This window comes from Plectropomus leopardus, chromosome 3, assembly GCF_008729295.1.
Source record: "Plectropomus leopardus isolate mb chromosome 3, YSFRI_Pleo_2.0, whole genome shotgun sequence".
NCBI classification, from domain to species: Eukaryota; Metazoa; Chordata; class Actinopteri; order Perciformes; family Serranidae; genus Plectropomus; species Plectropomus leopardus.
Genome location: NC_056465.1, coordinates 32,344,691 through 32,488,869, shown reverse-complemented (window position 1 = coordinate 32,488,869; position 144,179 = coordinate 32,344,691). Strand labels below are relative to the sequence as shown.

The 144,179-nt window shown below is 38.6% G+C and overlaps 5 protein-coding genes across 19 annotated transcripts; 3 read left to right on the top strand and 2 right to left on the bottom strand.

The window, feature by feature from the left end:
* The first annotated feature begins 17,693 nt into the window (after positions 1–17,693).
* On the top strand, positions 17,694–20,276 carry slc10a4 (solute carrier family 10 member 4). Its single transcript, XM_042512455.1, has 3 exons — positions 17,694–18,214; positions 18,447–18,657; positions 19,749–20,276. The coding sequence occupies exons 1-3, from the start codon at positions 17,694–17,696 to the stop codon at positions 20,274–20,276; spliced, it is 1,260 nt and encodes a 419-aa protein (XP_042368389.1).
* A 1,309-nt stretch (positions 20,277–21,585) lies between these two features.
* On the top strand, positions 21,586–24,168 carry zar1 (zygote arrest 1). Its single transcript, XM_042483684.1, has 4 exons — positions 21,586–22,343; positions 23,374–23,466; positions 23,640–23,714; positions 23,794–24,168. The coding sequence occupies exons 1-4, from the start codon at positions 21,636–21,638 to the stop codon at positions 23,935–23,937; spliced, it is 1,020 nt and encodes a 339-aa protein (XP_042339618.1). The 5' UTR covers positions 21,586–21,635; the 3' UTR covers positions 23,938–24,168.
* Positions 24,169–25,543: 1,375 nt separating this feature from the next.
* On the bottom strand, positions 25,544–120,584 carry fryl (furry homolog, like). 12 transcript variants are annotated; one of them, XM_042483371.1, is made up of 63 exons: positions 120,437–120,584; positions 114,060–114,129; positions 85,930–86,138; positions 85,229–85,282; positions 81,927–82,066; positions 81,683–81,779; positions 80,345–80,424; positions 78,989–79,069; positions 78,668–78,836; positions 77,539–77,631; positions 77,330–77,428; positions 76,370–76,471; positions 73,539–73,583; positions 70,557–70,660; positions 70,279–70,387; positions 70,080–70,166; positions 69,824–69,995; positions 69,585–69,717; positions 69,392–69,499; positions 69,037–69,274; positions 68,161–68,337; positions 67,955–68,041; positions 67,599–67,867; positions 66,413–66,620; positions 66,000–66,124; positions 65,834–65,891; positions 65,652–65,743; positions 65,372–65,544; positions 64,762–64,922; positions 64,568–64,678; positions 62,415–62,569; positions 62,207–62,306; positions 61,913–62,081; positions 60,804–61,072; positions 60,553–60,693; positions 60,296–60,464; positions 60,110–60,194; positions 58,658–58,770; positions 58,423–58,573; positions 57,932–58,035; positions 57,494–57,676; positions 56,752–56,953; positions 55,419–55,540; positions 55,124–55,311; positions 54,362–54,456; positions 53,675–54,270; positions 52,525–52,793; positions 52,299–52,439; positions 50,779–50,979; positions 50,507–50,668; positions 50,028–50,138; positions 49,696–49,872; positions 48,097–48,297; positions 41,879–42,079; positions 38,676–39,103; positions 35,237–35,444; positions 34,940–35,089; positions 34,602–34,700; positions 33,703–33,771; positions 31,624–31,641; positions 30,162–30,272; positions 28,939–29,132; positions 25,544–27,533 (listed from the first exon to the last, which is right to left on the bottom strand). In XM_042483371.1, the coding sequence occupies exons 3-63, from the start codon at positions 86,047–86,049 to the stop codon at positions 27,293–27,295; spliced, it is 9,315 nt and encodes a 3,104-aa protein (XP_042339305.1). In that variant the 5' UTR covers positions 86,050–86,138; positions 114,060–114,129; positions 120,437–120,584; the 3' UTR covers positions 25,544–27,292. The 12 variants fall into 12 exon arrangements, with proteins under 12 accessions (XP_042339305.1, XP_042339310.1, XP_042339275.1 ...); XM_042483376.1 differs by lacking the exon at positions 120,437–120,584 and adding an exon at positions 115,047–115,065; XM_042483341.1 differs by lacking the exons at positions 114,060–114,129; positions 120,437–120,584 and adding an exon at positions 106,084–106,377 and having other exon boundaries at positions 48,136–48,297.
* A 2,456-nt stretch (positions 120,585–123,040) lies between these two features.
* On the bottom strand, positions 123,041–128,313 carry ociad2 (OCIA domain containing 2). Of its 2 annotated transcripts, none has more exons than XM_042483399.1 (7): positions 128,153–128,313; positions 127,983–128,067; positions 126,297–126,350; positions 126,128–126,175; positions 125,890–126,034; positions 125,037–125,111; positions 123,041–124,795 (listed from the first exon to the last, which is right to left on the bottom strand). In XM_042483399.1, exons 1-6 carry the CDS (start codon positions 128,240–128,242, stop codon positions 125,039–125,041), a joined length of 495 nt encoding a protein of 164 aa, XP_042339333.1. In that variant the 5' UTR covers positions 128,243–128,313; the 3' UTR covers positions 123,041–124,795; positions 125,037–125,038. The 2 variants fall into 2 exon arrangements, with proteins under 2 accessions (XP_042339333.1, XP_042339338.1); XM_042483404.1 differs by having other exon boundaries at positions 123,041–123,139.
* Positions 128,314–131,692: 3,379 nt separating this feature from the next.
* Positions 131,693–138,604, top strand: dcun1d4 (DCN1, defective in cullin neddylation 1, domain containing 4 (S. cerevisiae)). 3 transcript variants are annotated; one of them, XM_042484006.1, is made up of 11 exons: positions 131,693–131,762; positions 133,063–133,133; positions 133,254–133,293; positions 133,484–133,571; positions 133,732–133,820; positions 133,961–134,031; positions 134,744–134,835; positions 134,995–135,103; positions 135,578–135,682; positions 136,299–136,401; positions 136,488–138,604. In XM_042484006.1, exons 1-11 carry the CDS (start codon positions 131,744–131,746, stop codon positions 136,541–136,543), a joined length of 843 nt encoding a protein of 280 aa, XP_042339940.1. In that variant the 5' UTR covers positions 131,693–131,743; the 3' UTR covers positions 136,544–138,604. The 3 variants fall into 3 exon arrangements, with proteins under 3 accessions (XP_042339940.1, XP_042339941.1, XP_042339939.1); XM_042484007.1 differs by lacking the exon at positions 131,693–131,762 and adding an exon at positions 131,797–131,861; XM_042484005.1 differs by lacking the exon at positions 131,693–131,762 and adding an exon at positions 132,430–132,755.
* The last annotated feature ends 5,575 nt before the right edge of the window (positions 138,605–144,179 follow it).

Below are 144,179 nucleotides of genomic sequence, written 5' to 3'. Positions count from 1 at the left end.
TATATTTCGGATGTCGAAAAAATGACCAAAAAAAGCAAGGCTATAGTATGGCAAAAATGTCAAAAAATGACATGTCCCAAAAACAGCTGGAAACCGCACATTAAAACACAAAATAGCCTTCCAAGACGTGCCATAGCATAGAAAGTTGCAAAAAGGACAAAAACAGCATAATTTGGGATGTCGAAAAAATGACCAAAAAAGCAAGGCTATAGTATGGCAAAAATGTCAAAAAATGACATGTCCCAAAAACAGCTGGAAACCACATTAAAACACATAAAATAGCCTTCCAAGAAGCGCCATAGCATATAAAGTTGCAAAAAGGCACAAAAAAGCATAATTTGGCATGTCGAAAAAATGACAAAAAAAGCAAGGCTATAGTATGGCAAAATTGTCAAAAAATGACATGTCCCAAAAACAGCTGAAACCACATTAAACCATATAAAATAGCGTGCCTTCCAAGACACGTGCCATAGCATAGAAAACTTGCAAAAAGGTTCAAAAAAAGCATAATTGGGATGTCGAAAAAATGACCAAAAAAGCAAGGCTATAGTATGGCAAAAATGTCAAAAAATGACATGTCCAAAAAAACAGCTGGAAAACCACATTAAAACTACATGAAATAGCCTTCCAAGATGCACCATAGCATAGAAAGTTGCAAAAAGGGCACAAAAAAAAGCATGATTTGGGATGTCGAAAAAAATGACAAAAAAAGCAAGGCTATAGTATGGCAAAATTGTCAAAAATGACATGTCCCAAAAAACAGCTGGAAACCACATTAAACTACATGAAATAGCCTTCCAAGACGCGCCATAGCATAGAAAGTTGCAAAAAGGCACAAAAACAGCATAATTTGGGATGTTGAAAAAATGACCAAAAAAAGCAAGGCTATAGTATGGCAAAAATGTCAAAAAATGACATGTCCCAAAAACAGCTGAAAACCACATTAAACTACATGCATAAAATAGCCTTCCAAGACACGCCATAGCATAGAAAGTTGCAAAAAGGCACAAAAACAGCATAATTTGGGATGTCGAAAAAATTGACCAAAAAAGCAAGGCTATAGTATGGCAAAAATGTCAAAAAATGACATGTCCCAAAAACAGCTGGAAACACACATTTGAAACTACATAAAATAGCCTTCCAAGATGCGCCATAGCATAGAAAGTTGCAAAAAAAGGCACAAAAAAAGCATGATTTCGGATGTCGAAAATTTGAGAAAAAAAGCAAGGCTATAGTATGGCAAAAATGTCAAAAAATGACATGTCCCAAAAAACAACTGAAAACCACATTGAACTACATAAAATAGCCTTCCAAGACACGCCATAGCATAGAAAGTTGCAAAAAGGCACAAAAACAGCATAATTTGGGATGTCGAAAAAAATGACCAAAAAAGCAAGGCTATAGTATGGCAAAAATGTCAAAAAATGACATGTCCCAAAAACAGCTGGAAACCACATTAAAACTACATAAAATAGCCTTCCAAGACACGCCATAGCATAGAAAAAAGTGCAAAAAGGCACAAAAACAGCATAATTTGGGATGTCGAAAATTTGACCAAAAAAAGCAAGGCTATAGTATGGCAAAATTGTCAAAAAATGACATGTCCCAAAAACAGCTGGAAACCGCACTAAAACACATAAAATAGCCTTCCAAGACGTGCCATAGCATAGAAACTTGCAAAAAGGCACAAAAACAGCATAATTTGGGATGTCGAAAATTTGACCAAAAAAGCAAGGCTATAGTATGGCAAAAATTGTCAAAAAATGACATGTCCAAAAAACAGCTGGAAACCACATTGAACTACATAAAATAGCCTTCCAAGATGCGCCATAGCATAGAAAGTTGCAAAAAGGCACAAAAAAGCATGATTTCGGATGTCGAAAAAAGAAAAAAAAAGCAAGGCTATAGTTTATAGTATGGCAAAACTGTCAAAAAATGACATGTCTTAAAAACAGCTGGAAAACCGCATTAAAACACATAAAATAGCCTTCCAAGACGTGCCATAGCATAGAAAGTTGCAAAAAGGACAAAAAACAAATAATTTGGGATGTCGAAAATTTGACCAAAAAAGCAAGGCTATAGTATGGCAAAAATGTCAAAAAATGACATGTCCCAAAAACAGCTGGAAACCACATTAAACGACATAAAATAGCCTTCCAAGAAGCGCCATAGCATAGAAAGTTGCAAAAAGGCACAAAAAAAAAGCATTATTTGGCATGTCGAAAAAAATTGACAAAAAAAGCAAGGCTATAGTATGGCAAAATTGTCAAAAAATGACATGTCCCAAAAACAGCTGGAAACCACATTAAACTACATAAAATAGCCTTCCAAGATGCACCATAGCATAGAAAGTTGCAAAAAGGCACAAAAAAAGCATGATTTCGGATGTCGAAAAAATTGACCAAAAAAAGCAAGGCTATAGTATGGCAAAAATGTCAAAAAATGACATGTCCCAAAAACAGCTGGAAACCACATTAAAACGACATAAAATAGCCTTCCAAGAAGCGCCATAGCATATAAAGTTGCATAAAAGGCACAAAAAAAAAGCATTATTTGGCATGTCGAAAATTTGACAAAAAAAGCAAGGCTATAGTATGGCAAAATTGTCAAAAAATGACATGTCTCAAAAACAGCTGGAAACCACATTAAACTACATAAAATAGCCTTCCAAGATGCACCATAGCATAGAAAGTTGCAAAAAGGCACAAAAAAAGCATATTTCGGATGTCGAAAAAATTGACCAAAAAAGCAAGGCTATAGTATGGCAAAAATGTCAAAAAATGACATGTCCCAAAAACAACTGAAAACCACATTGAACTACATAAAATAGCCTTCCAAGACGCGCCATAGCATATAGAAAGTTGCAAAAAGGCACAAAAAAAGCATGATTTCGGATGTCGAAAAAATTTGACCAAAAAAAAGCAAGGCTATAGTATGGCAAAAATTGTCAAAAAATGACATGTCCCAAAAAAACAGCTGAAAACCACATTAAAACTACATAAATAGCCTTCCAAGACGTGCCATAGCATAGAAAAAGTTGCAAAAAGGCACAAAAACAGCATAATTTGGCATGTCGAAAAAAATGACAAAAAAAGCAAGGCTATAGTATGGCAAAATTGTCAAAAAATGACATGTCCCAAAAACAGCTGGAAACTGCATTAAACTACATAAAATAGCCGTCCAAGATGCGCCATAGCATAGAAAGTTGCAAAAAGGTTCTTGAAACACAGAATTTGGGATGTCGAAAAATGACCAAAAAGCAAGGCTATAGTATGGCAAAAATTGTCAAAAAATGACATGTCTAAAAAACAGCTGAAAATCACATTAAAACACATAAAATAGCCTCTAAGATGTGCCATAGCATAGAAAGTTTCAAAAAAGTCCAAAAAACACCATAATTTGGGATGTCGAAAAAATGACCAAAAAAAGCAAGGCTATAGTATGGCAAAAATTTCAAAAAAATGCTGTTGTCCCAAAAACAGCTGAAAAACCACATGAAAACTCATAAAATAGCCTCCTCTCGCCGTATGTGCATATAAAGTGTGTCAAAAAGGTTAAGTTACAGCTTTCCCCAGATGTCGGCGTGTCCTTCCCGGTGGCAAGGCTATAGTATGGCAAAAATGTCAAAAAATGCGGGGCTCCACCAATCAGGAGGGACAGCAGTTAAACTACAAAAATAGCCGGTGTGCGCTACTGATGGCGGCAGACACCACCCGTACCATTATTGCTAAGCTGTTGCTTGTGAATTGTGTAAATTGTAAGAGAACTTGATTCCTGTGCATGTCCCAAATTTGGGCCAGGGTAAGACTAAAATACTGATTTTGTACTGCACTCACCATAGGTTTTGTCTCTGTTTAGTTTTCACTAGGTTCAGGGTTGCTGGTCATTTGTCTTTCTGTTTTTCACTAAGTCACTAGAATAGTTAGTTTTGTTTTAGAGAAATTCGACTTATTTGTCACTGAAATTTTAAGCTTTCGATAAAAAGCTCTGGTTTTGCTTGAAGGAGTTCTCTTTTTGTGATATTTATTTCATTGTTTTGACAGCACCTTGCAAGCCCATATCTGTTTTTCCCTTAATATCAACATGTTCTTTTTTTAAAAACAGCTGGAAAAACACCTTAATTCACAATAGCCTCCAATGATTATGCAAAAAGTGTTAAAACCCTTTTCCCCATTGTGACCAAAAAAGCAAGGCTATAGTATGGCAAAAATGTCAAAAAATGCCATGTCCCAAAAAAGCTGGAAACCACATTAAACCACAAAAAAAATAGCCTTCTAAGACACGCCATATTATAGAAAGTTGTAAAAAAAAACAGGCACAAAAACACATAATTTGGCATGTCGGAAAAAATGACCAAAAAGGCAAGGCTATAGTATGGCAAAATGTCAAAAAATGACATGTCCCAAAAACAGCTGGAAACCACATTAAACTGCATAAAATAGCCTTCCAAGAGCCGCCATAGCATAGAAACTTGCAAAATGTTCTTGAAACACCAGAATTTGGGATGTCGAAAATTTGACCAAAAAAGCAAGGCTATAGTATGGCAAAAATGTCAAAAAATGACATGTCCCAAAAAACAACTGAAAACCACATTAAAACTACATAAAATAGCCTTCTAAGATGCGCCATAGCATAGAAAGTTGCAAAAAGTTCTTGAAAAACACAGAATTTGGGATGTCGAAAATTTGACCAAAAAAGCAAGGCTATAGTATGGCAAAAATGTCAAAAAATGACATGTCCCAAAAAACAGCTGAAAACCACCACATTAAACTACATAAAATAGCCTTCCAAGATGCACCATAGCATAGAAAGTTGCAAAAAGGCACAAAAACAGCATAATTTGGCATGTGGAAAAAAATGACCAAAAAAGGCAAGGCTATAGTATGGCAAAAATGTCAAAAAAAAATGACATGTCCCAAAAACAACTGGAAACCACATTAAACTACATGAAATAGCCTTCCAAGACGTGCCATAGCATAGAAAGTTGCAAAAAGGCACAAAAACAGCATAATTTGGCATGTCGAAAAAATGACAAAAAAAGCAAGGCTATAGTATGGCAAAATTGTCAAAAAATGACATGTCCCAAAAACAGCTGGAAACCGCATTAAAACTAAATAAAATAGCCTTCCAAAATGCGCCATAGCATAGAAAGTTGCAAAAAGGCACAAAAACAGCATAATTTGGCATGTCGAAAAAATTGACAAAAAAAAGCAAGCAAGGCTATAGTATGGCAAAAATTGTCAAAAAATGACATGTCTTAAAAACAGCTGAAAACCACATTAAAACAGATATAAAATAGCCTTCCAAGACACGCCATAGCATAGAAAGTTTCAAAAATGTCCAAAAACACCATAATTTGGGATGTCGAAAATTTGAGAAAAAAAAAGCAAGGCTATAGTATGGCAAAATTGTCAAAAAATGACATGTCTTAAAAACAGCTGGAAACCGCATTAAAACACATAAAATAGCCTCCAAGACGTGCCATAGCATAGAAACTTGCAAAAAGGCACAAAAAAACAGCATAATTTGGGATGTCGAAAAAATTTGACCAAAAAAGCAAGGCAATAGTATGGGAAAACTGTCAAAAAATGACATGTCCCAAAAACAGCTGGAAACCACATTGAACTACATAAAATAGCCTTCCAAGATGCGCCATAGCATAGAAAGTTGCAAAAAGGCACAAAAAAAACATGATTTCGGATGTCGAAAAATTTTGAGAAAAAAAGCAAGGCTATAGTATGGCAAAAATGTCAAAAAATGACACGTCTTAAAAACAGCTGGAAACCGCATTAAAACACATAAAATAGCCTTCCAAGATGTGGCATAGCATAGAAAGTTGCAAAAAGGCACAAAAACAGCATAATTTGGGATGTCGAAAAAATGACCAAAAAAGCAAGGCTATAGTATGGCAAAAATGTCAAAAAATGACATGTCTCAAAAACAGCTGGAAACCACATTGAACTACATAAAATAGCCTTCCAAGATGCGCCATAGCATAGAAAGTTGCAAAAAGGCACAAAAAAAAGCATGATTTCGGATGTCGAAAATTTGAGAAAAAAAGCAAGGCTATAGTATGGCAAAATTGTCAAAAAATGACATGTCTTAAAAACAGTTGGAAACCGCATTAAAACACATAAAATAGCCTTCTGAGACGTGCCATAGCATAGAAAGTTGCAAAAAGGCACAAAAACAGCATAATTTGGGATGTTGAAAAAATTGACCAATACAAAGCAAGGCTATAGTATGGCAAAAATGTCAAAAAATGACATGTCCCAAAAAACAGCTGAAAAAACATTAAACTACATAAAATAGCCTTCCAAGACAGCGCCATAGCATATAAAGTTGATAAAAGGCACAAAAAAAAAGCATTATTTGGCATGTCGAAAATTTGACAAAAAAAGCAAGGCTATAGTATGGCAAAATTGTCAAAAAATGACATGTCTTAAAAACAGCTGGAAACCGCATTAAAACACATAAAATAGCCTTCCAAGACGTGCCATAGCATAGAAAGTTGCAAAAAGGCACAAAAACAGCATAATTTGGGATGTCGAAAATTTGACCAAAAAAGCAAGGCTATAGTATGGCAAAACTGTCAAAAAATGACATGTCCCAAAAACAGCTGGAAACCACATTGAACTACATAAAATAGCCTTCCAAGATGCGCCATAGCATAGAAAGTTGCAAAAAGGCACAAAAAAAGCATGATTTCGGATGTCGAAATTTGACCAAAAAAAAAGCAAGGCTATAGTATGGCAAAATTGTCAAAAAATGACATGTCCCAAAAAACAGCTGGAAACCACATTAAACCACAAAAAATAGCCTTCTAAGACACGCCATAGCATAGAAAGTTGCAAAAAGGCACAAAAACAACATATTTTGGCATGTCGAAAATTTGACAAAAAAAAGCAAGGCTATAGTATGGCAAAATTGTCAAAAAATGACATGTCCCAAAAACAGCTGGAAACCGCATTAAACTAAATAAAATGGCCTTCCAAACATGCGCCATAGCATAGAAAGTTGCAAAAAGGCACAAAAACAGCATAATTTGGCATGTCGAAATTTTGACAGAAAAAGCAAGGCTATAGTATGGCAAAATTGTCAAAAAATGACATGTCCCAAAAACAACTGGAAACCACATTAAACTACATGAAATAGCCTTCCAAGACGTGGCATAGCATAGAAAGTTGCAAAAAGGCACAAAAACAGCATAATTTGGCATGTCGAAAATTTGACAAAAAAAGCAAGGCTATAGTATGGCAAAATTGTCAAAAAATGACATGTCTTAAAAACAGCTGAAAACCACATTAAAACAGATAAAAATAGCCTTCCAAGACACGCCATAGCATAGAAAGTTGCAAAAAGGCACAAAAACAACATATTTTGGGATGTCGAAAATTTGACAAAAAAAGCAAGGCTATAGTATGGCAAAATTGTCAAAAAATGACATGTCCCAAAAACAGCTGGAAACCGCATTAAACTAAATAAAATGGCCTTCCAAAATGCGCCATAGCATAGAAAGTTGCAAAAAGGCACAAAAACAGCATAATTTGGCATGTCGAAAATTTGACAAAAAAGCAAGGCTATAGTATGGCAAAATTGTCAAAAAATGACATGTCCCAAAAACAGCTGGAAATCGCATTAAACTAAATAAAATGGCCTTCCAAAATGCGCCATAGCATAGAAAGTTGCAAAAAGGCACAAAAAAAGCAGCATAATTTGGCATGTCGAAAATTTGACAAAAAAAGCAAGGCTATAGTATGGCAAAATTGTCAAAAAATGACATGTCCCAAAAACAGCTGAAAACCACATTAAAACACATAAAATAGCCTTCCAAGACACGCCATAGCATAGAAAGTTGCAAAAAGCAAAAAAACAACATATATTTTGGGATGTCGAAAAAATTGACAAAAAAAGCAAGGCTATAGTATGGCAAAACTGTCAAAAAAATGACATGTCTTAAAAAACAGCTGGAAACCGCATTAAACTAAATAAAATGGCCTTCCAAAATGCGCCATAGCATAGAAAGTTGCAAAAAGGCACAAAAAAACAGCATAATTTGGCATGTCGAAAATTTGACAAAAAAAGCAAGGCTATAGTATGGTAAAATTGTCAAAAAATGACATGTCTTAAAAACAGCTGGAAACCGCATTAAACTAAATAAAATAGCCTTCCAAACTGCGCCATAGCATAGAAAGTTGCAAAAGGCACAAAAACAGCATAATTTGGCATGTCGAAAATTTGACAAAAAAAGCAAGGCTATAGTATGGCAAAATTGTCAAAAAATGACATGTCCCAAAAACAGCTGGAAACCGCATTAAACCACATAAAATAGCCTACCAAGACGTGCCATAGCATAGAAAGTTGCAAAAAGGGCACAAAAACAGCATAATTTGGGATGTCGAAATTTTGACAAAAAAAAGCAAGGCTATAGTATGGCAAAATTGTCAAAAAATGACATGTCTTAAAAACAGCTGAAAACCACATTAAAACACATAAAATAGCCTTCCAAGACGCGCCATAGCATAGAAAGTTGCAAAAAGGCAAAAAAAACAACATATTTTGGGATGTCGAAAATTTGACAAAAAAAGCAAGGCTATAGTATGGCAAAATGTCAAAAAATGACATGTCCCAAAAACAGCTGGAAACCGCATTAAACTAAATAAAATGGCCTTCCAAAATGCGCCATAGCATAGAAAGTTGCAAAAAGGCACAAAAACAGCATAATTTGGCATGTCGAAATTTTGACAAAAAAAGCAAGGCTATAGTATGGCAAAATTGTCAAAAAATGACATGTCTTAAAAACAGCTGGAAAACCGCATTAAACTAAATAAAATGGCCTTCCAAAATGCGCCATAGCATAGAAAGTTGCAAAAAGGCACAAAAACAGCATAATTTGGCATGTCGAAAATTTGACAAAAAAAGCAAGGCTATAGTATGGCAAAATTGTCAAAAAATGACATGTCTTAAAAACACAGCTGGAAACCGCATTAAACTAAATAAAATGGCCTTCCAAAATGCGCCATAGCATAGAAAGTTGCAAAAAGGCACAAAAACAGCATAATTTGGCATGTCGAAATTTTGACCAAAAAAGCAAGGCTATAGTATGGCAAAATTGTCAAAAAATGACATGTCTTAAAAACAGCTGGAAACCGCATTAAACTAAATAAAATGGCCTTCCAAGATGCGCATAGCATAGAAAATTGCAAAAAGGCACAAAAACAGCATAATTTGACATGTCGAAAATTTGACAGAAAAAGCAAGGCTATAGTATGGCAAAATTGGCAAAAAATGACATGTCTCAAAGACAGCTGGAAACCACATTAAACTGCATGAAAAATAGCCTTCCAAGACGTGGCATAGCATAGAAAGTTGCAAAAAGGCACAAAAACAGCATAATTTGGCATGTCGAAAATTTGACCAAAAAAGCAAGGCTATAGTATGGCAAAATTGTCAAAAAATGACATGTCTTAAAAAACAGCTGAAAACCACATTAAAACACATAAAATAGCCTTCCAAGACGCGCCATAGCATAGAAAATTGCAAAAAGGCACAAAAACAACATATTTTGGGATGTCGAAAATTTGACAAAAAAAGCAAGGCTATAGTATGGCAAAATGTCAAAAAATGACATGTCCCAAAAACAGCTGGAAACCACATTAAACCACAAAAAAATAGCCTTCCAAGTGACGCCATGGCATCGAAAGTTGTAAAAAGGCAGAAAACCACCAGAATAATTTGGCATGTGGAAAAAATGACCAAAAAAGCAAGGCTATAGTATGGCAAAATTTCAAAAAATGACATGTCCCAAAAACAGCTGGAAACCTCATTTAAAACTACATAAAATAGCCTACCAAGACGCACCATAGCATAGAAAATTGCAAAAAGGCACAAAAACAGCATAATTTGGGTTGTCGAAAAATTTGACAAAAAAAGCAAGGCTATAGTATGGCAAAATGTCAAAAAATGACATGTCCCAAAAACAGCTGGAAAATGCATTATTAAACCACATAAAATAGCCTTCCAAGACGCATGATACATAGAAAGTTGCAAAAAGGCACAAAAACAGCATAATTTGGCATGTCGAAAATTTGACCAAAAAAGCAAGGCTATAGTATGGCAAAATTGTCAAAAAATGACATGTCTTAAAAACAGCTGGAAACCGCATTAAACTAAACATAAAATAGCCTTCCAAGACGTGCCATAGCATAGAAAAATTGCAAAAAGGCAAAAAAAACAGCATAATTTGGGATGTCGAAAATATGACCTAAAAAGCAAGGCTATAGTATGGAAAAATTTTCAAAAAATGACATGTCTTAAAAACAGCTGAAAACCACATTAAACACATAAAATAGCCTTCCAAGACACGCCATAGCATAGAAAGTTGCAAAAAGGCACAAAAACAGCATAATTTGGCATGTCGAAATTTTGAGAAAAAAAGCAAGGCTATAGTATGGCAAAATTGTCAAAAAATGACATGTCTTAAAAACAGCTGGAAACCGCATTAAACTAAATAAAATGGCCTTCCAAAATGCGCCATAGCATAGAAAGTTGCAAAAAGGCACAAAAACAGCATAATTTGGCATGTCGAAATTTTGACAAAAAAAGCAAGGCTATAGTATGGCAAAATTGTCAAAAAATGACATGTCTTAAAAACAGCTGGAAACCGCATTAAACTAAATAAAATGGCCTTCCAAAATGCGCCATAGCATAGAAAGTTGCAAAAAGGCAAAAAAAACAACATAATTTGGGATGTCGAAAATTTGACCGAAAAAAGCAAGGCTATAGTATGGCAAAATTGTCAAAAAATGACGTGTCCCAAAAACAGCTGAAAACCACATTAAACTACATGAAATAGCCTTCCAAGACGTGGCATAGCATAGAAAATTGCAAAAAGGCAAAAAAACAACATATTTTGGGATGTCGAAATTTTGACCAAAAAAGCAAGGCTATAGTATGGCAAAATTTTCAAAAAATGACATGTCTCAAAAAAAGCTGAACACCACATTAAACCACATGAAATAGCCTTCCAAGATGTGCCATAGCATAGAAAGTTTCAAAAAGGCACAAAAACAGCATAATTTGGGATGTCGAAAATTTGACCAAAAAAGCAAGGCTATAGTATGGCAAAATTGTCAAAAAATGACATGTCCCAAAAACAGCTGGAAACCGCATTAAACTACATAAAATAGCCTTCCAAGAGACGCCATGGCATAGAAACCTACAAAAAGTTCTTGAAACACCAGAATTTGGGATGTCGAAAAAATGACCAAAAAAAGCAAGGCTATAGTATGGCGAAAATGTCAAAAAATGCCATGTCCCAAAAACAGCTGGAAACCGCATTAAACCACATAAAATAGCCTACCAAGACGTGCCATAGCATAGAAAGTTGCAAAAAGGCACAAAAACAGCATAATTTGGGATGTTGAAAATTTGACAAAAAAAGCAAGGCTATAGTATGGTAAAATTGTCAAAAAATGACATGTCCCAAAAACAGCTGGAAACCACATTAAACTACATGAAATAGCCTTCCAAGAGACGCCATAGCATTGAAACTTGCAAAAAGTTCTTGAAACACCAGAATTTGGGATGTCGAAAAAATGACCAAAAAAAGCAAGGCTATAGTATGGCGAAAATGTCAAAAAATGCCATGTCCCAAAAACAGCTGGAAACCGCATTAAACCACATAAAATAGCCTACCAAGACGTGCCATAGCATAGAAAGTTGCAAAAAGGCACAAAAACAGCAATATTTGGGATGTCGAAAATTTGACCAAAAAAGCAAGGCTATAGTATGGCAAAATTGTCAAAAAATGACGTGTCCCAAAAACAGCTGGAAACCACATTAAACTACATAAAAATAGCCTTCCAAGACGCCATAGCATAGAAAGTTGATAAAAGGTCTTGAAACACCAGAATTTGGGATGTCGAAAATTTGACCAAAAAAGCAAGGCTATAGTATGGCAAAAATGTCAAAAAATGACATGTCCCAAAAACAGCTGAAAACCACATTAAACTACATGAAATAGCCTTCCAAGACGTGGCATAGCATAGAAAATTGCAAAAAGGCAAAAAAACAACATATTTTGGGATGTCGAAATTTTGACCAAAAAAGCAAGGCTATAGTATGGCAAAATTTTCAAAAAATGACATGTCTCAAAAAAAGCTGAACACCACATTAAACCACATGAAATAGCCTTCCAAGATGTGCCATAGCATAGAAAGTTTCAAAAAGGCACAAAAACAGCATAATTTGGGATGTCGAAAATTTGACCAAAAAAGCAAGGCTATAGTATGGCAAAAATGTCAAAAAATGACATGTCTCAAAAAAACAGCTGGAAACCACATTATAACACATAAAATAGCCTTCCAAGACACGCCATAGTATAGAAAATTGCAAAAAGGCAAAAAAACAACATAATTTGGGATGTCGAAAATTTGACCAAAAAAGCAAGGCTATAGTATGGCAAAATTGTCAAAAAAATGACATGTCCCAAAAACAGCTGGAAACCGCATTAAACTACATAAAATAGCCTTCCAAGACGTGCCATAGCACAGAAGTTGCAAAGAGGCAAAAAAACAGCATAATTTGGGATGTTGAAAATTTGACAAAAAAAGCAAGGCTATAGTATGGCAAAATTGTCAAAAAATGACATGTCCCAAAAACAGCTGGAAACCGCATTAAACTACTACATAAAATAGCCTTCCAAGAGACGCCATGGCATAGAAACCTACAAAAAGTTCTTGAAACACCAGAATTTGGGATGTCGAATAAATGACTGAAAAAGCAAGGCTATAGTATGGCAAAATTGTCAAAAAATGACATGTCCCAAAAACAGCTGGAAACTGCATTAAACCACATAAAATAGCCTTCCAAGACGTGCCATAGCATAGAAAATTGCAAAAAGGCACAAAAACAGCATAATTTGGGATGTCGAAAATTTGACCAAAAAAGCAAGGCTATAGTATGGCAAAAATGTGTCAAAAAATGACATGTCTCAAAAACAGCTGGAAACCACATTAAACTACATGAAATAGCCTTCCAAGACGCGCCATAGCATAGAAAGTTGCAAAAAGGCACAAAAACAGCATAATTTGGGATGTTGAAAATTTGACCAATACAGCAAGGCTATAGTATGGCAAAAATGTCAAAAAATGACATGTCCCAAAAACAGCTGGAAACCACATTAAACTACATAAAATAGCCTTCCAAGAAGCGCCATAGCATATAAAGTTGATAAAAGGCACAAAAAAAGCATTATTTGGCATGTCGAAAATTTGACAAAAAAAGCAAGGCTATAGTATGGCAAAATTGTCAAAAAATGACATGTCTTAAAAACAGCTGGAAACTGCATTAAAACACATAAAATAGCCTTCCAAGACGTGCCATAGCATAGAAAGTTGCAAAAAGGCACAAAAACAGCATAATTTGGGATGTCGAAAATTTGACCAAAAAAGCAAGGCTATAGTATGGCAAAATTGTCAAAAAATGACATGTCCCAAAAACAGCTGGAAACCGCATTAAACTAAATAAAATGGCCTTCCAAAATGCGCCATAGCATAGAAAGTTGCAAAAAGGCACAAAAACAGCATAATTTGGCATGTCGAAAATTTGACAAAAAGCAAGGCTATAGTATGGCAAAAATGTCAAAAAATGCCATGTCCGAAAAACAGCTGTAAACCACATTAAAACACATAAAATATCCTTCCAAGATAAGCCATGGCAAAAAATACTGTGATATCTTTGGGTCATTTTGGAAGACATACTATACTTTGACATTTTGAGGAAATTTTGAAGATATGTTTGGATTAAATTTTGAACGGTATCCTACACTATGGTGTTTTGATTTTATTCTGGGTGACAAAATATACAATGACATTTGGGAACATTTTTGATGAAATACTATAGTATGACGTTTCGATTATATTTTGATCTATATGATATACTCTGATGTTTTTGAGATGATTTTAGATGAAATAGTTTATTATGATGTTTTGGTGACATTTTGGACGACATATAGTATGAAGTTTAGGTGAAATTTTGGATGACTTACCATACAATAACGTTTTAAAGAAATTTTGGACGACATACTTTACAATGCCTTTTGGATTACATTTCTGACGACATATGCTATGAGTTTTTCATTATATTTTTAATTGCATACTTGTATTTTGACTTTTTTGGTTATATTTTTCTTGACATACCTTATTTTGGGTTTTTGATGACATTGTTAAATTCTAAATAAAAAAATCTACGTGCGGTTCCCAACTGGTGCTTGACGGTTCAAAAATGGGTCACAGAAATGCAAAGATTGTAAAAAACACATTGTATTTTGAAATACAAGCACAGAGCTTTCATTCTCATGTGGCATCTCTGTTTATTCTAGCAATATGTTTTTTTTTCTTTTTGCCAACATGTTGTTTCCAGTTTGTGAAATAAAATTGGACCTTCAACTAACGACTAAGGAGAAATCAGGACCCCGTGAATGGACCAGTTGGGGACCACTGTACTGTATTGTGATTTTTTTGATGATAATTTAGTTGACATCCTTTGCTGACATTGGTGACGTTCTGTTCTTTGCCCATTTTGTTAATATTTTTGATGGCATTTGGCTTTTTTTGACATACCATACTATAACTTTTTGATGCTATTTTTGATTACATACAACTCTATGACTTTTTTTGATATTTTTGATGACAAACTCTATGGCTTTTTTGATGATATTTTTGATGTCATACTATACTATGAATTTTGACAATTTTCGTGACATGCTATATTATGTATTTATGATATTTTTGATGACTTACTATACTTCTGCTGCTGATGCTTTTTTTTATATCATTATGAATTAAACTTTTAATGACATGTTATACTATGACTTTTTATAATTTTTTTGGGACATCCTATGTTGTGACTTTTTCATGACACTGCATTATTACATTTTTAATTTCTTTTTTCATACTATCCTTTATTGTGACCTTTTGTCTTTAGAATTCATGACAACCCATACTGTGAGTTTTTATTGCCATGCTATGGTGTGACCCAAATGTTAAATCGGTTATTAGTGCCCTGCCAAAAGGACACTCCCAAATCTGTTGGGGTCAGTTATTGGCAAATTAAAAATTTTATGTGCAAAAAATACTAAAAATGGTTCATCTCTCCCTATGTCTGCTCTAAAATTCACTGTAAGATTGATATCTGCCAAGAACTGCTTTGCGCTCAATCCGTAATTTTTGTTTTAATGGACTTATAAATCAGGCTCATTGACAGATTAGATTGCTACCAATTATATGAGTCCTGACGTCTTGTCTGTCTATCTTGCAGCATTACCCGAAAAGTGTCTGTACACTTTACATATTGAATTAAAAAGGACAAAGCGTGTTAAAAGTGACGTCTTGTCAGTAATGATATATGGTCTGTATATTGTCTACTTTATGCTCTATTACACCTCTGAGTGTCATACGTTGTGCAGCTTTTAGGAAGGTGGGACATTATGTATTCTGTGCACGGTGTTGTTGGATTATGTACCTGGAGTCACCCATCGGTTAATGGGAGACACAGTGTGTCTCCAGGAAGGGGAGGAGACAGATAAAAGCCTGAGTCACTGATGGGTGCTGTCCCGTCCCTCTCCAGCTTCAGTGCCCTGAAGACATGACGTTGGTGCATTTATTTTCTCTGGACCCTCTTCCTCTGTGTGTGGCACCCTCGGCTTGATGAGTTTCACTCAGAGGATCATATTCTGTGGGCTGCAGACAGATAAGATATGTCAGTCAAACCTGAAACCGCCAGGTTCTTCATGGCAGCAGACCACAATATGATACAAATACTGCTCATCATTAGAATCATTATAGTACTGATATTGGGATGTTGCTTTAAACCACTAAAAACTCACTTATGTTCCAAAAACAATATTGTCATTGTGGAGTTATACTTTAAATACACCTTTAAATCATGAGCAAAATATATTTTTTTAAATTAGGATACTTAGGTTACAAACTTACTTTTTTCCCCTCTCCATTCCAGTGAATGAGAAATCTCAATGCAATTATAGAAAAATGACAATATGTGGTTGTTACAGGCTTTTCCAATAAAAAAAAATGAAATTATTTATTTGTTATGAATGGTTAACTCATAAATGACTAAAGTGATGCTTTAAAACACATTGCATATATATTTTTGCACTGTATTTATCATCATGACTCAAAAAATCCTCAATTTCTAATTAAGTATTTTTCAGAGAGCATGTTTAAAGTTTCCTGAGATTAATATTCTGTAAACGAAATCAATGAAATGCTTTTGTAAGACAACTGTATCATTACAAAATCAAATTAGAACAGTTTTTTTGCTACACTCACATCCACTGTTCATATTTCTGGAAAAATAAAATGCTATGTAAAAGCTAAATCTTTCATTAAACTTAACATGTATAAGATAAAATATAATTTTTACTTTAAAAACTTTTTAAACACAAATTATGTACCTTAACAATATGATAACTAGACTCAAACATGCCCTGGGCTTCCTCGATTTTTCAAAGTTGGCCTTGCTGGTTAAGAAAAAGGGGGCTGCGATTCAACTGCAGTCCATTTTAAATGATGTGAAACAGAAATGTGTTTGTGAATTTTGGGGGTCAGGTGACAGCAATCATAGCTCTACATCTTAGAAAAGTATGTTAAATGGAATGAAAAGCGGATCTTAACAGGTTTAAAAAAACAAAAAACAAAAAGAGGCTGTGAAGTCTATTTGAACACAGCTGGATCAATTCTGCATGCAAGGGTTAACTGCAGCAGTGTGATATAACCAAACACTATTTACTTTATGTACAAGTTCTAAGACACTGACTTGAGTTGTATTTCTACATGGTGAGGCTTGATTTATTTCCTCTAAACGATTTTAAAGGGAAATATTGTACTTCTCTTATCAGCTGCAATTACTTTGCGGATTTTATTTTAACCTCATAAAATATTACAATGACTCAAACGACCCAACAATTAATATAGTGGTCAGACTCAACTTTAGCAACAATACAAGAGAATGGCGTGTTGTGAGGCCGTTAAACTACATTAATTCAAAGTAATAACTATTTACTGAACCAAACATGAGACCTGCGCACTGTGAAGTTTGAGATGAGGAGCGTGCGTAACGCGCGCACCGTGAAAGAAACACAGCAGCGCCAACAAAAGAAACAAGCGGGCAGATGTTCACAGTTTGCTGCACTTATATAAAGATCAGCACACTTTTCATTCATGTAGGCTGTGCTTACTCAACCTCGACAAAGAGCTGTCTGCACTACATTTCCCGTGTACCTAAATGACTGCCTTTATATTTCTACAGGAAATATCAAAGGCAGCGAAGCCTGCCTGTGTCATTTCCCAAATGGAAAACTGTAAATGAGCGCCGTATAAAAAGGGCAGCCCGGGCGTTATCGATTGGCCCACCCACTCTCTGAGAGTCTTAAGACCGTATGCAGACTCCCCTCCAGCTATGTGCGTCTATCAGGGAGCCAATCCGTGGCACCAGTCTGACTCAGTGAGTCGCTTTAAGACTATCAGTGCCATGGCACCATCACGTCCTCCGACCACTGGATCCTCCGCTGTTTCTTGTTAGTGACAGTGCGCCACTAGGGGAATCATTTTACGCACGAGCACCTACAGGCACAACCCGACTGTGGCGAGCATCTGTCCTCCTGTTGCGCCATGGAGAACTCCAGCCTGATGGGAGGCGACGGACAAAACGCCGGCTTGATGGACTTTCTTATATCGGACACTTTGAAGCAAGTTGTGGATTTTCCAGAGGACGCGGACATGGCTGCGATAGTGGCCAGAAGTGCCATCCTCGTCGAAGGCAGCACGTTCAGGACTGCCGAGTTTATGGCCGCTCCGCCGACGGAATCCCCGCACTTGATGCCTGCCTTTTGGGATTCCCCGCTCAGTCACGGAATCAATGTATTTGTGGGACTTGTTCTTTGCTTCACCATGCTGGGGCTGGGCTGCACGGTGGAGGTTAACCAGCTTGGTGAGCACATCCGCAGACCCATCGGGGTGCTGCTGGCACTGGTGTGTCAGTTTGTTATCATGCCCTTGGTGGCCTTTCTGTTGGCTTTAGCTTTCTCTCTGAATGATGTGGCAGCGATGGCCGTCCTCCTCTGTGGCTGCTGCCCGGGAGGAAACCTGTCAAATATCATGTCACTGCTGGTGCACGGGGAGATGAATCTAAGGTAGATATACAGCACTCGGCATGTAATGAGTGTCAAGTCAACTTGTAAAAAAAATCACAAGGTTGATCGATGTTTTGCACCTATTGTTAACAAAATTACGCACGGAAATAACGGCAAACTTTACGCACGGTTCTGAAGTCTGAGGCATTTTTGTAAAACTTAATCACAACGATCAAACACTGTGACTAAATTCGTGTTTATAAGGTGCGTCTCTGCTCTCCTCTCCCTCCAGCATCATCATGACCATATCGTCCACTCTGCTGGCGCTCGTGCTGATGCCGCTGTGTCTGTGGATCTACAGCCGGGCCTGGATCAACACACCTGTGGTGAACCTCATGCCCTTCGGGGCCATAATCCTGACCCTGTGCAGCACTCTCATCCCCATTGGATTAGGAGTTATGCTGAGATACCGCAACACGCGTGTGGCCGACATTGTTCTAAAGGTAATTTAAGAGAAATTTCTCATAGTTACTTTTGCATTTAATCGATAAGCTGATGAAGTTGAGTAATTCAATGTTGTGTCATTTAGACACTGAGAACTTTTGGTTAAGGAGCATCTTTGCGCAAAGGCGCACTGCGTAATTTTCCTTGTCTGTCATAAATAGAGGGGGATGCTGAGCGCAGAAACAGTGACATCAGAGACACTGTGTCCGGAAGAGCTCCTCCCTCCCATTTCTGATAAAAGCCATATATGAGGGAGGGCCACATCAGTTACAACAGACAGTAACATAAAGCAGCAGAGATGCACTGATGCAGATTAAAGCCCTGTGTTTGAGAAGTCTATTTTAATACAACTCAAAATCACTATTGTCCTCAGAAGTTGCAATCTTAAAAACATATCACACGCTTTATCCTCAAAGACCCTTAATTCAGAAATGGGAAAACTCAAAGCACAAAAAACGCTTTGTTTAGGTCTACATAACAGAAATGTTGACCCCATGGGAGCCAGCTCGCAGCCTTCTGGTCCTTCCAAAGTTGAGGCTTAAATCCAGAGTTGACCATGCCTTTGCCATTAGGGCCCCTCAGGTTTGTAACGACCTGCCTGAGGAAATAAGGCTATGAGTGGCTTCTTTTAAATTTCTCTAAAAATATATTTTATGTTTGATTTTATTATTATTCCTATTATTTCCAGGTTTATTTCCAAATTATTTTAACTGTTTTTACTTTTTTTTGGTAGGGGTTTTTATGGTTATTTTAATTCTTGCTTTCTCTATTTGTCTTTGTTACCTCAGATCTCAGATCTCTTGTTTAATTATACTTTATTTTTTTCTGACCTCAATATGGTATTATTGTTTGGCTCTTGTATTGCCCCTGCAAAACCCTTCTTACCTCTGCTTTGCTTTTTTTCTTTTCTAAACTATTTTTAAAGATACTATATAAATAAAGTTGTTATTATTCTCAGAGAAAAGTAACAGCACTGCATAAGAGCTAGAGAGAAGGACTTCCTCCTCTAGGATGGCAGACATGCAAATTTGTAGAAAATAACCAGCATACATACAGAAAATCTCTGTTATTTTAAAATGTGTCTTACCAGGCATCCCTGTGGTCTCTGCTGGTCACGCTTGTGATGCTCTTCATCCTGACTGGAGCGATGTTGGGTCCAGAGCTCCTGTCCACCATCCCTCCCTCTGTCTACGTGGTGGCCGTCTTGATGCCTCTGTGTGGCTACGCTGCGGGTTACGGCCTGGCCGTGCTCTTTGACCTACCGCCCAACAGCCGCAGGTCAGTCTCTCTGGAGACCGGGTGCCAGAACGTGCAGCTGTGCACCGCCATCCTGAAGCTGGCCTTCCCCCCTCAGCTGATGGGAGGCATGTACATGTTCCCTCTGCTGTACGCTCTGTTCCAAGCAGCCGAGGCGGGCATTTTCATCCTGGCCTACAGGATGTACAGGAAGAAGGTCCTGCACAAACCAGACCCAATGAAGGACAGCGAGGACACGGATATAACATACCAAAGGTTTGAGGATGATGAGGACATTGACTCTTCTTATGGTGCCGTGACAGTGAGTGACCCAAACACCATCATGCTGGATCCCTGTCCTCCTGATCCAACTCCGGTTTAATGTGTCGAAAATCACCTTCCTGCTGCAGATGTAGAGGAGCAGAATGAGACCTGCAGGAGGATTCTTCATTTCAGTCGCCGTCATTCATAACCTGAGAGACAATACAGAGAAATGTTTATCTGACATGACTGCTGAAAAACCGGTGCTTTGTCATTAGCTTCATTCATTCAATGTGCAAAGTCATGTCTAATATTGGATTTAAAAAAAGCATATGGGACTGTACTTTGTTTATCAGAGTCAGGGGGGTGGCTGGGGTGTGATTTTTGTATATTATGACCCACTTCAGAGCTACACATTTTTTTTCTTGAGTGACAGGGAAAATGCATGACCTTCTCTTCACCATTAAGACCCACTGAGCAACAGACATAATTTAGACATAGTCTTTAAGCTTTAGCCGAGTTACAGACCAATATTTATCGGCTACATGTAGCCTGATTTTAGAGCATATTTTAAAATAATCATTATATATATAAAGAAACATAAAAACTATAAATGATTAACAAAAGTAATGCAAATCGCTCTTTTATGTTGGTCATATACACAGATACAGTTTACTCTGTCATCTATGCTAGATGTCTGTTTCACTCTTTAACCTTGAATAAACGAAATCTAAACATATAATAGACATTATTAAGCATCTTTTCAATGTAGAATTGCTCAGTGGGCAACCATATTTCCCAGTTTCTGGCTATAAAAATGGTGTAATTTGTGAGATTTCTAAAGAAAAACTGCCTTTAAACCCCACTTGCAGGCTTTGGGTTTCTAATAAAATGCAAATATTTAAAGTTCAATATCCGTGAATTAAGCAAAATGAAAAACTTAACTCCCTCATCAGTGCTTAAAAAAATGTCTGAACCGCCTCCCCTGTTTTGCTCCACCCCCTCCTTTCTCATAAATAACAAACAGTCCCTAATAATGTTTTTAAAACATTGGTAACTTCAATCTGTGAAAAATGACATCATTCAGCAAATCACACCATCAAAGCAAAGCAGCATTTAGTTTCCCAAATGGACTTTCAAAGTGTGTGTGTGTGTGTGTGTGTGTGTGTGTGTGTGTGTGTGTGTGCGTGTGTAAGAGAGAGAGACAAACATATCAAGTTATTCATTGCAGTGCCAATCCAGTATCTGTGCTCCATAAACAGAGCTAAAATGTATAATATGTGTATATTATAAACAACTGCATCAAGAAAATAAAATGTGTATAGAAACAAAAGTAAAACTTGTACTCTGCGTCACGTGTCTGCTATTTTTTTGGGGAGGAAATGAAGCCAGTGCCGCACCTGACTATAATCAGGTCTAATGGAGAACTCATGTTGCTACTTAATCAGCTACACCTACCAAGCTTAGTCGGTTGAACAAAATGGCAACGTATGGTGATGAGCCAGTTGACAGCTATTACTATTCATCTTGCAACCCTTACACGGGCAGATACCACCGGCCCAAAAACGCCGGGTGGAAATATAAAAGTTACCTCTCCCATTACGGGGACACTTCGGATGCCTTCAACAACCTCCAGCGCGCGCAGCTCAAATCCATCTTATCCCAAATCAACCCAAAACTCACCCCGAGGCTTATGAAGGCAAACACTAAAGATGTGGCCGTGCAGGTGAACCCGAAGAAAGACGCCTCGGTGCAGTGCTCCATCGGCCCGCGCACCCTCCTTTCCATGAAGCTGGACTCGTGGCGCAGAAGACGGCAGCAGGATCCCGCTGCGCCCGGGAGTCCCAAGACTGCGGGCAGTGTGCGCTACCCTCGCACCCTCGCTGTGTATTCACCCATCGCCTTCAGAAGCGTCACCTCCTTCCTGGCAGAAGACAACAACAACAACAACAACAACAACAACAAGGAAGCTTCCTGTGATGAGGCGCAGACCAGAGAGCCGCCTGGAGACTCGCCCGAGTCCCCGGTGAAAAGCGACTTGAAGAAAAGCAAAGAAAAGCAGGCTGACACGGCTGGAAAGACCGCAAAGCTCCCAGACAAAGTGCCCAAGACAAAACAACAGGTAAAGAGTTCAGAGGAGCAGCCAACCACAGAGGGGTCAAAGGGCAAGGCGCGCGTGCGGTTCCAGGTGAGTTGGATTACTTGCATGTGTAAAACCCCAAACTTATTGACAGAAAGATTTAAATTTTTGTTGTAAATGCACATTGGTTCCAAATATTGGTTATTGGTCTCATTAACCGCTAATACTACTGTATTGGTATCAGCCTTGAAAAACCAATATCGGTCGGCCCCTAATTAATATAGTGCATTTCATGGAGAGATGCTGCCTAAAGTGCTTTACAAGACGAAGTCAGATGAAAATAAACAGTAGAATTTTTTTAAAAAGGCAAATATATAATGGAAGTATGGTGTCTTTTCTGCATGTTCTTTCCCTAAGATGTAGTTTTAAAGGTCCAGTGTGTAGGATTTAGTGGCCTCTAGTGGTGAGGATGCAGAACTGAAACTTGTACCGTAACCCAAACAAATATTGACCGCTCTATCTAGAGCCAGCGTTTGGTTTGTTCTGGACTACTGAAGAACTGCATGGCATACTCCTGGAGCATGCCCACTATACACCACCAGATATCCGTTCCCATTCATTTTGTATTGGAAGCAACTGATTCCTTTACAAAGCATTCTGGGATACATGCAATGTGGACCAAACTGGTGGTGCGATGTAGCAAGTCACAATGTCAAAAATTCAAACAATGCATAGATCAACACAGTCACTCAAGCTGCAGCTCTGAATAAATACAGGAAATGAAGTCAAACCTTCTCTGGTCAGGGGAGAAGGGGGCGGGGGATTGGGGATGGATACAGGTGACCAGTCGGGCAGGGCGGAAGCAAACTGAGGCGAATTCGTCGCGTGTCGTGGGCATGCACCGTCACTGGGTAAAATAGTAAAATATTATATACGGTTTCTGCCAAAAGATGCCACTAAATTATACACACTGGACGTTTAATCAGTGATCATCTTATCTCTGCTTAAGTCAACATCTGGCATTTGGATGTGAGAGCCATAATAAAACTAGTTTAGTTATTACTTAATAGAAGACTGTAAAGGAATAAACTGTTAACAGATTGATACTCCTGAACAGATTTTCCTTTTTGTCCCTCAGTTTCTGGAACAGAAGTACGGATATTATCACTGCAGAGAGTGCAATCTGCGATGGGAGAGCGCCTATGTTTGGTGCGTTCAGGGCACAAACAAGGTGAGAACTTTATTTTTCTATGTAAGGAAGCCCAAATTCTGTTGAGTAATTTGCCAGCAACTGTCTAGTTTTCATCTGTAAGAACACATAAGGGAGGCATGAATTAAATGAGTCATAGCAAAACATTTCATAGCGACACACCTGTCCCTAATGTCAAGTTTGGTGTTTTCCAGGTTTACTTCAAACAGTACTGTAGGAAATGCCAAAAAGAATTCAACCCATACCGTGTTGAGGACATCACATGTCACGTAAGCTCTTTTCTAACTCGCTGTGAATTAATAACAGCCTGTGTGCCACATCTGAACCAAAGCTACTCTTCCTTTCCAGGCTTGCAAAAAAGCACGCTGTTCGTGTGCAATAACGCAACGTCACGTCGACCCCAAGCGCCCCCACAGACAGGACCTTTGCGGCAGATGCAAGGGCAAGCGGCTCTCCTGCGAAAGCACTTTCAGCTTCAAATACATCATCTAGGAAGCATCTCGACTGAACTCTGCTCTGAAAACACATCAGTACAGTTAACGTCCTGTGAGGGTGCACCTTAACCCAGTGCCACTGTATTTGCAGATGCAATAATGGCATTTTGGATGCAAAACATATATTTGATGTTTCAAAACTTAATTTTGTGCCTGTTTTGTGTTGATTAAATTAATGGTAAGCACCACACAATTTACAGAGTAATAAATGGCAATCTTGCATTCAGTACCGAAGTGTTCTTTTCACTCAAACCAGTCAACTGACGTCTCGCAAGTAGCGGAAACTGAGGAAGGGAAACCAAAATATAATGATTTAAGGTAACATTCAAGGCAACAGTCTCCTGTTGTTAACCGTTTGGCTTGATGAGGAAAAGGCAATGAGCAACTTAAGAGGAAATTACTGCAAATCAGTAAAAAAACATGGAAACGATCTGAATAAAGTTCTTTAAAAAGTATACATTTGCAACATTAAGATATGTAATTATAACTTTAGTTTTTCTATAGCTTTTATCTTTCCATAGCTATTTTTCTTGTTTTTAAAGTTTTCTAAACTTACAAATTTTTCAACAATTTCTTTACATGTTGCAGTTACATTTAACAAGCTGCTGATTGCCCTTTTCCCAATGTTTTTATTTACATAGCACCTTTTTAAAAACGTGTTTAAAAAGTGCAACAGACAAAGCAAAGATAAGAACTCGGGGAATGATAAAATAAACATCAACAAGCATGCCGAACAGAGAAAGGAGTAGGAAAGACAAAAAGGCCAGGACAAAATGCAAACACAAAAGGTCAACGAGATTAAAGCAAATAAATAAAAGTGATGAAACAGGCAGATCTCGGAAGGCAGTTAAAGTGCTGAATGAATAAATCTTTAGAAAATACAAGAATAAAAGACAATAAACATAAAATAAATGAACGTATGGAGTATCACCCTCATTTTTAGTTTTTTAAGTAATTTCCTTGTTTTACAATTCTTTGCTAATTTTGGGTAATGTCTTAAGATTTAAGATGAATTCAATGCCTTTAAGACTTTAATGATCTGCAGGAACCCTGCTTTTCTGATCGTCTAAATACTAAATACTACTCTCATTCATCTATACTTTGAATCTTTTTGGTTCTATTTATTGGTTTTCCATCGCAGTGCTACACTCCGTTTTTTTTTTTTTTTGCACATTAGAAGTCTTACAATGCTCTAGTTTTACTCCAAATACTCCCAAACCTACTTAAGAAAGCACTTAAATAGTCACATTTTAATCATCCATAATATTGTCTTTGTTGGGCGCAAACCTTGGATCTCCACATTTCACTATTTTATTTTATTTTTCAGAAATGAATTCTATAATTCCTGAAAAATAGCTATTTTGGAGATAGGAGGTTTGCGCCTGACAGCAATATGTAACCGTTTATCCTATTCAGGATCACAGTTTGCCCAATGGCAGGACTTACACCGAGACTGACAACCATTCACGCTCCACCTAACCTGCAAGTCTTTGGACTGCAGAAAGAAGCCGGAGAAAAGCCGCATTAACGGTGTGGCGACAGTGCTAACCACTGCACAACCCCAATTTCAATCATGTTTCCATGATAATAACTTCAGCCCAAGCTCAGACAGTATGATTAGGTTTTTATTATCCAGAGAGAAGGCTGGTATGTGAGTGAACAAGAAAAAAAAAGTATAATGCACCTCTACATTAAAACATCTTCCAGGTAAATAATATATTCATTAAATAATTAAGAACAGCATTCAAATGTACCAGACAAGCAGGGAAAAAAAGCTCTCTGAGGAATGAGTACAGTGACTGTTACAATGTGCCATGACAAGATTTCCAAGAAAGCAATCAGATAATGGTTAAAGTCCTGCAGTCACAGCAGCAAGTAGGGCCATTCTGAAAGCATAGCGCAGCTTCGATGACGGCCATTTCCCCCCTCGCAAAAACAGGATCAAGATGTGGCGGAGGATGAGCGCTGCTTTGCAACGTGATCAACCTACATGGACAAAAAAAAAAAAAAAGAAAAAGTCTCCCCTTCATGAGGCGTTAATCAGAGCCTGTGCCAGGGTGCCGTGCCAACAAAAAAAAAAAAGATCACAGTGGAGAGAAGGAATGCATATGACTCGGCTGGACTGGCGCGATCCAACAGGAGGTGGAGGCTACATTAGATCTCCCATGCCACCGCCATCACTAAGGCAGGCGGGTGGCTTGTCCCAAATGAGCCCTGACCTCCTTTTGCAAGACCAAGACCAACAACCGAGGCAGCCTTTGGGAAATTTCGTGTGATTGGATGAAGAAGGCGGAGCGGATCATTAATGACTCAAACCTGGTCTTGGCTTTCTCTCATCACATTAGCTTTATACAGACATCCTTTTCGGATGAACAGTGCATTACACAAAAGTACAAGGGAAAAATACTGGTTTTACACTATACATTTCTAAAATATATACAGAGTAAAATAAGTTATGTTTCCATAATGAGTTGTAGCCAGTCTGCACCTGTGTGCAATTATATGCATTGGTGTGTGAGTGTATACCAGAATATCCAATATATATCACACAGTTGAGAGTCTCTAAAGGCAGCTACTTATTTGGTTAAAGAGCGAGTTTTGCGTGAAGACCTGTTGAAGGGGACTCTCCTCTCAAAGCAGATCAATAAACAGATATATTTCTCTTTTTACACTCCCTGAAGGCAAATGTCTCCCACAGGGTTACAATTACATGTTAAATATCCTAACATTTACAACCTAGGATGTTAGCTCTAATAAAAAATACATTTCTCAAAAAAATATTCTTGCAGTGCTCTTTCTCTTTCAAGCATGCTTTTGAAAACTTTTTTTTTTAAACAAGATTTTTTGTTTTTCTGTGTTTGCTTATGAATCTTGACGGTGTCTGGACCGTCTTACATGCTTCAATGCCGTCTACCCGGCTCAGACCCCCACCCGCCCGCCCGAGGAGGCCGCCGGTCGGCACGATCGGCCCATCAGGTCAGATCCAGCAAAAACGAAAAACGAAAAAAAAAAAAAAAAAAACGGAAAAAAAAAGAAAAAAGTTATTTCCAACTGCGTCATCTCTGATTCTCTCCCAGGTGCACCACCACACGACTTATTGCAACCGAATTTTGCAAGTTGGCTTAGTCTGGGAAAAGATGTTAGCTTTAAGCATTCATACATGTAATAATATATATTAAGAGTCACAGTTATTCCCACACATCCTTTAGCCCTTTATAGGTGGAGTCTCTCGTCCTCCTCTGAAACCCCTCACTGTCTACCCTCTCTCTACAGCTGAGCTGAGGTCTGTGCAGAGCAGGGGGGGATTTATTTGTCCTGTCTAGTCCAGGCTCGCAGCCTGCGGTACCTCAGGTTCACAGTCCGGTGCTGACCATGGTGGTGAGGGGTGTGCATGCCTGCGCCTGACTCAGAGCCTCACGAATCTGCAGGTTGAGCTCCATGAGGCGGGTGCTCGCCTGAGACAGGTCTCTGCTGGGGCCGACCACTGCCAAGCAGCCCGTCTGGCCCAGCGTCTGGTGACGGAAGTAGATGTGCAGAAGAGTCTGGACTGCATTGTCGGTCTCGTTGCCAAAGATGTCATTTGGCCACAAAGACCTGCAGATAAACGAGGCTGTGGGTGAGTAAAGAGCTGCAAACTAACGATTCATTTCACCAACAATCTGCCTGATGTTTTGTTAATTGATTGTTTTGTCAATAAAATGTCAGAAAATAGTGAAACGTGCCCTGTGTACTTTTCAAGAGCCCAAGTTGACGTCTTCAAATATTACTGAATAGGTCCAAAAATCCCGGCTGTTATACCATCTGATGAATGAGGCATTTCTAGCAGTGGAAGGACCAATTCTTTTCATTGTGTTTGTGTTTGGTTTTTGCTGTTTTTGTGCCTTTTTTAATCTGTCTGGCGTGCATTGATGTTGTGTTGAAACACAGAGTTCCTTGTTTTAAACATGTTCAGGTCTGAGCAGAAATACACCTACTCTATTGCAGCTTTCAGATCTCAGAAATAAAGAGGTAAATTAGGAGGTGGTTGTACCTTTGAAGTGAATTTGATCAACAATAGATTAATAAACTGCATCCGACTTTCAAGCATTTTAACTGAAATGGATAGTAGGTCTTGATATGAGTTAGTCAGCGGTATTAGTCACACTAGCAACAGTTGGTGATTGACAGCAGCTGATGATGGAGTCGGCATGCTGCCAGCACTTTTTGTTTCGGAAGACTTCACTAACAGCAGTGCGTGCATGAAAGAAACCATCAGGAAGCAATGCATTTTATTTTTACAGTTAATTATTTTCACAATCAATCAGCGCAATATTTAATTATGAAAGCTATTGAAACTCAAATGGGGATGAGCGATATGATGGTATGTACTATTTGATGGTAGAAATGTGTCCACTGGTAGACATTTGGCAAAAAGTTTTGGTCAGTTTTTGTAGAAAATCAGAGTTGGATTCTCTCTTGATCTTGTGATTCTCGTCTGATCTTGATCATCTAAAGCTGCCTCGCAAGTTAATGTGTTTTTGCCAAACGAGGAGACGGAGAATCTCTAAGTGCAGAAACCTTTAACACTTATTATTATTGTTGTAAGGAGCTTTAAAGCTTCCATTTTTAAAGAATTTTTGAATAAAAGCTCCAAATAAAAGATGAAAATAATCAATGTTATGAAGTACAGGTCAGTTATTTTAAGACTTTTCTTACTTGAATTTGCGAAGCAATTACTGCATGGTGCTATATTACTGTTACGGGATACAAAGTACGTACTTAGAAGAAGATTTTGGCCACACTAACTAAGATGCACTCAGTTTGCATGAGAGTAAGCACAATGAGAAGTATTAAAATCAATGGCACCATCACTTGATCACTTAACATGATTATTTCTAACTAATTAAATTGTCTTAATCAGATTTTTCTGGTCAGTTCATTTCATCAATTTATCAACATGTTTTCGCTCAGAAAGTCTCTGTTTTGTGCCTTTACTTTGATGTTATAATATTCCTCTTACCTGAAGATTTTGACCTGCGTGAGGGCAGAGCTGAAGTCTCTGGCTCTCAGAGTTTCAATCAGTGATTGGATGGCCGTCTCGGTGTTGGTCTGCGCAGTGTCTGACATACACACATCTTCCTGACCATCATTTCCTGTTTCTGCCTCCTTCAGACAGCTCTCGAGGATAGTGAGTTCTTCAGACATATTGGTCACCTTGGAAACAGAGACATAAAAATATGAATGTGATAACACAGCATATTACAGCACACGTGCAAAACCTACCCCGGAGGACGGTGCAATAAACCTCTTGACTCAATATCAGCTGGAATAGCTGACCCCATCACTCTATTTTAGAAATTATTTAATTTCATTAAGTGCTAATACAATTAAAGCTCCGGCAAGATGCAGCTCAAACACGGATCGGCTGCAGGAAACATCCAGCAAGGACTGATTTAACTGTCCTGCCTTTATAGAGCAATTTAACTTCCTGCTAATTTATGTACAGTATCATTAAATTAAAATGTGAAACTACTTTAAGATTTTTATGACAAACAAATATAGAAAAAGAGACGACGAGTCCTCTTCCAGCATGATGTAACATAATGCAATTTGCCTGTTCTTGATTCTTGGAGATGGGGAAGATTTCAGCTGCCACAGCGTCACAGTGACTCTTTAAGGCAAACATGAACCGAAATTTTAATGTTAAGTGTATTTCAGATATTTACAGTAGCAGCAAAGAAAGCAATAACTTGTAAATGGCTACAAACCGACACGCCTGCAGTACATAACTGACCTGAAATTATCAAAGAGATTCATGAGATGGAAAGTCTGACTTTTCCACTAAGACTGAGAAAGGATGTAAACATTGCAAGACAGACAAAACATTGTTATTGGGCTTTGTTTGCCGGTTCGCCCCACCCAACCCCAGGACTTGAAATGCAGTTTTTCACCTTTTTTATTTTCTGTTTTATTAATTCAGGTTATTGATATGTAATTTATTAAGTGCTGTAATAAGCCTCATGCTTATGACCTCATGGTCTGATGATTGTCATAATGCCTGGGAATGTTCATGTTTTCTTGAAAAAAAGGACGAATGAAGCCTAGGTGTCGAAAAAAAAGTGCATTTCAGACGTATTTTATAATTTCATTGTATGTCATCAAATCTAAATAACGAATGGATTCAGGCACATCCAGTTTATTTTGCAGCAGTAAACAATGAATCCAGCATGGTTTCAGTCTCACCTCTGCCTCTCTCTTGATGGTGTCCACCCTGCTGATGAGCTTACAGTACGCCTGGAAGAGCAGCAGCAGCTGAAAGTGCAACTTATAGAGCCTGCGACATAACTCCAGCTCCTACAGAGACAGAAACATACGCACAGTCATGTACCGGCATGACGGTCGAGCTTGCACTTAAATTACTCTGATGATCGTATGATTAGACGGATGGGTATCCTGGGTTAGAGACGTGGGAGTAGATGAAAAGGGTTAACAAGGTCTGCAGCAAAGTGCCATCCGGTTTGGGTCATGGAGCAAGAGGTGAGTCTACCACTAGTAGAATTAGTCATGTGATCTCAATTAGGAAACTATCCATCACCACCTCGTGCGACGCTCCCTACGAGCCACTGCGATCAGTGTGGCTGACTGCGTGACCCAAAGAAGTGGGTAATTACTACGAGTGGGGAGAAAAAAAAAGATGAATCGCTATTCTCTCTTAAAAACATTATGTCTCAGTGCAGACAAGTCAACAATCAGGAATTCAAAACACAATTCTTTACATTACAATCACCTTTAATAGTAATGTAAGACTGGGCTTTACATTTCTTAGCTACATCTCGAGTTTGGGTGAGAATGGCTGAGTAAGCGCGACTGCGGATGTATATAATCTGACCCGCATCCCCTGGCTTATAATGAAGGGTGGACCGATTCTGTTCACAGTATCGGTAACTTCGGGTTGGTACATGCAGAGAGTCAATCTCTCGAGTTTAGATATATTTAGCAAAATATGGTCCCAGTTTCATCGTGACAAATATGGTCCCAGTTTTACAATAATGGACCATTACAAATATGCTATTTTTTAAAAGTAGTAAGTAGTCAAGCAGTGAGAAAAAAAAACTGTGTTTATAAAAATCATAACTTAATCACAATGTGCCAAAAGATTCCCACCCCTAGTAATTACTGAGAGTTCAGACCTTAATCCAGGAAAACATGAAGGGAGAAAAAAATGGTAATTTGAACAGATATGGGAATGGAACAACACACATGCAAAATGAAAGTAATCTAATCCTGACAACAACATGATCTCTCCACCTATCCTCTACCGCTGATAACACAGACAGCCCCTCTGAAATCATCAGCATCTCTACGCTGAATATAAGTTGAGACGTCTCCATCTATCTGCAGACAGAATCAGTGTGCAGCACAAAGCGGTCTGATTATTGATTATCCAGGCTGGATGTAGCAACAGAAAAAAAGCACACGCTGCCATACAGGGTAACGATAACTCATGATTGGGTGGATGGGAGAGTTGAGCTGGGTTACATGACCGATCAAGGCAGAGACAGAGATACAGAGGAGGGTGGGGATGGAGGCAGAGCACAGTCTGTGGTTGCCGACAGCGCAGGTATGTACAGAGAGAGATGAGATGGTCAGTGGTTTTGTCCGGATGTCATGATTATTAAGAGTCTGTAATATGAGAACCACTTACTGCTAGATTTTCCATTTGCTAAGCAAGAAGCAGGTCACACAAAAACAACAACAAACAAAACAGAAGGAGAGAAAGATCAAGAATTAGTGAGCTTTAACATGGCAGCTGAGACACGGTGACCTGACGGGCAAAGAGCGGTGGTTTATCATCCTTCCCCTCACACAGGTCGGTGAGGGCTCAGTGCCGAAACACACGTGAGCTCACATCATAACAGCATGTACGATGAGGGAGAGAAAAAGATATGGTAGAGGCTACAGGGGGAGGAGGGAAAGAGAAGAAACATACTTCTGAATGTCTTGCCATTTTGACTGAAAAAAACACCACAGCAGTTTTAACCAAAGACAGCGTTTCTGTGAGCGCCAAGCTAAAGGGGAAGCTGTGAGCATGAAGTCCACAAAGCTGCACAAGTAGCTCAAGCAAAGGCTAAATCCACACTAATACATTATCATTTTAATGTGGCATTTTAAAACAAAAATGATGTTTGTCCTCACATCACCTAACCATTCATGTAGACTGGAATGCACGTGATGGTGTAAAAAGGACACAGAGTCTACTCTGTGGTTCGTGAATTAGTTACAGAATATTAAAGTTAAAGTAAGCAATGGAATAATTAAGTTAAAGCAGCAATGGTGAAAAGCAAGACCAGAGATTTCTTTGCTTGGACCAACAACTAGTTGGAACTGTTACTCAGTGTGAGTTTAAGTCAAGGTAACAGAAGACAGATCGGTAGTCTTTCAAAAGCAAATATGCACACATATTGGAGTGGTAACGGGAGCATCAGCCATCACAGGTGAATCCATGGCAATAATAAATGAGCGTATTTTAGACTTATTGTAGGAGCTGAGCTGGAAATTCCAAGATTAAACAAAAATACACAGTCTTACCAAAATGTATGCCATATGCATGAACACAGCCACAATTATCAAAAAATTAAGAATGAAAAGCACGTAAAATGCACCAAACAGTCCCTAAGGGTTAAATTTCTCAATATTTTTATATTATCAAAAAGAAAGAGATTTGGGATCTTTTTTAGAAATGCTTCTTTTCCTCTCAGTGTCTGAAGGGGCGTGTTAACGTCTGTGTTTGATTGACAGTACCTGGCAGGCTGAGCCCCAGCAGGGGAATGAGAGACAAAGTAAACAAACCTCCCCTGAAGCCTTCATGTCATAGACAGACGGGTTATCGTTAGTGGTATTAAAGAGTGAGGACCATACCAGCATCTAGCTGAGCCAAAGTGACATGCAGGGACATTTACATGCTGCCCTGATGAATGATTGTTGGTTGCTCATTTAGCTAAGGTGCAGAACAGATTTATGTTCAGTGAGATAAGAAAGAGACTTAGGTAAGAAAGCTAATGTGGTTGTTGCTCAGAGTCTGCGGCTTTTGCATTGTGAAGCTGCTGTCTGACTCAGTGTGACCATCTGCTCCGCCTATGATGCAACGCCGACGTTGCTGCTTTATGCAAATATGGTTTAAAATGAAGCCGTTTGTTAAGGACTGGATCGATGTTTTTCACGATATTTATGTGATGGAAAAACGTACAGTCATTGCAAACCTTGAACAGGATAAGTTAAAAAGCAGTTGGGCATCTTGGACTGAACATATATGCATATTTAGATCAGACTTGATCTCAGAAGATGTAATTCTAACTTCACTTCCCTTAAGTTTATATTGAGTTACTCAAGTGCAAACTGTTCATAGGTTGTGATTCTATTGTTTAATTAGGAATATGTGTATGCATTTGGACCTTCTTTCAAATCACGGTTTATTCACACATATATATATAAACACACAGTAAAAATACTTTTTAAAATAAATAATGTTCTTGTTTTCAGATTTTTTTTTTTCTCATAGGAAAACACAGGGCAGGTGATATGCACAGCAGATATGTATGCAGTTGCAGACAAAAAACATGCAATTTAATTTCAGTTGGACTTCATGCAGAGACCTCACTGGTGACAAAATTCATCCAGTCAACAATCACTTGCAGTCTTTCATGATTAACCTGATTCCTAAAGTCAAATACACAAATTACAATTAACATTCCCAGCCATCAAACATTCAAGTGTTCATTCCTACCTGTGCGTGAGTATTGGGTCGTTGGCTACTGTCCTTGTCCCCAAATGTTTTCCTGCAATTCTCCAGCCACTACAGGGTTGGGAGGACAGGAATGGGTTAGAAAAGACAAAAACATAAGGATTAGGAAAGAGAGGGGAAGACTGGTAACAGAAGCAAAACAAGAGGTTTTTTTTTGATACTCTGTTGGACGTCTGCATCTACATTTGTGTACATATATAATAAAGGCTGGTCGGGGAGGAGATTTAATAAAAGTGTTGTACTTAGCGAATTAAAGAAGGCCTGTTTCAAAGCACAGGGTAGTATCTAGCCCTCCAGGGACCATTGCCGTCTCATTCAATTAGCGCCCCAGCATCCCAGAACCCTCTGCAATCTCATCTGTTCTCTTCCTTCCCTTCCCCCCTTCGTTCCTCCTCCCACCCCTCACAGCTTCTTCTGCCTGGCCTTCTATAACTGATTTAGGAGTGCTGAGGGTTATTTTTATCCCTTCAGCAGGGGATGTCACTAGTGATGCAGACACTAACGGCAGCTAAATGTACTCATACCCAACACTGATTGATGTCCGCCCTGCTGATGAGACAGATTGGAGCATGTCTTGTACAGCATCAGCTATTCGTCTCTGTGTCGTCTCAGAATTTCCATGGAGCGATGGCATAAGGATAAAGGGCAATTTACACACACTTCCTAAGCCCATCTCTCTTGAGATGAGAAGCCACTGTGAGACAATTTACTTACACACACACACACACACACACACACATATCCTGACACAGCAACTTAAAACTGCAGTTGTGGCAGCCTTAAGAATCATGGAGGATGCAAGGCAACGTGTCCTGAGGGGGAAAAGGTTAAAAGAGAATAAGAAAGTAGATATGGCGAGTGCAGATTATGTGGTGACTTACAAGCTCTGCTGCTTCTCTCTTGGCATTGTAGGTGTCCAGGTGTTCCTGCAACTCCAGCACACTAAACTTCAGAGTCTCCAACAGTCCACAAGAGACCAGCTACAACAGCAAGACAGGACACCACATACATTAACCCACAACAACAACCAATACATACACAGTACATGACAGAGAAATATCTACAGCAGGACACACAAAAACATTGAGGAATATGCACAACATGCAGCACTAATTTTTTAAATAACAGGTAATAATTGGTTACTGCTGCTACATTATTGTGTTTCAGCTCAATTAGTTTTATCATAATTGTTGTAGACAAACATGCAGAACAGCCTCACCGTCTCTGCATCCAGGAGCACAGTGGGGCACTGCGAGCGAGACGTCATGACTTCCAGGGAGCTGAGGAACTGATTACCCATTCGCTGGAGCCTTTCCCCGAGGAAGCGAACAGATGAATGCGTAATGGAGCCAAATTTCCTCTGAATGCCCTGTATTAAACATGATGTAGAGTAGAAAGAAAAGAAAGAAAGAAAAAATAGTGACAATGATCACCAGTAAACAATATTTTATAAGTGCATCCATTCTAGCCAAAAATGCAAATATATCAAAGAAAAAGCACTTTAAAAGGTTTTTACCTGAAAGAGTCTGGAGAACACGTGGAACGTGTAAACAGCAGAGGAACCATCTGTATCTGACAACATCTGGTTGACATGGCAACGCCAAGCATCCTCCTCATTGTCATAGGCAACAGGCTGGAACGCTGCCAGGATGGCAGAGAGGAAGGGCGAAGGGGGCGGAGAGGCCTGAATCTCTGGGAAGCAGTCTGCGTCACCTTCATCTTGACTGAAACACACACGGGGGCCAATAAGCTACAATTCGACATGTTCTACACTCCCCTCAGTCTTTACTGAAGGACAAAATGTAAACACGCACACATGCTCATCCTCACTCGCTGCAAGTAAACAACCTCACGTCGCTGTCTCTCTGCCTCCCTCACAGCAGATTTTGCTGCAGTATATTGAGAGCTCTAATCTACTGCAGTGCTCGAGCACAATAACAACATTGGAGCTATTAGCATTTTAGCATCATGCAAACCTGTCTCTGTCTCTCTCTCTTTTCTCTCTCTCTCTCTCTCTCTCTCTCTCTCACACACACACACACACACACACACACACACACACACACACACACACACACACACACACACACACACACGTTCAGATACTCACAGGCCTGTAGGACCAAACAGCCTGAAGAAGCAGACAGAATATAAGTATCTAAAGCCTGCACTGCCAAGCGCGGCAGCCGACACAGCCTCTGTCCTCATCCTCACCCCAACTATCGCTCCTGTTTTCTCTTTCCCTCACTCTCTCCCTTCGTCTGCAGCTCGACTGTGCTGCAACTGCTAACAGCACTAGCGCACTGCACTCCCATCCCACACAGGACTGCAGAGAGCTCTATACCAGCTAGGCATCGGCACACACCGACACATACACACACACTTCTGCAAAACAGAGCCAGCTCCCGACCTCACAGTGGTGGAACACTGCTGAGTTGTTTTTGTCTTGCTCTCTCCCACTCACATAAATCCTCACACATCGAAAAAACTCTGCACTGGTTAGTGTCCTGCTGTTTTCAGACAATCACTCAGAGTGCACCCCACTAACGCGCTCGCTCATCAATCATGCGTGGCTTAGCTAATGAAAGACCCTCAGTGAAGTGATGCATGTCAGTATAAGGCTAAGTGAGTGAGTGGATGTATGTGCCTGTGTGTTTGTTCAGTGTACTTTAAAACCAGGAATTTATAACTGTCCTCCAGCCAGAGTTGGCCCACCTTGAGTAGGGAACGTCTAACAGTGGACTGGAGCCAGCCTACACTGGCCCACCTTCATAGTTTCAGCCCACACTGGAACCAAGCCAGGGACGATGTCACCCAACAGACCATCGCGACCATCGTCATCTCACAGAGGCACTCCTCCCCATATTCTGTAATCCATCTACCTTCATAAGCAGCCCCACCAGAACTATAGTTTAGCCAACTAATACAGCTTTTTTCACAATAAAAACATTAAAAATTATCATGTAAAAGTTTGATATTTGACTGATATCTTACTTTTAATAGTATTATCAAGTGGGTTTTATCCATGTGAAGATGCATTCTATGTACTCTGTTCTGATCTTATCTTATCTTTACACGCACGTTTTATTATGTCTTGATATATCTTAATATTATGTCTTCTGTAAGTCTTTTCATGTGAAGCTCTTGGTGCATGTAATTTCTTTGTTGTAAAGTAAGCTGGCCTGCATTTCTTGTATAAAAGGTGCTAAACAAATTAAGCTTATATTATTATGATTATTATTATTGTCAGGGAAATTGTTCTTTATTATAGGAGTGCAGACATTTCTTTCTTTAATGGGCAGTTCCAGTCAGGATTAGCAGAGGTGGTAAAACTCACAAGGTTTTCTTTTTTCTCCAAAATTGCAACGTGCTGGCTGCTCTAATTAATAACTCCAAAAGGAACATACGGTGTGATCAATCACTCAATCAATCAATCAATCACTAGCTGAGCTGAATCGACACTTCTTGATGCATCTCGTCTTGTCACCAAGTTACTCGCTGAAACGCCTCGCTCATCAAATATGTGGCCTTTGCTGTTTGATGCAACACTACTGCTTGTTTTCCCTGACTCTTCATAAGCCTGATATTATATTTAATAAAAAAAATGTAATAAATTCTTCTGATGTCAGAGCAGGCGCTCTTGATTTCAGGCGAGGCTGTGATAAGACTTCTCATTTTCAGCTTTCTATTTTACATCACTGCTCATGGCTTTCTAGTACCTCTAATATATTATGAGATCTTTGCTATTTTGCCCTCACATGTACTGTTCTGCAAACTAAATCTTTTAAAACTAACATTATTGGTGATCCATATGTTTTGCTTTGATTTATCAACTGGCTCAAACTATATGCATGTAAAGCAGTTCCATTTATCACTGACAGTACCAAATGTTTAGGGTAACTTCACTTTCTCATGTTTTTGTGTCTAAGTCACTAATGGAAACAAAACTTTTTAAAATTGGTCCACTATTGAACGAGAGCACTGCAGCTGGCAGTGACTTAACAGGCTGCAATGTTACTACTTGGGGCAAGTTCACACCCACAATTTACGATGAAAAGTGCTTGTTTTTGGCATCAATAGGCTTAGATTGATATTTCAAATTTCTCACAACTTATGGAAAGCATCCCTAAAGAGATAAAAGTTTTTGTTAAGAGTTAATCCTCTTTGTTTAACCAGAAACAGCCACCATCACCAAACCCATCAGATTACCTTTAAATAAACTGTATTTTAACCTAAATTAAATGTACAGAGCCAGCATATTTCACATCTAAGTAGGTAACTTAAAGGTTTAATTCAACCAAGCCAGAGTTTATGATTGTTGGAGTAGTGGAGCGACGAAGCAGTAATATTTCGGTGCATTTTAATTTTAGTTTTTGTCAGCTTTGAATGAAGTATGCTTTACAATGACAACATACATTTATTTGTATGGAGTCTGTTGGGTCTGGGAATGACAATTCCTACGTTGTTTCTGGTTAAACAAAAATGATCTCAAGAAAAAAATGTCTATCTCTGAAAAGATCCTCTCCAGAGTGTTTCCAGACACCAAGTACAATAATCTGAGCCTGTCAGTGGCAAAAATGAACACTTTTTAAGATTAACTGTAGGTGCACAGAAAGTATGGTAAAATTGCAGCTTGTTTTGCCGTCTGCATCGTTGTTGCTCAATTCTGAAACAATTTCACAAGTTGTTTCGATTGGACACAACATGGAAAAATAGGGTCAAGGTTGAAACATACCAAACTTTTCATTTAACAATACAAGTATAAACTCAAGTGGTCTGTTTTTGGTGGGTCCCAGAAGTCTAAATGCATGTTAAAAAGCCAAGCGACCACTATTAATTTGTCCTTCAGGTTACAGATATTAGATGATTTATACAGATCACCGACACGTCATTCATCTTTTCAGATTCCCTGTAAAACTTTGTGGAGGTGTTTAGATCCAGAACAATCCACTCACCTGGACATGCCAGAGAAGTCCGCCTCCTCCTCCTCACAGCGCTCATCCAGCTCCTTCAGGGCCTGAGTCACATCTTCCTCCCAGCCAGACCCGCAGGTGCTGTCTGGGTCTGGATCTGGATCTGGCTTCGTCTCCGGTGGCATGGGCAGGGGCAGAGACAGAGGCAGGACTGTTTGGGGGTCCTCCTCACAGAGGGACCCCGGTGGAGTGTCTATGGCCGGCGGGGGAGGGGGGGCTGGATCCAGGTCTTCCTGAGGGTCCTGAGTCTCCTGGGGTTCCTGAGCATCCTGAGAATCCTGAGGGTCCTGTGAATCTTGGAGGTCACACAGTTCTGAGGGGTCAGAGGGCAGAGGGGGGGCGCTGCAAAACCCCGTGTCCTCGCTAACGCTGCTGCTCAGCTCGTCTGCCGCCGTCATGCTTACGGCATCCTGTAACACAAGCCAGAGGGGGGCGCTCAGGTGCGGTTTGGCAAACACACGCAGTGCATGAACATTATCTTTTTCTCAACAGTCAGATTACCTGGTTGTCATTACAACAGCGGCTCGAAATATCAATTTGAGAACACATTCACACCCGAGCCTCTATTATAGGTTAAATTAAGACTTCTATAGCCTACGCTTAAGAACACATATTAGTTTCAATTATACAAGAGGGACTTCAGAGTCAGCACTTTTTACGAGGTTCGCTTCCTGGGAGATTGCTCTTTATGTCACTCTATAAGCTAAAGCCTCTCATGAGAAATTAAAGAAAAAGAAAAGAATCAATAAACAGCAGCCAATATCAATCTATCACTGAAATGCCATTAAAAACTTGACCTCAATGCTAATAAAACAGCAGCAACGCGGTGAAACGACAAGGGACTGAGAGCTAACAGGACAGCAGATAAATCAGATCTAACGTTTACACTTTGACGCATCTTACATGGTCAGATTTATGACCTGCACTCCGTAACTACATATAAATGATGGACTGTAGTGGCATAACAAATTCACCAAACATCAGTAATCAACAGTGAGCGCACTTTAAGTGAGGGAACACCATTTATATTTGATTAAATTAGAGCTAAAACCAGTTACAGAGTCTGACTCACACACGGGAAACTCCAGATAAATTCCAAATGTAAAGCAACCATGTAGATTTAAAGCACTTACATGGAGGAGGGATATTTTGGGAGATAGCACAGAGAAGGGGTTTTAATTAAGAGCACCTGTTTTTTTACTGTCTTGTTTTTTTTATTTAAAAGTCTAATGCATTAAGAAAGCTGAGTGTGGCAGACAGCCAGTGCATCACAGAGGCAGCTGCCATATTACAGAAAGCTTTTAGAAGTGGTCGTGGTCATCCTGGAGGGAATGAGTAAGAGTATTGATGGTTTTATCTAGGGCTCATTACACTAAGAGCCGGGGCTGTGATGGGGGAGATGTCCTTGGGATGATATTGAGACCATCAGCTAGATCTAGAGTTCTTAGAAAGTTACATCCAGCCCTGTAAAACATCGTCACTGAGGGGAAGAACACCTACTCTCATTTAGATGTATGAGACTATTCTTATATCAATATATTTCAACCTATGAAACCTGAGCAGATTGGCCTTATTTCTTTCAAAAACATAAGAAAAAGGCACTTAGCAACTTTATATAACCCCAAAAATTCCATGAAATTAGTAAAAGTTACAAGATAATTTCCTGAAAATTAGCACAAAAATGTAAATAAATAAATAAATAAAGGAAATTAAGTCAAATAAATAATTAATAAATATCTAATTATAATAAAAATAATTATTATGTTTCTTGACATTTTGACCTTTTTGTGAATTTTCTAGTAATTTGCTCTCTTTCCTTGTTCAGGTTATTTTTCTTGGCACCTTTTACTCTTTTTTTGCAATTTGTGGGACATTTCTTGTTAAGTTGCTCATTGCCTATTTTCCCTGTTTTAAAAAGAAATCAAACAAATTCCATAGAAAGTAATATTGTAAAGTAAGTAATTACTTACATTTAATAATAAATGTAAAAGGTAATATGCAATGTATTACATTTTGAAATTAACTTGCCCCACACTATATCCATCTATGCTCTCACTAAAGCCACCAGACTCTTTTGACAAAAACAATAATTTTACCTCACAGAACACAGGAGCTGTTGGTTGACTGTCGCCTTGATCGGTTAGTTTGGTTGGGTTAGTGTGGGACTTTAGTGAGTCCAAACTAACACTTAAAAACACCAAAGTCAGACAATAACACACACACACACACACACACACACACACACACACACACACACACACAAAAAGACTATATATTTTACTCCTGCTCTGTCCACAGAAGTAACTTTCTTAGCTTCAGTGTGGGTACTCCTGTATCTTTTTAAAACCATCGACCACTGTAGGTAATACACTGACTACATATAATTACCACATACAACCCCACTTCCAAAAATCAGAACTGTCCCTTTAAAGGTAAAAGATTTGGTTCTGCAGTCACCTCGATGTGTGCAAATGTAAATCAGGACAACAAAATTTACTCACCATTGTTAGTTTAAGTGATAAACGTCAGTAGCAGCAGATAGCAAAGCTGTTCATCACAGGCTATGGCATGTTAATATGGTAGCATTATTGAAGGGGTTTAATTGGCTAGAGCACCACTGTTTTTCAGTTAACTGCATTTTTTAAAGTGAAAACACCACTTGTAATGGACTCATACTCACACATGCTTCTGCCGAAGATAAGGCAGCTGGTGTCCATTTCACAAGTTTTTAATGGAGGATTTAGTTGGAATGGTCAGTTGCTGTGTTATTGGAGGTGAGCAGTGACAGCTAACCTGAGGTGAGCTTTTGTTTTAATCTCTCCCCAAATCACACAAGCAAGCAAGCCCCATCACTTGACTAATCACCAAATATACCATTAAAGGAGCAAGAGCTAGCCTTCAGCACCCAAACCCAGAGCAAAGCACCAAAGCGAGCAGCGGGCAGAAGGAGTCAGAAGCAGCAAAAGCATCACTAAATGTCTTCACCCAACAGCAGGCGGACACAGTGATTATAGAACCAGCACTTTTGCCCCATCCAGACCTCCCTGGAGGTCGCTGATCCTCTCTCTCAACGACAGACAAGCCAAGAAGTAAAGTAGAAGCAGATAAAGATTGAACAGAAAGAAAAAGGCAAGCTAGAAAGCACCCGAGCACCACAGTTTATTGCTGCCCCCAATTGATCGCACCTCAGGCAGCTGGCTGCTGGTGCTGTCTGAGTGGGCCATCTCCAACATGGGGCTATCCAGTCGAGGGAGGGAGGGCAGAGAGGGCAGAGAGGGCAGCACAGTTGCCTCCTCAGTCAGGGCACTGCTGGACAATTCTTGAGACTGCTGCAGGGAGTCCACATGGTTGGATGCGGTGTCGTCGGTAGCGGAGTCACTGTTCAGCTGGAGAAGAAAATCATCAGGACTAGTTAGCGTCTCTTTTGTGACCCAGTAAAAACACAACAGAGAAGGGTGAATTCACAAAGGATTGCTCGGCTTTTGTGGCCAAAAACTCTTCACAAATCCGACGAAAAGCCACAGAAGGGTCAAATGCAACTGCGCTGCCGAGCAAATAGTATCTTGGTGTTCCTGTGCTAGTTGCACATATTTAAATTATGTAATATTTATACATTTGGTGCAAAATAAGCCTCTTTCTGTGCAAATGAGCCACACTGCAAAAACAGTCCAATTTGTAAAGATTGCACTACCCTCATAAAGTTGCAGTGAAGTTAGTGTCCTCAGAGCAGGTGGTACCTAAAGGTAGTTTCAAGGTTTAACGTTGGTTTTTATCCTTTGTAATATGTGAAACGTCTTTGAGTTCCTTGAGCACTCTATAAATAAAATGTTTTATTTATAGAGTGCTCAAGGAACTCAAAGACGTTTCACATATTACAAAGGATAAAAACCCACGCTAAACCTTGCACCTACCTTTTGGTCCCACCTGCTCTTACAAAGTAACTGTCAATAAACAACTTAATAAATAGATAAATAAAACTAGAAATAACTAAATACTTGACATTTATATCTAAAATAAATAAGGGGAATCATGTCTGGACTTGGACTGCCAAGACTTTACAGGAATGCCTCTGCACCTGTAGTCTGAAAATCTGAACATTTCCGTTTTCTTCTTCTACTGTGATCTTTGCACAAAGGCAGTATTGACAATATGCCACACGGATAATTGAAATCAGATGCAAAATGTAATACCATTAGTGCAATATCTTTTGTGAATCGGACTTTGAGGCAAGGCAGATGGCAGTTGCAAGTGATGTGTAATTCATGGTGCTCTCGATGACTGCGTTCTTTGTGAATTCACTTGAGATTACACATCGTCTGATTTGATGCAAACTTTCATTTAAAATACACTAAATAGACTAAAGCTGTCACTTTGTCAACACACACTGCACAAAACGTACATTAGGAGCATTTCTAAGAACTGTTTATACAGATTTTGTTTTTTCAAATTTATGTTTAAATTGGTAGGTGTCTTCTAACATATGCCAAAGAGATCCTTTACTAACCCTCATTACACTGATTCATTTTTTAACACTCCATATAGCTTTGCTTTGGGGAACAATGTATTTTTATAATTTGCTGGGTTTCATATGTTAATATGCAAGGAGTTTTTTTTTACTAGAGCTCATGATTAGTTTGGAATCAATTGACCACTTGAAATTACAAATTATGCATTACTTTAATACTGAAAGTCATTTCACTATTTGCAAGTCCAAAAGGTTTTAATAGTAATGGTTTGTGTTGCTTATTATTTGCAGTTGAACAACAAAAAAAGACGTTACCCATGTTTCTGTATCAAGCGGAGCATGACATTTAGTCATTTTAGTCTTCCATTCAGCACTTTAAAATTGCTTCAGGCAAAAAGTAAGATCATGCCAATTTTTTTATTTTTTTTTTTTTTTTTTTTTTTATATATTATATGGTATATTTTGTTTGAGGACATTTTCTAGTTGCTTGCTTTTTTTTACAATTTTATATTTTATTTTTTTTTTTTTTTTTTTTCGTTTTTTTTTCTAATTTTTTATATTTTTTTTTTCTTTTATTTTTTTGTACGTATTATTTTTTTTTATATTTGTTTAGATTTGAGAGAAAGTTTTTTACGTTAGTTAATTTTGACTTTTAATTTAATTTTTTTATTTTTTATATTATTTCTCTTTTGTTTTTTTCTTTCACTTTCGTTTTGCAATTTTTTTGTCTTTCTTTTTTTTCCCCGTTCCCGTTTATCCACATATTTGCATTTTGGTTTTTTTTTTTTTTTTTTATATTTTTTTTTATTAATTTGTTTTTTTTTTTTTTCATATTTTTTTGTAATTACTATTTATTTTATTTTAGTATCTTTTTTTTTTTTTTGTTTTTACATTATGCTTTTTCTTTTTTCTTTTTTTTTTTTTTTTTAATTCTTTAATTATTAATCTATTTTTTTTTATTTTTTTTTTATTTTTTTCTTTTTTTATTTTTTTTTTCTTTTTTTCTTTATTTTTATTTTATTCTTTTTTTTTTTTTTTCTTTTAATATTATTTTTTTTTGAGTAATCTTCTTTTATTTTTTTTTTCTTTGTTTTAACAATCTTAACACTTCTTTTCAAGTTTTTTGATTTTTTAAAAAAAATCAAAAAAAATAAAAAAAACTTTTTTTTTTCTACAAATAAAACCAAAAATTTTATAACACAAAAAACAACAATAGAAACAACATACAATTCTTTTTGTGAAAGCCAAAAAAAAAAAAAAAAAACAAAAATAAAAAAAAATAAAAAAAATAAAGAAAAAAAAAAAAAAAAAACAAAAAACAAACCAAAAAAAAAAATGATAAAAAAAAAAAAAATGGAAAAAAAAAAAAAAAATTAAAAAGCAAAAAAAATACACAAAAAAACAAAAAACACAAAACAAAAAAAAATAAAAAAAAAAAAAACAAAAAAAAAAATAAAACCCCAAAAAAAAAACCCAAAACTAAAAAAAAAAAAACAAAAAACAATAAAAAAAAATGGCAAAAATAAAAAAACAATAAAAAATCAACGAAAGCAAAGACCCAAAAAAAATATAAAAATAACAAAAAAAATAAAAAAAAAAAAAAAAGAATAAAAAAAAAAAAAAACCATAACAAAAAAGAAACAAAAAAAAAAAAAAAAAAAAAAAAAAAAAAAAAAAAAAAATAAAAAAAAAAACAAAAAAAAAAACAAAAAACCCAAAAAAAAAAAAAAAAAAAAAAAAAAAAAAAACAAAAAAAAAAAAACCAAAAAAAAAAAAAAGAAAAAAAACAAAAAAAAAAAATAAAAAAAAAAAAAAAAAAAAAACAAAAAAAAAAAAAAAAAAAAAAAAAAAAAAAAAAAAAAAAAAAAAAAAAAAAAAAAACAAAAAAAAAAAAGCAAAAAAAAAAAAAATAAAACTAAAAAAAAAAAAAAAACAAAAAAAAAAAAAAAAAAAACAAAAAAAAAAAAAAAAAAAAACAAAAAAAAAAAAAAAAAACACTCACAAATAAACAAAAAACAAAAAACATAAAAAAAAAAAAACAAAAAAAAAAAAAAAAAAAAAAAAAAAAAAACAACAAAAAAAAAAAAAAATAAAAAAAAAAAAAAACCAAAAAAACCAAAAAAGAAAACAAAAAAAAAAATCAAAAAAAATTAAAAAACAACTAAACAATTTAAACAAAAAAAAATTAAAACAAAAAAAAAAAACTAAAAAAATCTAAAACAAAAAAAAAAAAACAAAAAAACAAAAAAAAAAAAACCAAAACCCAAAAACAAAAAACCAAAACAAAAAATAAAAAAAAAAAAAAAAAACCCTAAAAAAAAAAACAAAAACAAAAAAAATCAAACATAAAAAATAAACGAAAAAAAGCCAAAAAAAAAAAACAAAAAAAAAAAAAAAAAACAAAAAAAACACTAAAAAAAAAAAAAAAAAAAATAAAAAAATAACAAAAAAAAAAAAACCAAACATATGAAACAAAACAAAAAAAAAAAAAAAAAAAAAAAAAAAAAAAAAAAAAACAAAAAAAACACCAAAAAAAAAAAAAAAAAAAAACAAAAAAAAAAAAAACAAATAAACAAACAAAAAAAAAAAAAAAAAAAAAAAAAACAAAAAAAATTTAAAAAAAAAAACTAAACAAAAAAAAAAAAACAAAAAAAAAAAAAAAAAAAAAACAAAAAAAATAAAAATAAAAAACAAAAAAAAAAAAAAAAAAAAACAAACTAACAAAAAAAAACAAAAAACAAAAAAACAAAAAAAAAAAAACAAAAAAAAAAATCAAAAAAAAAAAAAAAAAAAATAAAAAAAAAAAAAAAATCAAAATAAAAAAACAAAAAAAAAACAAATACAAAAAAAAAACAAACTTAAAAAAATACCAAAAACAAACAAATATAAAAAAACAAAAAAAAAAAACAAAAAACCAAAATCAAAAATAAAAAAAAAAAAAACAAAAAACAAAAAAAAAAAAAAAAAAATAAAAAAAAAAAAAAAAAAAAAAAAACAAAAAAAAAAAAAAAAAAAAAAAAAAAAAAATAAAACAAAAAAAACCACAAAAAACAAAATAAAAAAAAAAAAAAAAAAAAAAACAAAAAAAATAAAAAAAAAAAAACCAAAAAAACATAAATAAAATGTATTATTATTATTATTATTATTATTATTTTAGTGTCATTCTGTAGATGTTGACATGCAAAAAAAATTAAACTTGTGACTCAGGCCCAGCATGAAGCATGTACAAAGTAACTGTCAATAAACAACTTAATAAATAGATAAATAAAACTAGAAATAACTAAATACTTGACATTTATATCTAAAATAAATAAGGGGAATCATGTCTGGACTTGGACTGCCAAGACTTTACAGGAATGCCTCTGCACCTGTAGTCTGAAAATCTGAACATTTCCGTTTTCTTCTTCTACTGTGATCTTTGCACAAAGGCAGTATTGAGAATATGCCACACGGATAATTGAAATCAGATGCAAAATGTAATACCATTAGTGCAATATCTTTTGTGAATCGGACTTTGAGGCAAGGCAGATGGCAGTTGCAAGTGATGTGTAATTCATGGTGCTCTCGATGACTGCGTTCTTTGTGAATTCACTTGAGATTACACATCGTCTGATTTGATGCAAACTTTCATTTAAAATACACTAAATAGACTAAAGCTGTCACTTTGTCAACACACACTGCACAAAACGTACATTAGGAGCATTTCTAAGAACTGTTTATACAGATTTTGTTTTTTCAAATTTATGTTTAAATTGGTAGGTGTCTTCTAACATATGCCAAAGAGATCCTTTACTAACCCTCATTACACTGATTCATTTTTTAACACTCCATATAGCTTTGCTTTGGGGAACAATGTATTTTTATAATTTGCTGGGTTTCATATGTTAATATGCAAGGAGTTTTTTTTTACTAGAGCTCATGATTAGTTTGGAATCAATTGACCACTTGAAATTACAAATTATGCATTACTTTAATACTGAAAGTCATTTCACTATTTGCAAGTCCAAAAGGTTTTAATAGTAATGGTTTGTGTTGCTTATTATTTGCAGTTGAACAACAAAAAAAGACGTTACCCATGTTTCTGTATCAAGCGGAGCATGACATTTAGTCATTTTAGTCTTCCATTCAGCACTTTAAAATTGCTTCAGGCAAAAAGTAAGATCATGCCAATGTCAATAATAGTAATTATATTTAACACTTAACGCTTTCAAAATTCTGTTTGAATACACACATGTAAGCTGCATGCTCGTTTTTTCTACTGGTACAGAGTAGTGCTACAACAAACATTTTGGGGGCAAATATCCACTAGAGGCAAAAGCTCATTCTCTCACCGTGCACTACCAAGATCAAGAGGAGCAGAGAAAGAGAGAAAGAAAACAGCCCCGTTAAACTGACGTAAAGCATTTATATTAATGGAGTTATTGTTGGTAGCTTGGGAAAAGACCTTGTTTGCAAAGCAAAAAGAAAGCAAAGAAGGGTTAGACAAGCGGGCATAAATGCAAAGAAACGTGCTGTTATTCTGAATACTAACACCTATCATATTTTATATTTGTATTACATTTTAGGAATTTTATTCAATTCTAAAAATGTAAATCATCTCTGGTTGATAAAATGATCAATTATCAGTGATTTACGTTGAGTGAATGTGAACTGATTTACTTGTGTTTTCCTAAACTGTACTTACCTATCGGAAAAAACAAAACAAATATGGGAAAGAATAATAGCATTATTCTAGCAGTCAGAGGAAGAGGGACTGGGCTGAAGGTTTGAAGGGGGCATCTACCACCAGCGAAGAAGCAAGCATCTAGCCCCTGTCCACCCTGGCAGCAGGTCCAGCTCAGTACGCACACACACACACGCACACCATGCCAGCGGGCTGTGTGAGGAGCATGGTGGGTTGGATTTGGAGGGGGGGACCCTAACTAGAGTGAGACTTACAAGGCCAGAGCGGGTGAGAATCTGGCTAGCGCTCAGTACCTCCTCCTCAGACGATTCATCCGTGTCCTCGTGGTTGGTGAGGTTGAGGCTTGGCGTGCTGCCAGTGTACTGACACTCCTGCAAAGACGGCGTGTCCCCTTTGTCCATGCTCTCCAGGGAGCGACGACGCACCCCCCAGTTGAAGTTGTCCATGCTCTCCCCCTGCAGGACAACCAAGACAACAGCAGTGAGACACAATGCACACAGTAATAGGGTGTTGGGTGTTTTGTAAATCAAGAACACAAATTACAAGACAAACACATAATATATATATTAAAAAGGAGCTATTATGCTTATTTTCAGGTCAATGCGATGTTTTTAGAGCCTGCCTCTCTCAGTCTTCCTCCCCAAAAAAGCCAAGTCTGCTCTAATTGGTCATCATTTCCGCTTCTTACATTTCTCAGTTTCCGTCTCTTCCATATCTTGGTGTCTCTGCATTGTCATTGCAGCATTTTATACCCTGAAAACTTACCAATAAAAGCTTATAAACCAAAATTCTCAAAACCAGACATGTTTAGGCATGAATATGATCCAAAATTGGGGAGAAATAATCAAAATTGGCAACCTAGATTTACATATTTCCCTGACAATAGCATGTAGCTACATGTAGCAGTGTATGTAATGAGCCTGGAGCAGCTAACCATATAAAGAAATCCATCACTGGCTGAAGTCAGCTTGTCTCAAAAACATTGGAAACAGAATATTTGGGACGGTCTGAAGCCTGAGATTTCTGCTGACTGGTATTACTTCACATGTTTACCTTATTATTTAAAACTTTGGCCACCTCTGATGTAAACATACAACATTGTAAAATATGACAGAAAACAAGGAAAAGCATAATAGCCCCCTTTAACATTCCACAAATGAAATAAAAAAACAAACAAATACATGAATGTATGAGTGAGTGAGATTATTCTCCTCCACATTTTTGGGATTGTGAATGATGCAATGATCTAAAACTATAAAAGAAAAGAGTTCACAACCATAGTAGCCACAATGTCAAATCAAAGAGCACTACAGCACTTTATTTGGTGACGACACAGGGAGACACCAGAGCACTGCAGAGAACAGTATCTCTAAAAAGCTTTGTGGCCCACAGACTTACCTGCAGCTCCTTGTGGCAAGAGAAGAGAATGAACAAGTATGTTAGTAGACTTGAGACAGTTAATAAAGACATGTTTCTACCAAAGCAGTCACGACAAACAGGACTCAAGTTGGACAAACAAAATATTAATGTTGTTAATCAGGAACAACACAATTAAATACAATACGGTCAAAAATAGAGATGAAAGGTAACTGAACTGCAAGTATTTGAATGAAAGTGAAAAACTGTGTGCAGCTGCACTCCATTTAAGTGGATTTAAAAATTGTGGTCTTTTAAAGATGACTTATGTAAACAATTATACTGTCAGTACACTAACTATCAGCCCCTACATATGTCTTTCAGTTGAATATCTTTTCAAAATAAAAAAAAATGGACGTATTTTTATTCATATACGACTACTTCACCTTGACGCACACAAACAAGTTGTGTGCGTCAAGTTTACTCCAATTTCTCACCTCAGCATCCTCCAACTCCACATCTAAGAAGTCAAAGTCCTTAAAGACACCAAACTGCTGCTCGCTGCCCGTGTCCTCTCCCTGCACCTCCTCTTCTCTGACCACCTCCTCCACTGTGGGTATGAGACTGGTCTGCTGGTCTGAGGAGTCCAGATCCTCATTGGATGAGAATACCACCTGCATAAAAAGGAAGGAAAGAGACTCTTTGTTGTCAAGTAGTAAAATACAACTGCTGCATGACCATTCAAACAAAAAATAAATCAATCAAAATCAAAAACAGCAAAACAGTATATTAACCACAGCGGTATCCTGAACAGTGATTTTACAGAGACCTTGTCAGAGGCTTTAGAGTAGGAGAGGAGTCTTACAGATGGATTTTTGGGAATGCCAGACTCCGGGCCACATAAAGACAGGACATTCATCAGCCTCTCTCTGGTTCGTCTCTGAAACAAAAACATGATCACGATGAGAAAACTTCAACATATGTTACCAGGTCCATAAGCAACACTAAGAGAGAAAAAGCAAAAACACAACAATTATTTGCCATCAGTCAGTAGGTGTGTTACTCTCTGCCTGTTTAATTACATAATTTTGCTGCACCCTCCTCTTTTGCAAAGGTTTTGCTCTTTTTTTTCAATGAACCAACTCCTAATATTTGCATAACGAATGGAAACAAACAGAAATTTGTATTTTCTTTTGCAGATGTTCTGAAAATTCTGTTGAATTTGTGTTTATTTTGGAAGTAAACCTATCTAATCCTGCCTGGATGAATTAAAGATGTCGGATGTCATGTGTCTGTTCGAGTCCGTACCTGAGAGAGTTGAGGCCTCTTCCAGCTTACTGGCACCAGACCGTTGGAGTTGGAGCCGGATGATGTGGAGGAGGTGCTCCTAGTTACAGCAATCACCTGCGGCTTTCCGTTCCGGCCTGCTGCAGTACGCTGGTCACCATATTTATGCCCTATAATTGGCGTCTATAGAGTCAAATAAAGCCAGTTAGAGATTAAATACTACAGAGCATACCCTTTGATCAAAAACACAGTAAAATGGAGTGTAAAAACAACTGCAGTGAGAGGACACTAACCTCTGAGATGTCAAAGTGGAAATCCAGAGTTTTGCCCGGCAGCTCCTTTGAAGAGTTGTTAAAAATGCGTGTAAAGGCGATTTCTGGAGAGCCGCATGACTCTGTGCTATAAGAGCGCTGCACATCGTCTGGAACGACAAGGCTGGCCGAGCGGGAAACCACCAACTTCAGAATGTTTTGAGCCTCTTTCCAATGTGGGCTCTGCAAAAACAAACACAGACATATAACGATCCCATTGTGAGAAATCAGAATGTGTAGGAGTTTCTGGTGAATATATGAATGTGAATGGACATATTTTTGTTTAGAGGGCCAAACCATCTCCAACCCACACAGCAGCTATAGACTTTATCTCTGAGGCCATTTGTATTTTGAACCATTTTCTACAAAGTATGGCCTATGTTAATGTCAGCGGACCTTAAAAGGATGTCAAAGAAACACAACTCAGAGTGCACGCTGATGCACATGCAGGGGTTTATTGTATACGCACAAACATAATGTTTTCTACAAAAGGCAATACTTGTAGTGAGCCAGTACAGAATCAGCCTGAGGCAATAATGGTACAGCAGCTGTACGATGCAGTGAGTGAGAAGCATATAGTGCCCTGAGTCAAGGCTGGTAAAAGGCTTCCATAAAGAGCTGTAGCTGCATCAAAGAGGACGCTAAAGAACAACCCTGTAAGATATGTATTACATACATCAGGCTGTATGTGAAAATACATACTATCACTGGACATACAGCAAACTGCAACTACGTGGTGCATGGGTGACGTTTTTGTCCACCAATTCCACTCAAGTCTTGGTGCTGCTACATGCAGAAAATAATGTAGTCAGTAATATAACAAATTCAAGGTTCAGATTGTAAGAATTAGGGGGATTTAGTAGCAAATATTGGTGGGGATTATAACATTTTTTCAGTGTTCATTGTTCAGGAATTATCAGCAGAAGTCTCTTCCTCTCCAAATCAAATGGGCCAGGTGATTTAAACGGTTAAAAAAAACACCAAATAAAGCAGTTTAACATTAAGAATCAATGTTTGGCATGTTTGAGACAGGTGGCTCTCCCACAACATGCTGTTTTCTGCTCACCCATTTTCTCTGATAACTTAATTTTCAGACGTTCAGGAGGTTTTCATGAGAGGTAAATTATCTGCAGAGGTCTCTTTCTCTCCAGAACAAATGGACCAGTGGATTAAACCAGTACAAACACAGAATAAAGCAATTTTACCTTTAAAAAATGAGGACTTGCTCGCTATGTTGATATAAAAGGTAACAAAAATACTTATTTTCAGGTGATCATACACTGAAGAATACATATTTACAACATTACATTTCATTACTACAAATATATCCCCATATATCCCACACACTTGACCTTAAATAATTCAAAATGTACTAAATAAGTAAATTACTTGACCTGATAAGCCATTAATTAAATCATAGGAATAACTGATAACGAGTAACTCGCACTGTGTCGATTGTGATATTTGATCAAAACCACACATGAAGTGCAGTGGAGGCTCACCTGAACATATTTGCCAATGATCTTCATGATCTCCAGGTTGAACTGTTTGACGGGGGCTGCTGATAGGTCGATATGACTCAGCAGGCTGTAGATGATCTGCAACAAGGACTGTTGCATGCTGGGAAGGCCCTTCTCCAGCAACTGAGAGAGACAGAACGGACACATTACCAGTTTGATCTTATCCTACGTGATCAAAAGCAACAAGTTCGATCTTCATCTTGCTTACCTCAGCCAAGTAAGTGACCAGGTTCAAGGTTATCTCAGCGAAGGCATCGTGGAGATAGCGACAGACCACGTTGATCCAGTTGGTGCAGTCGCGAGAGTAGCTGTGCGTGCTGTACAGGCTCATCATGTGGGCCAGGTTGGAGAGGGTGGCTGACTTCTCCTCGGCGCACAACTTGGCTATCTTATCAGCCGTCTCCTTACAGAAAGGAGTGGGGCTGTCAAAGTGCTGGATGAGATGTGGTAGGAGGCACAAGATGTTCAAAGGAAAACCTGCAGACACGACACAGGAAGACAGTGGACACAAAGAGTCACATAATGACCAACAAAGTCTGAAGCAATTACTGGTATCAATACAAGTGATGGCACACGTTAGCATGGAACTGAGCACTGAATGTAATAAATTGGGTTGCAGCAAACAAATATATCCGTTACTGAACTGTCTTTTCTTGAATAGTGATCAATTTATCAATGATACAGAGCTAAAAGTGACTTCATCATATCCAAACCGAAAGATATAATTTTACTTATAATGCAAGACCAACTTATGCAGCAAATTCTCAAGATTTGAGAACCTCGAAATTTCACATTCTTTGCATTTTTGCTTGAAAAATCAAACCAGGTGCTGATTAATTTCCTGTCAATCGAATTATCAATTAATTGATTAGTGTTGAAGCTTTACAATAAAAAAAAAAAAAAAAAGAAAAGTCTTTGCTCAACTGCGCTGGTATCAAAGTTACTCAAATCTTAGATTCAGATTTATTCTTTTCCTAATAAACAAATTACAATAAATGAATGTGCATTATGATGAACTTGAAAGCACAATGTTTCAAATTATAGAAACATTGTTTTTCCTTTATTTGGAATCACTTCACAGCAACAGTTCCCACGGTCATCTTTAGCGTCATACTTTTAAAAAGTGATCAAGCTTTTCAGCGTTCTAATATTAATTATAGTATTAAAAAATAGAACACTAGAACACCATAAGTGATTTGATAAGATTTTCAAAAAATTACAAAAGAAGAGTGTCCTTGAGAAAAAAAAAACACCTCCACCTCTCCCAAATTTCCGCAAATTTAATTTCCTAAAGCGACAAATTCAAATCCATGATCAAGTCAGCAGCATGCATGTTATTCTCAGTCCCACACACTCACCTGCCACTTGTGACGGGTCTACCAGCGTATGTCTGGAGACGCTGATGAGCTTGCTGAGCAGGTGGATGGTGAGCTCCTGAGTCGAAGCGGAGGTGAAGCCCTTCAGGAAGAGCTGCAGCAGGCCGGGGAAGCTGTACCACTTTAGCTTGGCCTGGACCTTTTCCAGACGTTCCCGGCTGTCCACACGATCCAGAGGCAGCTGGCCCAGCAGCTTGTTGAGCAGCCGCAGGGCCAGCAGGTACTCAAACTCGTAGTCCGACTCGAGCAACGAGGCGGCGATCCAGAACACGGTGGCCATCAGATTTGAAGGGTCCACGGGGGGGATGGCGTCCCCTCCTGGACCCCCTCCTCCACCTAGAGATGATAAGCTCCGCGTGCGTGCCAGGTTTCCATGGCTACCACCAAGTCGGTCAGCAATATCTAAGGTGTTACTCCTCCGTCTGTCGGCTTTTCGTTCGCCCATCAGGCTGGCACGGAGGGAGTTGCTACGAGTATGAGCATAGTGGAACAGGCCACCGCTGTTCAGGTTCAGCTGGCCTGTGCTTTTCCTGTTGGCAGCAAACTTCGGCCCCAACAAGTGATCACGGGCAGAGGTTCTGTAAAGACAATGTCAAATCAATTTGTAAATAACTAACGTGGATAAGACAAACTTGGTGAAATAAAGAGTTTATCAGTGGGTGGACTTACTGCGCTAAGGCAGTGAGGAGGTCATAGTTTTTGACTGTGTCTGCTAGCGTGTCAATGCCCGACTCCAGTGTCAAGAGTAGTTCAATGACAAAGCCCTGAGGAGAAAAAACATTTGAGATCAGCCTCTCAGAAAGAAAAACATGACTCTGGATACCAGGGTGTTAAATGTCTCACACGCATCTGAATCTTTAAAGGGAGAGTTTTTATATTTAAAGTTGGGTTGTATGAGGCACTTAACTACAGTTCCAGCTTTAAAATGTCAGGTTTCTGACAGTTCAAAGAGCTCTTTGACAGCAAGGTGATGTGATGATAATAGTCAAAATATAGAGTACACTTTAACTGATATTGATTCTTTTAGGCAGCTAATCCACAGCAGTACATTGCTTTTCTTCTATGGAGAAACTCCTGTCTGCTTCTCCAAACTGGGGGCTTGCTGATCGCCGTCTACGGTCATTGACAAACTGACTTTGGATAAGTACCTCATACAACCCCAATTTTAAAAATCTGAATTAGCTTTTTAAACAACATTGCAATTGTACTTCATTGTCATTGTGATTTTGATTTATATACAATAGGTGTTTTTCCAGGACACATTCCACCTTCACAAATGTTGCAGTTTTGGACTGAAACCAGCACCAACAGATGTATCTATTTATTTCAGAAGATATGGATCAGCTTTAAATGCAATCATGAGTCATTTTCTACTGGTTGAGCAATACTAAAGGGATTTAAACCAATGATTGGAACCGATGGTGATCTCACCTGAGCCTCCTCTCCTGGGTCTCCTACAGTCTCCACCAGCCGAGAGAGGATGTCAGACAGTGTGGCCAGAGTCAGAGGTTGCTTGAGTGCCCTGAAAATCTGGAATGAGCGACCAGCGTAGTGGCGAGAAGAGCAAGACAGAGCTGTTTGTAGTGCTACTTCACTCAGCAATGACTCGAGCTGGAAACCTGAAAGGGATGCACACACAGGTTAACACGATAAAAGCTGTCGAAATTATATCTGTATTCCAAAATGAAGATCGGAAAATAAACAAGCAGTTATGGACCACACAAACCTGACTGGGAGTGTTTGAAAACGGTCACGACATGTCTGACAAAAACGCTCAGCTGGTCGGCGCTCTTGATGTTGGGGTTCTTGGGCGATACATCCTCGTGGTTCCAGAGGGGGCCTCGCTTTCTACAAGGCGAGCAAGACACGCATCAGACAACATGACATTTTAAAGCTACAAAATTACAGCGCACCACAAAATATTGGCTGATGTTATCACACCAGGCAGAAGGAGCCAATATGACACCAACCCGAAAATCAAAACCATGCAGTGTAAAAATACCCAGTCCTTTCAGACACTGCTGGAAGCATGAAAGCAAATAATGGAACAGAATGAAGAACATGGTGCAGAAGTGTTCATACATCGGTATGATTCAAACATGATACATACTATTTATGTGTTATACACTGAGCCAAGTTAGATAGTCACAAGAAGTGGTAGCAATATGCCTCATTTCCACTGCATAATTTGGCTAAACTCAACTCAAAGTACTTTGTTTGTTTTCTTTTTTTGTTTTCCACTGCAGGTGTTAGCCCATCAGTGTAGGTGAGAAATCACAACTGATTGCCATACCAACAGCATGTGAAACTGCTGTGACAGTATCTTCAACGCAGCACTTGCAACTTCTGCACTTTGTCAATTGTTCAGCATAATATATGTAATGTACAGCATAGCTTTGCAAGCTGCCGTTTTTTCAAAATTTGGGTCAAGTAAACCTAAAAATTACTGCTTATTTTAGTTACTTTCAAAGCGTTTACTGTTATATTTACTTTTTTCAAGTTAGATATTTTTCTTTTAGTCTTTTTATGTCTCATTTTTTTTCCTCATAATCTTTTTTTTTTCCAGTAGATCCACTACGACCTGTTGAAATATGGACTGAGTTGCTTCCTGGGGTTGGAGGAGGGAAATATTGTTGTGTACTATTTATTAGTTTGTTTTTGATAGTTTTCCATGTTCCATTATTTAAAAAAAAAAAGTTGATTAAAAAAATCAACTGCAGTTGCTGTTGACTGTATCTTGGCTATTTTTAAATTGCAGGTTTTTGCAAGTTGTTCTATGTTGAAATAATGAGAATTCTCTCTGACCGAATGGTGCTCTACAACGTTTAAATCCACTTTCTAGTATTGTCTCAGCTCACTTGAATTCTCCACCAAGGTGGAGCAAAACAATACCAGGTACCATCTATAACTTTGTCTAATGGGAATCCAAACAAGAGCAGGTTGATTTGAGGACAGCCATGCCTTATCACGCAGTGGAAATCCGGTAATAGTAGCTAAATGGTGAATGTGTAATTTTTGTTCTGGAAGATACTTGTTTTAATAAAACGGGATCGTCTCACCTTGAGGTAATGAACTCAATGAGAGCTTTAACTTTCTCGTCCTGTTCAGCAGTGGCATCTACCTCACTGAGGAGTGAGGGGGAGAGGTGGGACAGAGCACTTCCCCCTGTCCCAAGACTTATACTGGACGACGTGGAGCTCGAGCTGAGGCCGGAGTCTGTCATTGGTGACGGCTGACAGTCTGGCAAAAGCTCCTGTACTCCTGTAGGGATAACAGACATTTGTACTTTACACACTGAGCTGTATGGTGTGCTTTAAAGGCATTTTTTATAATGCACTTCACTTTGGAACAAATCTCAAAGTGCTACAAGATAAAAGCAATAATATAAACAAAGCAGATAAACACAACCAAAATAAAAGCATATTTAAAATTCATAAAAAAATAAGAGCATACTTTTTAATTATATTTTAACAATAAAATATTTTAAAAATGTTTCTTGTTACAAGCATAAACACAGGTCTAACTTATCATGACTAAGTTTGTTTTTTCATCTGTGTTTAAAATTTATAAACAATAAACACACACTTGACATTCGGTAACAAGGAAACCTTCCTGTTTAGGGCTTGATCTTTGCTGCCACCCTGTGATCTGCTCAGGCAGTACAACACAAGTATGAGCAATATTTCTAGTTACGACAAAGAAGTATTACCAAAGCTGGTAGGAAATCAGTTCAAAATCCTACTTGAACAATACTTTGATGTCCTCGTCTTTTCTGGTTCTGAGCTCGAAAGCAGAACTGACCTGTGAGGTTGATCTCTGGAACTACTGGCTTCACAGTCAGGACCCTCGGATCATTGTAGTCTCGGTTGCGTAACAGCACCATAGCCACAGATTGAACACTGCTATTCCCTCCCTGGACGACGAGCAGGTGAAGCAGCAGACGTTTGCAGTGCTCGTACACCTCTGGGTGCTGGTGATCAAACCCTGGAAGAAGACACAAGGACAGGGAGCAAGATAAGACTTGAGCGAGTAGAAGAATAATTAAGTATGAAATCAGAAGTCACTCCTCCACTGGGTTCTTCTTCATGTACCTTTTAAATAGTTTCCTTTTGAATTTGCTTATTTGGTACAAAAGATCGGGTTATTAAGGCACGAACATGAGGCACAAAAAGAAGAAAACAAAATCTGTTCCTGGAAGATACAAGCATCTAAAATATCAAGAATCAGGACATGAGTTACCTATAAAAATCGAATGTAGCAAGAGGTGCAGGTAGGCACTCCAGTCCACTTTGACCCCATGGTCCACAATTAGGTCTGTTAGAAGGATGACTGCAATGTTGCATCTGGAAAAACACAAGAGATGGGTTTCATTAGGCAAAGAACACAACTGAATAATGCAGAGAATGAGTAAAATAATAATAATAATAATAACTTTACTCATGTAGCACATTTACAGAGAAGCAGGAATGGGATACATAGATGTCGATATAACAATGGAAAGCCAAACAGTCCTGCTAAACACAAGCTAGAAGAAACCAGGGTAAAGCCAGAATAAAATTAAAACCAGAGGACAAATAATACAAGATGCAGGATGCATAATATCAACATAAAATAGTACAAAGAAATAGACCAGAAACAACATCAACGGAAAGAATAAAAGCAATAAAACCATAAATAAAAGGAAATAAAAATAAACACATAAATTATTAAAAAGATAAAATTTAGTGTACCTGTGGAGCGCTACACCAGGGGTGTTTGTCTCTGGCAGGTAGTCCACAAGAGGAGACCAGCAGCCTCCTGTTGGAGGGAAGGGGAGAGGCTCCGGCCGGTTGTGATCCATCACTTTCAAACGCCAGTTAGCGTAAAGTGGCATGGAGTCACCTGGAGAAGGGAGAACCAGAAATGTTGATGGGAAATAATTTAAGTAGTGTTTAGTTTAGTGGTCTTTAATGAGTTTGCCCTTACTCTTCTCTTCTTCATAGGAGCCTCCGGAGCTGCTGCTGTAACGAGATTCCAGACGGTGGTGCTGACGGTTCAGGTTGCTGTTCAGACCACTGTAGATGTCCAGGTGGGTGTAACTGCAGAAAAGACACGCTTGATTTAAAAGGATAGTGCCAGCATTTCATTTTATTTTTGCCCATGGCCAAAAACTTGACTCTAATGCTTTGCATCAGCATAATGTTTCAATTAAAAGTATCTTACTTCATAGCTCTGTGCCTCTGATATGTTACTAAAATAGAGTATTTCATCTCATTTAATTTAAATAAATAATTAAGTAGCCGTTGTAATATCAGTTTTTTTTCTACAGTAGTTATATCACACAAACAGATGATTTGAGTCTCGTGCCTTGTTAAGACTACCAGTCCAAATACGTTTAGGATTTTTTTGGCATTCCCATATTGATTCTAGAAATTCTGGAAAGTAAAAAAAAAAACAAACAAAAAAAAAACCACAAGACATTTGGAGGTGGTCTGAAAAGCGATTCCAGTCAGATTTCTACAGTTGCTTCTCAATCTGTATTCTATGGACGTTCAAATCGGATTTCAAAGTGTCTTTTGCACATCAGATCCAGAGTGACTGAGCAGAATCCATGCTGCTACCACCAGAGCGCTACGGAGGAGTTTGTCTGGTGCAACGGAGGAGTTCTGCACTGCGACTTGACAATGTAATTGGATAGCGAAATGATGGACATTTATTTCTCACACTTCTGTGTCACCAGCGTAGCTTTGTAGTTACTGACATCTACATCACTACCACAGCAACACAGGTAGGTTGGTGGTGTTTGACACACAAATCTGATCACTTTAGAAAAACAGAGCAGAGAGTCTGTCTAAAGAAACAAATCTGATGTGCCTGCAGTCTGAAGCCCTAAACTTTCAGAATGTTTTAATGTATTCCAAATAAGAGCCACTTTCCTTTTTTTAAGGAAAATCATTTCAGTAATTTACTACTATTGCTGAATTTCCAAAAATAACAACAATAATCACATTATGTGTCTTTACTGTAGGGCTGTAATGGTATGAGATTCTTACAGTATGAAAACCATCTCAGAAGGTTTTGGTTGAAAATTGAAAAAATGTTTTATGACTATAATTAAGACTCAATACCATTTTTTAATGTCAGTATGTGTAAAAACTTCCCCTTTTGAAAAAAACTTAAATAAATGTGAGATTTTCCATTCCATTTCCAATACTGTCGATAGAGAAAATGTACAGCAAATCATTGGTATCGTCTCTCATAAATCCGTATACGTTAAAACCAGTTTATCACTACAACCATTCTGATGGTTGATGATGATATTACAGGTCTTAGTGGTGGCCATACACTGTACATCCTCCACATACACATACGTCCTGCACCTTCAGTTATATGTTCTGTTAAAACGCTAACAGAATAGTGCCATATTTCATCGTGTACCTGTCCTCCATGTTCGAGTCTTTGATTTTGCTGTCATGATGACCGTCGTTTCCTGGCACCATGGTATTGCTGCTGGAGGTTGTTCCTGTGAGGGCAGACATGAAACATTGACCATCTAGGGTCGAAAACATGATTTGGTAGTGGAGACACGGCCTAAGCCGTGAACTGTGAACACTGATCGTTAACCTGAGGTGACGGAGGGGATCTTGTAACTGGAGGTGATGCGGTAGTAGGGGGGGTTGTCCATGTGAGTGACAGCTGAGCTAACAGGATCGGTCAACTCGAGCTCACACATCAACTCCTCCAGCAGCTGCATAGTCTTATCTCTGCCCAAGTAAACCACGACTCGTTTCACCTGAGGACACACGTGTCATGAGGAGTAAGTGGTTGAAACAGCACACGGGGATACAATAAATACATGATGGAAATATCCCGTGACTCACATAGGGCAAGAGGCTGGGGTCACTGTTGACTCCTGACATGCTGATGAGGAAGTGCAGAATGATTTTGAGGTTCTTTGGCCAGCTGTCCGCTAATGTGGTCCATACATTCTCAATCTCTGACCAAGCAAACTCATCTCCATACTGTAAAAGAAAAACTTCATCATCAACGAATTCTTTAAACAAAGATTTACAAAGTTCTGCTGTTAATCTGCACATACGACAGAGCGCAGACGGTGGTTTTTCTGTCTCACCTTAGCGGTCATGAACATGAGATTGTTGAGCACCATGGTTGTTGCACGAGGGGAGCCCCAGCCCTCTCCACGGAGCCAGCGCCGGCTGTTGACCATCATGATCTCCCGTTCGTGTACGTCCTCGTCATCCTCACCGCTGCCGCAATCCTCCGGTCGCCGTGCAGTTGGTTTGAAATCAACCAGCTCCACGTTGTTCATCCAAGGCAGGAGGTAGTGCAGCATGACCTGGCGACCACCGGGATGCGCCGTCTGGATACGCTGGCTCACCTCTGGAGCGGAGACAGTAGGAAGGCAGTTGTTAGTTGAAGAGGATTCCTAGCTTAAGTGTACATATGTTTTATTTGTAAGTAAGTGAGAATATGTGGATACGGAAGTATTATATATTTGCTTTTTTCAACAAAAACAATTCGAAAAAAAGAAATGAAAGTAGAGGAAAGAAAAGAAATGCAATTATCCTGTAAATTGTATTTTATCTGTATTACATAGGGATTATAACTGTAAGTGCTGGAAAACATTTCTGTATTTTTGAAACTGTGGTTGTGAAAGTCACAAATAAAAATAAAAATAAAAAGGAAGATGATTCCTAGTTATTAGACAATAAAGGAACGGTCTGCCAATTTTTAACATTATTTCCATCTTTCCAACAGTATGGCATGGCATGGCATCTATGACACCTGACCATGTGCTCTGTTTTGCTTTAGGAAGGTGGAGTGATCTTGTTTATTCCAGTCATGCAATGATTAATCCACTGATTAGCATGATTTTAAAAAGCTACACCAGCCAGCACGTGAGTGTGGATTTTCCCTGATCAAGTAGTCAAAAGCAGTTCAAATTGAAGTCTGCTGTGCTTGTATCTGACTCTGTTTCCATCGTGTTCACTAGAAAGTAAACAACGTGATCCAACAGCAAAACTCCCCAGAATATTGTTGCACAAGATGTTTTTATATCTGTCATTATTCATAACATGCAGACAATTTGCAGTCTAAAATCTCAGTGTTTTGCTTACACCGACAAAAGGCAGAGTGCTGCCGTCACAGACAGATAAAACTAAGACCTTCAAACACCCTGCTGCCTCACCAGCAGCAGCTGTACCAAATAATGTAGCAAACCTGAGAAGATGGGCAGAGTGAGCTCTGGGTAAGTCCTTGCAAGCTCCTCAGACAGCTGGTAGTAAGACACAGAGTAGAGGTGTGGCAGCGGAGAGGGAGGAGTCAAGATACCATCCGTTCGCAGGATCTCCAATTTGTGGGCGTAACGGAAGAGCTTGGGCTCCAGAATCTGTTAGTTTACACACACACAGACATACAGTCACGGGTATTGTATTTTATTTTTAAAAAAAGTGCATGTAGATGTTATGTGTAGATGTATAAAAGTGAAGTTTTAGACGCAAAGAAAATTCTGACCTGTAACAGCTGCATTGCCACCTCATAGATGTCCCTGGAAGAGTCAGCCGCCTTGAACAGAATCAGGTTCAGCAGCACCACAGTGTCAAATTGGTAATCCCTAAGAGAAAATATAACACACAAGCAGTAATTGAGTTGCAATTCTTTGGTTCCAAAGGGACAAACAAACCCACAAAAATGCCAAGCTGAGGCTGGGCTTGTTTAGTACCTGTTGTGAAAGACATTAGCGATGGCCCTGAAGCAACCGGCAGCCACACGACGAGAGCCGGTGTAGCAGCGGTCCACAGCCCAAAACATGAGGTTGCTCTGGTCTGGATTCAGCTCCAGCAGCAGCATCACGGCCTCACAACCCAGCTGGTGAACCTACAAGAGACACACAGAAACTGTTAGAAACACAAGTTTACATCTTCCAACAGTCAATAAACAAGCCCATTTATTTCTCAGTAGCTAATATCAGTATTCAGTACTAACATTAGTGTAGCCATGACATCATACTGCAAAACACTGTTTTTTAAAACTGGAGCCACTATGAATTATGCATTGACAAAAAAGTTTGCAGGCATTAAATATCACTGCGTAAAGTATTCCACATACTATATACAGAATTACTTTTTTGTAATCAACTTTTTTTTATTTTTTAACATGGAGAATAAACAGCAAACACACTGATACATAACAATACCCACACCCCCTTAACCAAATCACATTATAAAAGGCCTTGGAGAATCTACTGCAGAAGAAAATTAAGAAATTATTAAAGGAAAAAAGAGACATAATTTTAAAAAAAAATAATATGTAAAATAAAGTCAAACTTAATGAAAAGTAAAAAAAACAGTAAAAAGTAAAAATAACAATAAAAATTCTGATTTTAATTTTTGTTTTTTAGCTGCTGCCCAAATTGTGGGCACTTTGATAGTAAGCAACTGCTCACAGAATTACTAAAAAAAAAAAAAAGGGAGTATATCTCTAAAACAAGGAATACAAAGGCTAATATTTGTGATTTAGCAACTAAATACTATGTGGATTAAAAAGTGATTTAATTCCTTATTGCTTTCTGTAAATCATCTATTTCATTGTGTGAGCCTTTTTATGAATGATTCACTCTGAAAAGCGCTGATATCTTAAAGTACTTGTGACAACCACTATGTGGTGCTAGTGTCAATGTATTTGAACCTCTGCTGTATAACATTGACCGGAGGAAGTCTTCCAGCACAGCCAGACTGATTCAATTGCTCCTCATAAAATAATTATACCACGCTTAGTCTAGCTGTATCACAAGAGATATAATAATTATATACTCATCTTTTTTTAATTGTCACCATTACATTCATTGATCAAGATTACCTGGTTTGGGTGGAGTTTATGATCTTGCTAAGAGGTTTTATTTGCTTTGATGAAGACTGACAGGTCAAAACTTGTAGTGTTGCCTTTGAGTGTAAGCTAATTATCTCAGGAAAAAGTAAGAACCATTTCTGTTATAACACAAATCTATTAGGCTTTTCCTTATTTTCTGTTATATTTTCTTTACATGTGTATCATTTGTTACACTGTTGGATGTTCATATAAAATGTGACTAAAGTTTCAAATAATGAGGAAAAACGTATGTAGAAGTAACCTCTGTAAGCAAAAACCTCTGGCTTCAGACTGTTCTGAATACACTGCATGTAGTGTTTACTTCTTTTGCTACAAACTGGCGTCACCTTGTGATGTATTTCTTTATTTAGTCATCTGCCCCAGGCATGTTACTGCAAGTGTTTACATTACATAAACTGCTTCATGTAGCTACATGCTAGTGTCAGGGAAACATGAAATTTTGGTGCAAATGTTGTAAATTTTACCTGATTTTGAAACATTTTCCTGCTTGAACATTACAGTTGTAAACATTTTGATTTAGAGGCTTTTATTGGTGATTTTGTTCATGGTAGAAAGTACCGCTTTACCCTGTTATAGTCAAACCCCTGCTGCCATCATGGTATAGAGACGCCGAGAGATCAGATACAGGATGACCTGAGAGCACTGACCTATCAGAGCTTTTTTGGGGGGCAGGCTCAAAAAGACAGGCGCTAAAAATGAATCATTAACAGTGGGTGACAGTATCGACAAGTATAAGGAAAATCATTTGTTTTAACATTAAAAGGTGTCAACATGCTATAATCGAAACCCAAAATACAAGTCTGAACCTGAGGATAAGCATAACAGGTCTTCTTTAACTTTCTGTTTCACACTGAAAATTTGGCTGAATGCTTCTTTGGCAATGCAACCTCAACCTAAAATCCAGAAATCATCCATATGCCCTTCTCACGGTCATATACAATTTTAGTGATGATCAAAGCAGACCTAAATAATACAGGGTTTTTTCACCTTCTTGTCCTGAGAATCCAGGATGTTGTCCAGCCACTTGTAGAGGTAGCCATCAGAGGAAAGGCCAACATTATCAGCTACAGGTCCACAACACAACACTGCAGACATGGCCTGGAACATTAAAAAAGATGTCAGTTATCTGCAAGTATGGACTGTGTCTCAACATTTAGGTCATTAAATGCATTTGAGTGTACCTTTAGTGCACAGTACTGATGGCGGTTGATCTGCATATTTCTGTCGCTGTAGCGGTCCAGAGGAGTGAACATGATGCTGAAGGGTCCGGCCCAGTGACTGAACAGCATGAACAGACTGTGTCTCAGTGACTGCTGGGGGAAGATGGTCCTCCTCTGGTGCACTGAAAACAACAAGTAAACAAATAAGTGTATAAGACATTAAACCTTTAGTATGGCACATTTTAGGAGCTTTCCATTCTTCTTTTTTGATAATTTTAGATGTGCTCGTCTTTTGAGTTTTTCTCATCTATGAACATAGTGGCATCATGTCAAAAGCCTGGCATTTCAAGGGTGAAATTCTGAAAATTAAAAAAATATTTGACAGTTATGATTAAGACTGATGATTAAAAAAAACTAATTAAATGAAAGTAGAAAATAATATTAATGTACAACGTTTTTTAAAGCTTGATATTGAAAAGCGCATTTTGTGCACAGAACGATCCAAGTGTGTGTTATATTAAAGTGGGCCCTAAGGGTTAATTTTTATCACCCTAGCTTCAGACAGACATTCAGGGAAAATCTGTTTCTGACAGACTGATGTAAGTGAATTAAGTGAGAAAGATATTTATACCTGGGACATTCTGAATGATGTTGGCCACAAGTGCACTGAAGTGACAGCGGATGTCCTTCAGTGTGTCAGAGTCCTTGTCATTTTCAGCCTCAAGCAGCTGCCTGGTCAGATCAACGTACTCAAGCAGCGTGCTGTTCAGAGAGTGGCTCTCTCCATCTAACCCTCCACTGGCTCTGTAACATGAAAAATCACAAAGAAAATATATTTTTGTTTACATTAGCCGTATGAAAGTGCAAATTTTTTCCTGATGATATTTCCTAATTTGTTGTGAATTACATACATCTGACTGATGACACCAGCATCAGCCAGCAGCTCAAATATCCGGACCAGCTGGACCCTGAGGATGTCACGACGCCTGCGTCGCTTCATGTTCTGCAGAGTAAAGACAGCAGCATTGTAAATCAGTAAACTGTCCTTAAACACAAAACTGTGGCGGGAATTATTCCTAGCAGATTAACTTACTTCAGGTCTTCTTTCAAGAGCCTCTTTTATGATGGGATTCAGCTCCTCTATCAACTCTCTGAAGGATTAAAAAGTTACATATGAATAAAAGTAAAAAGTGACATATTTTTTAAAAGTGTAGCAGCATATTTCAAGTATACGAACAATCATCTTGAGTGTTGTTTACCTGAAGGCCACGGGGTTGGTCCTGCCAAGCCCCAAAACAAGAGACTCTGTGATGTCCATGCTCTCAGAGCGCATCATTGGAACAATGTGTTTGAACAGGGAGGAGGGGGACGGAGTACCAACAATCTATTAAAACACACAGAAAGAGCAATGTCAAAGCTGAAATGTAAAAACAAAGGAATTAATTAATATCTGTTCCTTGTTAACTGCTGCAGTGTTATATTGGTCCTATATTTTTATGACTTAAAAATGCATGGTTACATATAACATGTAGTAGCACTTAAATTGAAACAGGATTTCATTTTTACATGTTGTACACAACTTTCCTCACAAGACTTTAATATAAGCGATACCGTTTTTGTATGTCCCAGACTTTATAAATGTGTGTGGACAGACTGTAGAGGTTCTCCTGACCTTTGAATCATAACTGTAGCCGCTGTCCGGCGTGGACGCCAGCGTCTCAGGCGGGGAGCAGCGGACGGAGCCAGAGGTGGAGGATGAGGAACACATGGAGGGGGAGGAGGAGGCAGAGCTGCAGCACAGAATCAGGTAGTTCCTCCAAAGGCCGATGTAGGAGTCACTGCTGTTCAGACTGTTCAGTTTCTTTGCATTGATGGGGCTGCTGTTGGTAGACATACATACAAGAGAAATCAGATCACTAGGCAGGTTTCCATTACAGATTTGCGCAAAACGCAAGTAATATTTTCAAAATATAGATAAAACACAATTGCAAGATGACTGCGTTTCCACTGAGTGATGTTATGTGACTTCTCGTCTCGTGATAACATTCCAAGAAGCATGCTTATGGATTTTCAAAACATTAGCAGGTTTATTTCTATTGCAGCCACCGCGCTAGCCGTCATTATTTGCAGTTGAAGGCGATGCAGGTGTGTAATGTGAGTGATAATGAAAAGGCAAGCCCCTTATACATAAGAGCGGCCACGTATGAGGGATTTCTAGGAGGTGATAGTCCACGATTTCACAGAGGAATTATGAATTCAAAACTTTTGGATGATCCGCTCAACTTTTAAAAAGTTATGCGATGCAGTAACACTTCTTGAGGCGCCTGTTGCATCATGCCTGAGGGAGCCAGCTCCTACTGACAAGCGCAAAGCCATAGCATCATGTGACCTATAAAAGCAAAAAAATTTGCAGTTTTGCAAAATATGTTTTTTTTTTTCAAATCGCCTGAAATACCACCTCATGCGAGCATAAAAACTTTATCGCGATTTTTTTTTTTTTGAAATTGGCATGTTTCCATTAGGCATATTATATATTTGCAATTTGCGGGTTAACTGAAACCCACCCAATGGCATTACATCAAAAGGGCGGAAAAACACTAAACTCTCAGCCAAGAGAAAGAAGTAGCTGTCTTCTGCCACACACAAGGGCATCCCTATAATAATGCGAGCTTAATGGGCATTAAGCTTTATTTGGTACAGAGCTTCAGTTCACAATCCCAGCACACAATGTCACCACAACAATGTTAACTGGCCTTTTCAATAACAATAATAAAAAACAAAAAACACCCTCAATCACGAAAAAACACACATAAATGTACAAGCAGAACACAAAGACAGAGAGGCTTGAGGAAACATACTTGATGTCAACTTGTGGAGACAGTAGCTGCAGGCGGGTGTAGGCAAACATCCAGGCGTAGTTGAGGGCGGTGGGGCAATGTTTGGGCAGGTTCTCCTGCCGCAGGTAGCTGGAGAAGCTAATGACCCAGGGGTCCTGGCCCTGAGTAACATGAGCAAACACCCAGATGTGCGAGGGGCTCACCACATCAAACTGGTGGCTGATGGGAGACGAGCTCCACTCTGCTAGCGTCTGAAGATCAATCCCACTGGGGCAGTACAGCAGGTTGGTCTACAGAGAGAACCACAGGGACAAACTGAGTTTCAGATGATTTTGTACAAGTTTTATGATTCTGTAAGTAAGAAAGGGCGTTTATACCTGGTCAGCTCCTGTGAGATGAATGAAACTCTCCAGCACTGATGCACTTAATCTGTCCATTACATCAATGGCCAATTCCTCATCCGCCTGGACGATAAAGGTAGGTAGAACAAAGGTCAGACAACAGAGTACCTGTAAAGTTTTATACACATCTGACTGCGATTTGTCACATGGGATAAAATGTGGTTTAAGTTCTGAGTTATTACCTTGCCAATGCCCAGTGCAGTGTGCAGCGCACGGACCTCCTTCAGCACGTTAACAGCAAGTCTGCGTGTGGCAGGGCGGCAGCTACAGAGCACCACCAGTGCTAAACCCTCCACCACATGCAGCACACCTAACAGAGGAGTACGCTCCAGCGACAGAGAGTGACCGCTGCTTGAGCCCTGTATGAGACAAAATGTGATCAAAATCACTCAAACGTGAAGACAATCAGGTCACTGAAAATAACCAGCCATGAACACAAAGTAGACTAACCCACAAAAAATAAAATCAATAATTATGAGGGGAGTAAAGCTGAGGTTTATGACTGTTTCCCATCAAAATTAGTATGTGCACTCAGGTTTTTCAAACACGGGTAAACCCCCAAATATAGCCGACAGACTGCATTCCCACTGCCAGTGAGCACAGCACTGCAGCACGTCTGCCTTTCTGCCAGTGGTTTTGAGTGTGTTGGTTCTTTTTTTGGGCTGGAGAACAGGTAAAAAGCAGAAGGAATAGAGGTCTGCGAAAACCTTTCAGTGGTTTCTTCTCATTATGTCTTACTTATTCAGTCTCTTTCAAACTAAGCGCAGATTCATTTGGATCAGTGTTGTAGCGCTGCTAAGAGGAGACGCACTGTAATTATTGATGGCCCATCATTGCATTTCGCCTTTTCAGGAGCTGAAATTATCATGTTCCCTCGGAAGTTGTATTCCCATGAATGGCGATTGGAGTTGGAGGCGCTAAAAACCTGCGTCTACTGCCAAGTCATTTGACCCAGGTGTGAATGCCAGTTGTAATCATTCTTATAGCATTAAAAAACAGATGTTCACAGGATTTGGCTGTTTTTTGGTGCAGTGGGAATGAGGCTTTACTTGACTAACCTGTGAATCGTGGCTCTTATTGCTGCTCTGCACTGCCTGCCTCCATTGACTGATGAGCTGCAGCAGCATCTTGACAGCGTTGTCCAACAAAGTGGGGTGCACGTCGGTCACCTCTCTGACAATGAAGTAGACAAAGCCTGAGAGAACGTCCTCACGCCACTCCGGGAAATCCACCATCAGGGCCTGGAGAGTGGTAAAGGCAAGGCCACGTAGCTCCTCATCCATGTGGATGGTCAGTCTGGATAAGGAGAGCGAGCCAACAGGGAGAGACATTAGAAGACGAGTCAAAGGCCACCTGAGCTACAGCAGATTGTGTATAGATGTGTCTGCAGGAGGTTAGAGGAGGGTGAGTTACTTGGCTAGAAGCTCTATAAGGTCTTGTCTGCTCATGCCATCTGGTATCAGTCTTGGGATGGCGGCCACACACGTACGGAACAGATCGATCTTTGGCTTCCTCTCTCCCCTGTGGTGCAAACAGCTCATGAGAACCTGCTAAAGGTCAGACGTTACACAGAGTAACTGTATGAATCCTGGGTGTGGTTACTTACGTGATCATGTCCTCAGGCTCCTTATTGGACATCTGCACATTTGTCATGCTCATTGAGCGTCCCACTTCCTTGTCCAGGTGTCTCAGGATGTTATCCAAAGCCTTTCTTACTTGTGGGTAGTACAGTGACATGCCTAGAAACATCCAGCAAAAAACCCAATGCTTACCAATGCCACACTCTCTCAAAGGAAACATAGTTTTTAAATGTATCAGAAGTCAAGTTTCAAGGATCCAGCCCACCTATGACCTTGGCTTCTTCATCAGTGAGGGTGGTGTTGAGGAAGATCTTTTTGACACGCAGTGTGTTGCCAGAGGGCATGATGATCCCAGTTGTAGGCATAGGAGGCTCACCATCTTTCTGCTGTAGGCTGTCAGCAATCACCAAGAACGCTCGCAAACCGATATTCATCCTCTGTGAGAGCGAGTACAGGGAGAGGATGAGTGAGTGAATCCACCAACACTCCAACAACATCAGAACATCTTGTCTCTACTTTACCTCTGGGTTGATGGCAAAGGTTTTGTGAGATTTGCCCACACACAGGAGGTCATAGATAATCTCCTTCATAGCAAAGTCCAGTCTTTCCTGTAAGAAACAAACAGGCCAACAATCACTTACACACAGCTGCTACATAGCGTATCCTTAGGTTTAGCTCAGCTGTGAGATCCAGGTGTGTCACTTTATGCTCCAAGCTCACCTGAGCTATGAACTGGATGATCTTGACAAAGATGTTGAGGGGCGTGTCCCTGGGCACCACACTGCGGGAGCCTTTGGGGAAAAGTGCTGAAACGATGCTGAGTAGTCGACTGGTGGTGAAAAAATGAATGGAAATTTTAAGCTTATGTAGTGAGGAAAAGCAGAGGGCAATATATTAAACAACTTATAATTGATTGTCGTCAATAACAAAGGGTTTGATTTGAGTGTGTGTGTGTGTGTGTGCGCGTGTGTGTGATCATCCATGGGTTTGAAACTGACCTCTGTGTAACAGTATTACTCTCACACTTGATCCTGATAATGTAAACCCAGAGCAGTCTGTAGAGCGACTCCAACGCCACACGGGACATTTTGGGGTCTTTGTTCTGTTGATATAAAAAGAACAATATGAGCCGCTCACTTTAGTTCAGGCACCTGTGAGACTTGTGAGATCTTTTTTTTCCCTAGAAAAACTGATATCAAACCAAACTGGGTAAATGTATGATCATGTTTCAGTCTGTGCATCATTTCTAAAAAGTCACTGATTGATGTCTGAACAGATTAAGTCCACATGGTGTCATGATTGCTACGCTTTAAGCTTTTATAGTGAAATACAAAACTATTCACTGGCTTTTAGGAGCAAAGCTGAGAACAGAGACAGTCATTCCCAACAGGAAGAAAATGTAAGCAAGTCTTAGCAAACATTTTAATTTTGAACGTAATTAAAAATTGTGTCCTGGAGTAGAAAAACAGTAGATATTTCAGAATTTTTTTTGACTGACCAACCAAGTTTCCTGCTATGATGGATATCCATATTGTTGAGATACATGCACAGGGCCATACTACGAGCAACCGTGCTCAGAGCATGTGATGCGGGCATGTAAGGATTTCCAGATGACCTTTACCTTATCGGCTTGATGGAGGTTTGTTGTTTGCCCACACAGCATTAAGTGCCACTGGCTTGCACATCTCTGCCTTTTATCAAACCACATCACTGTCACTGCACCTCCTTTTTATTTATTCACCCATTTTAATATTTAACACAGATTAAAACCAACAAAACACTATTGTGTTTTGATGTGGTAAAAAATTTAAATTAACCTCAAAGTCTTAAAAACCGTGCAGTCAATCTGGTAACTCACAGTGAAGACACAGTTTAAGGACAGAGATCATCACTGCGTGGCCTTGCACCCGGATTACCACAGTTATCCTTTACAGAGGAAGCACATGTTTATGAGAACAGCACGCCATGGCCTAGCTTTAGCATGCTATATTGTACTCACAGACATGTCAGAGGCAGATATCTCAAAAACAAGGTAAATGCCGATAAATAAAGCTCAGGGGTAATGAGAAAATATTTCTGCATTGCACACCACAGTCCAGCAGTCTCTTTTTGTACTGCAACCATTTGTCTAGTCTTTCTGGCTGCAACTCAACAAATCACAGTCAGACAAAACTGTAGATCACTGAGCACAAACAAATGTTCGCTCCAACTGCTCCAGCACACATACGCCATCACCTTTGTTCATTAAAAAAGATTAAATAATTGGAAATTGATTTGGGAAATAAGAAGGTGAATTAATAATTGAGGTTCTATTTGAAGAACTCACACTCACCTGATGGTTCTTTTATTTGACTGAGGTCAGTAACTTATCTTATGGTCTTATCTTATGTTAATTTGTAAAATCATGAGTTCATTTTCTTCTTACATCCAGTGTTGTACACTGAATCATGATGACATAATCATATAGTGTAGGTCTTCAGGAATATAACCTCTTTAACATCATGTAATGTGTTAACTGTAGTATGGGATTAAGAGACCCCGCTGCATAACAGCTTGAATTTTGTTGGAAGTCCTGAGGAAAAAATGGAAACTTCTCACCTCAGATATAGATGTTGAGTAGCAATTTAATAAAAACTAATGTCAACAGCAAATATGCAAAGCACAGTGTGGCCGCTGCCAGCCAGTCTATCCCAAATCCAGTGGAAAAACAGAAAAAAAATGTAACATTACCAGAACAAACTGCAAAAACACCAAATTCCACAAGAGCAAAAGGTATATATTTTTATTCTTGTTCATATGAGTTTTGTCTGATCCTCTGGTAATAAGAAACAGAGACGCAAAAAAACAGTTTTTTTATTTATTAGCTATATTAAGTTAGCTTATTTATTTATTATTGTTTTTTTATTCTTTTATAAATATTTGATCAAAGAATGCTTCTGTTTCTCTAAATGTGTCTGCATTGTCTCTGTGAAATGTAATTATGTTTTGTACGAGAAAGTTGATTGTGCAGTTATCATTGTATAACTTATTTTTGATTATGTATCTGAAGTAGGGGTCGACAGATCATTGGCCTGGCCAATTATTGGGTCCAATATTCGTCATTATGCCTTTCATCTATATTGGCATTTTATTTTAATGATCACCAATAATATTAATTAATTAAAAAGTGCAAAGAAAGGGTCAGCATGGGAGGAACTTTTACTTTGTAAAACCTCAGGGAGCTTTTTTTTTCTACTTATTTTGTAATTAAATAAATAAAAAAAATGTCTGGAAACTTTCTGTGATGTTGAACGATTCAGTTTTGATTAAACATTTGCTAAAGGAATTTAAACAAAGTTCTGTGTTGGAGCTTGTTATATTTCAAATTCTAAATACTGACAGAAATATTTTGATTTTTTATTGCAAAGGCATACAGGTTTTAAATATTGGTTATTGGTCCCATTAACTACTAATAATTCCTGTCAGTATTGAACCTGGAAAACCAATATCAGCTGGTCCCCAATCTAAAGGGCACCATTGCTGAACATAAACCATTGTCACCATCTATTTATATTCAGTATGCCTGATATCATGCAGAGAATGTTTTCTATCAGTCCTCATGCAACCAGACAACATATTTTAAAGCCATTATTGCCCAATACCAATAAATTAACTTATATATTGTGCATCTCTACTAAACATTAACATGTATCTGCAGAAAAAATGCAAAAACATAACAGATATCAGACAAAAGTCATCATCACTGCCCAAAACACGAACCAGCTCAACAACAAAGCCTAACACTACACCACAAGGTACAAGGAGTTCACGTGTTCCTCTTCACACGTCAACGTCACAGTCACTACAGAGAACGATTCACTACCCAATCAGCCGAACAGGCAGAACAGTACTACCCTACGTCCTGGACAGGACCTGGACGGGACCTGGACCGTTAAAAGGAATGGGAGCACCAGGCAGGCCACTGACACCAGATAACTCACCTGCAGCGTCTCAATCTGCTTTCGGATGCTGTTGTTAGACGGCATCTGGAGCGAGTCAACGTGAGAAAAAGATCAAATGACAGGAGACAAAGAATGCAGGGTTTGGGGTGGGACACATGCAAGTTATAGGCAAAAACAAAACCTAAACAAATATGACAAGAGCAGTCCAAAGTATCTTTACTCCTGTCAGTGTGACTGAACATAAATCAACACTATATTACTGGAATGCAACACAATGAACTCTTTAACATGCCACTTGCTGATTTATTAGCGGAGTTACTAGTGGCATGCCTGTACTAAAAAGTCCATTTGTATTAGATATGGTATACCATATCTCAACATGGAGTGAGCAGAATTTTAATTTAAAAGTGAAAAAGCAAAGCAAAATAAGGTGTGCTGTGGTCTGGAAATCAGACAGTGGGACAGAGGAAATAATAAACATCAACAGATAAAGGACATAAAAGGAAAAGGACATTCAAAGATGTGAATGGAAAATGGATTTTTAAAAAAAATCGAAAAAGAGCAAACAAAACAAAATTGCCTGTTTAACCTACAAAGCTGACACCCATCAGCAGTCCATTTAAATCCATGTCAAGCAGGCTCAAAATGCAGTATTTTAACCCTGTGGGGATCAGACTTTAAAGTAGGGCAGCCCAATTTCAGTATAAATTATTATTTCCATTAGTTTGTAATGTTCTGTTACCACCAATAATAATCAGGTTCCAGGAAACTCTATTAACATATATTTTTTAATCTTGCCAATGTGCCAACATTTCTACAAATAGTCATAGCTCGATTTTTTTTCTGTATTCTTACTGAAGTTTATGTCAAATAAATAAAACCATATAATGCATGCGAGAACATACATGCACAAAATACAGCAGGCACGTGCATGCAGAAAAGTTAACTGTACTCAATCTAAATGTGTCTCTTGTAATTTGGTTTTAAAATCACATTATAATGAAATGCTTTAGTTATATCTTTCATCTACATGAGTTTTTGAGCTTCCTGCCCTTCCCCCAAAAAGGGGATAAATGATTACATTTACATGCACACTAATATTCCGCAACTATTCTGAATATGACGATATTCTGAATTTAATATGAGTGATGTAAATAGTATAGTCCGTATGGATATTTGTCAAATGATGTATTCTAGGATGAAGACGTGGGATATGCTGTTGTTATTCAGGTTTTAGGAGCATTATTTAGACATCCAGAGTATGCATCTCAACTAGGAATTTAATGGTGTTTGTGACAGTTTTTTGCCCGTTTACGGTCTGCTCTTTGTTTTGTCATGGAGATCTTATACACAAATTAACAAAGAAATAGATTGCAAGGCTGTAGAGATGCATGCCAAAAAGAAAATCCCTAATTTCCAGTTGGAAGAAGAAGCACACTAGCTTTTAAACATTATGACAGAAGGTTTTTGGGATAAGTGCAAATATGTTAACACGGACCATTTTGAGAAGGTGGTTGAAGATATGAAACAGGAAGGCTGTGTTTGCAGGGTCCAACAATCCTGGAAAAATCCTATTCTGATGCAACTAAGCAAAATGGCACAAGCGGCTTCAGCTGTTCCACTTTAATGTTAATAACGGTCAAAACTTTTAAATGCATTGTGAATAATAAAATCATTCTAATTACTTTATTGTGATGCCCTAGTCTGAATCAAAAGATCTCATAATGGCTAGTTTCAACTGACCATTTTTAAGAGCAGCCACAGGGTTAAAATCACTAGTTTAATAAAGGTGCCCTAAATTTACTAAATCATCACTACAATCGAACCATCACACAAACCCGTAAAATTATCTCAATCAAGGAATCAGCATCACCACTCAGAGGACTGATTATGATTTTCAAATTAAGGGTATCCAAGACAATTGCAATGGTGAAAGAGAATGCAGGAATGAGATCACTGAGGAGACAGACGGCCATTCAAAACCAATCGGAAATCACCATCACAAAGACGCAAAACAGAAATCTCTCCACCACAAGATCATACAATCTCCACAGAGGGCGATCCGTGTAGAATGGAAAAGGCAGTCATTGAGTCAGTCAGTCAGTCAGACAGTAATTTGGTCAATGAGCTTCTGGGTTGAATTGTCTCCACGGTGGTCAGGGACAGGAGGAAAATAGGTTTGATCTGTTTATAATTGGTTTACAAGGAGTCATTAACAGACCTGAGTTAAAACAGCACTTGAGATAACACATAATATGCACAGGGCATCAGCTAAAATGTTGATATTTTGGAGGTGAATTTTACAGATTTTACATTTATTTAATTTATTTAATTGGTTGTGGTTACACTAATGATTATTAGTGACACTTAATAATCTTTTATTTTATGTTTGTGCTTAAATAAAAAGCTACAAGTTCTGCTCAATGTGGACAAAATACAAAGACTCTATTATTACATTATAAAATCAAGTGCTATTCCTGTCCAGATCTGGTTGTTGATAATGGCGGGGAAAGTACATTATGATCTTTAGACAGAACCACAGAGCACACCCTTCACAACCAAGACAATCTCTTCAGTCACTGTACTGCAGCATGATTGCAGCACGTAACAACAATATAATGTCATGATACCAATAATTAATTTCCTTTTAACAGTGGTAAATGTCGATGCTTTCACACTATAATCAAGAAAAACAAAATTTCATTTTAGACTGCATAACACGAGTCATAAGACTTCTGAGGTTTGAATTTGACAGTCAAGCCGAGTATGGCATCCTAAAAATACTTTCATCTGAAGAATGCAGTCTTTGTGCTTTTAAGAGCACAATATTTCTAAAATGGATTGGGTGTATAGACTCAGGCGGGCAGTACCTTCAGGTGCGAGAGGCAGTTCTGGAGGAAGATGTGCCAGTTGTTGAGGAAGAACTGCTTCTGACTAACACACAGCAAGCATGTCACCAGGGGATACAAAGCCTGGGGAGAAAAACAGTGTCAACATAGAGGAAAAAAGCAAAGGAATAAGCAGTTGTGTCTACAGAGAGTGTGTTTTTATGCACATTTTGTAATTTAGCCTCTGTAAAAAAGAAAAGCGCCAAATTATTGCACACTACGGACAGGCTAAGAGCAACAACACTCTCACATACTAAAAACAGATCTCTTTTATGACATCCGGATGACAGATATATTACTAAAAATTTAAATGTGAAAAACTCTTAGGCTGATTTGTGACACATATTGTATATATTGTACACATTCTTAATGCTATTCTTACTAATGTATATCTCTGTTTTTCATGGTAGCATTGCAAACTCATTTATATTTTCATATTTTGAACTTCCATAGTAGTTTTAAGCATTGTAATGTAACATAAGGCATTTTATTTTACACACTTATGTTTATTTTACACACTAAACACACTCAACACATTATCCATATTGTAATATAAATATTCACATATTAGTGCTTATAGTCTATGATGGTATTAATTTTGTTTTTTGATAGTTTACTATTACTGTAATTCTATTTTTTACTATGACTGTACGTGGAATATTTACAGCAATGTTTAATGATATACACTGTCCCAAAGAAACAAGCTTGAACAAATAAAAATAAATAAACTGTCAGTAAACATTATAGACAATGCGGTTGTATTTATTCTCAAATATTTCTGGATGATGATGGTGACAGACTGGCGGCACTGGGGCCAATGGAAATGTCGACAAAATACAGGAAGAGTGAAACACAAAAGGAGAAGGAAGTAGTAAAGATGCAGAGTATGTTGAGATAAGGGCGGGGAGGAAGACAGAAAAAAATCGATGATATAATTATTACCAGAGAGTGCTTCTTTCTGGAACTTAGGTCGAATGTTGTCTGGTACAGCATCTCCACAAAGTTCTTGAGGCATGGCACATTGACTTCATTTTTCACCGCCTGCAGGATGATTGAGTTATTTTTATAATGGATCCCAAAGTAACAAAGTTACATAAAGTTAAGAATTCATCTCAAGTAAAACAGTGGAAAGCGTTTGGATGTTTACTCACAGCTGCGACAGGGATGAGGATCTCAACAAAAAGGCCTGCTAGCGCATGCTTTATGTCCTTATCCTTGACCTCCAGGAAATACTGGGCACACTCCTATAAGAGGGAACCAAAGACAAACATGTATGAAGAGCATAGAGTACACATAAACAGAGACAAACTGGCAGAAGAAGCTACTGTTTGACATAAACGTTCAGTATAAAGACAAAAGTATCGCCTGTAATAACTGGTTTATGTAAAGAACTTCAATTGAGATTTGCATCTCTGTTCCAGATGCATCTTTTATTTGCCTCTCTCCTCTTTTCTGTGTCACTTGCCTTTGTTGTGAAGCACTTTTTTAACGAACTGTTTTTACATGACAGCTGCAGAAAAGAAAACTGTGCCTTCACATCTCAACTCCAAATGAAATGCACATAATAAATATTGACTAATCTGTGATGGAAAGTATTATGACACTAACTGATGCAGAGCCAGAGAGTGCTGCTCACATGAAAAGAACAGAAACCATACAGCATCCTGTTATTGTCATTTTTTCATTTGCAGGCTGATTTTTCCTTAGTTGATGCGAGGGTCTAAGGACAGAGGGACGTTGTATGCTTTGAAGCCCTCTGAGGCAAACTGGTTTGTGATAATGGGCTTTATTAATAAAATTGACTTGACTTAATGTTTAGTCTTTCAACATTTAGAAGTCACAGACCAAAACAAATTGTTTCCTAAATATTAATACAAAATTTAAATATCTTATATTGAAAAAAGATCACCATATGGGTGGAAACCATGATAAAATGGAGTGGTAGACATAAACCACAGTATGTTCCATTATCACTATGGGAAATCAGGGTAATGTTATGAGAACAGCAAGTTAAGTGTGTATAGAGATTAATGAAAAAGATACAGCTCCGTTCACAGCTCTTACAGAAGCTGTATACACCCATACACTCGCTTCTTGGCAAATCTCACCTTTGATCGTTACTCATTTAACTTTATGAGCTACGGAGAGCTGCTGAGTTTGAACAAAGAGGCACCAATAAAAAAATAAATAAAAAAAAAGAATGTCTGGTTTAATCTAGTAAACACACATATCAGCCAACTGCTATCTGTAGGTACACTAAATAAAACGGCTAAAATTTACCTGCATGAACTGAAAAGAAGCCTCAAAATCCTCCACAGGATACATTTTAACCCGGAAGAACTTCATGCCCATGATGAGGCTGATGATGCTCTGGACTACGTAGGGACTCTGTTCTTTTTGCCTGAGCTCCTTCAGTTCTGTGATGAACTTCTTCCTCACTGCCTGAAACCTGAGAAAACACAAACATGCACAAAGATATAAATACATCTAAACTAACAACTCCCAAAAGAGATGAGAGAGGTTAAGAGGTGACTGAGAATGTGATAAGCTGCAAAAAATTCAGTTGATATTCAGCTAAGAGGCAGAATTAAACTTGCTTACTTTGACTGTGTAAGGACTCCAATGACCTCAGCATACAGGTCTGCGATGATGTGCACATTGCCAGTGTTGGGGCCACAGTACCTGTCAATTGAAGCATATGTCATCACATCTTACTTTGTGCAATTTGACTGACCAGGCAACAAAACAACACAAGACTTTGCAAGAGTGTTTATTCACAGCTGATTCAAGCTGTTTAGGGAGGGCAGAATGTGCTTTATATTTGCTTTTTTTAAATGCACAGTATGACATTTCAGGCACTCTGGGTTTCTCAATCAAGACAATAACAAAACACTGAAATTAGCCTCATTCCCACTACACAAAAAAAAACATGAACACCCACTAACATCTGGCTTTCTAATGCAATAATGATGACTATGATCGGCATTCACGACCGGGTCAAATGACTCTGCAGAACGACGTAATTCAGCTGCTTATTCAAAAAGATGCGATGATGTGCTGTGACTAATTACCGCCCATCTCCTCCTAAGCAGCGCTAAAATATCAACCCTCCCAACAAGAAAAAAAGCTATATTTATAATTACCATAATTACACATTACACAAAATTATGTTTAAAAATTACTATAATTTTTAAGCACTTTTTCTAGGTCATTTCCTTGTTTTTTCTCCTTTCTTTTTCTTTCTTTTTTTAAAAACTAATTTTCAGGCAATTTTGTATTTTTTATTTCTTGATAAATTTGGCAGTCTTTTTTCATTGCTCATTCCATTAATCCCATGTTTTTAAAAGAAATCAAGCCAATTTGCTCACATTTTATAAGGTTTAATAGCCTGGTGTCATTGTTGTTGCAACTTGTGTTGTTGTGATGTTTATTTCTAGCCTGTGTGACACTTGTTTTGAGTGTTTGATTGTACAGACTGTGAATGTAATTTCCCCTTTACAAAGGACAAGAGTGAATATAATATCTGATCTATACTATAACACAATATTACTGACATTGCACAATTTACAGTGACTTATCACCTGGTTATCCATGTTTTTCAGGGGAAATGAAGCCATTGAGACAGGCAAACAAACGTAATGTACCACTACTTTAAATAAAATTACATATTGCTCTGGGTTTGCACATTGTTGGACACATTTTGCATGATCTAAACACATAACTAAATAAAATATGTAACACAGGTGTAGTCATGTTTAGACATTTTAATACAGATACGTTAGGGTGTCACAGTTTATGATACACGGACTGTCTATTCACACGTACTAAATAAATAAATGACTGCAAAGCCAAACCAAAAGTGAGAGTGTCACAGTCAAGAGTGTATTCATCAGCACATTTTATTCATGTGTTATTCATCTGTGTCACTGGTTCATCTGTGTGTTGATGCTTACTTACCCCTCTTTGTGTTTAAAGTGCTTGAATGCCAGGTTTAGAACTTCGTGTACTAGAACATCTGGCACTGGATGAAGAGGAATCTGTGACGCAGACATGGAATCATTGGTGTTATTGGAGGCATTGATATTCTTCATTCTTTCTCTTTGCTACCATTCATTGCCCTCCCTACAGGAGCAAAGCCAAGGACAACTTAGCTCTGGTCTCCAGGGATTGGCTTTTAGTTCAGAATGTTGCACAGATTTGAACAGTCCACTTCAGAAACACTCTCAGTTGGAAGTTGGTCTGTTGCCATTGTGTTTATTTACTGTGTCGCCCCGTGGGGAAAGACCTCGCTAACAACACTGCGGCTCTTTTCTGTACCACAGAAGGTGAGTAAATAAAAAAGAACAAACCTATTAAACAATGCTGTTATCTTTTTGAGTCGGCGAATCACTAGTGAGACAATAAAAAAAACCTTATCAGTGGTGAATGCTGCTCTGGCAGTTAACAATATCTGATAATCTGAACAAATGATGCAATAAAAAAGCTGACCAAGATTACAACAAATCTATAAACTAACTGTTCCATCTGAAATTGAGACAACTACGTCTGTTTAGCAAGTGCAAAGGTAAAGATACACCGCTGCTGTGTTTGACTGGTTATGATTTTATTAAACTACAACAGATATCACATCAAAGGTAAAACCACAACCAGGGTGTCTGCAGGTCTCAGACACTGAAAGTTTAATTTAATGCTTTTTGAGACATTTTCAAGATAATACTGACCAAATTTAAAACTAATTTGTGGACAAATCTTTTCTAAGTACTGTGGTTAAGTATAAAGGTAAGCAGTATATATATGTTGTATAGATGTGGTCCCTTGCAGAGGTAGATTTCATGTAGGATTACAATAACTGGAGTGAGTATGTTAATCATATTTTTTACAATGCGTAAATCCTATTTGTAACATTAGAAATAAACTAAATTAGATAAAATATCTGTGGCAATAAGGACCTCAAATCCAAATGTAAGACTACTTAATGACTTTTAACATTTAATATTTATAACATTTAATCTAAGAAACTTAGATGGCATGATCACTATTCCAGTTCTGTCTAAAAGAAGTTATAATGGAAATATACAGCATAGTGCATATAATACTGTAGCAGGAACAAAACCACCTTTTCAATGCTTCGATAAGATAATCTCAATATTAGGTCAAGGTACAGGTGCGCTGTATTTCCCCTTCTGTATGTAAACATTCAGTAGTCACATGACCCCAGTAACTCAACTGAAAAAAAAATTACTTTTCACAGACACTGTAAATCAGTATACAAGAGCAGAGTGTCAGATAGCTCACCTGTTTTAGAACTTCCACTGAAACTAAACAAAAAATGAAATCTATGGCTAAGTCCCTCCGTTCCAGAAGGTAATCTTTATCCCGATGCTGTTCGTCTCTGCAAAGCAAGAGAGAAAGTAATCGTTCAGAAGGTTAAGGAAAGTACATCTTAAAAACAAAACAAAATAAATCGAATCACTTATAAATTGTTTGTTCATAAGGAAGAGGAAGGCAGATGAAGAGAAAACAAAGATTAGCATCTCACCCTTTGGACTTGGTACTAGAGCGAGGTCTGTACTCGTAAGACTCGTCTTCAGTGCCACTCTGCCGCCGGTACCAGTCAAACAGTGTGCGCAGTAGGGAGGGCAAACAGTGTTCTGCTATTGAGCTCATAGAGCTTATTAACTGGAAAACAACATCACAGAAACATGAGATTCACTCATTTTTACGCTTACAAGGTGGTCTCTGCATTTTTCAGCCTTAAAATCAAATACTTTTTAACCCTTCAAATTCTGGCGCAACATCACTTTTCTTGTGCCTCCAAACCTAAGCACACTGATTTGTTTTCTTTCATAAACACAGCAAAAAAGGCAATGAGCACCATGGCAAGAAGTGCCCCACAAACTGCAAAGAATTATTACTTAGAAAATCAGCAGGGAAAAATGTCCAGAGAATTATAATTATATATTTGAAATTATTTTACAGAATTATTTAATTTCCAAGCAGTTTTTTAGTTAATTTCCTTGTTTGTTTTTGATTATATTTTCTTTTTTTTTCTTTTAGTTTTTTTTAAAAAACTAATTTCTTCTAATTTTTGGATCATCTCTTATTAAGTTGCTTATTGCCTTCTTCTTGTGTTTTTTTAAGAAACAAGCAAATTTTCCAAATTTTTTTTGCCTGTTCAAAATGCAAAAAAAATGATTACATCATGCAGAAAATGCTGTTCCACAAGCAATGATTTAAAGTGACATTCAATAACTAAGTAGAGCCAGTATAGAGCAGCGATTTTCTCAACTATTGGGTGACATGTTATAGCTATTGATTACATTTGGGAGTGTGGTGTCAGATGGCATGTTTAGCACGCCATAGTGTTGCTAAACTAGTGAGCAGCTACATAACACATACAGTTCTGCAGTGTCCATACGTAAGACCACAGAAACAATTGGCTGTCCTCCAAACACGTCATCAGCACTTTGATAACATCGACACCAACGTCAAATTATGCCTTTTATGCAATGCAACTGGACCGCATTTACAGGCTTGACAAATCAAATTTTATTGATGATCTTTAATGTTTGTTGCTGTTTAGCACAGCTGTATTATGAGAAAGCAGTAAAGGTTAAAAGTAACGATCAAGTACATAAAACAAGAATTCAGAGCTTTAACAACCCAAGATTACAATGCATAGTTTTAGACATAAAACATGAGACAAGGTGGTCAGTATGCACGAACTATATAGGTGTATGTGTGTGTATTTAAGGTCCAGTGCAGCATGATGAGGGAGGTGGATGATGGATGCTCGGCAGGAGAGTTATGCAACTGCTCCCTCTGCCCTTATGGCGCCGGGCAGATACACTCCAGCACCCAATGCTGATTTACTGCTGAGGATGACACAGCGATTCTACACTCTCACTTTTGCGCTCTCTATACCCATTTTCTCTCCCTCACTCACAATGGGGACAGCTGGATCTATAGCACCATATCCTCGTTGGCTTTGTGTTGTGCTGAACAAAGCATTCTGCAGCAGGCAGGCCTATTGTATAGAGTTCTGCACCAGCTACAGATGAGGGACAGACGGGCCATTGAGTGGGTGGAGCTGGGGATTCAAATATTGCACACACATACAGATGTAGGAGAGGAACATTGTTGGTCCTGGAAATGAGAATGTCCCATTCACACACATAGGGCTGGGCCATAAAACCTATATTATTTATTTTCACTATTATTTATTATACTTATGTTCTAATTATCTCAATTTAATTCTCCTTGATAGGAATATAACAAATGTTCGATAAATGTTTCATACAGGAAAACCATACACAGTTAGAGGGGGGCACAGATGCATCTTCAAACCTAGTTGCCATCCTCCATTAACCCTTTAAAACCAAAGCAAATTGGCTTGATTTCCTTTAAAAACACAGAAAGACGTCAATGCGAAAAAAAAGAGCAATATATTTTTTTTAAAGTTACAAGAAATTTCTATGAAAATAAGCAAAAAGGGGAAAGAAAAAAGTTAGAGTAAAAAAATTAAAGAAGACAAGAAAATGACCCAAAGAAAGTTTTTTTTCTGTAACATAATTTTAACTATATAATTAATTAACATTTAGAAATACAGTTTTCTAGATTTTTTTTTCCTTTTTTGGATAATATCTAATAATCTCCCCACAACTCATTTTTAAGCCGTTTCCTTGTTAGCTTTAACTTCTTTAGTTTTAAATTTTCTGCACATATTTTCCAAGTTGCTCATTGCGTTGTTCCCATGTTTTTTAAAATAAATCAAACCTAAGGTTTCAGAGGTTTAAACGTTTGTGAAAAGCGTCTAAATGCAGCTCAAGTAAAAAAAATAAAAATAGCAGTAGAGGACGACAAGACACTCACTACAACACAATTTAACACGCTTATAAAGTTATTTTAAGTATGATCTTTTTGACTATAGATGACAGCACCAGGCTTATCCGCAAATGAACTTGCCACGTTTATATGCACCACATATCTAGAAGGAACTCTCAAATGAAAGAAAGTCCCGTGCAACTCTCAGTTCTTTTAAAAATGCTATGTAAATACACTTGCCTTGCCACTGAGCGTGACCTGCAGTAGCCATGAGCATTGTCAACTCATTTTATGATAATGTTAAGAAAACAAGTTAACGGTAGCTAACATGACTTGCAGCTATTCGATCAGAATGAAATGACTATGTAACGTAACATAATGTGATTTAAAAGTAATATATTTCCTCATCTGTGAACATGTTTTCTGTCTGATACACAGATTTTCATCTGCAAGTGTGGTTGTTCAAATGATCCCAAATTACTTTAAAACATCAAAGTCTTTCTTTTGCTATTTCTTTGAATGAGAGACAGCAGAAATAACATACTGCGCTTTTAAAATTTGTACGGAAAATACTGACCACAGTTGAGGTTTTACTTTTGTCTATTTATGTTGTTTATATTGTCGGCTGTTTCAAAACATCTGTATCAAGAGTTCGACATGCTGCTTCCAAGAATTAAGATTTGAAATGATTTTGATTATAAATGTTTTGGCTCAATTAACCACAATTAAGTGCCAAGTTTATTCAACTTGTACAACATTTTTTTTTACTTTAAACTGAATGTTTATTCTGTGGACTTGCATTGAGTGCTACAAAAACAAGGTCATATTCACTGCATGTGCCAATAGCCAATAAAGCCAATTTTGATTTTACATTTATTAGAATAATTACAGGTATCGATTAAAATTACTTTGGGGTTGTTTTTTTTAAATCATGGGAACATTTTTTGCCTTATTTCCCTGCCCTACATACACCCACTCACATCTTTATCTCTTAGTAATTACTGTGGTTGTACGGACCTGGTCAAATTGTGCATCTTCCCCTCTCTGGAGGGACCGGGACAGGGGCTTCTCCTGTTAGAGAGAGAGACAGAGACACACACAAAGAGATTAAAGCCTCTGGGAACTCAAATCACAAAAAAACTTTCTTAATATGCAATTAAGGGTCTTACATGCATAATAAAAAGCATCAAAACTTATCAGACATTAGCCTCAACCCAAATTTGGATTATTGCCATTTTAGTTTCCTGAAGTTGAGTTAATTTGGGCGTGGTTATCTCTGATCCATATCCCATAATATGGATGAAGCAAGCAAGGCCTGGTGATGAATAAGTGAGTGAACACTGAAGTATTACGGTGAATAAGTGACTGAATGAGAGAGGTAAGATTTCTATCAGACTGAGGGTATTACCCTGACAGGTCCCTCCATGTAATGGCGCTGAATAAAAACAATGTGCAGAGGAATGGGACGGTCAAAGGACAGTTTATTTTGTTTGTTAATAATAAACAGTTTCATCATTCATGGAGACTATGTACATGAAGATTAAGTGCCTCTCCTGCCAGTTACCTCACACATATTTCAGTTTTTCCTGACTGAAGGCATGGCAGTTAGTTGCAAAAGAGAAGAGGGTTTCTCAGCAGTGTGTGCTACATCACATGTTGAGTATTGAATTTCATTTCCTGTGTTTCTTGACACTAGCTTTCACCCCCTGTGGACTCACCAGCGGTTCAGCCATCACCATCTCGATCTTCTTCTCAGCCAGCACAGCAAACTCAGCAAATAGACTCTTGATGACAAACTCCCCGGGCTTGAGCTCGGGGTCGATGGTGATGCTCGACATGGCGGTAACGTTGTGTTTCTCCCACGAGAGGGGAGTCACCGAGGAGGGGGCACGGCGTCTAGTCACGCTGCTGCTGACTGGTGCAGAAGCTGCAGAGAGGGTGGAAGGTGGAGGTTAGGAAATAATATAGTGGGAGTCAAAGCATCAGGGTCAAACTAAGAACAACACTCTTGTAAAGTATGCAATGTCATGTGCTAGTTCTAATCCAAACAGGAGTACAGACATTTCCTAAAGAGGAAACCTGACTGAATGATGAGAGAAAAGAGAGAAATATTCCAGTGCTGACTAGAGAAAACATACAACTTCCATTTGACTCTAAGCCTCTAATTATAAACTCATTTTCTGAAGTCATATAGCCCATAATAGGCTAAAATCACCCTAAAAAACAAACACGAGGATAATCATAACTCCTATTACTGTAATGTCAACATTAATTATCAAAATCTTTCTTAAAAATCTTAATATTTGTGTTTATGTCTAAATATAGAATAACTAAATATTACAGTCAGCTCTTTCAACAATGTTGGTCTGAACGGACTGTACTGCTTTTCTTTCAAAACGTATTTGCTCAAAAAGCAAGCAGACCTAAAAATGGAAGGAAAACAATTAAAGTAGATTTTGAAACTCTGAGAAACATCTTAAGATTGATACCACTCTCATGTCTGTATCCTAATACAGTATGAAGCTATCAGCTGGTCTTCTTAGTTGAGTATAAAGACTTGAAACAGCATGCCTGGCCCTGTCCAAAGGTAACAAAATCTGCATTTCAGCATCTCTGAAGTTCACTAATTAACATGCTATGTCTCATGACATTTATCACCATATATATTAAAACAGTTATAGCTGAAGCTTTAGATACAATTAATCACTAAAGGCTAATAACAGGAGGTTCTTTCTTATTCTCGATTAGCACACATTTAATTCAACTCCGTCCTCATTTGTCAAAAAGAAAAGGCTGTTCTCGTTTGAGAAGCACAATGCTCGTAACTGTCAGCTTTGGTACTCAAACTTTGGGTGAACCCTCTGCCCTTACCGGAAATATAGAAGCCAACAACATGGACAGGGTGACACACTTTTTCTTTGTGCTACTTCTGCATTAAAAGATCGACCTAACTGTGCCAAATGTGCAGTGCTTTTCGCTTTTAGGACTTCAGACTTATCTGTCAATGTACTCCTATTTTTTTTCATCTGGCATTAAAGGTGCAGTGTTTAGGATTTAGTAGCATCTCACGAATGAGGTTACAGATTCCAACCAACTGAAACTTCTCGTCAACAATATTAATAATGATAATTTGGTCAACAATAATTTGGTCTGATCTAGAGCCAGTATTTGGTTTGTCCATTCTGGGCTACTGTAGAAACAACATGGTGAATTGAGTGAGAAAGGACCCACTCCATATGCAGATATAAAAGGCTTATTTTAAGATCACGAAAACACAACAATTCTGATTTTTAGGTGATCATACACTGAAAAACATACAAAACATAGTTATTATAAAAAATCTATACAGGACCTTTTAAGAAATGATTAAATTAAAAAAATTACTTTGTTTAAAGCTTTTTTTTTTATCAGTTATACTTTTGTTTTATCAGCAAGATGTACTATATCAAATTATTGTTGCAAAATACTGAGCTATAAGTAGCCCACAAAGTAACAACTCAAACCCTGACTGCTAAATTTATATTGCTGATTATTGTATTCATTCATATTTTCATGGTGCAATTGAAAGATAAATAAGTACCAAGCAGAACATTAATTTCAGTGTAGCAGTCATGTACATGTGAACTGATAATAAAAAAATTATTACAAAATCTAATTATGGTCTAAGCAATATACTGGTTTTAAGGTACACAATAATATGAAAGTTTATGATTATAATACCACGTACACCTGCTTATCTACAGTACTGAAAGAAATACAACTAGATGGAGAATCTCACATTTATTTTAGTATTTTGAAAAGGTAAAATAACTCAAATAAACATTAAGAAACATAGACATGATGTCCTTGGTTTAACTCTTTGGGAAAAAAGAAAAAGAAGGAGTGACCCAACGGCATGAAACTGTTGAGTGTCATGGTCTTTAAGGGATGACATTATTGTTTATTTAGATTAAGCACCTTTTTTTCTTTACCAAAGAAAATGTTTAGTGCAAATATGAATAGGTCGCAGCGGTTTGAGATAACCACACGAGGTAAAACTGGAGGTCAACTGAGGGCAGCAGCACTGTAAGAAATTGTGCAACTTTCAAAAAAGTAGATTTTACAAAAAAAGTCTTAAATATGTGAATTACACTGAAAAAAGGAAGGCTAAAAGTTCAGTGGCGAGGAAAGCAAAACACTGTAAAACTGAATGTCCACAGAGTTCCTTCAGCAGTATTTAGTCAGGCTTCCTGAAAAACATTCATCTAAGGTCACTACGAGAAACCAGAGCTCTGCACATTTGCATGTGGCACAGATCATTTGTTCATCCTATTCAAATAGTGTAAGCAAATCTTAAGGGTTCTGGTATTTAAGGAGATGGCAGACAAGATAAAGCACACAGCTTAGATGTTAAACAATCACATGTGGGTTTTATGTTCACGTGTCTACATATTTCTCTCGGGTTGCCCTGTTTCTTTGGCCATGTAGGGTATTTAGAAAATTCAGTGCTTCTGTGCAATATCATACACAACTTTTCATGTGTTGTATAATAAATAAATGACCTTAAAAGGCACCTCAGTACCAGCTTTGTATGAGTTCCTGTTTACAAATAGAGTAACATGAATTGTGTGAAAATTGCATTATCATCATGACATTCTTGTCTAAGAACATGCTTACACAGCCAAGTTTCTGTCAATTCAAAGGAAGCAGGCTTCATAACATTCAATAGTGCTCTTAAGATTTATGCTACAGCTGGGACACAACTTCCAGTCCAGTCCACAATGGGTCCAGTCCAGCCAAGCTGACAGCCAATAGTAAACTGACCCTTTACCTCATTCCCTCCCAGGAAAAGTCTTGTTCTGTTTCTTTCTGGTTGTCACAGAAACACCCATGCATTCTTAATAATCTGAATACCACTGAGGAGCAGAAGTGCAGGAAAAAATGTTTTTCAGCAGAAAAACATTCATACTTTGCATATGAAGCTTTTTTGTAGACAGAAATATGCTCAAGTTGTGAAATACTATTTACACTGAACATCTCTCTAAAGGCTTACTCACTGGAAAAGACACTGGCTGTCTGAGGTTCAGACTACTTGTATTCTCAAAGCATATTTTAGTAACACAGTTTCAGAGATAAGGTTTGGGTTTTGTTTATATTATATTAAAGATGGTTAAAAAACAGGGTCATTCAAAATTGTTATGATAAATGACTATTTGTGCAAACCTACATGGACTGAAACAATCGTTTTAATTCATAATCCATTTTTCTAGGGCTATTGCAATATATTTATGCTATATTGCAAAAAATTATACATAGATATCTTGAAATCTCATTAAATTACTGTAAACTTCTAAAATGCTAAATTAATAAATTAACCACAGTCACAATAAAGTTATGGTTATTAAAGCAGCTACTGTCATAATAAAGTTAAATAAAGTACTTTTATCATGAAGTTAAATAAAATACAGTTTTAATTAAGTGAAATATAGTACTGTTATAACAAGGTTAAGCATTGTTATAATTAAATAAATCAAAGTGGTGCCACTATCACTGGTATTGATGTCTTTGCTGTGAGCTTGAAGGTTGGGTTCAACAGTTAGCTGTTAGCAGAACGTTAAAACTGTTACCACAGCGCCTTTTAACATGTAGTTTTAGTACAGCTAAATAACAATAGCTCTACAGTTTATATATTAATAATATTTGGAAGATGCAGTGGTGCTCCACTGTTGGAAAATGCGAGTATATTGTGGCTCTCTGGAGCTCTGCAGACATCAAAACACACGCTCTGACTGCTCATACTATCGCTCCAGACAAAGAAGTCTGGATGGGCTTAGGAGTGTGTGTGACATATTATGTTTATGAGCGTTTTTGTGTGTTTGCCTGTGAGCGGAAGAGAGCCATAGGTGAGGGTGAGAGAGTCGAAATGCCGAAACGAGTCTCATGCCCCTTGCTTGAAAAAAAAAGAAAGAAAAAAAAGTGATAATCTATACTCGACGTTCACAATGAGGTCATTTTAAATATACCATGTCGACCAAATCACAATACAACCAGTATATCAGTATATTCTTATGCAAATGGAAAAAGAAAACCAACCACAATTTTTATTACTTTAATAAAATGTGAATTGGTTATTGAAATAAAATGTAAAGCCAATTTATATACTATAATATCTGCCATTAAAAACCTAAGACCACAACTAAGGTATGACTCACGCAACAAATTGCTCCAACATCTCAACAAAAAAATGACCACCACCCTGAACCCACTAAAATAATAAATAAATAATGTATTAAAAAAATCAATTTTCAATCAGAAATTAACAGTCATGCTATGTTTTCTAGGGTAATGAAAGTGGGAGGCGGCAGGGGCAGCGTAGTAGCGGGTGTTAACTGTGTTGTGGTTATGTTGTCCAGCAGCACAGAGAGCCTTTCAAGCATTTCCCTCTTTGTTTACTGTGCTGCACCAACACCCCCAATGATGTCACATAGCCAGCTCCTAATAACCAATCAGTGTCGTGTGTGCTCTACCCCCTCCATCCTTCATTTCTCCCCCATCGTGGGCCAGCTAGATTGTTGACTCACATATATAATACCTCAATGCTGTATTTTTGCAGTTAACAAAAAAGAAAAAGAAAAAAACTCAACACATGCCAGTCATTAGTGGCATGCCAATCTATGATTCCCTTCCAAAACTGACCCCACTGCACAAAGCTTTGTTAAAAAAAAAAAAAAAGCAAAAAAATCTGTAAGGTTACTTACAAACTTCTCACCTCTAACTACCACAAACTGCACTGACTGAAACACAAGTGACGCACTTGTGACCTGATCCTTTTCCCATTCAAATCTAAATGCAAATTTCAAGCATGTTTTACATGTAAAAAGTACACCACAGTAACCACCTCAAGGTCATATGCCTCCACAAACAAGTCAAGTTGCAATTTACATCAATGTCTGTCCAGAGAGATATAATATATGTAGTGAAGGCTTTCAAGGAATTTAATATAAAAGGTATTAAGTGTATTTTTGGGGAAAAGGGAGTTATCCCTGTATTGGCAGAGAATAAATTGCAGTGAGAAACATGCTGTCTTCACTTGGAGAATATTTTTACAGAAGAGTACAGTGGACTCACAGAGAGCTTTCGTCACATGGTGCAAAAACAGAGAATGTCGTCTGTTCAGATTGTGAGGCCTCTTAGGGCAGTTTTTGATACAGGGATATACACATAAAATTGATCTGATTTGGTTGATTTTTGCTTTTCTTGTTCGTTGAGAGAAACACAACTCAAATTCATGTATGTTGTCACATGCTCTGCCAATGAATAAGACTCTGACAGAAAACAACGTTGTAGCCATGACAGTAAATAATGCTTTAAATATGGATGTTCCTGAAAAGAAGTTACTAGAACTGTATCTAATGTTTTTTTTCACATTCAAAGCTTCTGCTGAGGTTTTCAAATAAGCGCTTCATGTCTGCGATCAGAATTTTGATGTCAATACCCAAACAAAATAAATAAATCTTGAAAACAACGACGAAACAATCAAACCTTAATTTAAATAAAGTGATTCATCAGATGAAGTTGGTCTCTTTATTGAATCGTGGATAAGTAGTATGTGACGGCAACCTTGTCTAGCTGCATCTTGCACGCTTATGGTCTTCACACTGACAGCGTCATTGCTGCGCTGCTGCTGCAGAGCTGCCTGCTGCTGTAACTACTGTATTTCCACAATTAAAAGCAGATATTTCCATTATGCATTAAGCATATACATGCATGCATTTTTTGTTAGACAAAATTAATCTTTAATAAACTTTGACTTCTGGACTTGCTCTGGAGTTATTGGAAATGTCACGAGTCGCAAACAATTCACAGACAGCACGGAGTTTAATTATATAAATCATATAATACTAATAATATTGGTGAAGGCTTATCTTTATCTGCAACTGTGCAGCAACTCTACAGAAATACTGGATTTATTTTAACTGAATGAATGAACATACAAAAAAAGTCAACATTGTGAATGAAGCTTCAAGACTGTGACAGACTTGTTGAGTCCTGGAAGCTATAAATTCTTAAAGCTGGATGCTTCACGCACATCGCAGCATAGAAGATCTTTGCAATCATCACAGTTTCAAGGTGGACACCCAAGATCAGTGTTACCAATTCAGTATCCGACCAAATGTGAATAATGGCAACAATCTCCCCTCTGTTCCTGAGTTATGGCATTGAATTATGGCAAGAAAAGTGTTTTTGCAGAATATTTTAATGTCAAAATGAAGTTAATCTTTTGGATATGAAACAGCATCACTTCATCATTTTATCCTATCAGACGTTTGTGTGCAACTTTGTCATAACAGGCATATGAATTCTGAGTTATGACTAAAAACATGTTCACGATGACTTTGACCATCAAAATCGAATCAGTTCATCCTTGAAAACATAGCCTCAGGCAACGGCTGTTGCTGGGGCAGAGGAATAAAAAGAAAGCTTGTATTTTAAGTACAATGTTATGTTGTGGCTGGATGAAGTGTCAGATGTTGTCAATGCTGTATTCACAATTTTCAAATGGAAAAAGCTGAGTTTAAAGAAGTGAAACATGCCTGGGCTTAAGAGATTCTCAAGGCTGCACCCTTAACTGAGAGACAGTTAAGCTTCCCTGGTTTCAGATTTGACACTTGTTCAGTGTTTCTCTTCATCATATATCTTCATCATGTCAAAAGCCAAAAACTGTTTCTGTGGTCTGTGTTAGCATAAAAAATATAAGATCACTGGTAACTAAAAGTTTCAAAACAACCTGAAAAATGGTCAGTACTGCAACTACATTTCTGATACACAGAACTGACAAGCTGCTACTGCAGTACAAGAAAATGCCCAAGTTCTGTTACGAGAGGCCTATGAGTCCTGCCAAAGTTCCTCGGTTGTGCTTAAGAAATGGAGCACCCCGCAGGATTACGCAACTATTAGAGCAGTGACTCCACCTTGTCACAGTTAAAATAAAACCCTCCCAAACGCCTGCTCACTTCCCCTGTCAGGACAACCAGAAACAACAGCACAAACACACACATACTGCTGGAATGCAGGGCCGCCAGTGCGTCCATTTTTTTGAAAGAGAAAAACAAAGGAATCACCGCCAGTGTTTATGTGGAGTGGCACTGCCAATTCTGCTATTGTGTCTCAACATGCTCAGTCTCTGACGAGTTACTACTAGTTTACTTTTCACCAATGCGACTTCCATATAAGAAACAACAAGAGTGCATACAAATCTGTTAGCAGAAGCTGACATCAGTACAACACAGGGACTGATTAAAAAAACAATATACATGCTCCATCATGAATTAACCACTGGTTTAATAATAACAGGCTAAACTGTGATCACCACATGTATTTAATTGCTCAAAGTATTACTCTGTCTTCCAGATGAACATGTCTAAAATCTTTATACCCAGTGTTACTTTTATAATGTTATAGAAATGGGTACAGAAAATGTAATAAGAGATGCAACTATTTTAATAACTTCATCAAAGTAATGTTAATATTTTTTTATTACTAACTGTAATTTAATTACATATTTTTCTCAGTAATTGTAGCTGATTGTAATTACATTTATTTTATAATTTAACTACTGTAACTAGTTGCTGTCTATACTTTAGCAAAGTGTTAACGACAACATTTAACAACATTTTCTGTATTCAAACACGGGGAAGCTTCACAAAGAGAGGCTATATGGATGGAGGTTGAAGCAGGACAGCTTAGAGAGAGCTTCTGAAATTAGGCCCTCTTTGTTTGAGGGGCCCGATGAAAAACTGGCAACCAACAGGATAGGGGAGAGAGGGGCGAGAGGGGCAATGGGGGAGGTAAATTAGAAAGAGGGACAAAGAGAAGAAAGCTGTTTACTCAACAGGTGGATGCTTTACTGCTTAGGGATTCAGAGTACGAACATTTTTTATATATTACTTTAAATTCTCAATTACTTATGACCTGAAAGAAGAGAATACAGACTTCATACAATATGTCCCAGAATGCGCACTGTTCCTCCGTGTTTTGGGGGGGACAAAGTTTGCCAAGATTGACTGATCGGGATTGGGAATATTTAGTTTATATTAGCACCCGACCCTTTTTTTTTGGTCAGCTGTTACACAGGTGCCTTTGTCACCTCTGCTCCACTAAACTGTCTAAACTGTCTCTCTTCTCTGCTGAACTTAAGAGCAGCAGCTGACCAATATGGCTTATTTATTAATGAAGGGTAATTGGGTAACAAAATGTGTGAAAGCGCCAAAAATAAATACTTAACAGAATGCAAACCATTCAGGTTACAGAGACACAGGCTGCCTGAGCAACAAACACTGGACTCTTGAAGGGACAGAGACAGTCCCTCCAGACAGCGAGGATGCCAACAAGATTAAAGGCAGGGTTTGTCACTTTTTACTATTTGCTAAAATAAGAAATACGTAATAATAAAAAACTTAGAAATGAAAAAAAAAACAAAGAACAGCATGGATGCAGGTATTTTTTAAAAAATAACACTGAAGAAGCCTTCTTAAATTGTGCTCTGTGCAGCTATCTAGAAAAAATAAAAGGTACTGCACTGGGACTCAGTAACAGCAGATACTCCATTTTAAAGACACACATCAGACGGCAAAAAAACATGACCAAAACATCCCTAGAAATCATAAACAGATCACTGTAACAGTACTTACAAATGCATTTTTAATTAAATATTCAATTCATAGTCAGGGGGGTTAAGAGCCTATCCAACACTGTGCAAAGAGAGGGCTAAATCCTGGCCAAGTCAACAGTTAAAATGTAGACAAATATGTTCAAATTCACATTCACATAATGCAAATAAGAAGTTCTTATTTGCATGACCAGCATATCTTTGGTCAGTGTGAGGAAATCAGAAGATCTGGAGCAAACAGACACAGAGGTGGGGGAGGACATGCACACTCCACACAGAAAAGCACCTGACCAGAGACCTTTTTGATGTCTTTCAACAGCCTTCACATCTGGGATATTTTTCTGCTTTACATCATCCACATTAAATCCATTCCTTTTTTTTTAAGAGAGAGAATTTCAGCCCTACCATTTAAAATGTGGACACTGCCATAATTTCAGGTACAAGACCTGAGTGCTGCATTCAACACTCTGTATGTTTACATTATGTTAGAAAAAGAGGGGATATGGGTTATTGGCCATATGGGTTGTTTTTATACTGGCATATCAGATAATGGCAAAAAAATCCAATAATGTGCATCCCTAAGAAACAAAAACTATTTTTAAAATATATGTGAACATGTTAGACTGAAATCTTATAATATCAAATTTCTTGAAGTCGGAAAAACACACCTCGATAATGCAGTTGATTTACTCTTTCATCTATACCCCTCAATCCGACCAGAACAATGTTCTGCGCCAGGCTTTCACCCAGAAGTCAAACTGCATAAATTCATAGAAGAAAGCTGGGAAAAACAAAATAAGAAGAACAATGGAAGATAAAACAAGACGAAGGAGTATATAGAAAATATACAGCAACTTTTTTGGTATGTGACAAGTCAACCGGAAAAAGATCCAGTAGCATGTTGCTGAGAGGCGGCATATTGCTACCTACTGCTGCAGAGTTGGACATATTTTCATCAACAAATCGATTCTCCGTCGGTGCTGGTACATTGAGACAAGGACAGTAGTCCAATCAAATGGCATAATCCAGCTTTAACTGTAACTCGACATCACTGTGCAGGTAAACATACTGACTGTTGACCACAGTCCACTGCAAGACATCAAAAAAACTAGGTTCAACATTCAGTACTACATTAGTTGGTTTTACTATTGTGATCACAACAAACTAAAATGAAGTGGAGGTCCCAAATATCAGTCTGACCACTACATGCCCCCATTTGCTCTAATTATTCAAAACGGCACAACAAAACGGTCAACTCATTCCTTTAAGGCTGTAGCGCCTCTGCTCGTTTTCCCTGAAGCTTAATATATTTCACATAAGTGTAATAATTTCTTCTGACATTTGCGGAGGCACTCTTTCTTATTTTAGGCACCCTGCCTCTGCTACAATACCCTGCAGGAAACACTGAAAATTAACAGCTTACCTCCATAACTGGTTAATCAAAATCTGTATGTGATAACAAATCTACGTTTTAATGAGATTTGTTATCACTTCGCCCAGCCCTATCTATGTACAGTTCGAGCAGGGACCAATTAATCTGAAATACTGGCGTCAAGCAAGGCATCAAAGACATCAAAGGCAAGGCATAAAAAACAAAAAAGTACAACTAAATACTATATATAAATTAATAAGTGGTTTATGACCAAACTAAGTTTCTGATCCAATCTTGTCTGACCAGCTGTGGTCTGATGATTGCTCCCAGATTAAAACCCAAACACGATGAGGTCACTTTAAAGTTACCGTGCCACACATATCTAGAACAAACTTCCAACTTCCATAGCTAGAACAAACTTGTACGACATGTTCCAAACCGCTATCACACTGTGTGTGTGTGTGTGTGTGTGTGTGTGTGTGTTTGAGCGAGTGAGAGCAAAAGGAGTAACAGGGAAAGCAGATGTGAAGCACTCATTAAAATCTATGAAAGAAAATAAGTTTAAAACCTGTGATAAATCAATCAGTCAAATTTGTCTCACTTTGCCCTAGAGTTGATAGATATCACTTTATATACTTTTGGATATTCAACATTTGATTGTTCTATCAATGTGATGAAGTGTCTTGATTTGTCAGGTATTCATCGGAAAATGAAAATGTTTTTTTTTCCAATTTTTTTCCCCTGAAAATGTGCTACATTATTGTTATTATTATATCTATACTGAAAATTAAAATACTGTGTTCAGAAACTACACTCTTGTTAGTCCTGTCTTCATAATGAAGGGAATTTCGCCCTCAATTTAGAAAAAAAAAACTATAACCCATGTATGACACCTGAGGTGAACCCTTGAAAAAGGCAAATCATGCATTTCTTTTATGGACAAAAGCAAAGTTTGATCAGAGTTTGTGTGACTGAGACTCTGGAATCACAGCAGTTTTTTTGTATTTTACCACTACCAAACACCTAAATTTAAACTCATATCAATTATCAGCCCTTTATTTTTATATTATATACTCTGATTTGTCTGCTTTTTAATGGCTACGGTTACACGCACACCAATATCCCCCAATTGTTCCAAATACAACAATATTTTGAATTTTATACACTCAAATGAACAGCATATTCTGTTTAAATATTTCAAATTAAGCTGTTTTCAGAATTTAGCTTTTTGCTATTGGGACAGGTAGGATATGCTGCTATTATTCAGATTTTAGGAGCATTATTTGGACATGTACTGTATACAGCCAATTCTGAATATTCGTCTCAACTGGGGTTTTCACTGCAGTTTGCAATACACGTCTTCTCGCCCACTTATGGTCGGCGATGTAGGTTGTTATTGATAAGTTACATACAAACCAACTCACCAACAGTTTGCAAAGCTATAGGGTAGAGATGCATGCAAAAGACAAACACATGAAGGGCGAAGCACACCTGCTTTTAAACATTAGACTTAGATATAAACAGGTTTTTTGATATGTGCAAATTTCGCAGAGCCAACTTTTTCAAGAAGGTGATGGAAGTAAAAAAAGAATCTAACAAGTCGGCCACCAGCAGAAAACTGGGGGAAAAAAATCCTATTTTGAAAGAAGCAGAATGACAAGCAGAGCAGCTCCAGCTGGTCTACATCTTCATATGATAAACAAAATGTTAAGTTAATCTGAATATGCATGACTACATGTAAACAAAAGCATTGGCTGAAGATTCATTTTTTATTAGACGTGTAAACAGTTTGGTGGGAACACTGACTTTTTCGGAATAAGGGCAAAAATCCCATTATTTTGTGCTCATACACATACTCGATGAGAATGAGGCGGCAGCGCCTTTTTGATTTCTGATGTAATATAGGCTGTATGGGAAGCTAATAATAGGAGGGAACCAGAAGACGGATCAATAGTTGGGAAACATTAGCTGCCCCAGAGGGAAGGGAGAGGAGAGCAGGAGGAGAGAAAAAGGAGGGATGAAGATTGTGTGGAGAGATGCTGAAGGAGACTGAAGAGATATTTGGATGTTAAAAAAAAAAGTTGTCAATAAAGATAAAGGGAAAGTTGGGAGCAGCCAGCACCTTCAGATTAACAGAGAAAGTACTTCAAGTCCTCCTGTGTTCTGTATCAGCAGATGCTCATCAATAGAAACATTATCTATGGGACAACCAGGAGCCAGCACAACGATGATGGGGAGGAGGGTGAGCTCTGCTGAAGGAAGAGGTTAATTGCTGCCACCTGCATACACATCAAACAAGCCTGGCTAAACCTGGACTAAACATAATCAGTCATCCTGACAACTCCATTAATAACCAGCTTTCTTCTACAGGGAGGGAGATAGGAAATCTCAAAGCATAGTTCGGATTGCATGCGTGTACGTACAATGCTGCACAGGTCTGCTGGCTGTGTGTGGCAGATAAGTCTGGTGGCCAAGTGTGGTATGTAAACATGTGTGCGAGTCTGGCAAGGTACTCACAGCTGCTACTCCAAGACTTGAGCAGAGATTTGATGCTGATCTCAAAGAAGACCGAATCCTGCAGACTCAGCATGGCGGCTCTCAAAAGTTAGGCTTCACCAGAAGGCACAAATATCACACGACTCCCGTCACTTTCATTTCACAAAACCCAAACATTCCACTCTTCTCAAAAAGTAACACCTCTTAAACGCCTCCCGACTGGAGCTGAAGACTACCCTCCACAGGTGCTAGTTAAAGGCAGCATCCCGAAAGACAGTGCGAGCAGCTGCTGAGGAAAGAGAGCCAAGAAGTGCGACCAGTTTGTTTCCTCGGCCACCTAATTCACTGAAGGGTGAAACTTCGCTGGGAGAAGAGGAGAGAGAGCATAGCGTGGTGAGTTAGAGAAGTATTCCACCCCGGCGCCCGCTGCCCGCTTGCCAATCCACAGAGTCCCTCGTCCCCATCTCAGCCCGGAAAAATCCAGAGAGGCGAAGGACAAAACTGCGTGAGAACTTTTGCTCCAGATAGGGGAGAAACAGCAGCAAAACAGTACGCAACAGAAGTCTTAACAATGCACGGCAATATTCCCTCTCCTCTTCTCTTCCTGTGTGTGTGTGTGTGTGTGTGTGTGTGTGTGTGTGTGTGCCAGTCCTAGCCCACTAGCGCTGTCAGCCACCCTCCGCCTCCCCCAAAAGCTCTCTCCCTCTCCATTCGCTCATGAGCAGCCCCTCCTCTTCCCAGCAAGCTCTTGTTCTTTTACTGATGCCTGCTCTTTTCTCTCTGAGTGAGAGCGAGCTTGTTTCAACAGCAAACAGAGGGAGGCGGGAGCACAGTGTGGGGGTGGGTGATGTCATCAAAATGCTGCGAGTGTTCCCTGGCTGTGGCTCAGCAATGCATACGCATGTCAGAGCTGCTACTGTGCTGCCTCTCCGCTGGCCTATCAAAACGACACTTCCTGTAAGCTCAACAGCAATACTGATGCGTCATCCCTGACTGCAGTAGGAGGCAAAGGAAAGAATGGGAGGATGGAAGAGAGTAAGAAATAAGGGAGGATACACTGAACACGGGGAGGTGCACATACCAAAACTAGTGGTTTTACTTCTATTCAGTTTCCTGCCCCAAAATAATAAAAATATTATGTTCCTTAAGTATGTGCCCTGTGCTCTCATCTTCAAAACAAAGTAAACTGCACTTAGTTGCATTCAGAAAGAATATAAGGCATTTTTTCATATTTCACCAAACCCAACAATGAGACATAGGTAACTACTGGTAATTTGCACCATTTTCCAAACTGAGATTACAACATCACAGCTGATCTATGTGTTAAACTAACCGTTCACACCCAGTGGAGTCATAGGCATTACATCATTGCTCTATCCAAAAGCTACCAGCCGTCGTAACACTCAGAATGACACACAAACTCACTACACAGTGCATTAGTGAGCCCACAGCCCACTGTGTGTGTGTGTGTGGTTGTGGGGGACACACAAAAACACACACGAGCACGCACACACAAAAGCATGCATGGAAGCGCGCGAACACACATACACACACACACACACCTGATTCATCTGATATTTTAATCTGGTGTTTATGACAGTTCTACCTGCTCTTGCAGATACTTAAAAACAGATCTACATGACATCAAGCAATTTGTAGTCAGGCGCAGGATTAAGTTTTAACAAAATAAAATAAAAAATATTCTAAAGGGAACTGCTCTGGGAAGGCTGCAAAAGACAAATGCTCTTTGTCCTCCTTTAGTTTAGTCTTCATTTCTCTCTCGCCCTCAGTCTCTCCCTCTGTCACATGTCCTCCACTACACAAGTTATGCAAAATGAGGCAGAGCTCATTGCAAACAAACACAACACAAGCAGATGCTTTGTCAAGCCCTGGCTGGTGCTGCCCTGATGCAGGCTTCCACTGTGAAACTCTGCCTTGTAATAAACAAACGCAGATTCTTTAGAGTTTCAGTGCACATTTGCAATAATTACATAATACTCAATTCAATTTGATGACTTCTTAGAAGTTTTGGATACAGTTAACATATATGGATCATATATCAGGTCTGTCTGAAAGTGAATATTCGTATTTCCCAAAAATGCCAAATTATTCCTTTGTTAAACCATGGTTGACAGCAGAACCACAGTTTTGATTTGGAACTCTTTTGCACATTTTTGTTTCATTAGGTATTTTGTAATTTTGTTTGTTTCAATAGTCCTATGTATGAGGCTCTTTTTATCCCCAAATATTTTTAATTCAATCTTCTCAGACTGTTTTGCTCCACCATGACTTCGCAAATACTTCTATTTAAGTTCTGCTACCCGACACAAGAGCAGCAGGTCATGACCAGGTGACCGGAGAGTTGAATACAGCTCTAAAGACTGATTTATGGTTGGACACTCAGCACATCTGAAGAGTTACTCGACAGAAATTAAAAAGCAGCACATTTTCAATTTATGCTTCAGTTTTTGCTTCCATAATTACCAGACCCCCTGTGTTGTTTTTACAGTCTAAATCTATTTCTATTATGTTTAGTGAAGTGTAATCTGCACAGACAGCTGTTTACGATCGCACAAATATCCCACTGTTTATCTTATTAACCATATCAACATTGACTGATCTGACCTCAGTCTGTGTGTGAACAGCAGATTCCCCTCGCTGGTTATAATGAGCTGGTAAATAAAATCAATAAATCAACAATAACTATAAAAACTGTTGATTTCCTCCCTGGAGCTGACATGAAAAATAGTTTGGTTTACTAAATATCTTCTGTTATTCAGGCTGGTGAAGGCAGTTTGACCAGTCGCTGTCCTCTCAGCTCCCTAGGGGCTACTAGTACATGAAATAAATGGAGCCAAAAAGAACCAGCTTACCTAAACACGGTGGAGTGGTCTTTTGAAGCGTTCTTACTCATTCAGACCATCAAACTAATTTTCTAATGGAGAGAAAATAAGCAAGAAAGAATAGAAATGTAGGAAAAATAACGCAGATGCATTTCAGCACAGCGGCCTACATCAGGTGTTGTGATCCTGTGCAGGTGTGCTGGGATACAGACAGAGGTAATTATTTCCTCGTTGTGTTGTCGCGTGACATCTTACCTCTTGTGACGTGGTCATTTCGGTAGTAGGAGTATTGTGGCTAGTGCAAAATTTATCTTCTTGAATTTATCTTTCAATTATTTACTATTTTTGCTCTAGTCACATTACTCCTACTACCAAAACTACCATGTCATATGAAGTAAGATGGAAGATGACAACACAACAAGAAAATATGTACCTCTGTTTATATCCCAGCATACCTGTGCAGGATCACAATGCCCTGACGAAGCCCGCTGTGCTGAAACGCATCAATGTTTTTTTTCCTACCGTTCCATTCTTTCCTACTTCTTTTCCTCTCGCTTACAAGTGTGCCTGTGACAGCTTCAAAAGACCACGTCACCACGTTTAGGTAAGCTGCTTCTTTTTGGCTTTGTTGGGTTTTTTTTTTTTCAAGCATTTAACCCACCACAGAGTGCCTTGCTTTCCCACAAATAACACAACACACACTGAGCACGCCAGTCTCCATTCACTTTTTTAGCAGCTGAATGCAGGTCAGAGTACATGTGGGTTTAAAATTACTATCTCCATGGCAACACTACCAATCACCCTGCATTATAAAATATGTCATAGTCTGCGACATAACAAAATTCTCCAGGTGCTCGACATGAAAGCAAAGCAACGAGAGACACTTCTGTCAAAAATGCATCATCCTAAAAGAGCGTCAAGAGCCCTGCCATAAATTAGGCTTAATTATAGGTCAGTTTGTTTACTTCAAATATAACTTAGTAAGAAATCTCATATTGCTGGCCTTGTTTCTCACAGAGCAGCCTGAAGACTGCTGCCTTTAGCTCAAGCTCTGGGCCACAGGAGGAAAGCACAAGTATTTAGCCTCATGTAAAGTACTCATACCTCATGAGTATACATTATATTTGAAAATGGGATTAGAGTTCATATCGTCACCCTTATCAGCAAACCAGTTCACACACAAACATGCAGAGACGTCTGCAGGCCCTGTTTTCTGTAAACCAGCTTTATTGTTTAAGGAATGCAGAAGAATAACTCACAACATCATCTCTCTGGGAAGACTGCAGCAAAGAGCTACTGTCCAACAAAGCTGACGTAAGCTGAGGATTTCAAATAAACAACATTATAACTGACTTCCTGGAAAGTAGAGCTCACTGATTGAATAAACTCAACTAAATGCACAACCAAGGCAAGTCCTAGTAGCTCCATTCACAAAGTGGGAGCAGTGGTTGATAGCTAGCCATCCTGACTGCAGACAGTATAGGGGAGCTGTTCCTCCCAGGAGCCCACAGGGTGGAGGATGCATTTCCTGTCCTGGCCTCTCTGAAGGGCAGTGGTGGGAATAATAATCGATAGGAGCTGTAATTCAATCCCTGACCTCCCCAGTGGTGCCTGGGCTGCAGAGGACATGCCATTTAGATCCATCACAGCAGTCTGGGTATGCAGCACGAGTCTGCAACCTGCACAGCTCTTCACTTACACATGCTCCCTCGAGAACCAGCAAATCTTAACTTCCTCGTAATAATTTTCAAGACACAAACTCTGCACATTTAGACCATCAAACTTTTTTTACACCCATATCGACTGGACAGATTTTTCCTGGCTAACGTCCACAGTATAATGTTCTGTCGCTGTATTACTGTGAATAATCAAAAACATTTATAAATAACTCCTTGCACAAACCACAGACAAGTTTAAACCCAATGACAGAGCATTTCTCCTCTGCTCAAGCTGAGAATACACAAACTCATTTCTCAGATTTGCCTGGCAAATCAAGGGAGGCAACTAATTTCAACAAAGAGTCATTCTCAGGTCAGAAGCGCATCGTCTCTGTGGAATGACAGAGCAGAACAGCGGGCAAATCTGAATTAAACTCATCTTAATACAGGTACAAGAAGGTCAGCTCATTACTCATAGCACTGAGCAGACTTCAAGTTGTTCTGTATGGAGGAGCATTTACTGGGAAAGCTGGTTGGAGAAAGAACACTAACAGTGATTCACAGCATTCATCTTCCCAGCTATGACACCATATTCCCACTAAGTGCCGACTCTGCACAGCGCTGCACCATTATGGGGTTTGTTTCACTACAGTTGGCTAATAACTATTTAAGAAATCCGATGAATAAGTCTGTCCAGGCTGTCTGGATACACACCCTATGGACTGTTCAGACTTCCAGTACAGAAGTACAACCCACCAGCACACACTCATGTTCAGTCACATGCTCCAAACACTCCCAAATCACAAACAGGAAACCTGCTGCACCCATTAACCAAATACTGTCCCAATCAAACCCTTCCCAAAAACTCAGCAGCACGTCCTGCAACTGGATGATGTCACTGTGTGCAAAGAAAGACAAATGACAGAAAGAAAAGAGCAGCACCACCTTAAAAGCCAACTCAGGCTATGCCAGTTCTGCAACAAGGGAGTGGCACTCAGCTCTGATTTAAACACAAGGCAAATTATCCTGAGGTATAAAAACACCAGAATACCATCTCTCTCTCTCCTTACCTCAACTTACTGTAGCAATCACAGCGCTTCTTTTTGTTACATAACTCACCATTGTGACCCTTGTCACCACGTGCATGTTGAAAAAAGGAGAATTTTCTAATATGACGGCTGTTTCCTAGTTGGAAAGAAAGAAAGGAAAGATTTTGAAACCAGTTTTCCCAATCCAGGGTGTAGAAATGTCATCTAACTGGCTTTGAATATGAAATATCACCAGCAGTGTGAGCTGTACACATAAACAATCGTTACCTGTGTCAAGCCAAATAAAACTTTATTTTCACATCTCATCCAGGCTACAAAACAAAATAAGGACAAATAAAACTGAGCCTCATAATCATTGTTATTGTGGGTTAGTGTAGCTAGCTGTCTTTTTCTTAGGTGAGTAGAGCAGAAGGTAGAGCTCATTTATGCTCTAGCCATGAGAGCACAGGGAGCAAGCGTGCTCTGACAGGTACCACTGCAAAAAAAAAGCCACACCGAGAGACTGTTGACAAGTTATCACCCCACTGCTGATGCACACTGGCTGGCCGGCACGCACACATAATTCATGTGTACGCACATCCTCTAAACCTTTAACTACTGTATCCAAAGGTACAATAGTAAACCCACCTCAGAGGATTATCCTTGTCAGCATAACTAATACTTTAGAAGCAACTCGCAAACGTTTGTGACAACAGCAGGCAGGCCCAGAGTGTGGTCTGATATTTGCTTCTGTTTTGTTCCATTTTTCTATTAGTTATAGCTTACAAGGCATACTTGACCAGCAGATGAGCCAAGCATTATGAAAACATAACCTGCATCACAGCTTTCCATTTATGGGTTTTCATAATGTTTTGTGTAATGTGTGTGTGTGTGTGTGTGTGTGTGTGTGTGAATGCCATGTGTGGATAAATCTACAAAAAATCTGTCAAAATAACAGTGGATGTGTTACAACACCCTTTGACAATATTCAAAGAATTATTCAATATGTGGATGATGCATCACAAGACAGTGAATAAGAATCAAAAGCCTCTTTATGTATAATCTGATCTGATCATTATATGAAAGAAAAAAATAAAAATAAATCTTTTAAATGTGAGGAGTCATTCACTGCGAGATGGAAACTAACAGCTCTACAGGTCATGTATTACAAATATTTGCAGGTCGCACTGGTGCTCCATCGTCGCAAAATGTGACTAAATAGTCGCGATCAGAGCTCTGAAAAATACAAACACATGCCTTAACTGCTCAAACTACGGCCTCTACCAATTATTAAGTTAGACTCTTACCGCAGCACCGTTAAACTTGATGATTAATTCTCTGCAAGCTGGAGACAAACTAACAGCTCTCCAGTTCATATATTACTGGTAATTGCAAATGGCAGTAGTGCTCCATGGTTGCAAAATCTGACTTAATAGTCACAGTCTGGAGCTCTGCAAAACCACTGCTTTGTGTGTGTCTGTGAGAAAGAGATCCGTGCAATGACATGGCTATTTACACTTGATGTTCGCAATAGGGTCATTTTATATATCGCACGTGGAACAAGCTGGGATACCTGGAGTATATTCGATATATCGCCCAGACCCAACTTAAAGTGTGTGTGCATGTTCGCATGTATGCATTAAGGGGGTGGAGATGGATTTAGGGGTGAAGCCAACCTTTAGTTGCATGTTAACAAAGCTTAACAAACACTGAACTGAAAATGTAAATAACATAAAGCACCGTTAATTTGCCCTTGTTAATTAGCAGAGAAAACACGAAGCTGACACAGATAACTGCTGCATCAATATGCAGCTGGGTCAGTTGTACCTTTGAGGCGGGTTCGATTCCTGCGGGCAGGCCTGGAGTGGCCGATCCCCGGATCTACCTCCATCACTGGATCTACCTCATCAATGGTCTGTCCCATGGATAGCAGGCCCAGTCGTTTCATACGAAGGAGCCGTGGACCTGTCTCCCTGGACAAGGCTCCGCCATGTTCAATGGGCCCCTCCCCTGAGATGGAAGCTGGAACCAGGCTCCTCAGAAACTCCATGTTTGACAAGACTTTTTTTCTCTTTCACTCTGGTGCACAGTCCAATAGCCTTCTCCATGCCATCCTCCCAAGCAATTATCTATTGTCCTTATCTACCCCATTTGCAGACAAAAAAGGAGACAGTGCAGTCGCCACGTCCAGCTGCTACCTACAAGCAGCAGCTACACTTTCACTTACTGTCAAGGCCTGTATGTGTGGGCCCTGAGATCTGCCTCAACTACCTGTCAGGCTCTGCAAAGTTGTTTGTCACCTTGGCTAGCTACAGATAACAGCTTCTCCTCAACCAGTTGGTTCAGACAGAGTGAGAAACTTCTTACACTGCAACATTACCTGTCTGCTCACAGTGATCGGAGAAAGCAAACAGACATGGCACTTTCATGGGTCGTGATGTAATTGTGAGTGGGCAGGGCTATGTTTGAGTGCCAAGCACTATCTGGGGTGGGACTAGAATATGTTCCACAGGAGATAACACAAGCCTGGGCTGCCGGCCAATCACAACAGAGACGACACAAGCCACACCCTGCTGGCCTGTGTTGCTCACCAGTGAAAGAGACCAAGAGAGAAGGAAGTGGATTGACAGATGCTGTAAGAGTTAGGAAAGCTCTATAGAGCTGCTACACTGGCCTGCCTGCATTTACTGATAGCCCTTATCATCATCAGAGTTGTGTTACTTGTTAACATCCATACACAAACACAAATGCTTGTTTGCTTTCTTGCTAACTTACTCAAACAACAAGAGGGCCCATCCCCTCGCTTTTACTTCTGCTCGACTGCATTGAGCTATTATAAAGAGAAGCAGAATGAGCAAAGTGATGGGGTCTGTGAAACAGGGTGATGACAGACTGCTGTGCTCTGCTTGGCTGCACAGCTTGTACCTGCAGCAAACTCAAACCCTTCCAAATATCCCTAGCTGGGGAGTGAGGAGGAACTATACTGTGCTGACTCTCATAAAAGCTCAGTGCCTAAAGAAATCATCAATTTGCTGTTCTCTGGGACTGAGTGCAAAATTAATAGGCCATCCAAGCACTATGGCCGGTCCTCAATAGCAATACAAAGCTGTAACACTTCACAAAAAATAAAGGTAACTATAGCACCAGTGTGCAGTAAACTGTTAAAACACCTTCAAAATAAGCCCTTTTGCTGAGTCATCATTAACCATGCACCAAAATAAAACTATTGGGCAACAGAGAACAGCAAAGTACTTATTTTATCTGGTTCTATTAAAACTCCATTAAGCATTTCGGTATTAATACTGAATTAAGTGACTTCCTGTAATGTAAAAGGACTAACAGTGGTGTCAGAAAAGGAATTAAATCTCAGCTTTATGGTTTTTAAGGCTCTTTTATATCACCTTTTGTTAATTCTCTGACCACAAATACCCTATAGTTAAGTCTCCATGGGTCTTACCAGCCCAATCACATACAACACTAGCCGTCTGTCTCCTGCAGGACAAGGTGGGTACTTGCTACCTGTCTTGCACAAAATAGCAGAAAAACAAAGTATACAAGAGGCTGCTCGAGAAAGTTACGCCTCAAGAAAGTTTAAAAGTAACACTGTTCTGCAAGGGATGTCAGATTAAATCAGAGGTGAATTCACGATAGAGTTACATTTCTCAGGTGGCAGGAGTGGGATGTCTGGGTCTGCTGCTATGTCTGGGTGTCTAAGTAGGTGATCAGTTGGGTTACCCATTTTAGAATATGAGATACCAATAATTTCAGGGTATAATTCTATTAGTTGTAGACTTTGAGTCTTCTTCATATGATAAAAAAATCAGATTTAAATGTTCTGTATGGAACATTTAGTGCATTAATTTAGCAGCAAACCTAAATTTGCAATGTAAAGTTATAGTGGAGTAATGGCATCCTGAGTAAAGAATGATGGCGTGCATCCTCGGTGTATAATGTGAGCTTACCTGTGGTTTGTTGGGGGACGCTGGTCCGACCACACGTGCATGGTAGTGCTTGTTTGTATCCCACTAGCTAGCTCGTTGCTACCATTTTGCACTACAATGGTTACCACTAATAGCGAGATTATGTCATTATGCTGAAGCATTATGCCCCGCTTCAGTTTCCCCTGGTTAGAGCCACTAGCTCTGTCTGCACTATTACCGTTTTTTATAGCGTTCCCAATGTTGGGTGCTAGCCACAGGCTCAACCACCTCCATGTTGAGAACCACGTCCAGATAACTCATACACTCTGAATTTTGGAGCTTCTTTAAATTTTTGAGCCTCTTCAAATTTTTGTTTAAAAAGATAAATCTTGTGAAGTGAATAACAGTATCGTTTTCAGTAAGTGATAGCACAATTTGATAAGATCTCAAAGAACTATATTTGATTTAATTCTGTTGCATATTATTTCTAAGGGTAGATATGCCTTCGGCAACAATGCATTGTGTGTAAGGCCAGTAAGTGTGGGTACTGGTTAGATATGTTTAAAAAAGTGCTTACACCCTCTTCTGCAGCATGTGAAAATTTCAGTAAGATGATGTAACAGTTGAAGTTTATTTTTTTTTTAGTCTGAGGAAGGGGGTAAATGTAAAACAAAAATCACCATTCTCTCAATTTCTTTCCTTGTGTAATTTTACAAAATACTATACAAAACAGTACTGATATTCATTCATATCAACTGTGCTTTTTATGACATTTATCAACCACAAAACCTTGCCTGCAGGGTAAGCATAAAGTGGGAGAATGCAATGTTAAATACAATGCAGCAGATTTACGAAAACTCTGCCCTCTAGAGGACAGCTGGCGGAAAGCACACCAGCCAGTACTAACTGTTAAAATCTACTGAGAAGCGCCAAATCGCTGAGAAAAGAAAAAGAAAATGCTCAGCAAGATTTGATGGAAAACCACCGGGAAGCTTTTTAGAGCTGGACTCTGCCTCACAAACACTTTTGCAAAAAGTGTCAATCTGAAAATGCTGCATTTGTCGAAAGCTGTCAAATTTTGGTTGTTTGGAATGCACTTCGTTTTTTCCGCAAAAAACTACATCTATTTATTGTTAAAGCCATTTCAGACCTTTGCAGTCCAAAGAGAAGGAGCTGATGAACAGGAAACAACATTTAATGCCTCCCTATAAAAACACAAGCTCAAAGGGTGGCAGTCTGTGTTTAATAATTTAACCTATTTTGGTCCCATTGAGTAAAGAAAGCGCAAGGACTCATCAGTAGCTCCTAAAGAACACAGACAGCTTCACAATAGGAATTGATTTGTAATTCAGCATTGGCTTTAGCGTTGGAACAATACATGGTGAAGCAGCATTTTGTTATCATGCAGCACAAATCAGACACAATCTCCCAGATGATGTTAGACAAGCCCCGACTCTGACAACTTTTAAGTTAAAGCTAAAAACATCAATCTTTTTACAATGCCTACTTCATTTTAATGTTGTTTTTTATTTTTGCACCTCTCGCCTGCACTTCCGCAATTTTCAATGGTAATTTTTTATTTTAAGAAAATGGTAATCATTTAGTAATTTATTTGACCTTTTATATCTTTTCTCTTCACTCTTATTGTGAATCTATATCCTTTTTCATGTTTATATGTTATTGCTCTATAAAGCACTTTATATTGCCCTGCTGTATGAAATGTTGAAATGTGCTATACAAATAAAGCTGCCTTACCTTGCCTTTTGAATATCCAGGCATTTTTACAACACTATTGCAAATAGGTGCATTGACCATATCATTATGCACACCAAATCACATGGAGAACTTGTGTGACTCTCCTTTAATGTCATTGCAGAACTAGTCTGTTCTAGTGATGAAAAGACAACGCAAAACTAAATTTAGCTGGTGAGTGAAAGTGCAGCCAGGGTGAAAGAAAGAGTAGAAGTAATTATTTGGACAATACTTTAAGAACTATTATTATGTTGCCAAAGACTAAAAAATCAAATCAGGCACCATAGAAAAATAAAAGAAAATTTGCTTGAAGTTGCAAGGAGGGACATTTGTTGGGATAGTGCAAGACCGAGGCCAAAGCAAAGATGCAGAGAGGCTGAGGCAGCAGATCCTGGTCGAATCACTAAATGAGTCAGAGAGAGAGAGAGAGGAGAGAGAGAGAGAGAGAGAGAGAGAGAGAGAGAGAGAGAGAGAGAGAGAGAGAGAGAGAGAGAGAGAGAGAGAGAGAGAGAGAGAGAGAGAGAGAGAGAGAGTGAGAGAGAGACTGATGACTGATGAGGCAAAGATAGCCATCACCCGGCCCAAGCACCACAATGGTCAGTGGAGGCAGCTGTGGTTTGCTGGGGCCAGGTCTGTGGTGCTGTTGAGTTAGAACAATACCCCTGCACAGGAGGCCCAGATCCCAATCAGCCCAGGAATGTGGAAGAGGAAGCTCTGGGAACAATGTGCAGCGTTCCTATGCCGTACTGGGTCCCACCCGCCTCAGCCTTGTTCTGCTTTCAAGCAGGAGAAAACAGGAAAACTAGTGGGCTGGGGGCCCAGAAGTCAGAGTCCATTTTGCAGTCAGCTGGGGGGAGCTGGACAGTACACAGTCAGCACAACCCTGGACACTCATGCTGATCGCTTCGGGCGTGCATATATCCGAACTGCAACTCCACCACTTGATGTCAGTAAACAGTTGGAGGTCTGTGTCAAGTAAGCTGAATATCAAAACAATGCTGCACTGCCCTCTAATGGTGCAAACAGCCTCCACATCCTCAAGCCATTTCACACCAGTTTTAAAAGTCTCTGCATGTGTGTGTGTGTGTGTGTGTGTGTGTGTTTAGGTTTGTTTCAGAATCGATTTTAAGATCATTGACCATTCTGATGAGCTGTTACTGGTATCGAGCACTTTGACCGCCCCTTAGCTTTTGTCTCCTTGCTCATGTATATGTGACTGCCTTGGTGCAACTTCTTATGCATAACTTTCTTATAGTCCTGGCAAGTTTTAGAGGCTGACCTGAATAAGGTTTACATGGTCAGATGATCAAAAGGACTCTCAAAGAACAAAGTATCACTCTGTAACAACCACAAAATTCAATTATGGTTCATTCCTGCTGTGTGAGGACACATTTTACCTTTCTGTTCTTGCTTGCAATCCACCTTCTACATCTCACAGCCTCAGGTAGACTACTGCACATTGCTACTTTGGTTATCTACTTGTAGGGAACCTATACATTAGGTTTGTCTTTCAACTGCAAACAGGAACTAGAAATGCAACTTTCAACATTCAGACGCAAGACAAAGAGATCAAGCTGGTTCTGACCAGTCCTGATTGACAGTCGTGAGACAACCCACAGAGAATTTGGTTGTCACTGCTGAAGAATGTGACCTGACCAGACCCTGCATCAAAATTATCCTCTTCTCAGTCCCCACCATTGTGAGATGAAACTCGTCATCTGGCCTAGAGGCAACAATAATATGCAAAAACAGCATTTACAGGAACACACCAGTATAATTCAACTTCACAGCCTTTATAGTCCTCCTCAAGCAACACGACTTAACCACAGACCACAATTTCAGCCTCATTTTTTTGATGATGTTGACTAGAACTAGAACTGCAACAGAGTTATACACTGGCAGGATAAGATATTGGTAATTTTCTGATTGTCTTTATTATTGCAAAAAATTAAAACATAAAAACAGGTTAACCAGAGTGCCGTAACAGTTTGTGTATTCCTACTGAACCACCACAGCACAGGTGTCACTGTGTGGTGCACGTGTCCGCATGCAGAATAAATGCTATGTAAAGTTATGCGTGTGCTGTGAAACCAAAGTTTACAAATGTGAGTTCTGCCTGGAAACTTTTAGCCATACGCCTCAACAACATATGCTGAGATTAGCACAACAAGCAGACGCTATCGCTCACACTACAGAGAGCACAAATGAAACACTGGAGCTGCAAGACCTGCCTGAGGGCTCCCACTCAGCAACAACAGCAACAGAGAGAAAGCTGCGTATAAAATGAGGACGGAGTGTCGGTGTCAGTGTCGCTCCAACATTGTAGGTTATATGAATGAAAACACATCCAACATGCTGATGCACATTTGACCGGGTAAACCAATGATGTGCCCATCACTGCAATGATAAATATTCTGGTGCTTTGAAGGTTTAAATATTACCACGGTGGGAATAATTAAAACACTCCTCCTAATGCACAAATTTTATTTATTATTCTATATATTTTAGATGAGGGAAAGAGTTTGTTTCATGTTCGGCACAGTGTAATACAGAAGTGTTTAAAATATTACTTATTTCAATAACTGAGTTTATCAAAGTTGCCAGTGGGTAACATGTTGCCAGTAAAAGGACTGTCTGTCTTAGACTATTACAACTCTGTCTGTTCAAAATAAATGAAAAGAAATGCATCCTTATGCATTTGGGTCTTTTTCTCTACTAAACCAAACTGTCACTTAACCAAGAATTTTGTGTACAGTTACCCTAATAGTTAACAGTATAATTAGCACAATTTTATATGGTAGAAGATAGTTTGAAAGTATATGACACATGAAACTGAACATGCTCACCCTTAACCAGATTACTGTTGTACTATCATGCTTAGACGACTAATAATTTTCTAAATATTGTATTTAGGGTTGCAACTGTATGATGCTTTTACGATAACCCAATAAAAATCTCAGAAAATACTGCAGTGTCACGGTATTACACAATGATTATTATTATTATCAGATACAATTACCCTTAAAAGAGTGGAAACAGAAGTTGTTTCTTAGCTTTTTTTTTTAACTGAGAGTATGTGTGTAAAATGTCTCCCTTTTGCAAATAATTGTATTTTACATCTAAAACTAAAATATAATATAAAATTGCCTAAACTCTACTCCTTTGACAGAAGGTTCCTGAAGCACCAGTTGCCACTAATCAGCTCTATCTGACTGCTACTTTTACATAGCGCACGTGCTATTTAATCTGATACAAACACACTCTGTTTATCCTTTCTGACAAAAGATTTGCTCTGTGTACTGTAAGGGAACTTAACTAAAGTATGTTGGTGTATCAAATGTTCATCTTATCATCTGACTGTCACACTGAATTTGTCTGTTTTTTGGGTTGTTTTTTCGAAAATTCCCATGCACACAACGGCAGTTGATACTTTACTGTGACAACGTAAGAGCCAAACCTGCGTCTCTGCCTCAACATATTAATAATCTATGCCAATGGTTCCCAATTGGTCCAGAATTCTCCGTAGTCATTAGTTCAAGGTCCATACGCTATAACCACATATTCAGTTTTACTTCACAAAGTGTAAACAACTTGTTGACTCAGATGATTAAAGAAATTAAATATATTGCAAAAAATATTTAAAAACAGCGCAGAATAAAAGCTCTGTGCCATAAATTAACTTCAAAATTACGTGTTTTTAGCAAACCTGTGGTCATTTCAGAATGGACTTTTGGGCCAAAACCCACGAGTTGGGAAACACTCATAGATGCCATATTGTACTCTCTGATAAATATACCTACATAAACATTTAGTACCTGTAAAAAAGTAATTTAAAACTTTTGACCTACATAGAGATACTGTCTAACTGCAGACAGAGGAGGACGGGGCCTTTTTCACCTGATGACTGCGGCATGAACAACATTTATTAACAGAATACAAGCGCAGTTATCCAAGCAGAGGGAGAAACTAAACGCCAGCATGAAAAGACTGAAATTTCCACTTTCAGAATTCAGCAAAAGAAAAACAAGGAGATTAATCCAACACCCCGTTCATTCCCACACTACTTAGCTTCAGTAAAACCTTGACCGCACCGCACGGTGGAACAGTGCCCACTTAACCCCTGTGACGTACCTTAAGGCCATAGAGCAGGGGCTGGAACTGGAAAGAGAAAGGACGGTCCACAAGTTCACTGCACAAGAATCTGAAACAGGGAGCACAGAGATCTTTAACCACAGAGCAGCACACTGGCAAAATATCCTCTTTTAACCTGAAATTTAAGGTAAATCCAATGTGACTGGTCACAAAACATTAATAAAATCAGCAGCTGAGAAAATATGTCTTTTCAAAACTTATATCTCTGATCTTTCTCGCTGACATCGGAAATGATGTCTTTGAATGTGTGCCTTATTTAAGTGACCCTAACATTCAAGAGATTTCATCTTATGTTTATTTCATTAAAGTTTGCTCAGAAATGGCATGCTACAACACTGAACAACATCATGTAAAACGATGGGGCTGTAAAGGCGGAGTGTTGTTGTTGGAAAGTCCAATCTTGGTCACAGCAAAGTGATAGGTTGACTGTTGGCTCCGGCCTGGTGTGCTCTGCACTGGGACAGGATTAAAACCTCCTCCTGAGCAGAGTAATAATCTGAAGATTACCCACTACATCCAAGAGGCAGTTACATAAGCGATCAGAGCCTCCAAAACTGTACTTTCCCTTCGGTTTATCATCACAGTGGCTGAAAGGGGCTCCTTTTATAGTCAGGTAATCTCATATCTAGCTAAACAATCATTGTTACTGTCTGTCTCAGAGCAGGATGTGGCGTATTTTTAACTTAAAAAAAAAAAGGAACAGTACATAAACGTCATTCAGTGACATTAGACTGACATAAATATGCAACTTCTGTGAGCAAGCTGTAGTCAAACAAAGGAAGGAAGAACAAGCCACTGAGTCACACAGCAGCCAGACAGAGAAGTTGAGGTGAGAGAACTTCCACCCAACACAGAGGACAGATGGTGAGAACGGGTCAGCGTAGATAGCAAGTCAAAACAAAACCTCACAAAACACAAACCTTGACGACAAAAAGTCATGTCACAACGACATATCATTGCACATACCTTATCCCACCCACCACAAACGTAGCAGGAAAAAAAAGTTCTCAGATGCAATCACTCACTTCTCACGCAGACAGACCTGTGAATAATACATCTGGCTTCCTGTTCCAACTCAGCGACTCCAAAAAACAAAAAAAAGTGTGACCACAGAAAAAGGGTAAGCCAAACCCTGAACACGTCCTGAGTGCTGTAGCAAATACAGCCGCAGACTAAGCTCCTGCTCTATATTTAGGCTCTCAAACACATGCATTTCTCTGGTTGTGCAAAAAAAACTTCTTGATATACCTCAGTTCTTACAACCCAATGCATCTCTCAGATATGTGTAAAGTTAAGGAGTCTAAACATTTTGCATTTTGGTGTAACTGCAACATACGAGAGGGGCTAAAGGTCAGCAGAGCAGAACTGATCTCATCAATGGTTAACTTGACTCATCTAATATGGCCCTACAATTTTCCGCAGCAAGGATGCTGCAAATAGGAGGCTGATAGTCCATCTATGAAATAAGAGCCCTGACAAAGGCAAGATTGTCCCGTCTCATTTCGCTGTGTTCCCTACAGCTCTCTGTCACACATCAATTTCCACATAGCCTGCAACAGTTCTGTGCAGTTTCCTTCGAGTTCACCTTATAAATGAATTAAAGTGGAACAACATTAGAAAGAAAACTCAAGAATGTCTAATGTGATGTACTTGTCTTTATGACATTGGGGCTAGCTCATATTCAGAAACAGGCAGAGTGCTACAGTAAATTGGACAAAGGGGGAATAGCCTATATCTGGCTCCCTCCAAGGCTAAATGACAGGCTTGGCCCTGTCGTAATCACTACCCTTAAGCGGAAACATTACTGGCTTCTTCCGACTGGGAAGGGAAGTACATAAACAAACACCTTTTTGCATGTTTCCACAGATATTCCTCTTATCTTTATTTTGCTCGGATGACATGTTTTGTGAGAAAACACAGAGTATTATTGTGCCATCAACGGATCTAAACATGGAAGAAAGACTGGAAACTCAGCTGAGGCCGTTTTGAGGGCAAAGACAGGGTGGTTTCTCTGGCGAGGGCAGACCCAAACATCAATTATGCTCCAAAACCTCTCTCCCAAAGCCAAGGATAATCTTCCTCAGCAGGGCTCAATTATGGGTTATTTCTAGCTAGACTCGGCCCTCATTGTGTGCTACATTACAGCAAGTCTTTCAATGGAATCAATGAAAAGAATCCTGGACCCATGTAAATCAGAGAAAGTAGTGTTGTGCTCAAATCTATAATGCACGAAGAAAAAGAGGAGACTTTAGGAAGTTAGTTTTATGTAAATCGGAGTGGTGGAGACTGACTGCTTTTTTTTAATGTCACTCCGGCTGAAGTTCATTTGTAATTACCAAAATTGAAGGACAGTTTTATTTTGCCTTAAATGTTTATTGTAACATAAAACATGATGTGTTTTTGTCCAGTGAAAAATATTGATTATCTACATAAAAAAATGAAAAAACAACCCTTTTTAGAGTAGAACACATGGAAGAAAATGAACATACTACAACATCATCAACTTCTACTTTTCCAGACTGTTTTCTTGGAAATCTTGTGTTTTTTAAATCTGCATGTGAGACTTCACTATTTGGATTTCCAGCATGATTGGTTTAAGAGGAGGAACTTATTAAATCTTTATTTTAAATAGATTTTACCAGTTATTTTGAGATTTTACAATGTTAACGTCAGAAAAAAACAATTCATAAAATCCCATTTCCCATGTCTGAGCATTTCTGGCATTTGAAAGATTAATTTAAGTCATTCCAATACCAATTAAGGCCTTATTTTTAGATTAATTAAATCAATGACTTTTAAAATGTTTTAAGGATCTGCAGGAACCCTGTAATAGAATAGAGGTTTTCAGCCAAATTGATGTACAATTCCTTAAAATATTATTTGTTCAGTTGTCCAGTTAATAATTTAACCATGTGCAAATGCAAACACACACACCTGGATCCAACTGGTCAGTCTCAGTTTAGATAAAAGGTACTGTGATCTGGCCAAATAAGTGAAAGTAGTCAGTAGAACCAATGTAAAGGCTTGGAAAAAGAAAGAAATGCTGCAAACCACGAGGCAAAAAAAACGAGCAAGTCAGATTTTAGATGGAAAAACACAAATTAAGAAACTGAGTTACAATTTTTGTATTACATAATATTTTTGTAGTCACCACTGAAATGCTGAGTTAACAGTTAATCCTTGCAGGGGGCAGCTTACTGAGGGGCCGCTGAGGGGGCGTTTTTACAGAGCACGGTTTTTCATCCCTGTGCTCTTCAATGCCATTAATGTCTTACCAGATTAAACCAAACACACTAATTCACTGGAATTATGCCCCAGATAATCACAAAGAGATGGCTATCTGCAATCCAGGGGGATTCCCTGTAGTTTGTGCGTGCACAAGAGACTACACTACACATCTGTACTGCCATCAGAGGCTTATCCCGGCCAGGACGAATGGGGATCAGTCAGTTGTAAAGACTGATGATCTAGCAGGGCGAGCACAACATTAAAAAGTCTTGGTTATGAAATGCTTTAACTATGAGTGCCACTTTATAGCTGCAGTGGCCATCTGACATGGTACACTGCAGCAGAACCAAACACTGCTAGATGAGCACAAATTAGGGATGTACTGAAGGGACTGAGGGATTTTATCGAGCCAAAGCAATGCATTTTTTAATTGATTGTGATTGGTTGTAAACTTAAAGCATGATTTGCAGCAGATATTTAGAAACTTAACACAAGGCAGAATCCTGACAGATTTTTGTGATTAAATGTGATTAAGTTACTCATTTCTGGTTTTATGTTCTTGGATTTGAGAGCTATTTGTGAGGACACATTTTATTTTGTTAACCTTGTTTTTTGGTTTAAAAAAATAAGCTGCACTAATTGCAATAGGGAGTGGAGCCATGCCAAATATTTTAGTTTGTTTAATTAAAAATATATATAAAATAAGAGACCATTAAGGAATTCTTTGGACATGCAGGCATTTCTTCTTGTACTTACAGAGATAAGACCGATAAACGATATTTGAAACCCATATGCATTTACAATAAAAATGAAGATATTTTGTCAATATTTAGAATTTACATTATAACAAACTTCAACACAAAAATGTGTTTAAATGCCTTTAGCAAATGTTTTATCAAAACTGAAACGTTCAATATCATAAACAGCAAGTTCCCAGCAACTTTTTTATAAACTCAAGTTGAAATTTAAATAAAAATGAATACATTAAAATAGTTCCCTGACGTTTTACAAAGTAAAAATTCCTCCCATGCTGACACTTTCTTTGCACTTAATTAATCAGTTTTATCAGCAATCATTTAAATAAAATGCTGATACAGATAAAAGGCAAAATGGCAAATATTAGCCCGAATAAATCGGCCAGACAATAAACTGTTGAACCCTACTTTGAAAAATTTGATTTAGTTCACCTTCTAATAAGACGAACCTCACTACTGTCACTGTGCCTTCGTCTGAAATAGCTTGGCCATCTCCACCTCCAGCCGCACAGCAGACTGACCAGATTCCTCGCTGTCTGTATCCAAGTGCCACTGCTTGTGTCTCTACAGAAAATGAACAAATGCTTCATTGTGTGTCTGATGCACTCTGAACATGGAGAATGAAGTTCTCAGAGGAATGTTAGATACAAAGCTGACAGTTCTCTCACTGTTTGTGCCACAAGAACCACCATGCTTGTGCACGTTATGGATTAGTAATCTTACTATTCAAAGAGTCCATCTTAAAAAACTACAGGTGGTCGAGCCTTTGTAGTACTGGCTCCTCGCTGTGGAACAACCTACCACTGAGAATCAGATCCACTGACTCTGTTCGTGCTTTTAAATCACGTCTGAAAACGTACTTTTATAGTAAGGCTTTTCCTAGTAGTTGATAGACTAACATTAATTTACTGTTCTATTTCACTTATTATTATTTCTTTGATATGTACAGTACATATGTAACTATGCATACATATATGTATGTCTATGTGTATATGTAGGTGCACGTTTATGCACTTTTGGATAAACACTTTTTGCTTTTGCTTGAAAAGTGCTCTACAAATAAAGTTTATTATTATTATTCTTTTTTTAATAACTTCAGAAACATATGATATTTCAAAGACCTCATACGCAAGAGTGTTCCCTTAGACTATGGGTTGACCAATACTGGTTTTTCAGGGCCGATACCGATACCAATTATTGTTAGTTAATGAGACCATTAACAGATATTTGGAACAGATATGCATTTACAATAAATATAAAAATATTTCTGTCAACATTTTGAATTTAGAATACAGCAGCAGCAAAAAATCAGCAAATGTTTACTAAACTTAACTTTTAACATAATATACAGCAAGTTCCCTGAAACTTTTTTTTAGAAAGTCAAGTGAAAATTAAAATAAAACAATAAATACAAATAGCTCCCTGAAGTTTTACAACGTAAAAGTTCCTCCAGTGCTGACAATTTCTTTGCACTTTTTCATTAATTAATTTTATCAGCAATCATTAAAATACAACCCAGACACAGATAATCTGCAAAATGCCAAATATCAGCCACAATAATCCACCAGGTCGATATCTGACCTAATAAGTGCATGCATGTGTTTCATAATTATTGCTTTTGGTTTTTGGACAGCACTTTGTGCTTTTGCTCTATAAATAACGTTTCGTATTATTATAATTATTATATTAAAACATATTCTATTTCAAAGTGAGATCTCACATGCATGTGTTCCCTTAGGTACAGGCTAAACAGGCAGCTTTATGTCACTGTTTTATGTCCCAGATAAATCTAGTGCATTAAAACAACACCAGAGTTAACTGAGTGTGCGTGGTTATTTTGATACTGCGGGTAAATATGTTGTGTTGATGGTTCATTTTTTACATCAAGACAACAACAAAGACAGAGAAGTAGCTAAACATGTTAAAATTCGCTATCGTGTAGTCAGTTGACGTCTATGGTAGATTTAAATTAGCAACTAGCCTGGTGTTGGTACTGTATTGAGCAAACTGCTATGCAAGGGGCTAGCTAGCAGCAGCAACTTGATTTAGCGTGTCAACTAACGTTTTAAGTTAACATGCTAATGTGATAGCAGCGTTAACAGCTAGCAATTTGGGCAACGTTAAAACAACTGACAACAAGAATCTGCACGGTGTTTAGATTTAAGTTGCAGGATAGCTAAGCGATTAACTCACATTAGCGGAGGAGCCAAACTCCTTCTTTAGCATGCTACGGCAGCCAATTTCGGTACCACAGTTGGAAAAGCTAACGGCAAAGTTAATCACGGAACTTGACGCGAGCCAACGTTAACTGCATCGGATAGCAACCGCCGTGTCCTCAATCACTTCAATATCCGTGAGGCGGACGATACTCACAACTTTTGTTTCCTCTCCCTGTAGTTGAGCTAGGTAGCTTAGCTTGCAGACGGTCTTTTCATTTGCCGAACAAGCTTCAACGTCCTGGCCCTCCTCCATTGGAAGGATTTGCGTAGTGGTGTGATTTTTTTTTCTCGGTCTGTTTCGGTGTTGGGAGAGCTGCACTGACAGAGCGGACGGTGGCCTGTTTGTCCCGCCTCCGTGATCCGGATTGGCTGTGCTGGTCTACGCCTACATGAAATACAGCTTTCTATTTCACCAGATACGTGGCAATCCGGTCCAAATGACCTGTTGATTGGATGACGTCCTCGGTGACGTTAAAACGGGGTCTACTTTTTTATTTCAAACGGCGTACACCGAAACTTGCACTGGGTGGGCGGGTACTCTCGATGGAGCCGGACTGCAGTGAAGTCCGGGCCAGTGCCCCCCTTTTGAACAAAGGTGCACTTTTACATTTGTAGGATTTTTAGGACATTCTTATGATTTGAAGGCATTTCAATTATGTCTCGGATTTAAGGACATTTTCAGGATTTAGGACATTTCTTGTATTTTAGGACATTTCTAAAACTTCAGGAATTTCTTTGATAAGGACATTTCTAGGATTTTAGGATATTTCAAAGATTTAGGACATTTCTACAATTTCAGGACATTTCTACAATTTTAGGACATTTCTATGATCTTAGGACGTTTCTTGGACTATATATATAGGGCGTTTCTAGGATTTTAGGACATTTCTAGGATTTTAGAATATTTATCCGATTTTAGGACATTTCTAGGATTTTAGAACATTCTGTAGATTTTGGGACATTTCGGGGATTTACTACATTTCTAGGATTTTTTACAACATTTCTCCAATTTTAGGACATTTCATGGATTTTGGACATTTCTTGTATTTTAGGACATTTCAAGGATTTAGGACATTTCTAAAACTTTAGGAATTTCTTTGATAAGGACATTTCTAGGATTTTAGGATATTTCAAAGATTTAGGACATTTCTACAATTTTAGGACATTTCTATGATCTTAGGACGTTTCTTGGACTATATTTATAGGAAGTTTCTAGGATTTTAGGACATTTCTAGGATTTCAGGACATTTCATGGATTTTGGACATTTCTTGTATTTTAGGACATTTCAAGGATTTAGGACATTTCTAAAACTTTAGGAATTTCTTCAATAAGGACATTTCTAGGATTTTAGGATATTTCAAGGATTTAGGACATTTCTACGATCTTAGGACGTTTCTCAGACTATATATATAGGAAGTTTCTAGGATTTTAGGACATTCTGCAGATTTTGGGACATTTCTAGGATTTTTTACAACATTTCTCCGATTTTAGGACATTTCATGGATTTTGGACATTTCTTGTATTTTAGGACATTTCAAGGATTTAGGACATTTCTAGAACTTTAGGAATTTCTTTGATAAGGACATTTCTAGGGTTTTAGGATATTTTAAGGATTTAGGATATTTCTCCAATTTTAGGACATTTCTATGATCTTAGGACGTTTCTCGGACTATATATATATAGGAAGTTTCTAGGACTTTAGGACATTTCAAGGATTTTAGAATATTTCTCAGATTTTGGGACATTTCTAGGATTTTAGGACATTCTGCACATTGTGGGATATTTCGGGGATTTACTACATTTCTAGGATTTTTTTTACAACATTTATCAGATTTTAGGACATTTCTCAGATTTTAGGACATTTCTAGGATTTCAGGATGTTTCTCTGACTATATATAGCAAGTTTCTAGGATTTTGAGATATTTCTTTGATTTTAGGACATTTCTCAGATAGTAAGACATTTTGCAGATTTTAGGACATTTCAAGAATTTAGGATATTTCTAGGATTAAGGACATTTCTCAGATTCTAATGTGATATGTGTATCACTGTTTTTTTACTGCTCTTGTTCAATGCCTTAACCAGCTGCTGTAATGAAATTTCAAAACTTGGGATCAATAAAGTACATCTATCTATTTATCTATCTATCTATACATCTATCTATGTAAAAAAAAAAATACCTGAAATTGTCTTTTTTTATACAGATTTAAAAACAGACTGTGGCAAAATCTCAGTTTCAGTGTCTTAATAGTTGTTTCTGCTTCACTCAACAAAGTCACCCATATTATATTAGGTCACTAGACAGGCTGGTAAACTGGGGTGTATTTTGTAGCACAGGCCTAATTTTGCCCAGTCCTATTTGCAAGATATTGGTTGTAACATTTTAAAGAGACAAAAAATACATGTGGCATTCCCAAAAGGGAAACTGAATGATGGTCTCATGAGACCATCAACACTGAGCAAATGAATGATGAGCCATAATTGAATTCAGCCAAACTAAGGAAACACTTCTGCCAAATAAGGATTAGAAGTCAGCACTTACTTTGAATGAATGTGAGTATAGACACAATTCAGACTTATTATTATCACCTTTAACTCTTTCCCCACCAGAGTATTTTTATTAAATTGCCAGCCAGTGCCAGCATTTTTGGTCATATTATAGTTAAAAAAAAAAAAAAAGTTACAAGAAAATTATCTGAAAAGTTAAAAAATTACCTCAAATATTGTTGAAAGTTTAAAAAAAATATATTTTATTTTTTTACTGTAACATCATTTTAAACATAACATTATCCAGCCATCCATCCATCGTCATCAGTTTATCTGAGGTTGTGAAACTAGCAGCTGGTGATTGAAGAATCCCAAAACAAAGAAAATTATTGAGGATTTTAAGTCACAGAGATCCAAATTTAACATCAGCAAAACTATATTAAAAAAACAAACTGTCACACAGCTCATGCACTATAATCCAAGTATCTTTTTTTCCCTTGCTGATGGGACTAAAAGTGGAGCTCACCTTTGCTCTCTTCAAAGCCAGACTGCACTGACAAAAACAGGAATTTTACCTCACTGAACACAGAAAACTGCTGCTCTACTGCTGCTTTAACTGGTCATTTTTGTGTTTTCGATTGACTTTTGTGAAGCCAAACTAACTTTTCCGAAACGGAAGCTGGCAGCGTGCATCTCGGACAGAGCGGATCTCCGACAGTGGCAGCACATATCTCAATCCCTAAATTAAACATCATGACAAGTGTTGTCACACCAGAGGACAATTATAAGGACTACTACACAAAAAAAGTGTAGCTACATAGTGTCAAATAAATACGGAAATGGACTGGGTCTCAATAAGTTTTGAGTTACTTATATATCAAGTATACAACCATATGTAATTTGACATAGGCCTTCAGTTTAAATAAGTCGGCATGAAGACAGCCATGTCAGTTCATTTATTTATATTTAGGCCGCGCTTCTGTAATCGTGTCCCAACAGGACTCTCCAAAAGGTCGAGTAGACAGTTCAGCCCATTCAGAGCTCTGCTGTGTCACTTCTCAAATCACAGATCTGCTTCTGTACTAAGAAACACTCCAAACTTTGACTAGTTTGCTTACTGTTCAAAAAGTGAAAACAAAACACGATGAAGCAGTCTATAGTCTCTGTAGGTACCATATCTCCAAGTTTGTCCTAATATATTGTGCATACTGTACCAGAAATACTGTAAGTGGGGTGATTAAACACCTAAAAGAAGCTTGTTTTTCTAAGAACAGATTAAAAATAGAATGACAGGTGAAGTTTATTTTACTTAAACAGCTGAAACTCTCCAAGACCTTCTGCTGAGTCACCTGTCCCCAAACAGATGGTGTTTACTATGGTTATTGCATGTAAACAATGTGCTGTTAGTTGCACATATAAGATTTTAGACAAATATGCTGATGATTTTTTTCTTTAGTCAAGATAATCCAATGTATGGGCTATCATTATTTTTTAAGTACCGGCAATAACATTTCCAAACATTTTGTATGTTGGTCGGTCCTACATTGCTCATTTGTAAATGTACTAAAAATTGTGAGAAATTCAGACTACTTGTTTCATTTTCAAGGCAATATTTATTCTGTTTTGATATTGATGAAAAATGTGCCTTTAACTCATTTATGTAAGACGCTGTATGCACATGTATCCCTCTTACCTGTCTTTTTCAAAACTTTATTATGTAAAGCACCTTGAGCTGCCTGTGTGTATGAATTGTGCTTTAAAATAAACTTGCCCTGCCTGTTATTCCATTGGTGCACTCCAGAAAATAAAGTGGAAATACATAACAAAGGACCTTAAGTATACTGAAGGGTAGCAGCTCCCCCTAGTGGCAGTTCCATACATTGTTTCTCCTAAATGAATAAGGTGTGCAATATATAAAAACAAGCAACAGATACATTAGACAACCTATACGCAGTATTTATGATATTAAAGAAACGGAAAAGCCGCAACTGTGAATCCACATCTGCACTGCAGTGTTTCTGGTGAGGCTGAAAAATACAAATGGAGCACATCAACAGTGGATTCAGGTTATTTCAACACAAGTGTGTCCATGCACAAAACTATACAGAGGAAATATGGAACAACACTCACAAATAATTAAGAACAGATCTGCCGTTTCTCCACATTTTGCTGTTTTAAAGTTTGTGAGTAGTATTTACTACCTTGGCAATTTATCTAGACTTTGCACTAATCTGTTTTAATAGCCTCAGCTTTATGTGCTCTACTTACTTCTAGCTTTTCACTAGTTCTGCAGGTGCATCTTGAGCTTTTTTCTTACATTCTTCACACACATGGTGGCAGGATCTGTCGGGATAACATTATGGTCAGTGATCATTATTTATAATATTTAAGTTTATTAAAGCAGGAGTGTTGTGATACAAATATCACAGATTAAATGTCAAATTAATGTATCCACTGTGTAGGATTTAGAAGGACATGTTGGCAATGGCAGAAGTGGATTAAAATAAGAGTATGTTTCCTTTTATGGCATAATTACCTTAAAATAAGAATAGCTGTATATTTGTTAACTTAGAATAAGACGTTTATATCTACATAGAGAGCGCCATGTTGCACCACCGTGTTTCGACAGAAGCCCAGAACTGACAAATCAAATACTGGCTCTAGAGAGGGCCATTTGCATTTTCACATCGGCCAGTTAGCAGCATGATAAGCCATGTCAAAAAATCACATTTTGTTAAATTCTGGAACTGCTTTATTCTGTGTTTTTACCAGTTTCAAGCACAGAGTCTGTTTGATTTGGAGAGGAAGTGACCTCTGCAGATAATTCGATAATCCTGTAAAAAAAAAAAAACCTGAACAATGAACACTAAATGAATCCCACTAGGAGATGTTTGAGTTGGTTGCAATCCTCACTGTCAGATGCCACTAAATCTTCCTAAATCTGACACACCAGACCTTCAAAAGTCATTTATGTTGTCAAATGTGAACAACATGCCAAGAGAATTTTTTCTTAAGATTATTGCCTCGGCTCTTAACAGAATATGTGCACATTAGTAATTGTTATTACTAGATCTTTGATTCCTACAATAAGTTGACTATAAAATGTCAAAAGTTAGTGTACCTGTGTCCTTGACCGGACTTATTAAAAGGTCCAAAGCGCCCCTCCTCAGACCAGGGTCCCCCCTCAATGCCAATTTTCTGAAACTTGCTTCGACAAGTTCCAACATAAGATGCTTTTCCCACTGCGTAACCGAGGATCCCGGCAACTAAAGAAAAAACATCACAGTTAGTTACTAATGATTGCTGAGCGATTGTTAAAAACTTGCTACTTAGAAAGTCAAAAAATACATAGTACACACCTATTAATTTTGGAAAAGGACCAAACTGCTTTGATCGTTTCCAAACACCTGCATGAAAAAAAAAAAGAAAAATTTGAGCTCAAACCAAAGTGGATGATTACAAAAATGATTGATTAAATGCATCTTAATAATGTGATAGAAGAAAAGGGTTTGAATGTCAGTGCTTTACCATTGTAGATGAGACCACCCGTGACGGCCATGCTACCCAGAGAAAGTGGAAGAGCTAAAGAAAAAAAAAGAGAGTAAAGTCAAATGACTCAGTGATCAGGATCTGATCAAAGCCACGGTAGCACCAAAATGTTTATGTGACTTATTATTAAAAACTTCCTGTCATAGATTGTTCCAGCCTTGCTTAACTTGAGTTTAATCTGACTGAACTTTGACTTGTGAAGTAGTACGACCCAAAAATTTGTCAACCTAATTTGGGCAAAAAAAAGGACACAACCTCATTCAGGACGTTCTGATTGTTGCCGTTTCATGTTTACATAAGCGCAGGGTGAAAGCGCGCCAGCAGCAGCTGCACGGCTGGCAGTGAGTGGAAGGACGGTGGTCGAGGTTAAAGACAATGAAGTGTTGACACATAAAACATGGATCACTTTCAGTTCGTGGTATCTTAATCGTAGCAGATCAGCTAAGGTAGCTGCAGCTGCTTATGCTGACAACATGTGCTACAACACTCTGCATGCTGTTCACTGTGGCATGTGAGTTTCTTTCACCTTGCTGCAGTAATTCGGGTCTGACGGAGGCATTAAGCTGTGTGGGTGTGCATGTGCAGATTCTACACCTCTTGTTTGTTTTGTTGCTCTTGTCAGAGCAGGTATTTTTTAAGGATTCTCTTTGGTATATAGTATATATAGAGACACTCCCTGCCTGAATACACCCAACTTGAAATAAGATCTTATCAGCCGGAGTAAAAGGCCTTAAAAAACATGCATGGTCATGATGTTTCACTGAATTAACTACAAAGCATGAAAAATAAGCACAGAAAATAAGCACCGGTAAATAAACGCGCTGTAGGTCTGAAGGAGATAGTGGTGTAACTGTGATTTGATGATAAAAATTGACGTTGTCATTTCGTGTCCCCCATATGCGAGTGTTTTTTTGGGGGTAGGGGGCACTAATTAGATTCCACAGAGAAGAATGTAAACACAGCGCTGAGTGAACAGTGTTGAGACCTGCCCCGCTCATCTACTACAGAAGGCTTGTACAATACAGCAGGAAGAATATACCAAACAGATTTATTTGCTTGACTATTTGCTACAGTAATTATTAAGAAATATGTGTTAGCACCTGACTATAGTAACTCACAGATGCTCTCAGTTTATGAGCCAAGAAGACCCCTCAGATCCTCCAACTCTTATATTTTAGCTGTTCCACAAAGTAAAACTAAAACATTTGGTGATTCTGCTTTTGGCCGTTGATAATAATACATGTTATTTATGGGCGCCTTTTAGGACACTCAAGGTCACTTTACAGAAACAACAGTAATAAAACAGCAACATATCAGGACATAAGTAAAACAATATACAGTAAAAAGCAAAAAAATACAAACAAATTATGCTCCGAAACGCTGGAACAGCCTGCAGGGGGATCTGAGAGGAGCTGGAAATATTAATACTTTTAGAGGTAAACTAAAAGCCTATCTTTTTATTCTGGCTTTTATGTGGTGTCTTACTATCAAAGTTTCATGGTTTATACTTACTTTATTTTTTAAGATCCATTTTTGCATATTTCCTGCGTTGTTCTTGTTTTTGTTTCTTCAATCAAACTGCAAAGCATTTTGAATTGCTTTTGCCTTGTTTGAAAGGTGCTATATAAACCAATTTGATTTGACTGACTGATTTAGAAGAAATACCTCTGTACCAGAAGCTCTCCTCATGGCACTCTTTCCAAATCTTCCTCACATCGTCCCTATAGATGTGTCGATCACCCATGGGGCACTGTAACACACACACAGCAAAGGTTAGGTTATCTAATGGCCATGATCGCCCAAATAGTTCAGAGCCAAAATGTGTTGCCTCTTACCTTCCACTCTGCTTTCACTGCAGCTGGATCAGAAGCAGCAGCTGCTCCTGTCTTCACTACTATAGTTTCTCCATTTGTTGCAGAACTCATGATGCAGGTATTTTCTTTCTAGGATCAGAACTGCGCGACTTTCTCAGGCCAGCCTGGTATACTTCCTCTCTCCCAGTGCCTCTAATCTAACTGGTTGTAATTGCTCCTCCCTGTGCTTTTATCCCCACCCCACTAAAAAAGACATACAGGCCCTTTTTACCAATGGCTGTTTCAACATGAAACCAATAACGCATTGGGTAAAAACAGATATAGAAATGTACAAGCCAAATGAAACTGAATAATACACCTGCATCTTAAAGGAATATTCAAAAAGTGTGTCTTCCCATCTGTCACATTAGATCAAACACACACATTACAGCGTACAATGATTCAGTTTAGGCTCACCTCTGTACACCCATCCACACCTCTAAGTCACACCTTTATTTGGAGTGGCCTTTATTTCTTTCATGCTGTTGTTGATCTAGTTTGAGCCCTGGTAAAATACTATTTCCTATTTATTTGTGCAAGTGAGCACAAACTGTAGGTCGATCTACTGGAAAATGACTGAGATCAAACAGAATCGATCAGTCTGTTTAGCAAAAAAGGTTTCATAATAGCCATCTCATGGTTTGGGCAGGTCTATAAACATGTCTTATAATGTACATCACACACCCCTAAAATCCATTCATGAAGGCTGATTGCATTCTGTAACCTAGTGCATATGTTTGCCTAAAACCAGAGCAAGTACTCTACAGAAAAATAATTATTTTCTTACTTTACATTAATATAATTTTACTGAATATTAATCAAACTAAATACTAAAGTAGCTCTGCCACAGACTTTTAATCTTTATAGCCTGTGTTACTCAGCAGAGGAGAAAAGAGTGCTGAAATATGTCACAGCATTAGAGGCATACCACCAGCCAAAGGTCAGGGACTGTTTTATTGTAGCTACTGGCCAAGTAGTTATTACAAGTTAAATGAAAGAATGGTTTATTACCACCGATAAAAACTGCAGCAATATCAGCGCCAACTTCCTGAAGACTGGCACAGAATCACTGAGGAGATTTTAACTCTTATTACTAACTCCTGTTTCATTATGTAGAAACTCTACTATTAATATCTGAAGCTTATAGGTCCAATGTTCTTATTTTCTTGTATACTGAAACACAATTTCAGAAGATGTGCCACGCGCAGTAAAAGCATTGTTCTGTACAGATAACGTTAAGTCAAAGGTCGGCCTCTTTAAAGTATACGTCGTCACTGCCGGCAGTCTTGTAACAGGCAAAGAATGGCACATTACGAATCATATATTTTTATTTTAATTATTTTAATTTATTTAAACTGTATTGTGTTAATTTCATCTAATTGGTGAATTATTTTATTACTTTTCTTGTTTGCACACTTTTACTTTTTGTTTTTTGTGTGATGTATTTTTCTCGACGTCATTGTAAATGAGAACTTGCTTTCATGGATCCATCGAGACTAAATATTGAACGAATAAATGAAAAGTTCAAAAGTTTGGAATTTCTTGTTGCATGATATTTCCATTTTTCCCCTCTGTATTAGCTACTCTAACAAAAATAACGACAGTATAATTTGGACACTAAATATATGATATTTATATTTGAAGTTATTGGCCCCCAGAGAAGGATTAAATGATTCAAACCTCTATTTAGTTGACGTCCCCACAGCATTGACAGGAGAATACTGTTTGAACTTTTGAATTTGTTTTTCAGTCCCAGATAATGAAAGTGACCCTCGATCATTATTGAACCATGACGGTGAAACTGAGCTCCAAATATTTAGGAAAGACAGGGTTTCTTTGGCTGCTCTGCAGTCTACTCAGTGGTCACACCGACTGAGTTTACACTGTGATTTGCCACTCCAGTATGTTCACTTTATTTTCCCCAATCTATTTCTAATAGTGCTAACCTCAGACTAACTTTCTATTTTCATTAGAAGTGAAGAAAAGTCTTGCAAAGCAACATATTGCCTGCTAATTCCAGCTTGTTATAGACATTATTGTGCACTTTAACACTGAAACAGGAACTATTTAAACCATATTTGATGATAAGTTTACAGTTTTTTTTTCTTTTACCAATGACTGATGGTTTCTTCTGTTCTTACTGAACAGTTTCTCAGAAGTATCTTTGTGTTCTTCGGCCCTTTAATTCATCTCAGTGCTACTGATATTAAAAAAGACATTGTGGGTGTACACCATGGCTGCAGTTGAATGTATCTGTTTTGACTAATAACTAGAACTTCCAGTCACCTGATAAGCAGTGCTCTCAATTTTGCTAAACTTGTCACAGTTGGCTAACTGAAGCATCATTTGGGACAGGACCTCTCATCGAGGATTTCAACTGACTGCTGACAATGAATGCTGTCAGCAGCCCACATCATCCTGAAATGTGACATTTTTCACATTAACAGTTGTAGGCATGGGCATAGGGGAGGCAGTGCCCCCAAAATGCTCCACCTGCCCCACTAATGCTAAAAATAGGCATCTTTAGCCTAAAAAAATTATCACTTTGAGCGTTATTGCCACTAAAGCAAAGATACTCAACTTGCTTATAAATGTTTCTAGGAGTTCTAGGATTTGAAGGACATTTGTAGGATTTTAGCAAGTTTCAAGGATTATAGAATGTTTTATAGGATTTTTGGAAGTTTCTGGGATTTAAGGACATTAGGGTCTTCGCTAGTGTTGTGGGGGATCCTCCACTGGCACTTTTTTTGATAAACAAGCTCTATTTTTATGCTGTTTCACAAACGTTGGCACCTTTCATATACTAAAAATATCAAAAAGATTCCCAGTTAGAATCATTTTATTCTTTATTGTGAATTAGAAAATGGTTGAGGGGGCCACCGGGCACCCTATTGGGGGCCAGATTTGGCCAGCGGGTCCTAAATTGAGTATCACTGCTGTAGTGCATAAAAAGGCACAAAAGTGAGCTTGTTTTGGATAAAAAATGGAAGCTTACACATCTAAAGATGAACTCATATTACCCACCAGCATATCTTATTGCCCCACCATTTAAAGCAGTCTAACACATGCACGTTACAAACCTCCACCGACCAAGATCCCCATTAGCTTCTTAGATAATAGCTACTGTCTAAAACAGAAGCTACTGGGGATCTAAACAAACAAACAAACAAACAAGCAAACCCGGTTAAATTCACATTAAGAGAACCAAGCTATACAGGGAGCTAAACTTATGACCAAACTGACCAATCAGATTCCATCGTGGGCTGGTTTCAAGTTTGCACGAGGAAATTCTGATGATTGACGTGCTCATAAAAAACCTCCACGCCAATGAATCACAGAAGTGCCGGAGCCTGTTTGGGAACTCTGACCAATCACGTTAGAGAGCGGGCGGGATCTATTTATTATCCCGCCTCTTTGTGAGATGACACCCGGAGCAGCCAATCAGCGGCGGCCGGAGGCGGAGACAGCACGCTCCCAGTTTCAATCACCGTCCGCGGGCGTGGTTTACGTGGACAAGGCCCGCCTATTGGCCGGTCTCCGGACTTCCCACAGACAGTTGTATGTTTCATAAAAATGCACTCTGATGCGGCAAGTAAGTAGTAACGTTATAGAGGCTTTTGTGCATCAAATTGCGAAGCTTTAAGGATTCTGCAGAGTTTATCGGAGAGACGCAAACCAACGCTTTGTGTTTGTAAATGTACTTTTAGCTCGTGTGTCTGCAGGATTAGATGAGAGCGTATGAATTCCGTGCTATTTGGTGGTCCCTTTGTATTTGCCAGTGCTGTCTTGGGCGACAACAAAGGAAAGATAGCTTGTGTATTTTCACTTGTTTGGACACGCAGGAGGTTTTATTTGACTCGGCAGTCTTTGTGGAGTTATTTTTTCTGTGTAGCGTTAGCGGTGCTCAGTTGAACGCAGCCGACGTTAGTTAAATCCAGAAGGTTTTCGATGGTAATCGGTGCGTTGTGGTGTTTATATCCATCATTACTGAGGATGCACTGTGCGTTTCGACCCAAACTTAGGATGAACGCAATGCCATTGTAAATAGGTCAATTTTCTGGTCAACTGCGGACTATTACAGAGAATGAAAATTGTGACGCAGTTGTGTAAAACATCTTTCATTGCCTGCTGCAGCAGTGCTGTCGGGCTTTGCGGCACATACATCAGCTGCTGCAAAACGTCTGCGCAATGGTTATGTGCCAGTAGGCAAACGGTGTTAGTTTTTTTTATAAGACAATGTAAAATGCATTCAATCAGTTGGGGTAAATGTTGGGGGGTAGAGGGGTCTGAAAGAAATAGTTGTTTTGTTAGGGCTTGGGAATTGTAGTTTAGTTCGACAACCAGAGCGGATTTTAAATGGCTTCTTTGAAGGAAACGGACTACAACACCCATGCACCCAACTCTCTAGATACTTTGTAAACTCTGTGCAAGTTGCGCGTCTGCACTGCTATTTTAGGTATGCAGCTAATGCTATCTGGTCGGCAGTGAGTATTTTGTCCGGTTTGGCAGCTAGAAATAAATTGAAAGCACCGGGATTTGATGACAGCTTTTGAGCGGGGACGCATAGATGACATTTGGCGACAAGGTAGCATGCACGATCATATATTATCGAGTTTGCATGTCTTTCGATGAATGCAGAGAATCACTCCCTCATCCCGTGTGAGATATATTCTGCCGTTTTTCAAGTTTAACCCTTAAATTTGGAATCACACGACAGTAAATTGAGCACTTTAGAGTCTATTTTAGCAAAATGATCATAGGTTCCTGTTGGTGCTACGATGATGTCACCTTCTTGTACCCTTGTACCAAGCTAAAGTTAAATGAGGAACAGGAGGTTGTGTGTTTTGGTTTTAATTTTTTTTTGCTGTCATCTTTATTCTCTGTGGAAATAGATTTACAGCTGAATTCCCACTTGACTACACTGGCCAGCATCCATAAGATCCACCACACCTTGCACAGGCTGGTAAATACATATTGGCAGCTTGTGTATTTTGCATATTTTTAGGTTTGAATGTGTGTGTGTGTGTGTGTGTGTGTGTGTTTGTGTGTGCACTGTACAAACATGTGGTATCTGTTTTGATAGAACCTGACAGAAGACGTTGGACAGGATAGCCACCCCTCAGGTAATAATTCTGTCCCTTGTGTTTTGTAGACAGTGTTAAACACTGTCATTACAAGGACAGTTGTGCATTATGCCACTGCCAAAACGACTGCAAGCTCTTTAAAAGAGCATGCACATTTAGCAAGAGAAAATAAACTATGCAATGCTCATAAGTAGCCCTCTTTCATTCCAACTCCCATTTGCTTCTCTAGCTTGTTGCTCCAGAGCCATGCCTCCTAGGAAAAAGAGGAGACCCTCTGCAGGGGATGACATGTCAGCCAAGAAAAGTCGGCAGGACAGGTGTGACATCCTTTTGTTAAATATTCCAAAAAATTACCACTTCCGCCTGTGTCTTTGATGCAGGAGCACTGCATTATTTTGGCTTATAAAGAGGAATGTGAGCTGTTTTTTTTTATTTTTATAGCACATCTATAGCTTGTACTCTTTTTTTCATCTGCAGCGTTTTCAGAAAACATGAAACATCACAAATCCGCGAGGAGGAGACATTTTCAAGTAAAAGATGCTTGGAGTGGTTCTATGAATATGCAGGTGAAGTTTTACTTCACTCTACTCACATCCTCATACGTTCTTTGTATTAGCATTTGACCACTGATCAGTGACGGGGGTTTTTAAGCTTAACATGTGAACTTAATGCTAAATGCAGCATCACACTTTTCTGTCTAAAATAGGTTGTGATGACGTGGTGGGTCCGGAGGGCATGGAGAAGTTCTGTGAGGACATTGGAGTCGAGCCCGAGAATGTAAGCAGATATCTTGCGTTTTGGTTACGTTTGATTGGTCACAGTTTGCTCGCTTTTAATGGTTTTTCTCTCTCTGGCTGCCAGTCAAACTAAGCAACTAATATGGACACACTTTTGGCTTTGGTAGCAAGTTTGGTATTTCCTGTAATCCCTGATGATTTATAAAAATGACCAATTAGCATAATTAGTTATTTGCTTTTTTTCCTACTGCCCTTTTTACGTGGAACTGTGCAAATTTTTGTTCGGTAACATCAAAACAGATATTGATTTAGTACATATGGATGTTGCACAAAGATTAAAATGAATATTTACATGTAAAACATTTAAATTAGCTCATAATCTGGAGAAAGCACGGGAGATGAGAAACCTCTTTATCAAGATAAATTGTAGATTTGTAAAATTTATTTTTCACTGTACCATTTATTTTTTTGCAAGAATATTGGTCATATATTATTTTGTATATTAAATGTGATGGTGTCTTATAATCTCATGTGGGATAGGCCAGGAATGGCACGACACAGAAATAAAATCTATTTGCACAAAAATGTGAAGATCTAGTTTACTAGTCACTACTTATTTACTCATTTTTGAAGAGTTATTGAGGTCAGTTTTCATGTGTTTGACATGTAATAGTTGATAGATTGATTATCTGGATTGACACAGATTCTATTTAAGGACATCTGCAGCTTCAACGGTTTTTGTTTGTGCCCAGGTGGTGATGCTGGTTCTTGCTTGGAAGCTGGATGCCCAGAGTATGGGATATTTCACTCTGCAGGAGTGGCTGAGAGGCATGGGCTCACTGCAGTACGTCAGTTACCTACTTTTTGTCTTTTCGCATGCTGCTTTCTAGATGGATTGTTACCTTGCTGTGTTTTCTCACGTCTTTCTCGATTGCCCTTGGTACTCAGTTGGGCAGGTGGTGAAGTGTTGAGAATGTCTAAGGCACTTTTCTGCTGTCGTCAGGTGCGACTCCACAGAGAGGCTGAGGAACTCGCTCGACTACCTGAGATCTGTCCTAAACGACAGCACCAGTTTTAAACTCATTTATAGATATGCCTTTGATTTTGCTCGGGTGAGTCAAGCAAAGTCTTCTCTGCATGCATACACAGCAGTCTAAACCAAATTGAATTCACTTCATTTGAATAGTAAAATCCCCTGTAGGAAACAGTTGTTTGTTAAGTGCATCTGATTGAAATTCTTGCAAGGTCTGACTCAAGCCAATGTTTAGACCAATCTTGATGTTTTGAGGAGGTCAAGATAATTTTTCAGTTTGACTTTGAGTGGGAAAAGCTCTTATCAAGTGTGTTGCCTGTTTACATAGCCTGACTTTTCTCTCACGTAGACATTGAACAATGATTTAAAGAAAGCAGCTCACTTAAATGAATAAAAACATGGCACAGCAGCTGTGATAATAGTGTTACCACAGCAGCTGGATAAGGATTTCAGCCTATTTTGCGTTTTGAACTAATGTTAGTAATGATGTTACTAAACTGCCCCTCTGTTTAAAGTGTGGTTTCTTGAAGCTCTGGGTGTTTTGATTGGACAGGAAAAGGATCAGAGGAGTTTGGACATGAACACAGCCAAGTGTATGCTGGGGCTTCTTCTGGGAAAGACGTGGCCCCTGTTTCCTGTGTTTAATCAGTTTCTAGAGGTAAGCCTCATGTTCACAAAAGTCCTCTGCAGCATTTTAACAAATCAAGGGAGTCTCTACTGTAGCTGTAAATAAGACAGCGTGTTTGAATTCCTGTTTGGTGTTGAATAGGGTTGTTGAAACTAAAGGCCCAGACACACAGAACCGTCATTAAAGAACTAGCAGAGATGAAGGCCGACTGTTGCATCACCTCATGTTGCCTGTGTTTTGACCAAAAAGTTGCACCTGAACACATCACAAGCCAACTGAAAGCCAGTGGAAAAATCCCTTAGGCCTTTTGACGAGGAAAGCAGGGCGATGCTAGCTTCTGCGTTGGCCTACAGAAAAATGTCATCCATGGGGCACTTAACACTCAAAATAAACACCTTTATGACTTCTAACTACTAATCAGAGTGATTTCATTCACTGACGACCTCTGCTGTCTTATTCAACATGTTAAATTAGCTGGGAAAAAAAAGGCAACAAGGAGCGACTATTATCAGTGATGCTGAACACTGTCAGAACTATGGCGACATACGCTGACCGACGGCCCGGCATTTACCAACAGCTCGGTGTATCAGGGATCTAAAGGTTGCTGTGTTGTATTAACGGAAGACCTTGGTTTACTATTCCTCAGCAATCCAAGTACAAAGTCATCAACAAAGACCAATGGTGCAATGTTTTAGAGTTCAGCAGGACAATCAACCTGGACCTCAGTAACTACGATGAGGATGGTGCCTGTGAGTGAACACATATCTACACACAAATGTAACATGCATTCACAAATTAGTGTTTTCTAATCTCTTCTACTCTGTCTTTTTCTCAGGGCCAGTTTTGTTGGACGAGTTTGTGGAATGGTACAAGGAAAGACAGATGTCATAGGTGCGGTGCAAAAAATGGAAAAAAATACAACTGTGACAACGACTATGAGAATCAACAACCAATAAGTAAATACAAAAATGGTAAAGCAGTGACTGTGGGTGCTTCCTGGTGGAGGAGGGGTTCGGGCTGTGGGTGGGCTAGGGTGGGGGCACTGGGTTTCCAGCCTGGGTGCATGCTGCCCAGAGCGCGGAGGCCTGCCATTGTGGAGTTATGTTCCCTACCGAAGTTGCATAGTGGGCAAGCTTGCAGCAATCCCCGGTGGCATTGCTCTCTCTCACTGTGACATGTCATATTGCTGTCTGTGTTAGGATAACATGGTATCATACGTGGACGATGAAAGCAAAATGGTATTGTGTGGGAGAACCACTCCTCACCCCTTGTCTTCAGCACAGAGAAACCAACAGTGACCATTCATGCATTGTGTCTGAGTCTTAACAGGGTCGCTTTGACCTGGGCACATCTAAATATTATATATCTGTGCAATGAACTTGAACTTGAGCTTTTCTGGACAGATGGCACTAACTATTGTTTGTCATATTTTGAGTTAGATAGTTCTTCAAGAAGCACACTGTGTCAAATGGTTGATCGCAGGTTTCCGGTGCCTGTGGTGTTTACTATTGATTTGTGCCAGTGATTTTTTTCTTTTTTTCCCCTCCAGTTTTTGTTCCCTCCTGCTGTTTTGCTCCAGCTAATGCTAACAGTTTGCTAGCTCCCTGCAAAGGCTTCAGACCTCATAACACCAAACAAATCAGCATTGCTGCTTACTAACTCTTATTACAGTACAGCGGTGAGCCACTAGTGCTCTGATCAGCATTTATTGGTCCGATGACCGATTTATGTATCTACGTTCTGTAGGTAAGAGTATTATTGTGCCTCAAAACATGGAAGTCACTTTGTGTGTCCCACACACATACCAACAAACCCAAATGTACATACACGTGTGAGAACACATACGACACATGCACACACAGACACACTGAGTGGTCAGGGATTACTTCAGGATGAATTCAGACTGTTTGGGCTGTGTTATAAGTTGACCTAGAGCTTGTTGGTGTCCATTTTGTCTTGATGTGTGGCATCCGTTTTGTCCTCCTTAGTCCACTGATAGTTTCAGGTCTCCTCTTACTAGTAGCATCTCTCCCAACACTGACAGTGTTATTATAACTACAGTGGAAGACCAGTGACCCTCTCAGGACGAGGTCCTTGAGGCTTGAGTAGAAAGGTAGGTTTGCTGAAAGCATTGGTTTGTACCACCCGTAGGATCTAATCAAAACAGTGGACACTGACAGTTTGAAACTGTGTGATGATGCTATGCTGTTCTTTTCGCCTAGTATAATGTTCTTGTAACACATGTATAAATTTTTGTCTTTGGCTGTGGTGTGATGCTGAATCGTCAGATTTAATATTTGCATGCATGCTCCAACAGAGCCTTTTGTGAATGGATGAGATTTTTTGAAAACATTTTTCAAATACGTTTTTGTTTTGTACAGGAATTTGTGCAAGTGTTTTGTGCTTATTTTGATATTCACGATCATGTTCTCTTAATTCTGATGAACAACATGACTGTGTCTATTAAGACCTGGAACACACCTGTAACCTCACGGTGGAGCAGGAGTTCCCTCCTGCATTTACCCCATCTTTACACATCCTTACACATGCTGTAAAGCTTCAGGTAGCTGCAGCCAGTATACAGGATGCTATTTTATTTATTTTATTTACACTGTCATGATACCCACAGAACACACATTAAAATTTGTTGTGAAGATAAAACACATCAGTTCTCATGTCATTGAAATTCACTGCAGCTGAAACTACATGAAAGCCTCTAATGTCATTACAATGCATCAACCATCAGCATAACATCTGAGACTGAGATAGTTGTTGGATTGCTTACCAAATACTGTGTAGAAATCAGTGTTTTAGTATTCTGCCATGACAATGCAGGAGGATGAACACCCTTGTCCCAACTGTAGATATGTATGTAAACTATGTAAGTGTCTATATGTCTGTTTTCACTATAACCTATGTCTATATACATAAATAAAAGGGTTTATTAACTTACTGGCTTTTATTTTGGCTCTTAAGTTAATAGTTTATCCATTACAAAAACCCACAAAGGATTAATGTGGGTAATATTGCTGCCATTGCTGTTGTTGTTATTTTGATCTATCTACAAACGAAAGCTCTGCATCATATTGTTCAGTGATGTGGTTTTATTAAGGTCTCCTGATAAGTGTGCTAATAATACATGGCCATTAAGATTATAGGGGTTGTAATTACAAAATTGTTTACAGACAGACATCTTTGTGATGAATGATTTTTTAAAAAAATGCAATTTACAGATTTACAGATTTACAGATTATAGATGGGGGCAAATCTGAAAGATAAACATGCTGCCCTCTACTCCACTCTGACAGTTCCACACAATAAATTATAATTATTTACATTTCATTTCAAGCTTAATACTTAAAAAAACAGAATTCACAAAATCTGTGGCATTCACTGGCCATTTTAAGATCAATACAATGCCAATTATTTGCTTGTTTTGTCAGCATTTAGGATACAGTGAGTTTTTTTTAAATCAAACTTCACTAATGTTAACATTTGAGGAGTCCAAATAGACTCCTGAGTTTTGTGATGTAAGTGAAGAACTTTTAGATACCTCTGTCTTTCTGATCTGTTGCTGATAGGGTCTGGCGCTTTCCAACCCTGGTTTCTTACTGCTCTGTGACCTTAATGAAAGCCCTGCTGCCTCATATGGTGGTGGTGGTGGTGTTGCTGGAATGGGAGGTGGAGGCCCCTGCGGCAGTTCAATATCTCCAATGTCATGCCTCCTGTAGCTGGGGATACCATACAACAGATCTGCAGCTCTTCTCCTATCTAATGAAGTAGAGGAAAGATGCAATCGTGTCAGTGGCTGTTTGGCCAGGGGCTTGATGTCTTCCTCAGACCTGCCATAGATAAAATTGGTGTCACCTTGTGGATCATGGTCATCATTTCCATCTACTGTGTCCCACTTTTGTCTCTCCGATGACATAGCTTTTAGGGCACTGAGGCCTTTCCGGTTATTCCTGTCCTCAGATAAAGCCCCCAGAATCTGACTTGCACTGCGGGGCGAGTTGTCAAGAGCTCTGTTAGATGCAAGAGAAACACTGCTGGCAATAAGAGATGAGTGTTTATGCATCAGTGTCACATCTGCTCTCCCTCTCTCTTGTTTTATGTTATCATCACTTTCACTACTGGAGGAACTGGAGGAGTCAGGTGGGGGAAGTTCTGGCACTGCAGGTGCTTCCTGTGGCGGGGACAATGAGCTTACATCAAGATGTCTCCTTGGACTGGGGATAGAAAGGTCAGGCAGCTGACGACCAACACCAGTCCACCGTATCTCAGGTGGCACGTCTACATCTGCAGTGTATCTGGACTGCTCAAGACTTTTCTTTAATATACCAAGTCTCTTTGGAGAAAGAGGCGCTTTTCTGTCCTCCACACGATTGTATGGACCTTCTTGCGCAGCAGTTACAATTTCCGTATGGTCTGTAGTTTCATCCATGCCACTGCGGGGGAAAAAATTACTTGATGACGATGAAGGCTTGATAATTAAACGCTTGTAAGTGATTAGATGGTCATCATCTGTCATTGCTGACATGCTTGATGGATGACTGCTTTGGTTTGCAGTGTATCTCTTCGCCTCATTTTCACTCTCGCTACTTGAAGAGTGGGAGTTGCTTGGCTCTGGTGATGGTGCCTTGACATCCAGACGCCTCTTAATGCGTGGGACACCAAGACTCAGGTCAGGAACACTGTGTTCTATCGTGTCATCCTCACTACTGCTGCTGGAGGATGATACACTTTGTAACGGCACTCTGGTAACCTCTACTGAATTGTCAGAGTTGTCACCTCGACCCTTCAAACTGGAAGCAACATTCAGTTGTGTGTTTTCAGGAGTTAAAGATGATTCTGTGTGTATGATTCCTTGCATTCCAACTCCTATTCTTTTTAGGCTTGTTTTGCCGCTTTTATTTCCACTTTCACCACTGGAGAGGGGAGGGGAGGCAGGTGGAGGCGTTGAGGGCAGATTTGGAGATTCCTGTGTATGCGATGCGATTTCAAGGCGCCTTCTGAAGCGAGAGATGCCAAGATTCATTGTTGCCCACCTTGACTGAAGTTCTGGGTTTATCTCTGGTGGTGTGATGTTGTCACTTGACCTAAGGTCATCAGTAACAACAGTATACTTTTCTAATTTGATATTGTGGTCTGTTTTTGGATGTTGAGAGATGTTTATGGGTGGGGTCTTTGGCGATTTGATGAACTCCGTTTTCGTGGCCTTTGATTTGGCAGATACTCCCAGTCCTAATTTCACATGGTTCCTATGCTCATCCTCACTGTCACTTGTGGAAGAGTTTGATTCAGATTGTGGAGAGCTTGGAGACACACTATTAAGGACTGGATCTGGTTGTGGTGAAGGCGTTTTGATATTCAAGCGTCTCTTGATAGGAGGAACACTCACTTTCAAGTCAGGCAGCTTTCCCTCTGGTTGATGACTTATAATCCCCACATCTGTTTTGTCCCTCTCCATTTTCACAGATAGGTTAGTAGTCCCACCTTCACTCTCATCACTGCTGGAAGATGAGTCATTTGGAGGTGAATGTGGTGCCTTGATATCCAGGCGCCTTTTGACACGGTGGCCAGTGCTGAGATCCAATCTAGGCCATCTTGAATCTGGTTCTACTGTTGTTGGGGTGTGTCTTAAATCTGTCACACCCTCCTCTTGCTCATCTGAGCTGCTTGAAGAGTGATCGTGACTCATTTTGATTGCTTCCTGTCTCTTTACTTCCATTGTATGGTTCATACTCCCACCACTTAATAATGTATCAGGAGGTGGTGATGGGGCTTTGATGTCCAAACGCCTCTTGATGCGAGTACTATTACCAAGATCTAGGGCTGGCCACTGCAGTTCTGCATCATGACTCACTATTTGAGATTCTTGAAATGGGGGCCCTGCAATTCCCACCATCCCTGGCCTCTCTATCTTTGTGTGGTGTGCTGCTTCATCATCACTGTCACTACTAGAAGATGAATCAGAGGCTGGTGATGGTGCTTTGATATCTAGACGCTTCTTGATGCGCAAATTCTGCTCAAGATCAAGGGCAGGCCAACGTGTTTCTGGATCACATTTTACTGTTTTAGATTTCTCTAACTGAAGCTCTGCTTTGTCTACCTTTCCAGACCACTCTGTACGGTGCGTTGTTTCATCCTCACTGTCACTACTAGAAGATGAGTCAGTGTTCGCTGATGGTGCTTTGATATCTAGGCGCCTCTTGAGAGGAGTAGGATGCTCAAGATCAATGAGAGGCCATTGTGTACGTTTGTCAAATGTTACAGTTTGAGATACTTCAATGGAAGGTCTTGGCATGCCTGTCTCTCCTTGCTCCCCTGTGATTACTTTGCATGTTGTTTCATTTTCACTGTCACTACTAGAGGATGAATTAGAACCTGGTGATGTTGCTTTGACATCTAGACGCCTTTTGATGCGCACGGTATGCTCAAGATCAAGGACTGGCCATCGTGTGTCTGGATCATGACTCTCTGCCCCAGATCCTGGAGATGGACGTCTTGAAACGTGTACCTCCCTTTGTTCATGTTTCTTGATTTGGGCAATTTTCTCTTCCACTGTCTCACAATTGGAATGTGACTCAAGAGGTTGCAATGACACTTTGATATCTAGACGTCTCTTGACGTGAGGAATATGCTCAAGATCTATGGAAGGCCACCTCCTTTCTTGATCATGACTGCCTGTTTTAGGTTCTTGAAATGGAGGTCCGGCAATCTCCACCTTCCCCGGCCATTCTGTGTGGTGTGTTGTTTCAACTTCACTTTCACTGCTAGAAGATGAGTCTGAATCAGGTGATGGTGCTTTGATATCCAGGCGCCTCTTGAGAGGTGTAGTTTGATGGAGATCAAGGAGAGGCCACTGTGTTTGTGGGCCATAACTTCCAGTTTGAGATACTTCAGTAGGAGGCCTTGCCGTGCTCACCTGCCCTTGCTCATGCTTCTTTAAATAGTTTCTTGTTTCATCCTCACTGTCACTACTAGATGATGAATCTGGTGGTGGTGATGGTGCTTTGATATCTAGACGCCTCTTGACTTGAGGAATATGCTCAAGATCTATGGAAGGCCACCTTGTTTCTTGATCATGACTTCCTGTTTGAGGTTCTTGAAATGGAGGTCCTTCAATGTCCACTTTCCCAGGCCTCTCTGTGTGGTGTATCGTTTCATTCTCACTGTCACTACTAGAAGAGGAGTCAGAGTCAGGTGATGTTGCTTTGATATCCAGGCGCCTCTTGAGAGGTGTAGGACGCTCAAGATCAATGAGAGGCCACTGTTTTTGTGGGTCATATCTCAGCCATGCCGCGTTCACCTGCCCTTGCTCCCCCTTCTTCATATGGTTTGCCGTTTCATCGTCGCTGTCACTACTAGAAGATGATTTTGGTGGTTGCGATTGTTCTTTGATATCTAGACGCCTCTTGATGGAAGGAATATGCCCGAGATCAAGGGAAGGCCACATTGTCTCTGGATCACAACTTTCTGTTTGAGATTCTTGAAATGGAAGTCCGGCAATGTCCACCTTCCCCGGCCTCTGCTTCTCTGTGTGGCCCGTTTTGTCGTCCTCACTGTCACTACTAGAGGATGAATCCGAAGCTGGTGATGGTGCTTTAATATCTAGACGCCTCTTGATATGTGTAATACCCTCAAGATCTACTACAGGCCATTGTGTATCTGAGGCATGATTTGATGTTTGAGAAACTTCAGAAGGAAGCCTTGTCATTTGCATTTCTTCTTGTTTCTGCATGTGGCCCATTGTTTCATCTGCTCTCTCAATACTAGAAGAATTAACAGGTGGTAATGGGGCTCGCCTTTTAATGGTAGTAGATTTCCCAGGATCCACCACACTTAGCTCTTGCTTCTGTGTGTGTTTTGTTGTTTCGTCCGCACTCTCATCGCTAGAGGATGAATCAGAAGCTGGTAAGGGAGAGTTGATGTTCACATGCTTCTTTATTTGGGGGATACACTGGTGATCCAGGTCAGTTGACATTGTTTCTGGCTTATTGATTTTGATCCCCTCATTCAATCTGCCTGTCATGTTTTCCACCTTTAGGCCTTTGGTTTCTGCTTCACTGTCACTGCTTGATGAGGATGAATAAGCTGCGGGTCGCGAAGGTGCTCCAGTATGCAGACTCTTACTTTGACTGGTAACAGCCAAACTGGCTACATGCCCTTTATTGACTGTATAGTCCTCCTCATCACTGGAATGAGAGGAAAAGGAGTCCTCTGATCTCACTGCAGGCTTTTGCGTGTTGTATCTGTAATCATCCTGATTTAATGGCACCAAAGACCTGATTGAGTCTACACTTTGGATGTGCTGTTCAAAACTGACATTCTCTTTAAAGCAAGCATCAGTGACTGCAGGTTTATTTTGGTTCCTTTCTATATCCTCTTCCTCTCGATCAGAGTTCACAGTGTAGTGTGTAGGCTCATCCTCACTTACATATGAGCTGGAGCTCGACATATCATCCATCCTCTGTTTATCAGAAGTGGGTGGCAAAATCAGTTTTGAATCATTAAAAGAACCTCGGAC

What these genes read in the sequence shown, in the direction of transcription:
- dcun1d4 (XM_042484005.1), top strand. Translation starts at nt 132,710, where the DNA reads ATGACAGCTTTTGAGCGGGGACGCATAGATGACATTTGGCGACAAG. An exon ending in GTGGTTCTATGAATATGCAG is followed by an intron (nt 133,821 to 133,960) that starts GTGAAGTTTTAC and finishes TGTCTAAAATAG; the next exon opens with GTTGTGATGACGTGGTGGGT. An exon ending in CTACGATGAGGATGGTGCCT is followed by an intron (nt 136,402 to 136,487) that starts GTGAGTGAACAC and finishes TCTTTTTCTCAG; the next exon opens with GGCCAGTTTTGTTGGACGAG.
- zar1 (XM_042483684.1), top strand. Translation starts at nt 21,636, where the DNA reads ATGGCAACGTATGGTGATGAGCCAGTTGACAGCTATTACTATTCATCT. An exon ending in AGGCGCGCGTGCGGTTCCAG is followed by an intron (nt 22,344 to 23,373) that starts GTGAGTTGGATT and finishes TTTGTCCCTCAG; the next exon opens with TTTCTGGAACAGAAGTACGG. An exon ending in TTGAGGACATCACATGTCAC is followed by an intron (nt 23,715 to 23,793) that starts GTAAGCTCTTTT and finishes CTTCCTTTCCAG; the next exon opens with GCTTGCAAAAAAGCACGCTG.
- fryl (XM_042483325.1), bottom strand. Translation starts at nt 106,306, where the DNA reads ATGGAGTTTCTGAGGAGCCTGGTTCCAGCTTCCATCTCAGGGGAGGGG. An exon ending in GAATCGAACCCGCCTCAAAG is followed by an intron (nt 86,139 to 106,083) that starts GTACAACTGACC and finishes CCCTCTCTGCAG; the next exon opens with CTTCTGCACCAGTCAGCAGC. An exon ending in GCTGGTGTCATCAGTCAGAT is followed by an intron (nt 65,545 to 65,651) that starts GTATGTAATTCA and finishes TTCATGTTACAG; the next exon opens with AGCCAGTGGAGGGTTAGATG.
- slc10a4 (XM_042512455.1), top strand. Translation starts at nt 17,694, where the DNA reads ATGGAGAACTCCAGCCTGATGGGAGGCGACGGACAAAACGCCGGCTTG. An exon ending in CACGGGGAGATGAATCTAAG is followed by an intron (nt 18,215 to 18,446) that starts GTAGATATACAG and finishes CTCTCCCTCCAG; the next exon opens with CATCATCATGACCATATCGT. An exon ending in TGGCCGACATTGTTCTAAAG is followed by an intron (nt 18,658 to 19,748) that starts GTAATTTAAGAG and finishes GTGTCTTACCAG; the next exon opens with GCATCCCTGTGGTCTCTGCT.
- ociad2 (XM_042483399.1), bottom strand. Translation starts at nt 128,242, where the DNA reads ATGAGTTCTGCAACAAATGGAGAAACTATAGTAGTGAAGACAGGAGCA. An exon ending in TCCTTTTCCAAAATTAATAG is followed by an intron (nt 126,035 to 126,127) that starts GTGTGTACTATG and finishes TTTTTTCTTTAG; the next exon opens with TTGCCGGGATCCTCGGTTAC. An exon ending in AAGTCCGGTCAAGGACACAG is followed by an intron (nt 125,112 to 125,889) that starts GTACACTAACTT and finishes TTATCCCGACAG; the next exon opens with ATCCTGCCACCATGTGTGTG.